The sequence below is a fragment of the Thamnophis sirtalis genome, unplaced genomic scaffold, assembly GCF_051295495.1.
Source record: "Thamnophis sirtalis isolate CommonGarterSnake01/CBP01778 unplaced genomic scaffold, rThaSir2_p1.2 scaffold_1, whole genome shotgun sequence".
Lineage (NCBI taxonomy): Eukaryota > Metazoa > Chordata > Lepidosauria > Squamata > Natricidae > Thamnophis > Thamnophis sirtalis.
The window spans coordinates 168,225,704-168,342,957 of NW_028261381.1; the positions used below are offsets into that span (position 1 = coordinate 168,225,704).

A 117,254-nucleotide genomic window follows, 5' to 3' on the forward strand; every position below is an offset into this window, starting at 1 on the left:
TGTTAAGTGAGTCACTGCAGTTGTTGAGTTAAGTCATATGGTTGCTAAGTGAATCTGGCCTCTCCCTTGACTTTGCTTATCAGAAGGTCGCAAAAGGGGATCACATGATCCCCGAACACTGCAACTGTCGTAAATATGAGTCAGTTGCCAAGCATCCGAATTTTGATCATGTGACCATGGGGACGCTGAAACGGTTAAAAAATGGCCATGTCACTTTTCCCAGAGCTGATGTAACTTTGAACAGTCACTAAATGAACTGTTGTAAGTCAAGGACTGCTTGTACAGGTAGTCTTCTGCTTGGAACGGTGATTTTTTACTACTTTACTTGCGACGGTAATTTAATCTGGAATAACAGGCATTAAAACGGTAGCGGTTGTTAAACAGATCACCAAGTGACCTTGTCTGGTTTTACAATCTCTTGCAGTGGTCATTAAGGAAACATGGCGGTCTTTAAGCAAAACACATTTTCCCCAATGGGCAATTTTTGCTGGAAATCAGAAGAAAACCTCAGTGACATGCAAAAAAATTATCATATATTGTGGTTCCACAACTTCTTTTTTTATAAAGTTGTTTTCTTTTTCTACAAACATATTATTGTGTGAACAGTGTGGAATCAGGGTTACATTTTAGTACAAATAAAAACACTCTTCATATTTAACCCAATTAACAATCTTATAGACTTTTAGGAGTAATACACATAGTTTATTGAATTATAATCTTTCCTTAATTAATCAACATTTCAGTATATTATTTTCTTATGCCAATCTCCATATTCTTGATATCACTCCCCTCCTTTTACTACAGATAGGAAACCAATAATCGTATTTGTTATGCTTAATTAACTTATATAATTCTAATACTAATACACAAATTTATATTGAATTATAATCTTCTTGATGCATGGACTTCAACTCATTTCATTCATTTCATTTCATTTTATTATATTTATATGCCGCCCTTTTCCCCCGAAGGGGACTCAGGGCGGCTAACAAATCAAATCAGGGAAGGGGAGGTACAGACAAAAAATAAAAAACGAAACATAACAATACATAATTTAAAAACACACAACAGTCATACCATTCGAGACGGGGGCAACAGCTCTTTAGCCCCAGGCCTATCGGAACAGCCAGGTTTTAAGGGCTTTGCGGAAGGCCTGGAGGGTGGTGAGGGTTCGAATCTCCATGGGGAGCTCGTTCCAGAGGGTCGGAGCAGCCACAGAGAAGGCTCTCCTCAGGGTAGTCGCCAGTCAACACTGGCCGGCGGATGGAATTCGGAGGAGGAACTCCCAGACTTCCCCAGGGATGTCCATACATCTTAAAGTTGTTGAGGATAAGAAATATTGTCACAAACTACTTCAAAGGACCTGTTGATAATACTGCTTGCACACGCACACACACACACAAACACACACACACACAAACACACACACACACCTCTTTTTTTGGCTAGTGTTTTTTCATTTCACTCTTGGAAGTGTTCATAGTTATGGCAAAACACAGCAATAGCAAATCAGGAAAATGATAAATCTAACTAAATCAAGTTTACACCACCGCAATTTACTCTCTGCCAATCTTTCTCTCCATACTTCCATACGTTTCCTGTTGTTCTTCTCACCTCTCTTCTTCTGAGGAACTCAGCAAGTTCACCTAACCGCAATTTTCTCGGTCTCATCGAACTCATTCTTCCCTTCGAGGCTTCAGTTTGAATCTTATTTATTCTCTCTTTATGACCCAACAACCCCCCCCCCACCCTTCCCAATGAACTTCACTTTACTTCTGGCTTCTTTGTACACAAAGCCACACCCTTCATTTTTCTGCCTTTCTCTTCCAATTTTATTACACACACTTAAATCGAGTTATTTTCATGTTTCTCCCGATGTGCCCATCCCTCATTTCTATGCAACAAAACAGACAAATATACAGACAAAAAGAAAGCAAAAAATTTTGCTTTCTTTATCAAACTTCGAGCAGAAAAGCGGAAAGAAAAATGGATAAATATAGACACTACTGACCTAGAGAACAGGAAACCCAGCGCTTTCAGAAGCAAAGGGGCAGCTGAAGACCTCAATCCTATTCAGGTCTAACAGATAACAGATTAACAGAGTTGGAAGGGATCTTATAGGTCATCTAGTCCAACCCCCTGCACAAGCAGGAGACCCTACACCATTTCTGACAATGGCAGTCCAATCTCTTCTTGAAAGTCTCAAGTGATGAAGCCCCCACAACTTCTGACGGCAAGCTGTTCCATTGGTTGATTATTCTCACCGTCAGAAAGTTTCTCCTAATTTCTATGTTGAATTTCTCCTTGGTCAGTTGGTTATGCAACAAATTGAGTACAAGGTATATTCTTTTGTTCTGACCCACCCTGGCCTGTGAGTAAACCAGAACACAGGCTTGGCTATTTAATTACTGAGATAACGAATCCTTTGACTGAGTGCCCAGACAACTCACATTCAATAGAATAGCTTGGCAGCAACTCAGATAGTTCAAATGAAGCAACACAGATAATCCAAACGAACAGGCAGGCTAGAATACAGACAGATTTTCTTCACTACTAATTCGAACGGTTGTTTCCTGTAAATGTCCCCTCCCAACACCTCACTTATAAACTCTCTTGGGAGGGACCAAGCCACAACCACCTGTGCTTAATTATCTTCTATGAGCTTGCCTATGGAGTTGCTTTTTCCGTTTCTCAGCCCTTCTCAATCTAGCATCAGGGACAAACTGCCTTTGATGCTCCCACTGCTCCATGCCTCAGGCACCTCCTGGTGGCCAACCAGCCTCTCTGGTCCCTGCTCTGAGTCTGAACCCTGCACAGGATCCTCCACATCTTCCATGGCAGACTCATATGGTTCCTCACTATCCAAGTCCATCAGCAGCTCAACCGGATCCTGCTGGGCCACAACATTCTCTGTAACTTGACATTCTATGATAATCTTGTTGTGCCATTCTTTAGACAAGTTTAAGGTCGTCTTTGACTTATAACCATTTGCTTAGTGACTATTCAAAGTTACAACAGTACTGAAGAAAGTGACTTATGACTAATCTTCACTCTATGCTCTTTTGTTTCCTGTTACAGTTATATAGTTGAGCAGTAAAGCACATGGTGACTGTGTCCTTTGTTTGCCCCGTGGTGCTTTATATAAATAGAATCTCTAACATTCTGTAAATCAAATGTATTTATTTATTTATTTAATTTATGCTACCCCTACCCTCTCACCAGAAGATCTCAATATTGTACTGTATCAAGTTCAAGAATATCCTGAAAAAAAGGTAACTGCATGGCACCTCCATTCTGTTGCCAATAAAACTGCACATCCGTGTCACTGCCACTGCCAAAGTTGAATTCAACTCAAAAGGGACGTTCTTTGAACTGCATGGATGCATGATTCAAAAAGCCACCTAGAGTCGTTTCAACAATGAGATGGGTGATCATGGGGATGCTGCAATGGTCGTAAGTACAAGTACCTGTCATAAGTCCCATTTTTCAATACTGCTGTAACTTTGAACAGTCACTAAAAATGACTATAAGTTGAAGACTACCTATCTATCCTGCCTTTATCCTGTGGCAACTACTTAGGGCACCTAGCAAAATGTTAAAAACAAGACCAACAACTAGAAAGTTAAAAGCATAGATTAAAATGAAGACTAAGGCGATTGGTGCCTTTGAACTTTAGTGTTGGAGAAGACTCTTGAGAATACCATCGATAGCCAAGAAAATAAACAAGTAGAACACAGAGCATGTCAACCTAGAGTTGATACAAATCAAATTAGGTTAGACAGCATCGCCACCAGATGGATTCGTACCTGGCTGACCAACCTCACTCAATGTGTAGTCCTCAATGGAACTGCATCTACATGGAGGGAAGTATGCGGTGGAGTACCCCAAGGCTCTGTTTTAAGTCCAGTACTCGTCAACATCTTCATCAATGATTTGGAGGAGGGGATAAATGGGGAACTCATCAAATTTGCAGATGACACCAAGCTGGCAGGAATAGCCAACACTCCAGAAGATAGACTAAAGATACAGAAGGATCTTTACAAACTTGAACAAAATCTAACTACATGAAATTCAATGGTGAACAAAAGTAAGGTTCTACATTTGGGCAAGAAAAACAAAATGCACAGGTACAGTATAGGTGGTGCCTTTCTCAATAGTAGTAACTGTGAGAGGGATCATGGAGTCCTAGTGGACAACCATTTAAATAGGAGGCAGATGTGTGCAGCAGCTGCCAAAAAAGTCAACACAGTTCTAGGTTGCATAAACAGAGGGATAGAATCAAGATCACGTGAAGTGTTAATACCACTTTATAAGGCCTTGGTAAGGCCACACTTGGAATACTGCATTCAATTTTGATCACCACAATGTAAAAAAGATGTGGAGACTCTAGAAAGAGTGCAGAGAAGAGCAACAAAGATGATTAGGGGACTGGAGGCTAAAACATATGAAGAACGGTTGCAGGAACTGGGTATGTCTAGTTTAATGAAAAGAAGGACTAGGGGAGACATGATAGAAGTGTCCCAGTATCTCAAGGGTTGCCACAAAGAAGAGGGAGTCAAACTATTCTCCAAGGCACCTGAGGGTAGAACAAGAAGCAATGGGTGGAAACTAAGCAAGGAGAGAAGCAACTTAGAACTGAGGAGGAATTTCCTGACAGTGAGAACAATTAATCAGTGGAACAGCTTGCCTCCAGAGGTTGTGAATGCCCCACACTGGAAATCTTTAAGAAGATGTTGCATAGCCATTTGTCTGAAATGGTGTAGGGTTTCCTGCCTAAGCAGGGAGTTGGACTCCAAGGTCCCTTCCAACTCTGTTATTCTATATTCTAATACAACCATGATGTGCATGATTATCTCCATAGGCACCTGGTGAATCATATATATATATATATATATATATATATATATATATATATATATATATATATATATATATATATATATATATATATATATATATATATATATATATATATATATATATATATATATATATATATATATATGAATGATTTTCACAACCCCTGGTAAGCCCCAATTATGGGAGGAAGCTAACTGCTTCCATCATCTGTCAATCGGCTCGTCACAAGAATCCATCACGACAGAAACCCAATATTTTTACTGTTGCCTTTGTTATATTTGTGGGTATCAGCACAAATAAAAAAATATCAGCACAAATAAAACACACACACACACACACACACATATATATATACACATATATATACACATAAACACATAAACACACACATATACACATAAACACACACACACACATATATATAATTTTTATTAAATTTATTTAAACATTAAAAACAAAACACAAATTTCCACTCATTACAGAGTTACCATATCAGTATCATTAATATTCATATTTTTCATAAGCTTTATAGAATGTAATAATATTTATAGATACACTATATTGCCAAAAGTATTAGCTCACCTCCCATTCCTAATCCATAGGGTTCAATATGACATCGGTCCACTCTTTGCAGCTATAACAGCTTCAACTCTTCTGGGAAGGCTGTCCACAAGGTTCAGGAGTGCGTTTGTGGGAATTTTTGACCATTCTTCCACAAGCGCATTTGTGAGATCACACACTGATGTTGGACGAGTTTACGTGGCCTACCACTTCATGACTGAGTTGCTGTCGTTCCCAAACACTTCCACGTTCTTATAATACAGCTGACAGTTGACTGTGGAATATTTAGGAGCGAGGAAATGTCACGACTGGATTTGTTGCACAGGTGGCATCCTATCACAGTTCCACGCTGGAATTCACTGAGCTCCTGAGAGCGACCCATTCTTTCACACAATGTTTGTAAAAACAGTCTGCATGCCTAGGTACTTGATTTTATACCCCTGTGGCCATGGAAGTGATTGGAACACCTGATTCTGATTATTTGGATGGGTGAGCAAATACTTTTGGCAATATAGTATAAATACAGTGTTATTGTATTTATTGTAGATAATAATTCTAATACTGTACTTTTGCATCTATCATCCAGCCATTTATACCATTTACTCCACACTTTATAATACTCCGATTCTTCTCTGTCTTTCAATTCCATGGTCAACCTATCCATCTCTGCACAAACAAGTACCTTTCTCATTAACATTGCATCTGAAGGGATATTATTCTGTTTCCAATTTTGAGCAAATACAATTCTAGTTGCAGTTAATATATGTAACATTATATATTGAATTTTTAACACATTTTTCGCCTAATATCTCCAATAAGAATAGTTCCGGTTTCAGTTCGATCTGTTGTTCTGTAATTTGTTCCAGCCATTCCTTTATTCTAAGCCAATACTTTCTAGCTTTGATACAGGTCCACCACATATGGTAGAAGGTTCCTTGTTTGTAGCTTCATCTCCATCATTCAGGTGAGTGATTTGGAAACATTTTGGGCAAACTTTTAAAGGACACCCTTCTCTCTCACCACCACCACCCCAAATCTTAATAACTGGACAGGTCTCCAATAGGAGAGGAAGTCTTCAATTTTGCACAGGGAAATTTTGCAATCAGCATTTATGTTTTTCTTCAATACTTGGTAAGGTTAACTGGCAAGAAAACATCCATTCAATTTAGAAACAGACAGTTAATCCTGTATTTATAGTTGGGGTTTCTGATTACTCAGGCGGTGATGAAATGGGAAATATTCGGCTTAACAAACCAAGCACTGGGAATTCCTATGCTCGGTCCCTGGGAAGGCATTCAAAAGCAGGCATTGAGCTGATTCAGAAACTCTTTTTCCCACTGGGGTGAGATTACCGCCCTGCATTTCCACTTTAATTATATTACCGTATTCCTAAATTTGCAACAATTCAGCCGGGCCAAAATACACCAGTCTGCATCCTCTTTTTGAATGTGGATATCCTCAGGCCTGGATATTCCACTATCTGGTTGGTCCCAGCTTTGCCCTTTCCAATAACCGTCTTCCACCCCAGCACAGGAAGAAAACCAGACCCTTCCATCAACACGACAGCACCCATGGATGCCCATTCTGTCTTTTGCGTTGGTGGTAGAAGCTGGGTTTCTTCCACCCCAGGGAAATTGAGAAGCTAATTCTGAAAAAAACATAGTTGTCTTTGGCACATGATTCTGTCTGGGCTCTTCATACCAATCGGTCTCCTGGGGATTCTACATCCTACAGTACCAGTCAGGGGAGTAATTGGCAGGGTGTTTTTTACAATATGCCATTCACCACTAGAGGAAGACAATTCAGGATACTAGCTAGGACTGGATAATCATGAAGCTATAGTTCAGATAAGTGTTGAGAAACACTTATCAACTTTTAAGATGAGTGTATTTCAACTCCCAGAATTCCCCAACCAGCTATACTCGCTGGCGAATTTTGGGAGTTGAAGTAAAGGTAAAAGTAAAGGTTCCCCTTACACATATGTGCTAGTTGTTCCCGACTCTAGGGGACAGTGCTCATCTTCGTTTGAAAGCCGAAGAGCCAGCGCTGTCCAAAGATGTCTCCATGGTCATGTGGCCGGCGTGACTAAATGCCAAAGGCACACAGAACGCTATTACCTTCCCACCAAAGATGGTCCCTATTTTTTGACTTGCATTTTCATGTGCTTTCGAACTGCTAGGTTGGAAGAAGCTGAGACATGTAACGGGAGCGCACTCTGTTACATGGCGCTAGAGATTCAAACCACCGAACTGCTGACCTTCTGATTGACAAACTCAGGGTCTTAGTCACTGAGCCACCACGTCCCAATTGAAGTTGAAGTACACACGTTTTAAAGTTGCCAAGATTGAGAAACACTGGCTTAGAGAATTTGGACATACAGTTTACCCTAAAACAAGACGCTCTCGCTTTATAACCAGGGGTCCCCCATTCCTGGTCCGTGGACCGGCACCGATCCACAGCATACCAGGAAGTGGGCCACGCAAACAAGCGAAGCCACATCCGCAGGATGCAGGCATCACACAAATCCATGCCACCTCTGGACCATGAAAAAAACCCTTCTCCACAGAGGTGGTCTTTGGTGCCCAAAAGGGCCATTGCCTTAAGGCGGGGGGGGGGGGGGTTTCCAACTCAATTTCATTAAGGGCCACATCAGGGTTGTGTTTGACATCGGGGGGGGGCAGGGTGAGCGTGACTAGCTCGACGTCACTCGTGTCAGGGGTACCTATGGAGTCCCAAGTGCTCTGTCAGCAAAAACAGGCTTCCGAGCTCTGTTTTTGGCTGCGATGGCCTCTTGCAACCCTCTGCCAGCAAAAATGGCAGCTCCATTTCCACTGGCAGCAGTGGTGGATTCCTGCCAGTTCTAACCTCTTCAATAGAAGAGGTTCCACAAATCTACAGTGCCCTTTAGAACCGGTTCCAGCTTCCTCCCCCCACCCGTCCGCACATCATCAAGATGAAGAGCAAGAGGAGGAATTCTGGGAGTTGAAGTCCACAAGTCTTAAAGCTGTCAAGTTTGAACACCCCTGGGTTTTTTTTTCTAAAGGGTTAGAGGTGTGAGGGTCTTGTAATTGACAGCTTTAAGACTTGCGTGCTTCAAATGACAGAGTTTCTGAGCCAACATTTTAGTTGCTAAGCAAGAGCGTTGTTAAGTGAGTTTCACCACATTTTAAAAGTTGGCCACGCCCATCCAGTCACAGGACTGCCAAGCCACTCCCACTCGGCCACATGGATGGCAAGTCACTCCCACCTGGTCACATGGCCAGCAAGCCACTCCCACAAAGCAGGCCACACCTACAGAAGAGATTCTAAAAAATTTTGAAACCCACCACTGACTGGCAGAGACTCTGTGGGCTGGTCTTTTGCTGTTTCCAGGTCAGCCCTATGAGCCAGATCTAAGTACCGTATTTTTCGGAGTATAAGACACACTGGAGTATAAGACGCAGCAAGGTTTTGAAGAGGCAAATTTAAAAAAAAGGTTTTGGACTCTGCAAACCTACCCAAAACCACCCCTTTTTTCACAAAAACACACCCTTCCCCCCCCAAAAAAAAGGGCATGAATAGCCCTTAGGCTTGTAGAGTTTCCTGCAGGGGTGGGGTGGGGGAATGAGCAAAAACGGCCCATTTTTCATCAAAAAAGGGCATTAGGAAGCTTATAGAGTGCTCCTGGAAGCTGGAGGGGCAAAATTGAGCAAGAAACGGCCCATTTTTTGCTCATTTCTGCCCTCCCCAGCCCCCAGGAACTCTCTGAAAGCCTCCATAAGGGTATGCACGGCCATTTTGGTGAAGGGGGCGGGTTTCAGGAGGCAATTTTTTTTGCTGTATTCAGTGTATAAGACGCACCCAGATTTTCAGCCTCTTTTTTGAGGGAAAAAGATCTTATACTCTGAAAAATACGGTACCCCTTGGACCGGATCCAGTCTCCGAGTCTTGAGTTTGACACCCCTGCTCTATACCATTTCAAACAAATGGTTGTCTAATCTCTTCTTAAAAACCTGCACTGTTGGAGCACTCGCAACCTCTGGAGGCACATCCCTAAGAAAAGGAGAAGACACTTGAAAAAAGCATGGGGACCAGGGCCATCTCTCCTTGATCCCGTCTAACTGCCCCATCAGATCCAACAGAAGAGGGATGTCATAGGATCTGTGCGTTAAAGAGTGTCAGTTTGTGCGACCCAGTTTGTGTCACTCATCCCACCCTGTTGATCATCATCGTCCTGTGAATTAGTTTTATTGAAATATTTGTGTTACATTTCTATTGATAATTTTTTGTGGTTGTTTTTTCCCTCGGCTGCTGGATAACTAGATGGATGGACGGATGGATGGATGGATGGATGAATAAAGAGGCACGGTGGGTAGATGCTATCACTGATGACACAAATAGAAATTTAACAGCTTTAAAAAGCGGTTCTAAGACAGTCTTGGTGAAAGTTTATGGTTTATGGTTTCATACATACAAGAGGAACTAAAGAGCCTCTTTGATGTGGGTGAAGGAGGAGAGTGCAAAAGTTCTCTTGAAACTCAACATTAAGAAAACTAAGCATGACATCCAGCCCTCTCAATTCCTGGCAAATAGATGGGGAAGAAAACGAGGTAGTGACAGATTTTATTTTCCTGGGCTCCAAGATCACTGCAGATGGGGCCTCTGGCCAAGAAATTAAAAGACGCTTGCTCTTGGGCAGGAAAGCTATGGCAAATCTAGACAGCATACTAAAAAGCAGAGACATCACCCTGCCAACAAAAGTGCTTATAGTTAAGGCTATGTTTTTCCCAATTGCAATGGATGGCTGTGAATGTTGGGCCATAAGGAAGGCTGAGCGCCAAAGAATGGAGACCTTTGAACTCTGGTGCTGGAGAAGACTCCTGTGAGTCCTTTGGATTTCAAGACGATTCAACTTTTCAGTCCTAAGGAGATCAACCCTGAGTGCTCTTTAGAAGGCAGATCCTGAAGAGGAAACTCAAATACTTTGGCCACCTAATGAGAAGGAAGGACTCACTGGAGAAGAGCCTCATGCTGGGAACGATGGAGGGTAAATGAAGAAGGGGATGACAGAGAATGAGGTGGCTGGATGGAGTCACCGAAGCAGTCAGCGTGAACGTAAATGGACTCTAGAGGATGGTAGAGGACAGGAAGTTCATGGAGTTGCGATGGGTGAGACACGACTTTGCAAAATCAACATTTGCAACTAACAACAACAACACGGTGTAAAGCTATTTTATACATAGAGCCAATGGCTATTTAGATTAAACGCTCAATGAGCTTTTTCGAGGATTTAAACTTGGGTTTCTCTGGATTCAGTCCAAATTTTAAATCCTGGTGTCCCCCAGCAAGAGGACGGGAAAAATGAGGGTTGTATTTTTATATTTGAGGTCACTCATTAAAAAAAAAAACAACTCGGTTCCATAACCAGAACAAATTCCTTGATTTTAACCCTACATCAGGAAATCCTGGATTTTGCTGAACATAGGAACAGGAGAAGTGGCCTCGGGCCTCTTAGCTTACCTGGTGGGGTCAAGAGAGCGGAGGGGGGGGGCTGACCTCTGCTAGACTCTCATAGATCTTCTGGTACTCTGCCATCAGCTCACATGTAACCAGAGGCTGATGGTTGCATCAGTTTCCTTTCCAGCTCTTGTAAACACACATTTTTCTCCAGGGAATCTGGCTCTCTTGCTCTCCAAGGATAGTGGATCCGTCAGCCACTCAGGAATCTACCAGGGAGAGCAGGCAGCCGTGCGTGGCTGTGATCGAAAGCGGAAAGGAGAGAAAACACCTCCTCGGTGTTATTCATTCGGACAAGCTGCAAAAACGTACAACTCGTAAGAGGAAACTCTGAAGAAGTCCGGTTAATCAATTGGAAATGTACACACGGAGACACACTCGTGTCACTTAATGCAATGGCCCGATTTGCACAACCTTCTAAGCCAATGACTGGGGTTCCTCAGCACACCTTGAACAGCAAATAACACAGCCACTTTTTAGTCCGGCTTAATATAAATTCAGCCCATTGTGTACCACATATATATTTGTATTTATTAGTTTGTCAAACATGTACAAGACAGCAGGTTTAAATATAGACATGGACATGAACGAAAGAAATGAATACAAATAAATGGGGGCAGTAGGAGAGGGACGATAAGCACGCAGGGGCGCTTATGCACGCCCCCTTTAAGGACCTTTTAGGAATGGGGTGAGGTCCACGGTAGAAAGTTTAAGATTGAAGCTGTCGGGGGGTAGAGGATGTAACAACGGAGTCAGAAATTTCCTGACAGTTAGAACAATTAATCAGTGGAACAACTTGCCTCTAGAAGTTGTGAATGCCCCAACACTGGAAGTTTTTAATTTATGTTGCTGTTGGATAACCATTTGTCTGAAGTGGTGTAGGGTTTCCTGCCTAAGCAGGGGGTTGGACTAGAAGACCTCCAAGGTCCCTTCCAACTATTCTATTCTATTCTAGTGACCATTCGCAGTTACAGTGCCATTAAAAAGTGACTTATGACCATTTTTCACAATTACGACCTTTGCAGTATCCCCATGGTCACATGATCAAAATTTGCAGAGGTGGGTTCCTACCAGTTCGCACCTATTCGGTAGAACCGGTTTGTCAAATCTACCGAACCGGTTAGAAGAGGTTCCACCAGTGGACCCGGAAAGCAGGCCACACCTACAGAAGAGGTTCCAAAAATTTTTGAAACCCACCACTGACACACACACACACACACACAAACACACACACACACACACACACACAGACTGACAGAGAGAGAGAGAGAGAGAGAGAGAGAAAGGAAGAAAGAAAGAAAGAAAGGAAGGAAGAAAGAAAGAAAGAAAGAAAGAAAGAAAGAAAGAAAGAAAGAAAAAAGAAAGAAAAAGTGAGAGAAAGATGAAAGAAAAAAAGAAAAAAGGGACAGAGAGACAAAAGGAAGGAAAGAGAGAGAGAGAGAGAGAGAGAGAGAGAGAGAGAGAACACATGGCCGGCAAGCCACTCCCACCAGGTCACATAGCCGGCAAGCCACTCCCACAAAGGAGGCCACACCCACAGAGTAGGTTCCAAAATTTTTTGAAACCCACCACTGAACATGTGGATGTTTGGCCACAGGCATGTATTTAGGTTAGGTTAGGTTAGGTTTATTGGACTTATATGCCGCCCTTTATGATGGTTGCAGTGTCCTGGGGTCACGTGATCATCTTTTGAGACTTTCTGACAAAGTCAATGAGGAAGCCAGATTCACTTAACAACCGTGTTATTAACTTTACAACTGTAGTGATTCACTTAGCAACTGTGGCGAGAAAGGTGCAAAATTCTCTCAGCCACCTTATCAATGGAAATTTTCGGCTCAGTTATGGTCCAATGTCAATCAAGTGCGATTTATTTATTTATTTATTTATTAGACTTATATACCGCTTCATAGGGCTTTCAGCCCTCTCTCTAAGCGGTTTACAAATTTTTTTAGCAAATGGAGTCAGCAACTTGCCCCCACAGTCCGGGTCCTCATTTCACCCACCTCGGAAGGATGGAAGGCTGAGTCGACCTTGAGCCGGTGAGATTTGAACCGCTGAACTGCAGATCACAGTCAGCTGTAGTGGCCTGCAGTGATCTGTAGTTCTTGTTTAACAACTGGTCACTTAGCGACTGTTCAAAATTATGACAGACCTTCCAAAAACCACTTACGACCTGGTTCCAGACTTCAGACAATTGTACATATCTTATGGTCACATGACTGCATTTTGGGTGCTTGGCAACCAGCTAAGTTTTAGAGCTGGTTGCCGCATGTTATGGCCACATGACTGAAATTTACAACATTTTTCGCCAATTTCTGGCCTTTTGGCTGATTGTCATGAAAAAACATCCATAGGGATACATGGATTTACTTAAGGACTACCATGTTTGCTTAACAAACAAAAAAGTTATAAAATCACATCTGGTCACATGGTTGTTCTGACCGAGGCTTCCCAAGAGCATGAAGCAAACTCCTTGTCCTGACAAAATCCCTTTTATTAATTGACTGTGAATTCTGCTCATTCACATCCAGCCAAGTCTTTCAAGGGAGGATTTACAGTCACAGACCTTATCTGGCTCGGAGAGATGATAGCCCGATATCTGCAAAACTTGGCAAGGAGTCTCAGAGAGTCACGAACCAATTAAGCAAACTAATTGTCTCCTGCAAACTCCATTCCCCTTTCGCTCTTCTTTTATTTCCTATGGGAGGGTCATTCATTGTCCACCTGTGGCTTTACTCCCAAGTTGACCCCTGTTCCTTAACTGTTCCCTTCGTTTGGCAACTCTGCGCATGCGCACACTGGGAAGAGGCTCCAGCTGTTCGTCTGCCTCACTAATGTCCAACTCTGAAGGCAGCTGATAACTGGCATACGGCCATGGCCCCCTCTCTGCCTCCGACACAGAGCCCTCATCAGAGCCTTTCCCAGACTCCAGGACTGGCCCAGGTTCCTTCCCAACCTCCTCGCAGGCCACTGATGGGCCACAACAATGGGTACCCCAATTTACAGCTGTCATGACTTATGGCCGAAATTCTGGGGTCCATTATAGAGCCGAGGTGGCACAGTGGTTAAATGCAGCACTGCAGGCTACTGCTAGATCAGCAGTTCAGCGGTTCAAATCTCACCGGCTCAGGGTTGACTCAGCCTTCCATCCTTCCGAGGTGGGTAAAATGAGGACCCAGATTGTTGGGGGCAATATGCTGACTCTCTGTAAACCGCTTAGAGAGGGCTGAAAGCCCTATGAAGCGGTATATAAGTCTACTGCTATAGTTGTAAGTCAAGGATGACCTGCATTGAAAATGGAGCAGCTGGTATTGTTGGATTAGGGCAGCGTTTCTGAAACATGACAACTTTAAGACATACAGATTTCAACATCCAGTACTTAACACCCAGAGGTCCACATGTCTTAAAGTTGCCAGGTTTTAGAAATAGTGGATTAGGGTGGTGGTTTTTTTAGAATCAGCCAGGGTCATTAATAATAGAACACTAAACCAAGAGAAAACTCAGCATTTCTGAAACACCATCGATAATCAAGCAATTTTACCCCCATTGATTTTACCGAGGTATTTAAATACATATTTGTAGTTGTATGTCCTGTACCAGTGATGGCTAACCTTTCTGTCTTCACGTGCCGAAATCGTGCACACGTGCGCGATAGCACATGTGTGTGCCCACACCCATAATACAATGCGCCCCACCCCTCTGCGCATGCGCACGATGACTCCTCCTTGCATACGTGTGTGACCCCCCTCCATGGCCTACTCAGTGTCCTGCAACATCCGGGGGTGCATTATCGCCCTCCCCAGGTTTTGGAGGCTTTCCTTGGGTGTCTGGGAGGGCGAAAACAGCCTCCCCGGGCTTTGGAGGCTCTCCGGAGGCTGGAAAAAGGCCTGTTTCTGGACTTTCGAGATGCCCGTTTTATGCCCTCCCAGAGCCTCTGCACGGGCCTGCAATTACCTGGCATCCTGAATCCTCCTTGGACCAAAAATTGGAGCGTGGGAAGCGGGAATGCCACACCCCCAGTGCTCCCCCTGCGCCACGCATGTGCAGCCCCGCCCCCCTGTGCATGCACGTATATCTCCCGCATGCATGGCAGAGACCCAAAAATCAGCTGGCCAGTTGGAAGTGCAGGCACATATGCATTGGAGTTGATCTGGGCGACAGTTGAGAGGGCTCTGTGTGTCCCCTGCAGCATGCAAGATATAAGTTCACCATCATGGTCCTGTACTGTAAATTATGGCTGTTTAAAGGACTACATAGATGGTGTGACCCTTGAATTTATACCCTGCTGTAATCAGTTATTTCCAATGTAGTTTACAGCAACTAAAGAATTAAAAGAAAAATAATTCAAATAACCGACGGCAAACTAAACCGCCCAAGATGGTTTAATGTAATGTAAAAGGTTTTAGCAAGTTTACATTAACAATGAGATGAAATAAAGCACAATTGGACAGAAAACACCACAATGAGACTGCTGCACTCAGAAACTTGTGCTCTGAACATGTTTTTTTTTTATAGAAAAAAAAGGTGATGTTAATTAGAATTGGATTTTGGGTTTTTTTCAGCATGCCTAGCATCAAAAAATGTCCTTTTCCGGGATATTCTGTTCCTGCCCCATATAAATACCCAACATTTTATGATATCTGTACGTGTTCATGTTCTTTAAAATTATTACAGGTAATCTTCAACTTATGACCGCAATCTGGACTGGAACTTCTATTGCTAAGTAAGGCAGTTATTAAGTAAATGGTGCCCAATTTTACAACCTTCTTTGCCTTGGTCGTTAAGCAAATCACTGTGATGGTTAAGTGCAGCACACAGTCATTAAGTGAAACTGGCTTCCCCCTTTGACATTGCTTGTTGGAAGTTTGTTACAGACATCGCAAATGGCATCACGTGACCCCGAAACTCTGCAACCATCATATGCCTATACTGGTTGAAAGGGGCCCAAATTTTGTGACTGCAGGGGTGCTGAAGTAGTTGTAAGTCCAAGGACTGGTCGTAAAATCAGTTTATTGTAACTTTGAAGTGTCAGTAAACCAATGGTTGTAAAATTGAGAACTAATGATTTGGATGAGGGGATAAATGGGGAACTCATCAAATTTGCAGATGACACCAAGCTGGCAGGAATAGCCAACACTCCAGAAGACAGGCTAAAGATACAGAAGGATCTTGACAAACTTGAACATTGGGCACTATCTAATAAAATGAAATTCGACGGTGAAAAGAGTAAGGTTCTACATTTAGGCAAGAAAAACGAAATGCACAGGTACAGTATAGGTGGTACCTTGCTCAATAGTAGTAACTGTGAAAGGGATCTTGGAGTCCTAGTGGACAACCATTTAAACATGAGCCAGCCGTGTGCAGCAGCTGCCAAAAAAGCCAACACAGTTCTAGGCTACATAAACAGAGGGATAGAATCAAGATCACGTGAAGTGTTAATACCACTTTATAATGCCCTAGTAAGGCCACACTTGGAATACTGCATCCAGTTCTGGTCACTACGATGTAGAAAAGATGTGGAGACTCTAGAAAGAGTGCAGAGAAGAGCAACAAAGATGATTAGGGAACTGGAGACTAAAACATATGAAGAACGGTTGCAGGAACTGGGGATGTCTAGTTTAATGAAAAGAAGGACTAGGTGAGACATGATAGCAGCCTTCCAATATCTCAGGGGCTGCCACAAAGAAGAGGGAGTCAAACTATTCTCCAAGGCGCCTGAGGGTAGAACAAGAAGCAATGGGTGGAAACTAATCAAGGAGAGAAGCAACTTAGAACTGAGGAGAAATTTCCCGACAGTTAGAACAATTAATCAGTGGAACGACTTGCCTCCAGAAGTTGTGAATGCCCCAACACTGGAAGTCTTTAAGAAGATGTTGGATAGCCATTTGCCTGAAACGCTATAGGGTTTCCTGCCTAGGCAGAAGGTTGGACTAGAAGACCTCCAAGGTCCCTTCCAACTCTGCTATTGTACTATTGTATTACCTGTACTTTCAAAGCTGAATTTTTAAAAGTTTATTTTCCTTTTAAACATTTCTCCCAAGATCTAAGTGTCTTTAACATTTCTCTGTCTTCCAATGTTTGTTACCACTCCCATCCCCTGTGCATACTGGATGTCATCCAGCAAAAGACAGGTAGTCCTTGACTTACAACCATTTATTTAGTGACCATTCAAAGTTATAACAGCACTGAAAAAGTGACTGATGACCATTTTTCACACTTATGACCCATCCCCAGGGTCACATGATCAAAATTCAGATGCTTGACAACTGGTTCATATTTATGATGGATGCAAGGTCATGTGATCCCTTTTGCGACCTTCTGACAAGCAAAGTCAATGGGGAAACACGATTCACTTAACAACCGTGTTACTGACTTAATAAATGCAATGATTCACTTAACAACTGTGGCAAGAAAAACTGTAAAATGGGGCAAGCTCACTTAACAACATAAATTTTGGGCTCAATTGTGGTTGTAACTTGAGGATTACCTGTACAGATTAGTGAATTAATCCATTTCCTGCGTTTGTACTGTGTGCTAAAGAAGGGGTTAATCCTGAGGTCGCGACCCCATGGACAATGTTCCTCCAGGCCTTCCTGTCCTCTACCATCCCCTGGAGTCCATTTATGCTCAGGCCAACTGTTTCAGGGACTCCATCCGGCCACCTCATTCTCTGTCGTCCCCTTTTTCTTCTGCCCTCAATCTTTCCCAGCATGAGGCTCTTCTCCAGTGAGTCCTTCCTTCGCATTAGGTGGCCAAAGTATTTGAGTTTCCTCTTCAGGATCTGGCCTTCTAAAGAGCACTCAGGGTTGATCTCCTCTAGAACTGACCGGTTGGATCGCCTTGAAGTCCAAGGGACTCACAGGAGTCTTCTCCAGCACCAGAGTTCAAAGGACTCCATTCTTTGGCACTCAGCCTTCCTTATGGTCCAAACTTCACAGCCATATATTGCAACTGGGAAAAACATAGCGTTAACTATACACACTTTTGTTGGCAGGGTGATGTCTCTGCTTTTTAGTATGTTTTCTAGATTTTCCATAGCTTTCCTCCCCAGGAAGAAGCGTCTTCTAATTGTCGTCCCCTTCTTCTTTTGCCCTCCATCGTTCCCAGCGTTAGGCTCTTCTCCAGCAAGACAACATAATCAACCACAAAAAGTAACTCTAGACCACACAAGCTTACCACATTGTGCAAATATAGCAATAGCAATAGCAGTTAGACTTATATACCGCTTCATAGGGCTTTCAGCTCTCTCTAAGTGGTTTACAGAGTCAGCATATTGCCCCCATCAACAATCCGGGTTCTCATTTTACCCACCTCGGAAGGATGGAAGGCTAAGTCAACCCTGAGCCGGTGAGATTAGAACCGCTGAACTGCAGATAACAATCAGCTGAAGTGGCCTGCAGTACTGCACCCTAACTACTGCGCCACCTCGGCTCAATTCTACTGTGTCACACTGTTGTCTCACGAAGGCCTCAAGAGTGGCTTTGGGGCTCTTTGTCCAACATACTGTAACTTACAGGGCTATTATGAGGAAAAATACAGCCAGTTTAGTGTAATGGTTAAGATACCAGGCTAGAACTGGGATACTGTGAGTTCTAGTTCTGTCTTAGGCGTGAAAGCCAGCTGGGTGACTTTGGGCGAATCACTCTCTCTTAGCCTCATAGGGTTGTGGGGAAAATAGGAGGACGAAGGTGTATTAGGTATTTTTGCGGCCTTGAGTTATTTATAAAAATGACAGACAAGCAAGCAAATAAGAGAAGAATTCACTGTTTGCCACTTTGAGCTCCTGAATCAGAGATGGGTTGCTGCTGGTTTGCCCCAGATTGGGTGAACCGGTAGTGGCAGCGGCGGGAGGCTCCGCCCACCCGCCCGGACACTTCTACACAGAAGCGTTGCGCGAGCGCGCGAGAGCAAACCGGTAGTATAGTGAATTGTAACCCTAACGCTGTCCTGAATGTGATATAAATCTAACAAATAAATACCTTTATTCTAACAGAGATTTTAATAAAGTGTTTCTGGGGGCGGGGGAGAAACGACTCACCAGAAATTGTTGGAATACGTTGATGCTCTGAAAGGTCACAGATCATCTCTGGGACAGAGATTCATAAGACCTTTGGAGAAAACTGGGTTCAGCTGCTCCTCCACTTGGGATAGTTCATGATGGCTTGTTTCACACAACCTGCTAAAAGTGGGATTTGACAGTTTATAGCTGCTTCCACGCACAAACCCACAACTGGATTATAGAATATAGAATAACAGAGTTGGAAGGTCATCTAGTCCAACCCCCTGCTCAGGCAGGAAACCCTACACCACTTCAGACAAATGTTTGTCCAATCTCTTCTTAAAAACTTCCAGTGTTGGAGCATTCACAACTTCTGGAGGCAAGTGGTTCCACTGATTAATTGTTCTAACAGGAAATTTTTCCTTAGTACTAAGTTGCGTCTCTCCTTGATTAGTTTCCACACATTGCTTCTTGTTCTACACTCAGGTGCTTTGGAGAATAGTTTGACTCCCTCTTCTTTGTGGCAGCCCCTGAGATATTGGAAGACTGCTATCAGGTCACCCCTAGTCCTTCTTTTCATTAAACTAGACATACCCAGTTCCTGCAACCGTTTCTAATGTGTTTTAGCCTCCAGTCCCCTAATCCTCTTTGTTGCTCTTCTCTGCACTTTTTCTAGAGTCTCAACATCTTATTTATATTGTGGCAACCAAAACTGGATGCAGTATTCCAAGTGTGGCCTTACCCAAAGCATTATAAAGTGGTATTAACACTTCATGTGATCTTGATTCTATCCCTCTGTTGATGCAGCCTAGAATTGTATTGGCTTTTTTTGCAGCTGCTGGCTCCTATTTAAATGGTTGTCCACCAGGACTCCAAGATCCCTCTCAATTACTACTATTAATTCAGGAAACCATGATTATTAGTTATTATTATTAGCCTAACCTATCTCACAGGGCTGTTGCACAGATAAAAAGTATACACCCACAAGTCACACCTAATTCAATCACTGGCCAATACCAGAATTCAATTGCTACGGATTTAATGACACTGCATTCATCTAATGAAATAAAACACCATAACACACAAGGGATTATTATTGTACTCTTCCATTACATTAGAAATTTTTATCACAACTTTTTCCTTACAGCTGCTTCCGATGCAAGATAAAATGTTAACCTTTAGACTGTGCGGTGCTTAAGCTGTTTTTAATCAAAGAGCTTTTAGAAACACCTCGTTCCCGACACGTGTGCGCATGTGAGAATGTAATTCCAGGCTTCAAACCGACCACAAATGTCTTTTCCTTTAAAAAAAAAAACCCACGTTGTGGGCGGGGCTAGAAGCCATCTGGTTTGGGGCGGTCCGTAAAGTCTATAACAGCTAGCTCACTTAATTTCCTCAATGTAATCCATTAATGCAAATTACCCGTCGCGGCAGAGCCAATGAGGAAGGAGTAGGCGGGGCCTCTAATGCAAAAGAGCATCCTTTCCAGTCCGGGTCGAACTGTTTCACGCAAAGTCCGGCGCGAAATTGCCCAGGCGGGGACCTTTCATGCGCTTTGCAAATATATATATATATATATATAATATTTTTGTTTCGTTTCTCTTCGCGCTTTGCAATTAAACGCAATGCTGTTTGCCAAAAGAGAAGCTTCTCCGGCACTGGCGACGAGGTTTGGGCAGAGCGTTGGCTGCTGAAGGAGGGAGTTTGGTGCGGGAAACGCGAGCAGCAACTCACCTGAGCGCAGGTGTGCAAAAGGTAAAGCATTCGGGAGGCTAATCCGTAAAGAATTAAGAGGGGGACAAGTTAGGGGGATTTGCTTTAGGGGGAAAGGGGGTTTGAAAGCTAGAGGTTCCCCTCCCTATCATTGCTTGCCCCCCCCCCCCCTCAATTTTCTAAATAGTGTGAAGTGGTAAAAGAAGTGGATTACTTACTCTGTTTTTGGTCAGCGACGAGTTCATCACCGTGGGGAAAAAACGAAGGGATCCAAAAAGTGGATAACAGTTTATGACTTATCGAAAGGTAAAAATAGCACAGAGAGAGAGAGAGAGAGAGAGAGAGAGAGAGGAGAAACATGTAAACTTAGCGAATGCTGTAAAAAAGAAAGATAAAAAACTTCCAATCAAACGCCTCTCAAATATTACAGATTGTTTCAGTAGCATCTTTACAAATAAACGTCTTGTTTTGGATCTGATGCAAACAGGGAAGTTATTTTTGGACAGGACCCTGCAAATAAATCTTCAGGAGGGGATCTTATTAAAATGATGCGGGAAAATTTCTTTTTATTCACTAGCAAAAGGCCAGCTTCTGACCGCAAAGCACGTCTACAGGGTTTATAGATAGATAGATAGATAGATAGATAGATAGATAGATAGATAGATAGATAGATAGATAGATGATAGATAGATAGATAGATAGATAGATAGATAGATAGATAGATAGATAGATTGAAGTTTCATTTTATTTTATTTCATTTTTGAAGTTTCATTTTATTTATATGCCGCCCTATTCCCTAAAAGGGATTCAGGGCGGCGAACAACTCCAACGGGAAGGGATAGATAGATAGATAGATAGATAGATAGATAGATAGATAGATAGATGATAGATAGATGATAGATATAGAGATATAGAGATATATATTTATTGGTCCAGGCGAGGGAACAAAAAATTGGGAATGCTAGAAGTTTGATATTTATTTATAAAATTTATATGCCGCCCATCTCAAAAAATATATATATTATATATATGCTAAACACAATCAAAAAGTTGTGTCTACAATTTGGTTTTAGACCAGAGTCCCCTAATTAACAATTGTGATAGTTACACATTTAATAAATAAGCAGATGAACAGTGATAGCAGTCGCACTAGTTGCAGTGTGGAATAATAGTTAACTGTAGTTGTTCATTAAAGAAAGTTTATGATATATGAAGTTATTTTGAGCAATAGACAATAGAACCGTCTTGTTTTTTTTAAGTCTCGTGCCAAATTCAATTAGATTTCCTGGGTGCAAATTACACTGTATATTTAAGAGTCTTAGTAACATACCTATTGATGATCAACAATATAATTCATAATTTTTACAAAAAACTAACCACATTCTTTCAATTATAAGCAATGTGACCTTCGTACCCTTGAAATATAAGATATTGTTTCCGTTGCAATTATAACATTATTACCACCATTATTGGTATCTTCTTGAAGGGAGTCCTCTATTCGGGATCTAATTTTCCATAACTGTATAACCAGCCTCAATATCCTAGAGGGGGAAGTGAGGGCTTAATTATTAAATTTTATAAATATCATTCTTACCGTAGTTTCTCATGTTTGGGGCAAATTGTTCCTAGTAAAACAAGCATGGCTTAAATTCTTCGTTCTGGGCAAGACACATGGAAGCCATCAGGCAGCGACAGATTTAGATCAAGATCTTTTACTGGATCCAACCCAAAACCTATACCAGTTACTTACCCATTTTTTTTCTTCATTACACAAAACCGCTTATTAGGAAGTCATGGCGAACTTTGTAAGTCCCTTTTTTTCAACACAGTTGTAATTTTGGATGGTCGCCGAAGGAATGGTTATAATTCGAGGACTACCGGCATGATGAAAATAATATCATGGGATGATCTTTATGTCACTTTAACAAATTATCTTTGATGCGTTCAATTTTCATCTTCATAGGCATACTTATGTTTAGTACACGTGGCAATTTTAAAGTCAGTGTGAATATCTGCGCTGTGATGCCTGATTTGTTCATAGGTCGTTACCCAAAGAAAAAAAATACTTTCCCCCAATTTTGGGTAATTTACCCAGCTTTGGGAAGCACTGATCTATATAGCAAGGGTCTAGGAAGAAATCCTTTTCTGCTGAATAATTTTCCCCCAGAGGTGAGGCAGGCCCCCACTCTTGTAGCCTTCCGAAAGAGAGTTCAAACATGGCTCTGCGGCTTCGGATGGGGCACCCAAAGGAGCACACCGTGTTGGTTGGTGCAATCTCCCTTTACCTTTGTCACATAATTTAAACAGGGTTTAATTATTCTTGCCTCTTTAAAAACTTTTTATTGTTTTTTTTTAAATAATTCTAAAATTTGAATTAATAACATTTTCATTTTCATACGCATCAGTCAGAATCCTTCTTTAAGGCAGGTAGGTGATTCAGATATATGAAATAATAAAAAAGAAGGAAGGAAGGAAGGAAGGAAGGAAGGAAGGAAGGAAGGAAGGAAGGAAGGAAGGAAGGAAGGTCTTGCATTGAGGCCTAGCATGGTAATTTTGTGAAGCCATAATTCCTTAATTAGGAATTGGGAGCTGAAATATTCTTGGCTTCCATGTTGATGTAATTTCTAACCACAACAACTTGTAGCCATGATTTTTCTCTAATTTTCTTTTAGAGCTGTTCCGAGTTCGTACATCTTGTGTTGGTGAGTTCCATAGTTTTAGGTATGCACTGCATGGAGAAGTCCTGAGTCTCCCACCATTTAGCTCTCTAAAATATTCTATCTCTACAAATCCTTTTGCAGTAACTGAAATGATACGGTCCTGCCCAGTTTATCATACTACTACATTGTCAATTTTGTTTGATGTTCCTTTCTGGGAAAGGATGAAGATTCTGTAGTTCATGTCCTTTGCAAAGAGTTGGGAAATATTTTTAAATTGATTTAGAGTTTGTGTGTGTGTGTGTTATATACAAGTATATACTAGTAATGAAGCTTCAAAATAAAATGGATAATTAATGTAAATAATAATTGGGTTTAATTTGGCACCATAAGATTTTAAAATTGAGAACTCAAATATTTCTAGGCCTTGTGTTCTGGAATACTGTGGTACAAAGTAGTGCATTTTATTTCATAATTGCAGCCATTTTAAGATTGGAGAAACTTTTTGCAACGTTCTAGACAACATGAGATTTTAATTCTGAATTTGAAAACTAGGGTACATGTTTATTATATACATTTTAAGGGTTTTTTAAAATCCCGCTTTTATTATTTTTATAAATAAGGAAACACATCCAATACTCTTTCCTCCTAGTTTTCCCATAAAAGCAACTCTTGGATTGGGTTGAGAGAAAATGATTGGTCCAAGCTTGTATCTAGAATATAAAGGATTTATATTTACAACAAATGTTAGATTGTATGAAGTCACAAATTATATCATCCTTAAAATAATGATATCAACAATCAAAATAGTTGTGCTTTGATAGGGAAATGCAACGAATTCAATGAATATTTTCAGGTTATTTAGGAATGATGAAAAACAAGATCAAATAAATGAATTAATGTACAGGTAGTCCTCAACTTACGATCACAACCAGGATCATATATTCCATCGCTAAGCAAGGCGGTTTAGTGAGTATTGCCTGATTTTATGACCTTTTTTGCCATAGATGTTTAGCGAATCAGTGCAGTTGTTGAGCAAATTACATGGTCACGAAGTCACTCCAGCTTCTCCGATTGACGTTCTATGTCAGAAGCTGGCTGGGAAGGTTGCAAATAGCGACCATATGATCCTGGGACACCACTATTGTCATACATACATTCCAGTTGCCAAGCAAATTTTGGGCACTATCAAATTTTGGGGATGCTGTGATAGTTGTAAGTACAAGGACTGGTTGTAAGTCACTTTTTTCAGGGCTGTTATAACTTTGCACATTCGCGAGATGAATGGTTGTAAGTTGAGTGTCAAGGTTCTGACTGACAAACCCAAGCAAGCAAGCACGATCAAGATGATCCAATCTCTGAATGCAAAACTTTGTTGAGTACATCATTTCGGCACTGATGAAAGTAAAACCAGCTCTAGCTAATTCCCATGCAATTCATATAAATGAAGTATAGAGTTCCCCCTCCCCCTATTAGTGCAGGTCACATTGTCCAATTAAATGTCATGGCATTGTTATGAGAAAATGTCTTTGGGGTTTGACACTCCTGCTGGAGTGTCCTTGGTTCCCATGGCTCGTCTTCTTGATGTCTAGTGTCTATATTCCATTTCCCCCTTCTTCCCTCCCCCCTAGTTCGTTGGCAAGCTGAGACGCAATAATGGTTCGAACAGCACAAGCGTGCTTCTAATTTGACATCGAGGACTGTAGGTATCTTAAAAACATTTTTGTGAAAGATGGGGAAAATAGAAATAGATGAAAAGAAATTCAGATGTGCAAATACTGCTAGAATGGTAACTATATGGTCCATGTATATTGAAAGAAGGCAGAATCTCTACAGAAAAGGAAGCGGCTTCTTTTTCTTTAAACGGACTTTAGAATTGGGCCCAATGGGAGAAATCAAAATTAAATTAAATGCAGTGGCACTGGAATACTTAAGAAGTACGCATAATAAAGCAACCAGCAGAGAGACCAAGAATTAATGGGCACTGAACTTATTTTATTTATATACCCGATTTAGAAATTGCCCATCTCACTCCGAGAGTGTAAGGGTGTACAATTAAATGAAAGTGGATTGGATATAGCGAGTACCAGTATAAAATATGCTTGAATTGTTATAGAAAGAATGAAGGAGGATTGAAAGAGTGAAGGAAAAGCAAAAGGACCTGAGGAAGGGACGGCCTCTGAATAGCATGGTTAAGATCCTTAAAAAGAGAGAAGTATTTTAAACAAACATTATAAAGCCTGTAAGTAGAAGCAGCAAAGAATTGCAACAGAAGGAAGAAGTACATGTGAACGGTGTCGGGGTGAACAGGATTTAGCCCTGTGACTTTTTAATTATTTTGTCTTTAATTTCTTTGACTTATTCTTTCTTACTCCTTTGGGGCGCCAGGCATACAATTGTTTACTCCAGAAGGGAATTGTGTGATGGGTATGTATATAAATATATGTCTGCGGCGTCAAGCCCTTTGCCGTTTGTGTCTTCCAGAAAACAGAGTTTTCAAACACGGATCTCTTTATTTTGAACTCCGTGTTCAGGGTATATAATGTGAGAGACGTAACAATTCAGCGATGAGGAAATAACCTTTGCTCATTCTCTGAGGCAGAGTTCCCTGTTCTGATTTTCGTATCTTTCAGAGTTAAGCCTGACACCGAAAATAAAAGCTAATATGCAGATTCAACAACTTGGGACTGGTAGCAGGCCAGCTCTAAACTACATTTTCATGGAGGGGGAATGTGCTCTCCGAACCAAGCAAATAAATTCAGTTGTATCTTGATAGGATCTCTTTTGGTGCCCTGTTTTAAAAGGTTTTATTGAATCATCTTGGATTCATCTAAGACAGTGGTTCTCAAAACTCTGGTCCGTGCACCCCTGGGGGGGCCTCGATGTCACAGGGGGACTGCAAAATCTTGAAAAAATGTTGAGTTATATGGGGGGGGGGGTGTTTGTGGCCAGAGTCCATGGCTACAAAACGTATTTAAAGGGGGTTCGTGGTTGAAGAAAAGGTTGAGAACCACCGGTCTAGGCTATTAGTACAATTATTCAACATAATTTTCTGTACCTTTATTATGACTTCTTTGAACTCTTTTAATGTTTTTGGATGAGCCACTAAAGCTGTCAGTAGGGTGTTCCTTGAACCCACTGAAACCAACAAGCAACATTATGTTTTGATGAGAGAGCATTTCTGTTTTCCAAAAATGACAAATTCAGTTTCGTCAGCACGATACAAACCAACACCTTCTCCTAAAATTATTGTGAAATGCTCAAAGTGCCAGAAACAATTGTAGCCTTAAGTAAAGAGATATGAATATATATTTAAAGTGATGCATTTTACATCTGCATCATTTTTACATTTTACATCTGCATCATTTCTAAATGATTATATTTTTTAATCCAGGCAAGATGGATAAGCAAGTATAAATATATTAAGTGCACACATGTATAAATAGAAGTTCCAAAATAAAGAGTTGCAAGTGTTGAATAGACAGAAAGAAACGGTAAATAAATTCAATAATAAATAAATAAAAATTAAAAGGTTCATGCCAGGCCCTGGAGTAATATTAAAACTGTGGACAAGAAACCTCTAGGATAATTTTTTACAACGTGGGTCATTGCCTTCAATTGTCTCTCCCTCAAAATCATACTATATCTCAAATTTGGGGGCTGTTTGAAGAGAATTAGATATAAGTAGTATTTAACTTATCACCAGTTGCTTAGTAACCATACAGTTACAATGGGATCCCGAAAAGGTACTTATAACCCAGTTATGGGGTTCCGATGGCCGGCTGCTCCCTCCCACAATCACATGACTGAACATGGGGGGGCATGGTAATCTGCCCGCAATTATGGCTATTTATTATTATTATATGTTAACATTATTTGCCACCTATCTTGCCATGGAGCTACTCTAAATGGTTTAAAATAATAAAAAGAAAAATAAACAGTATAGAAGAGAAGTAAAATAATAGGACAATAAGCAAAAAAGGGGGACACGGTGGCTCAGTGGCTAAGACACTAAGCTTTTCGATCAGAAAGGTCGGCGGTTCGGCGGTTCGAATCCCTCGTGCCATGTAATGGAGTGAGCTGCCTTTACTTGTCCCAGCTTCTGCCAACCTAGCAGTTTGAAAGCATGTAAAAATGCAAGTAGAAAAATAGGAGCCACCTTTGGTGGGAAGGTAACAGCGTTCCGTGCACCTTCGGTGTTCAGTCATGCTGGCCACAAGACCACGGAGACGTCTTTGGACAGCGCTGGCTCTTCAGCTTAGAAACGGAGATGAGCACCGCCCCCTAGAGACAGGAACAATGACAAACGAACACAATGAGAATAATACTGTACATTAATATGATAAATCAAAAAGATGGGTGCGTGGAGACCAGAGACCTGGAAGTGAGGAGGCAGAGTCTGCCATCAACCCAGCAGCCACCTCCGCCATGGAATTTCTTCATCTGGTCCCCAGGCCATTTGCAATGTCCCATGGTCTTGTGACCACCATTTATGATATTTTTACCAAAAACCATCCTTTACTTCCCATTGTTGTAAAAAAAAAATGCCCCATAGGCAAGCATGGAATGGAGACCCGAGAACCTTCTACTAAGCATTAAACCAGAAAACATGAGCAATTAGCAATAGCAATAGCAATAGCAGTTAGACTTATATACCGCTTCATAGGGCTTTCAGCCCTCTCTAAGCGGTTTACAGAGTCAGCATATTGCCCCCACAGTCTGGGTCCTCATTTTACCCACCTTGGAAGGATGGAAGGCTGAGTCAACCCTGAGCCGGTGAGATTAGAACCGCTGAACTGCAGATAACAGTCAGCTGAAGTGGCCTGCAGTACTGCACTCTACCCACTGTGCCACCTCAATATGGCATTTGAGCCTACATATAATTGTGGCCGCAAGAATAACTTATGCACAATTTTGGAAATCCACTACCATACCGTTGGAAGATGCTATAATTAAAAAGATCTATGAATGTGCAGAAATGGACAGAATGACGGGTTGGCTGAGGGACAAAGGAGAAACGGAACATTATCTTAGCTGGAACTTATGGTATATGTGGGCGACAAGGAGAACAGCAGGGACTTAAAACGGGGAAAGTTAAAAGTGAACATGGGTATTGTAATAGATCCCTGAACTTTGTAATGAGAAGATGTGGCTTAGAGACCTAACAATGAGGAAGGGAAAAAAAAAAGTTGGGCTGTGAATGACTGTCACCGCGGGGGTGGGGGGGTGGGGGGGTTGTATGTTTAAAATTGTATTTGTATGTTTTACTCTTAAAAAAATGTATAACTAATAAAGATTACTTTAAAAAAAAAATGCCCCATAGCAAACAATGGGTTTCCTTAAATGACATGACAGTCACTCTATGACTATGGTGTTTGTTTAATGACTTCCATAAAAATGTCATAAAATTAAGTTGGTCACCCAATGGCCAACATCACAACGTCTGACCACAATGGGCAGGCTCCATTATGGTCATAAGTCGAGGACGACTTCTATCCTAGATTTTTAGACTCTAGCTAGCTCACATGTGATGTGCCTGGGATTTTTTCCCCATTTAGATCTGTTGCTTGAACCGGGTTCAATTCCTGCTTTTTTCCCCCACGGGCAGAGTTATGACTCCGAATTCTCCCCTGGCCTCACTGCCTGAAATTAATTTCCGGAAAAAACCTCACTCTCAGGAGAGTGACTTTTTCATTGATGGAAAGTTTCCCAGGGCTGCTAACTTTAGTCCTGGGTGATTCAGCCCTTGTAAGAATTAATTTAAAAAATCAACGATTTTATTTTGGGGCTGGAGCCCCTGGCTTTTTTTGAACCTGAAATGGGCGTGATTGAATTAGAAAGCGAAGCCATGGCTTCCAGATTTTTGCATTCCCCCATGTGTTCTTCAAATATCTTAATCAAATATCTTCCACTACTTTAAGTCATTTAGTTCTCCAAGGAAGAAATATCCTATAATTAGGGCTGACCCATTCATAAGACCAGGAGTAAGCAAGGTTTTAAGGCTGGAGCACCCTTGGACTGCTATACCCGTAATGGTGAACCTGTGGCATTCATGGCCAAAGTGGTACACCAAGCCATGTCACCCAGCATGCATGGGCCTGCCTGTTTGTGTTCTGGCGTGCATGCGCAGGAGACAATTAGCACATGCGGCAATGCCAAAAATCAGTGTGCGCATGCGTGCCAGCCAGCGGATTTTTGGGCGTCCATGTGCACTACAATCCGGAGGTTTGCCATCACTGTGCTACACATACGTGCCAATTGTCCTTCCAAAAATGAGCTTTGCTTGAAGCAACATTGTATTTCCCTTTGGTGATCTTATCTATTATCTAAGCTTTATATCTTCTCCAGAGTTTCATGCAGTCCAATCCAACACTGTTTTATCCCGACAGCAACAACCCTGTAAGGTAGGCTGGTTTGGAAGTCAGCCACATTGGCTTTGGGGCCGTGAGGGAGGGACTGGTCCAAATTCAGCCAATGAGCTTCTGTGACTAAGGAAGGGTTTGGAACCTGGGTCTCCCTGCTCCTAGTCCAGCATCTTCCCACTACACCTGATTGGCTGTTGGGCTGAGAGGGAAGAAAGGATTGGCCAAATTCAGCCAAGGACTCTATTGGCTCAAGAGGGGACTCAAACCTGGACCGATTTTTGCATTTTTGAACTAATACTCTGTCCCCTGAAACTAAGACCTCCCCCGATAATAAGATCAATCGGGCTTTTGAGTGCATGCGCTAAAATAAGCCCTTCGATGAAAATAAGCCCTCCCCGAAAATATTGCAACACAGCAGCAGCCAGGAGGTGACCATGCTCACCGCCTCCTGCACCTCAAAAATAAGGCCGCCCGCGAAGCGAACCGGTACCAATCGGTACAGGAACCCACCCCTGGCAAGGTGCCACATATACTGTACCTGCGTATTTTGTTTTTCTTACCTAAATGTAGGCATTTTCACCATTGAATTTCATTTTGTTACATAGCCTCCAAAGTGTGTAATACCTCTGAATTTTTGGCAAGTTTTAAGGTCTAGATATATTAAACATGGAGTTTCGATTCCAGTCTTTAAATTGCTAGCTACGTTTTGTTCATAAATAGGTAAACGATGAGGTTTTGAACTTGAATTACATGAGAAATTTCATTGTGGAATAATCCAGATTTAAAAACAGCAAACCAGATATTTTCCTGGAATGCCTGGGACTACAAAAGGGATAAAAACATTTAGATCAGTTGATTTTTAATGACTTAAAGGGATTGAACCTTGAATATGATTGACTTGCACCATTTGTTTGGCAATATTTTACTATGGTAATTTAAAATATGCAGCCCGAGACCCAGATATTAAAACACTTGTGCAATTTTAGCATCCTTAAGAGATGCAGCACGTGAACAGAAAGTAAAAATGCATAGTAAAAGTAAGATGAAAATTAATTGTAGTTATATATTTGAATTGCGGAACCAAAAATTGGAATATCCAAGTTTGGATGATCAATGGATTTAGATGTTTTACAAACAAAGTAGATGTATGATTTAAAAATGAAATTTAAATCATCAGAAAATATTTTTTCAACTTTGTCGAACCTGTTAAATAATGTTTTAGATAAACATTAGATTTTTTTTGTGTGTGTGTGCTGTCTTTGTATGAAATTTGAAACCTCTTTGCCTCGTACATTTTATGATGAACTTTGGCATTACCAAGCCAAGGAGCAGGGCAGTGAGGATAATTTTACGTAAATGGAAAGAACCTGATTTGAAGTAACGGATTTAGGGTTTGGGTCTGTGAAACTTTTTTTTTTTAAAAAGTCTCTGTTTTGAAAATGAGGCGGTAAAGCAATATATTTATTCATCATCTAGATCTAATAAAGATTTGAATACATTTTATGTTACTACCAATGAATGTTATATAGTTCTTTTCTCTTTCCATTAACAGGGTTTTTTTGTGGTTCTTTTTTAAAAAATCTTTAGTTTTTTAGTTTGCATTTCGTGTAATCTTGATTTGGGCAATTCCATGCAGAGGCCCAGAGTTACCCAGCTGGCTTCATGCTTCAATTAGGATTAAAACTCCATCCAGTGTCTTAACCACTAGTGGAATTAGTTCTTTTAGTTTATTTTAGTCACCATAATATATATAACCTTTTTTTCCCCTTCACTGTATAATTGGTCTCTTTTTTTCCCTCTTGACGTTATAGTTCATTTTGTTTTTGTATTGCGCTATGAAAAAGAAATACTGTACAAGTAATTTCTGAAATGCTTTAGCAAATACCATACATTTAAGAGTGATATCCTGGCATGTAACACCATCATCATCTCCAAAAAAATCCATGTTGCTGAGCCTCCAGTTATGAAAAGGAAGCAGGAAGCAAAGAGAACCAGTGGCCTTCAACATTATTGCTATTAGGGTTCGTTGCAGTCAGCCAGATGTTCAGAGTGCATTTGGCATTTTTGTCCGCCTGTCGAGTCCTTCCCAAAGACCTGGGATAAGCAGATGTGGGTGTTTGATAGTGTTACAGATATTTGTGGCAGGACGTAAGCTGTTCCGAGTAAAGCTGCTTTTTTGCAATTGACAGATGGTGTATTGATTGTCATTATCGATGGTGCTCCAATTCTTTTGGAATTGCACCCAAAGCACCTATTACTATTGGTACTACCTTTGCTTTCTTAACTGTAGATTTACAATTTACAACTACATGTTTCCTTTCAGTAGTTCTGCAGCTGCTAAGCGCCTGAGTTGTTCAGCCAACAATCCGGAGTCCTGCAGCCCATTTCTCACCAGATGTCCAGGAACTCCAACATCTAGTACAGTCCTTGTTAATCTGGGCGACGACCAGGCCGGTATGGATTTCTGTAATTTACGTCTCACCATATATTTTTTTTATGGGAGAGACACTCTTTGTCTGACTCCCCTGATGAGACCTGTCCAGTATGGTTGAACCAGTGGTGGGATTCAAATTTTTTTTACTACTGGTTCTCTGGGCTTGGCTTGGTGGGCATGGCTGGTGGCCGTGGCAGGGGAAGGATACTGTAAAATCTTTATTCCCACCCCACTCCGGAAGAAGGTTACTGCAAAATCCCTATTCCCTCCCAATCAGCTGGGACTCAGGAGGCAGAGAATAGATGGGGGCAGAGCCAGTCAGAGGTGGTATTAACTAGTTCTTCGGAATTACTCAAAATTTCCACCACTGGTTCTCCAGAACCTGTCAGAACGGACTGAATACCACCTCCGGGTTGAACCTCTGGCCTAGCTCCCATTTTCCTCAGAGCACACAAACCCCATAACCACGTCAATGTAGTACCTCACTGAGAGTTGTTATTATTATGTGTGGAAAATTAAATTTGCAATCTTAAGACTGGTGCAAACTTAGTCTCTAACCATGGACATAACAATTATTAAGGTAGCGTCTCTAATAATATAGGCAGGACCAAGCAGGGTAGAATTTCGTTTTTGTTTTTTAAAAAAACAACTTTTCAACTACGTATACTCTGCAAAAAAAATAAAATACGCAAGGATTTTAGGAAGGAAAAGGAAAAATCAGGGAAGGGGAAGATATAAAGGATTAAGGAAAGAACAAAAGAAGTAGAAAAAAGGTAATTGGCAATTTTCTTTGATATAGTTACAAATATAAAATACATTAACTTTTGATCTAAATTCATATTATGCAGTATTTCTATAATCATAGAAAAGTTAATCGTCGGATCTCACAATTAATATTGCATTTGTTTCAGTTTCTAGCAAAAAGTCCAAAAATGATTTCCACTTAGAAACACGATTTGACAAAGTCTTTCCTTGAATCAGAGTAGTTAATTTTGCCATCTCAACCAACTCCACTAAATTTCACCATCCATTCTTCCATTGTGAGAATCTGTAAGTCTCATTTCGGTGTATACAAAAGTCTTGTTGCAGTTATATATAAAAGCAAAGTTCTGGGTTTTTTTTTCCTCCAACTACTTCCAAGCAGGGTGGTTTTTTTAAAAAAATTAAGCTGTTCAGACCTAATAAATTAAGTATTTCCAGATATCAAGGGAGTTCTTTAGGTATTGCTCTGAGGACTCCAATTGTAATTGGTATAACAACTGGCTGGTAGATCATAGAGTCAGCCTGATGTTCAGAATGGATTGGGCATTTTAGTCTCCTTATGATTATTATTTAGATTTAATATATAGCTCCCCCTTTTTCAGAGTTAGATAAGCAAACAACGGGGAATAAACAGAATGGTTTGCAAACTTATCTAATTGTTAGGTTATCAATTAAACAAACAGTTTATTACAGACTCTTAAGACCAGATCATAAAAGTTAAAACAATCAAATATAATTTGAAAATACAGTAAACTCTCATTAATTAAGTAAATCACATACTGTACTTCAGATGTTGGGTCTTATAGTTGGGCATGGAATTCAGTAGCCTTGTAAAAGTGATTGCAAGATACTGTATTTTTCGGACTATAAGAGGCACCGGAGTAGAAGATGCACCATGATTTGAAGACGCAATTTTTTTTAAAAAATGTTTTTGCATTCTGCAGGCCTCCTAAACCCTTTGCACCCCTCATTTTTTGCAAAGAAAAAAAAGGGGGGGATGCAGAGCTTTGGGAGGCTTGTAGAATGCTCCTGGGAGGGGGTGGTGGTATCAAAAATGAGCAAAAAAACCACTGTTTTTCACAAAATGCCTTGCATTTTGCAAAAAAAAAAAAAAAAAGGCATGCAGAGGCTTTGGGAAGCTTGTAGAGTGCTCCTGGGGGGGGGGACAAAAACGGGCTGTTTTTTGCTCTTTTTTTGCCCTCCCCAGCCCTCAGGAGCACTCTATAAGCTTCCTAAAGACTATGCACGGCCATTTTGGTGAAGGAATTGGGGTTTCAGGAGGCAAAAAATGCTGTATTCAGTGTACAAGACGCACCCAGATTTTCACCCTCTTTTTTGAGGGGAAAAGGTGTGTCTTATACTCCGAAAAATACGGTAGTTATCTTTTAAGAAAAATTCTCGGTACCGTTCGTCTAAACAGCCAAAGCGTCCATCTATTAAGTGTTAAATTGCAGATAGTCCTCGACTTACAACCATTCATTTAGCCACTGTTTGAAGTTACAAGAGCATTGAGAAAAGATGGCTGGTCCTTGCACTTAACATCCGTTGAAGCATCCCCATAGTCACACAGTCAACATTTGGCCCCTTGTCAACTGGTGTGTGTTTGTGGTGGTTGTAGCATCCTAGGGTCAGATGTCATGTGACCATGGGGATGCTGCAATGGTCATAAGTGTGAAAAAGGGTCATGAGTCACTTTTTCAAGTGCCATTGTAACTTTGAACAGTCGTTAAATTAGCTGTTGTAAGTCCAGGACTATCTGTTCTCCATTCCTTATTAACCTTTCAAAGCATATCTTCAACTCTTAGACACTGGTCTCTTACAAAATAGCACTTGCCCCTTTGTTGATTCTAATTTGGGCTACACCAGTGGTACGTATGTGGTATATCGCTTTTCAGCACCGAGTGCACAAACTGGAATATGCAATATGTGTCGGGGCCCAGAAACTCAAAGACCAGCTCACCGGTGTGCATGTGTGCACCGCCCAGCTGCTCTTTGAATTTCCGGTGCGCGCATGCGTGCTGGCCAGCTAGTCTTCACGTGTGCTGGAGTGCCGGGAACCCGAAGACCAGGTAGCTGGAGCGTGCATTGCACACCGGCCAGCTGTCTTCAGCTTTCCGGCACATGCAAAGATTAGCTGGCCAGCACACATGTGTGTGCCGGAAAGCAGAAGGACAGCTGGAAACGGCCCGGGTGCCCACAGAAAGGGCTCTGCGTGTCACCTCTTGCACATGCGCCAGTGGTGGGTTGCAGGTGGTACGCCCCGGTAACGGTGCCTGATGGAAGCAGCAGCCACCATACTGGAATGGTGCTTTGGAGGGCCCGCCTGCCCTCGTATTGAAGGAAATGGGCCACCTGTGTACGCACGCACAGCATACGGTGCCTGCACGATGCCCCGCCGTTGCAGGAGGTGGGTGTGCATGCATGCGCAGCGCCCGTGCCCGTGGTGCACGCCCAGCTCCCATTGCAGTGTACCGGTTGCAGCTTCAGCCAAAACCCACTGCTGACGTGTGCCATAGGTTTGCCATCACAGGGCTATACAATTTCAGGCCTTACGGTTTTTTTAAAAAGCCAAAACATTGTTACTGTTAAAAAAAAGGAAAACCTGTGGACTGATATGTATTGTTTTGCTCTTTAATAATTGGAGGGTTGTGTTTCTAAAATTGCTAGTGAGACGGTCGAAGATTTTATTTCATTATTTATTTTATTTTATTTTACTTCATTTCACTGAAGAGGTGAGATATTATTATTTTTTTTTCAAATATCTTAAGCAAATGAGGCTTGCTGGATCAGATCATTGCCGCAGACCGGGCATCTTTGGATATTGAGATGGGCAGCGTATAAATTTAATAAATCAATAAATAAAACTTTTTCTGGCTACTAATATTTCCCGGAAGCAAAGTATTTCTCTTTTGCATTTAAAAAATATATATTATTTTTTTGAAAGACAGACTGCTCTCTTCCAGGGAAGATCTGAGACGAGATTTGGAGAGGTCTTTTGTTCTTTTGTGAAGGCAGAATGCAATTTTTCCCGCCTGTCTAAATTTGTCGTCCCCCCCCCCCGGTCTGCTTTGCACAAAAGGCCTGTGACAGGAACTGCAAATGGGGAACTGTGGCACCCGCTGAAAATAAACTGTGACTTTCACTCTTTGTCACTCCAGAAATTAGCCAGAATTGAGGCAGACAATTGTGTTCTGCTTAGTATATGTTGCTCATTGACAGGGATGAGTGTTAATCTTTCACAACCTTTACAGCTTGAAGATGTGTGGACTTCACCTCCCAGAATTCCCCAGCCAGCAAGGCTGGCTGGGGAATTCTGGGAGTTGAAGTCCACACATCTTCAAGTTACCAAGGTTGAGAAATACTTGTGTATGTGAAGGAGCGAATAAACATATAAATATTGGGGCAAATAAACATACAAATATTGGGGCATTTCCTCCACTTCAAAAGTATAGAATACATTGTAATATTAAATATTAAAATAATATTGAAATCATGTTTTAATTTAAAAAAACAATTTTAAAAATATTAAAATAATAACCCCTTTTTTTTGGAACTATTGCCATCTGGCAGACGGTACAATAAAAACAAGGACAAATAGGTTGAAGAACAGTTTCTCTCCCAGAGCAGTAGCTATATTGAATTCTATTGTATGGTGCAATATTAATGCAGTATCAGGGGTTTTCAATTCAATTGTATAGAATGAGAAGGATGTGTGTTTTCATTTTATTTTTAGAGCTTTCTTATGTATGATGTACACTGAATAGGGCAATTGTGACTACAGGTCGTCGTCAACTTATAACCACCGTTGAGCCCAAAATTGATGTTGCTAAGTGAGAAATTTGTTAAGTGAGTTTGCTCCATTTTACGATTTTTCTCGCAACGTTTGTTAAGTGAATGGCTGCAGTGTTCAAATGAGTAACACAGTTGTTAGGCTCTGCTTCCCCTTTGACTTTCCTTTTCAGAAGGTCGTAAAAGAGGATTACATGACTCTGGGTCCGTGCAACTGTCATAAATGTGAGTCAGTTGTCAATAGCAATAGCAATAGCAGTAGACTTATATACCGCTTCATAGGCCTTTCAGGCCTCTCTAAGCGGTTTACAGAGAGTCAGCATATTGCCCCCAAACAATCTGGGTCCTCATTTTACCCACCTCGGAAGGATGGAAGGCTGAGTCAACCCTGAGCCGGTGAGATTTGAACCGCTGACCTGCTGATCTAGCAGTAGCCTGCAGTGCTGCATTTAACCACTGCGCCACCTTGGCTCTTGTCAAGCATCCACGTGTTAATCACACGATCATGGAGATGCTGCAATGGTCATAAGTGTGAAAATGCTCATAATGGTCACTTTTTTCAGTGCCATTGTAACTTTGAATGGTCACCAGATGAACTGTGGTCCTCCTAAGCTCCATTTTCGCTGGCAGATGATTTCAGGAGGCCGTTGCAGCTGAAAAGAGAACTCGGCAGCGTTTGGGCCACAGGAGCCCCGACACGAGTGATGTCATGCTGGCCACACCAACCCTGGCATCCCTGAGATCAAGCTGGCCATGCCCACCCTGGCCTCATTGAGATCAAGCTGGCCACGCCCACCCTGGCCTCCCTGAGATCAAGCTGGCCACGCCCATCCTCGCCTCCCTGAGATCAAGCTGGCCCTGCCCACCCTGGTCTCCCCGAGATCAAGCTGGCCATGCCCACTCTGGCCTCCCTGAGATCAAGCTGGCCATGCCCACCCTGGCCTCCCCTGATGCTGCCCTCAATGAAATCAAGTTTGACACCCCTGCTGTAGAGTACAATACAATACAATACAATATAATAGCAGAGTTGGAAGGGACCTTGGAGGTCTTCTAGTCCAACCCCCTGCCTAGGCAGGAAACCATGTACCGTTCCAGACAAATGGCTATCCAGCATCTTCTTAAAGACTTCCAGTGTTGGGGCATTCACAACTTCTGGAGGCAACTTCTGTTCCACTGATTAATTCTTCTATAACTGTCAGGAAATTTCTCCTCAGTTCTAAGTTGCTTCTCTCCTTGATTAGTTTCCACCCATTGCTTCTTGTTCTACCCTCAGGTGCCTTGGAGAATAGATTGAGTCCCTCTTCTTTGTGGCAACCCCTGAGATATTGGAACACTTTCTATCATATCTCCCCTAGTCCTTCTTTCTATTAAACTAGACATACCCAGTTCCTGCAACCGTTCTTCATATGTTTCAGCCTCCAGTCCCCTAATCATCTTTGTTGCTCTTCTCTGCACTCTTTCTAGAGTTTCCACATCTTTTCTACATCGTGGCGACCAAAACTGAATGTCGTATTCCAAGTGTGGCCTTATCAAGGCATTATAAAATGGTATCCCTCTGTTTATGCAGCCTAGAACTGTGTTGGCTTTTTTTGGCAGCACACATCTGGCTCCTATTTAAATGGTTGTCCACTAGGACTCCAAGATCCCTCTCACAGTTACTACCATTGAGCAAGGTACCACCCATACTGTACCTGTGCATTTCGTTTTTCTTGCCTAAATGTAGAACATTTATGTATGTATGTTGCAATTAACGCCATGATTAACACTTGACTAACAATCAAGTAAACAGTACCCCTATCAAGGAACTACTGAAGCAGACAAACATGATGCTGCTGCTATCTATTCAGTCATGTCTCACTCCTAGTGATTCTATGGGTCTCCATATATTTTGATCTTGCACTATTTCTTTGAGTTTTTCTGTGCTCTGGCTGATGTCAGCTTTGATGTGACCGGCCATCGTGTTATTTGGCAGCCTAGTTTCTTTTTGCCGCTAACTCTTCCAAACATAATTGCTTTCTCCAGCAAATTCTCCCACATGACATGGCTAAAATAAGTGAGTCGCGGTTTCATGATTTTGCCTTCCAGTGACATGTCCACTGTTGTCTGTTCCAGTATTTAATTATTAGTCTCTTTTCCTGTCCAAGGAATATGCAGGAGCCTTCTCCAGCATCACAGCTCAAAACAGTCAATTGTCCTTCTGTATTACCTTTTTTAAGGTCCTGCTGTCATAACCATAAGTAGCTACAGGGAACACAATAGAGCAGACTAACCTACGCAGGCGAGCAAGCTAAGAGTAAACAATACTCTCAAAACCCCACCAAGACCGTTCCCATTAACAGTGGCAGAGCAAGCCACTCGTATAAAAAAAAGAGAGCAAACCCTATTCCCTCCTAGCACTGATGGGGTTACCTAATTTGGTAATAAAACATCTGCAAGAAAACCACCAAGCTCAGAAAACACCAAGGACCTCACTGAGGAAATCTTCCTGGGCTAAGCATGGAGAAAAGACTTTCTCTTTGGTGGCTCCCAAATCTTCTTCCTGTGTGTGAAAAAGAACTTCTAAAGTCAGAAATTCTAAAGCAGGGGTGTCAAACTCAATTTAATTGAGGGCCGCATTAGGGTTGTGTTTCACCTTGGAGGGCCAAGGTGGGTGTGGACAGCTTGATGTCACTTGTGTCAGGGAACCTGTGGTGACCCAAACGCTCTGCCAGTGAAAATGGGCTCTCGAACTCCGTTTTCAGCTGCGATGGCCTCCTGCAACTCTCCGCCAGCAAAAACGGAGCTTGGGCGTGCCACCCGTAACCCTTGCAAGCTCCGTTTTTGGATGCAATAGCCTCCCGCAATCCTCTGCCAGCAAAGAGAGAGTTCAGGACGACTGCATGCAGCCCTCCCGAGTTCCAGTTTTGCTGGCAGAGGCGCTGTGGGCCGGTCCTTTGCTGTTTTCAGAGCGGCCCCGCACGCCAGATCTAAGCACCCCGCAGGCCGGATCCGGCCTGCAGGCCTTGAGTTTGACACCCCTGGTCTAGGGTCAGAACTTGGACTGAGCAGCTTCTGAAATGTCAGGGTTACTACGGATGCCCTAATTAAATCATGAGCCTCGAGCCAAGCTTCAAAAGAAACCCAATTATTTATTAGGAACTTCGTGTTGGCACATTCCCAAGTTAAGCCAGCTCTGACCCCACGTAATTTACGGCCCAATCATGACCCGGTTTCCCCCCTCCCCCCAGGGTCTGCCATCAATCACATTAGTCAACGGGGCAATTTCCCAGGTTGTAGAGATCACTCCCTCCCGGGAGTGTTAAGTAACCCTGGGATACAGCCTTGACAGAGATCAGTCTGGAATGTACATCTGTCTTTGGCTGCCGTGCCATTTCATCGGTTTCCCATCCCCTCTTTCTTATGGCAACTCGAGAGCAGGCCAGGGATCCTTTGGGGGGTTGACATGAAGTTAGAACTTGGACCAAGCATCAATCTCAAAGCAAACACAGCCACAGAATCTCAAACTGTCCTCACATCCTTGGGAAAAGGTTATCCAAGCTTAGCTCCACTGGCTGCCTCCTGGGTTCTAAGGAGAGAATAAGAGAGAAATACAGAAGCTTTGTGTGAAAGGAGATTTTTTTTTCTTTGCTCAGGGAGAATCTCTCTTCCTGGCTACCTATTCTTGTGGTCACAACAGAGCCGGGGCTGGCAGTTTCCTGCTGTCTGTTCTATTTTGAACTTGGCTTGGTCTGACGCTCTTATTTTCGGCTTTTGTTTCCACATTATTCTTCCCAGGATTAAATGTTTAGAAACGCAAACGAAACCAGGGAGAATGGCGGAATACAAACCTCCGGGCAGTTCTCCAAGGGACACATTTGGGGTTTCCAAATCGAGGTTTGGAATGTCGGTGTATTTGAGATGCCTGCTAGGTTCTTTATTCTCTTGCAAGTGCAAGGCAGTTTGTTTGGGGTTGACTCTGCATTTTAAATACAGAGGAAAATGCCCTTGTTTTAAAAAAATCAAGTTAACTTGATTAACTTCTCAAAACTTTATTAGCTAGTTTACACTGATCTCAGCAATGTTTTTTTCAGCACAAACCATAGACACAAAAGGAAAGGAAATGGCATTCCAGCCTAACATTTTTGGAGAAATGTATGTAATGCGAATTCAAATCTTATTTAAAAAAAAAAAGCTACTAGTTTTGTTGAATAACAGAATAAAAGTGTTGAAAGGGACCTTGGAGGTTTTCTAGTGCAATTTTTGTTTTTTTGCATCAGTCAGTTTCAAATGCGGCTTCTGAAAGACATTAATTTCATGGTCTTAAATGAAAATTACCAATTTGTAACAGCTGTCGTATATAAGCAATTAGAAGGTTGATTCTGCTTATACCAAAAATGGAACCAACTTTTCCGTTCCTAAGCAAAGTGGTCATTAAGTGAGTCGGCCCCAATTTTACAACTTGTTTTGCCGTTCTTGTTAAGTGAATCACTGCAATTGTTAACTGAAGCGCACAAATTGCAAACTCATTACTATTATCCCCATGCAAATATCTACAGTATTTCTGCCAGTGGCTTCATCCAAATCATTTCATGATATTTAAATTTTTCATTTATTCCGCTGAACCCTTCTTGTTTATCCGCTACGAATGACTTTCAAAACACGTTTTCGTTTCCTTCAAAAATCTCTCTTCGTTTTCTTAACCTCTTATAATCGTAACAGTCCTTGCCCTTTTTAAAACTACATTACATTCTTCTGCAACCATGTTTTTTCTTCGTTACCCATTGCACGATATTTTTCTCTCACCTTTTTTTGGGGGGGGGGGGGCAGCAATTTTTCTCCTCCAGGTCTCTCATTTTTTTTCCCCTTTTCTTTCGTGATCCTTTTTGGTATTTGTGTTTTGTAATTTATTAGTTTGTCAAACATGTACAAGATAGCGGGTATAAATGATAGACATGGACATGAACAAATGAAATGAATGCAAATAAATGGGGGCAGTAGGACAGGGATGTTAGGCACACTGGTGCGCTTATGCACACCCCCTTTAAGGACCTCTTAGGCGTGACCCGTCAAAACCGCGGTAGACAAAACCGCGCTCGACGAAAGCACGTACCTGACGTCATCAGCAGCGCGACGAAAAAAATTAAAAATAAATTAAATTGAAATTAAAATAAAATTAAAGCAAGCCGATTCACATAAAGGTAAGGGTTAGGGTTAGGGTTAGGGTTAGGTTAAGGGTTAGGGTTAGGTTTAGGGTTACGTTAAGCGTTAGGGTTAGGTTTAGCGTTAGGTTAAGGGTTAGCGTTAGGTTTAGCGTTAGGTTAAGGGTTAGGGTTAGGGTTAGGTTAAGGGTTAGGTTTAGGGTTAGGTTTGGGGGGGTTAGGGTAAGGTTTTCGCTTTAATTTTAAATTTACCGCTCACAGCGCGATGTTTTCGTCGCGCTGTGATGACGTCACGTACGCGCTTTCGTCGAGCGCGCTTTTGTCTACCGCGGTTTTGTGGTGGAACCCCTCTTAGGAATGGGGTGAGGTCCACAGAAGACAGTTTAAGGTTGAAGCTGTGGGGGTGTTGAGGATGTAGCAACAGAGTCAGGTAGAGCATTCCAGGCATTGACCACTCTGTTGCTGAAGTCGTATCTTCTGCAATCGAGTTTGGAGCGGTTTACCTTGAGTTTGTATCGATTGTTTGCCCGTGTATTATTGAGGTTGAAGCTGAGGAAGTCGTTGACAGATAAGATATTGTAACAGACAATTTTGTGAACTGTGCTTACATCACAACGTAGGCGGCGCAGTTCCAGATTGTCCAAGCCCAAAATTTCGAGCTTGGTGACATAGGGAATTCTATTGTGAACAGAGGAGTGGAATACTCACGTTTTTCTCAAAATTCAGTCCTGGGACCACCAAAAGTGGGGCCTCTACACCTTCCAGAATCTCATTATCGCTCCTGCAGCATCATAATTCACTTTTTCATAAAGGATCAAATTAATCATTATCTTTAGATGAATATGTATTCACTTTCCTGTACAGGTAGTCCTTGAGCCCAAAATTTCCATGGCTAAGAGACGTGTTAAGGGACGTTTGCCCCATTTTATGATCTTTCTTGCCACAGTTGTTAAGTGAATCCCTGCAGTTGTTAAGCCAGGGACACGGCTGTTAAGTGAATCCGGCTTCCCAAATTGACTTCGCTTGTCAGAAGGTCGCAAATGGGGAATCATGTGGCCCCAGGACACTTGCCAAGCCTCGGAATTGTAATCACGTGACCCTGGGGATGCTACAATGGTTATCAGTGTGAAAAATGGTCATAAGTCACTTTTTACAGGGCCGTCGTAACTTTGAACGGCCACTAAGGGAATGATTGCAACCCAAGAACTCCCTGTATGTAAATATTAGTAGACCGGGGTCTCTCAATGGTAGCATCTCCTTTTTTGTAGCCCCTCACCTTGTGTCTATTTGGTAGATTAATTTGACTGTTTTTTGTTTTTGTTTTTTTGCACAGAATGTACCGCAAAATCCCCCAAATTGTATATCCGGTCCTCCTGTTGTCACCATTCATTGGAGCATAACATGCCATTAATCAACAAGCTATGGATTCCTATGTTAATACTTACCCCTAATAACTCAAATAGGGGCGCGGTGGCTCAGGGCCTAAGATGCTGAGCTTGTCAGTCAGAAAGTTCGGCAGTTCAAATCCCTAGCGCCGCCTAACGGAGTGAGCTCCAGTTAGAGCTGAGATGGTGCAGTGGGTAGAGTGCAGTACTGCAGGCCCCTTCAGCAGACTGCTAGTTCGGCAGTTCAGCGGTTCTAATCTCACCAGCTCAAGGTTGACTCAGCCTTCCATCCTTCCGAGGTGGGTAAAATGAGGACCCGGATTGTTGGGGGCAATTTGCTGACTCTGTAAACCGCTTAGAGAGGGCTGAAAGCCCTATGAAGTGGTATATAAGTCTAACTGCTATTGCTATTGCTACTCGTCCCAGCTTCTGCCAACCTAGCAGTTCGAAAGCACGTAAAAATGCAAGTAGAAAAATAGGAACCACCATCGGAGGGAAGGTAACAGCGTTCCATGCGCCTTCGGCATTTAGTCATGCCAGCCACATGACCACAGAGACATCTTCAGACAGTGCTGGCTCTTCGGCTTAGAAACGAAGATGAGCACTACCCCCTTGAGTCGGGAACGACTAGCACATATGTGCAAGGGGAACCTACTACCTTTTCCATTACCTAATAACTCAAATGGCATCCATTCTTTTCTTTTGACTTACATTTTAGCCCCTTCATATACCATTTAGCCCATCCTCTGACTTCCTTGCACATCCTCATGCACTCCAGGCCAGCAGATAAGAGAATCATCATTCAAACTTTAAATCAGGGTTATCTTCAAATGTGGAAATTTATTACAGAGGGATAGAATCAAGATCATGTGACGTGTTTATACCACTCTATGATGTCTTAGTAAGGCCACACTTTGAATACTGCATCCAGATGTTGAGACTCTAGAAAGAGGGCGGAGAAGAGCACCAAAGATTATTAGACAAAAACATATGAAGAACGGTTGCAGGAATGTTTGGTTTAATAAAGGGGACATGGTGGCTCAGTGACTAAGATGCTGAGCTTGTCGATCACAAAGGTCAGCAGTTCGGCAGTTCGAATCCCTACTGCCACATAACGGAGTGAGCTCCCATTACTTGTCCCAGCTTTTGCCAACCTAGCAGTTCAAAAGCATGTAAAAATGCAAGTAGAAAAATAGGGACCACCTTGTTCTGTGTGCCTTCGGCATTTAGTCATGCCGGCCACATGACCACAGAGACATCCTCAGCGCTAGCTCTTCAAGTTTGAAACGGAGATGAGCACCGCCTTCTAGAGTCGGGAACGACTAGCATATATGTGTGAGGGGAACCTTTACCTTTACTAGTTTGATGAAAAGAAGAACTAGGAATGACGTGATAGGAGTGTTCCAATATCTGAGGGACTGACACAAAGAAGAGGGAGTCAAGCTATTCTCCAAAGGACCTGAAGGCAGGACAAGAAACACTGGATGGAAATTAATCAAGGAGAGAACCAGCCTAGAAATAAGGAGAAATGTCTTTTTCCAATTAATCAGTGGAGTGACCTGCCTCCAGAAATTGTGGGCGCTCCAACTCTGGAGGCTTTTAAGAAGAGATTGGACAGCCATTTGTCTGAAATGGGATAGGGTTTCCTGGTTGAACAGTGGGCTGGGACTAGAAGACAATACAATACAATAGCAGAGTTGGAAGGGACCTTGGAGGTCTTCTAGTCCAACCCCCTGCCTAGGCAGGAAACCCTATACTGTTCCAGACAAATGGCTGTCCAACATCTTCTTAAAGACTTCTAGTGTTGGGGCATTCACAACTTCTGGAGGCAAATTGTTCCACTGATTAATTGTTCTAACTGTCAGGAAATTTCTCCTCAGTTCTAAGTTGCTTCTCTCCTTGATTAGTTTCCACCCATTGCTTCTTGTTCTACCCTCAGGTGCCTTGGAGAATAGCTGGACTCCCTCTTCTTTGTGGCAACCCCTGAGATATTGGAACACTGCTATCATGTCTCCCCTAGTCCTTCTTTTCATTAAACTAGACATACCCAGTTCCTGCAACCGTTCTTCATATGTTTTAGTCTCCAGTCCCCTAATCATCTTTGTTGCTCTTCTCTGCACTCTTTCCGGAGTCTCTGCATCTTTTCTACATCGTGGTGACCAAAACTGGATGCAGGATTCCAAGTGTGGCCTTACCAAGGCATTATAAAGTGGTATTAACACCTTCATGTGATCTTGATTCTATCCCTCTGTTTATGTAGCCTAGAACTGTGTTGGCTTTTTTAGCAGTGCTGCACACTGCTGGCTCATATTTAAATGGTTGTCCACTAGGACTCCAAGATCCCTCTCACAGTTACTACTGTTGAGCAAGGTACCACCTATACTGTACCTGTGCTTTTCGTTTTTCTTGCCTAAATGTAGAACCTTACTCTTTTCACCATTGAATTTCATAGACCTCCAAGAGCCTTCCAACTCAGTTATTCTTTTGTTCTTATGGACTTCAACTTTAAATGACCACAGCAACAAGGCTGGCTGAGGAATTCTGGGAGTTGAAGTCCATAAATTTTAAAGTTGCCAAGTTTGGGGATCCCTTTCCCTTTTTCTTCGTGTCACGGTTGCCACCCGCTGGTCCCATAGAGAGACTGTGCTACCTATCATCGCTTTTGTCAACTGCGGCTTTCACATCCTTTTTTAGGAAGTCAGAAAAGGTGTGAACTAAATCAGGGGTTTTCAAACTTTTTCAAAAGGCCACCGATTCTGTTGTTTAGAAAAAAAATTCCCCAGAACGGATGGAGAGGCAATGCTTTACTGATAGAACGTTGGTTGTGTTTGAGTAAACATTTGCTGCTATTGTTGGCTTTAGCCTTTCCCAGAACTGATCAGGTCCATGATGAGGGGGTGGAAATCCATCCCCTGATTGTCTCCAAAGCAGGAGTCTACCAATGTCATATTATTCCACGACAAGTCATCTTTTATACTTATGACAACAGTTGGGACTGGAACTTCCATCCCTAAGCACTGTAGTTGTTAAATGAGTCAAAACCAATTTTCCGACCTGATTGCCGCAGTCATTGAGTGAAGGTTAATCACTTGAGCAAATCTAACTTCCTCCGTTGTTTCCAGATGTTTTGAATGGTCCAAAAACTGGATGTTTTTAAGGAGAGAATGGACAACCAGTCGGAAAATTGTGTAGGGTTTCCTGCTTGAGGAGGGGTTTGGACTAGAAGACCTCCAAGGGCCCCTTCCATCCCTGTTGTTTCATTATTGACTTTGTCGTTGGAATCCCTTGGAAAGATTGCAGTGGTGGGATTCAGCCAGTTCGCACCTATTCGGGAGAACCGGTTGTTAACTTTCTAAGCAGTTCAGAGAACTGGTTGTTGGAAGAAATCTCCTTTTGTTTTTTTCCCACTTTACAGGGCTAATCCTGTAAGGAAGGCAGGAAGGAAACATTCTGGTGTTGCTTTTAGCCTAATCTTTATTGCCCTGCTTACAGAAACTGCCTCTCCAGTTAACCCTTATTACCATTGTAACAACTAAGGCGAAGTGCCCATCGACCTAAGTGGCATTGACTTGGCCACACCCACATGAACACATGACTACCGAGCCCCGCCTACCCAGCTGGTCATTAGGGCAGAGAACTGGTTGGTAAATTATTTGAATCCCACCACTGGAAGATTGTATATGGTGATCACTTGACCCCTGAAGGCTGCAACCTTCTTATGTAAGTGTTGGTTCCCAAACACCTGCATTTTGATCACATGACCATAGGGGCTCTGTGACCGTCACTATCAGGTGCAAGAAATCAGGAAGTGTGGCTGTTCAAACGAGTACAAGTTTCTCTAGAAGAACCTGAGCTGCTCACAGTCAAGCAAATGGGCGGTAGAAAGAGTCAACAGAATTTAAGGTAGCCTTAGATCTCTTGTGGGCCTGAAGGGACTCAAGACTGATGACATGCCTGCCCCTTCCCTTGCGTTCAGCCTGGTCATCTCCTAGAGTCATAAATGCAAGGACCAATCACAAGCCACTTTTTTTCTTTGTGTGTAAAAGGTTTTTATTTTCCATTTTTTCATTTTCATACACTCACATATATACTGTGCATAGCCGGAGCCATACAACATTAAACAATAATCGCAGCAATTCCTCTTGTCAACAATACCCCAAAAAATAGAAACCCAATATACCTCTTCCACTCTCTGTACACCTCTTTCTTCCACCCCCCTCCAACTTTCTATCTTCCCTCCATCATCCCCCTCTACCCTACTTCCCCTCCCCCTCTACCATTCCTCTCTCCCGATCCACTCCCTCCCTTCCTTTTTACCCTCCCTCCCATCCTCTCTCCCGATCCACTCCCTCCCTTCCTTCTTACCCTCCCTCCCATCCTCTCTCCCGCCCTCTCTACCCATCTTTCTTCTATCCCACTCCTCCTCCCCTTGGTGTATTTCCACTATATGTCAATGTACTTAACTTATCCTATTTTTACAGAGAAATTAAAGAAAAACAGTATACATGTGAAATCGCATTGCATTGAGATCTAACACATCGTATCTAACCTAGTATATATCCCTCCCTCCCCTCACCCTCTGCCCCCCAACACCCCACCTCCCTCCCCCCTCCGACTTCCCAGAGCCCGTACACGGTATAGATTTTTAACAAACACAGTCTAAAATCTATTGAGAAAAAAGAAATAAAGAAATTAATAACATCTCTACATTGATCTTAGCTTCTTCTTGCTACGCTAACTTTGAACAGTTTAAATCATTCCTGATCTTAAGCATAGGCTATCTGGAATTTCTTAGTCCCATATTTGTTTTGTATATCGTCAATCCATTTTTTCCAGTCTCGTTTATATCTCTCATTTGAGTGATCTTTAAGATATGCCGATATTTTAGCCATCTCGGCTAAGTTTGTAACTTTCAATGTCCATTCCTGAGTTGTAGGCAAGTCTTCCTTCTTCCAGTATTGCGCCACCACTTTTTTTCCAGTGCTGTCGTAACTTTGGCCGTTAAACCAATGATCATAAATCGAAGACTACCTGTATTCCACAGCTCTAACCAACCTGAAGTTTCAATAAAGAATATTTGTAGCTCAGGGTTGACACGAGGGGGGTCCTTGGTGCTCTCTGAGCTTGCTTGTTTTCTTGCAGACGTTTCATTACCCAAACGAGCTAACATCATCAGTATTACTGTGTTTCCCCAAAAATAAGACCCAGCCAGAAAATAAGCAGTCCTAGCATGATTTTTTTTTCAGGATGCTCGTAATATAAGGCCCCAAAATAAGCCCCAGTTAAGATCGTCAGCCAGATGGATGAATTTAGTACCGTATTTTCCCCCAAAATAAGACCTAACTGGAAAATAAGCCCTTTTGAAGTGAAAATTAATATAAGACCTGGTCTTATTTTGGGGGGAAACATGGTAGTAAGTAATTCTCTGTATACCAATAAAGGAGAATATTCAGTGTTGAAATGAATGGTCCTTGGTGCTCTCTGAGCTGGCTTGTTTTCTTGCAGATGTTTCATTACCCAAAGGGTAATGAAACATCTGCAAGAAAACAAGCCAGCTCAGAGAGCACCAAGGACCATTCAACAGGAAGTTCCCCCTATTGTTCAGCCTGGCTTTGCTTTCTTTCAATTTCAACCCAAGTTGCAGTCTTGATTTTTGTTTTAACAGAGAACAAATTATCCTCTCTTGCAACTGCTTTTTAGAAGTTTCTAGAGAATGAATGGTTGCAGGACCTGGGGATGTCTCTAACGAAGAGGAGGACTAGGGGTGATGGTACACTTTGGGGGGTGTCCGGTCCCCATGTTTCTTTGATGGCCTGGTTTCCTTTTAGAATAGAATACAATAGCAGAGTTGGAAGGGACCTTGGAGGTCTTCTAGTCCAACCCCCTGCTTAGGCAGGAAACCCCACACCACCTCAGACAAATGGTTATCCAACATCTTCTTTAAAACTTCCAGTGTTGGAGCATTCACAACTTCTGGAGGCAAGTTGTTCCATTGATTAATTGTTCTCACTGTTAGGAAATTTCTCCTTAATTCTAGGTTGCTTCTCTCCTTGATTAGTTTCCACCCATTGCTTCTTGTCCTGCTCTCAGGTGCTTTGGAGAATAGCTTGACTCCCTCTTCTTTGTGGCAGCCCCTGAGATATTGGAAGACTGCTATCATGTCTCCCCTAGTCCTTCTTTTCATTAAACTAGACATACCCAGTTCCTGCAACCGTTCTTTGTATGTTTTGGCCTCCAGTCCCCTAATCATCTTTGTTTACCGCTAACTCTTCCAAACCTAATTGCTTCCTTCCGCCATATGATATGGCCAAAGTAAGTGAGACACAGTTCCATGATTGTATCTTCTAGTGACATGTCAGATGTTATGCCCTCCAGTACAGGTAATCCTCAATTTATGACCCCAATTGAGCCCAAAATTTAAGTTGCTAAGCGAGAAATTTCTTAAATGGGTTTTGCCCAATTTTAAGACTTTTCTTGCCACATTTGTTAAATGAATTGATGCAGTTAACACGGCTCTTAAGTAAATCTGGCTTCCTCATTGACTTTGCTTGTCATAAGGTCGCGAAAGTTGATGCCGTGGCCCTGGGGATGCAATCATCATAAATGTGGAAAACAGTCATAAGTCACTTTTTCCAGTGCCATTGTGACTTCAAACAGTCACTAAGTGAATTGTTGTAAGTTGAGGACTACCTGTATATATGCTTGCTAGTCAAGGATGTGGAAGCTGCAGAAAACAGCCTGCAAACAGTTGGACTATTAATTTATATTTATCTGTTTTTCACGTTTTTGTACCGCTTGTTTTCCTCAGATGGGACTAGATTTGCTTGTCTTAATCATGAGGATAACCGTGCTTAATAGCAAGTGCATTATTAGTCTGGACACATTTTGATGAGTGTGCCAGAAACGCAGCTGAAGTTCAGTTTTATCCCAAAAGTTACACTATTCCAGGGGTGTCAAGCTCGATTTGATTGAGGGCCACATCAGAGTTGTGTTTGACCTTGTTGGGGGGGGGCGTGGTGTGGCCAGGGGGGGGTGACGCAACATCATTCGTGTTAGGAGCGCTTTTGGTGGCCCAAGTGCTCTGCCAGCAAAAACAGGCTCCTGAGCTCCATTTTCGGCTGCCCCAGCCTTCTGCAACCCTCTGTCAGGCTCTCCCGAGCTCCATTTTCACTGGCAGAGGGTTGCGGGAGGCCGTGGCAGCTGAAAACAGAGCTCGGGAGCCGGTTTTTACTGGCAGAAGCACCGCAAACTGGTCCTTTGCTGTTTCTAGAGCGCTCCCGCGTTCCAGATCTAAGTACCCCATGGACCGTATCTGGCCCCTGAGCCTTGAGTTTGACACCTCTGCACTATTCTATACAAGCTGGGGTCTCTCTAATCAAGAGAACGCCTTGCCAGCCAACATATCGTACCGGTAGTCCTTGACTTACAGCCATGCGTTTAGCGATGATTCGAAGTTGCAACAACACTGGAAAAAGTGACTTACCACCATTTCTCACAGCAGCTTCCCCACGTCATGTGATCGAAATTACCTTTGTGCAGCGTTTATTAATGCACATCCGTGTATCTCGTGCAAAAGCACTTGATCAGAGCCTTGGTGGCGCAGTGGTTAGAGTGCAGTACTGCAGGCTGCTTCTGTTGACTGCAATTTGGCAGTTCGAATCTCACCAGGCTCAAGGTTGACTCAGCCTTCCATCCTTCCCAGGTGGTTAAAATGAGGACCCAGATTGTTGGGGGCAATACGCTGACTCTATAAACCGCTTAGAGTAAAAGCACTGTGAAGCGGTATATAAGTCTAAGTGCTATTGCTATTTCATGATGGCAACAGGTATGTATTTATGACGGCTGCACGTACCGCGGGATTATGTGATCGCCATTTGCAATCTTCCCAACTGGCTTCCACCAAGCAAAGTGATTGGAGGAGGCTGTATTAGTTTATTGACTTCATAATTCACTTAACAACTGCAGTGATTCACTTAGTAACTGTGGCAACAAGGTTGTAAAATTGGGTGTGGCTCGCTTAACCACCTTGCTTAGTCAGAGAGATTCTGGTCTCAATTGTTGTTGTAAATCAAGGACTGCCTTTACAGGAAGTCCTCGACTTACAATAGTTCGGTTAGTGACCATTCAAAGTTACAACGGCACTGAAAAAATGTGACTTACGACCATTTTTCAGTTACGATCTTTGCAGCTTTCCCATGCTCACGTGATGAAAATTAAGATGCTTGGCAACTGGTTCATACTTATGACGGTTGCAGTGTCCCAGGGTCATGAGATCACCTTTTGCGACCTTCTGACAAGCAAAGTCAATGGGGAAACCAGATTCATTTCACAACCAGGCTAACTAACTTATTAACTGCAGTGATTCACTTAATCAACTGTGACAAGGAAAGTCATAAAATGGGGCAAAACTCACTTAACAAACGTCTCACTTAACAACAGAAATTTTGGGTTCCATTGTGGTCATAACTCGAGGATTACCTGTACTGATGCTGCTCATATTGTATCCACAAGGAGGGATATGCAATGTCTTGATGCATACAGGCTGTTGGGATGCAGATATGAATGATTTTAATAGGAATATTGAGGATCTCACCATACGAAATCAGTCTCGCCAAGCATAAGAATCTCCAGTTCCAAAACGGAGTCAGAAATCTGGAGAAAGATCAACTTTCCAAATTCTTGATTCAGATTGCACAACTCTGACTTAGCATCAGAAAGATTAGAAACTTAATTGTTTCATATTGTTGGAAGAAATGTCCATCTGGGTTCGGTTCCAAGTGGGGGAAAAGACACTGGAAACGTGGAGGCTGCTTGGAAAGATGGTTTAATAATGGTGGACAGGACCACATGATTTGAGATCCTGGGCAAAAAGAGGAAAGAGATGCTGAGAGTGCTCTGGGTTTTATGCCCTCTCTGGGCTTTTGAATTTGAGTTTGTATTCTGATTGGTTGCCGGACTCCCATGGGGCCATGCAGGGGCAACTTTGTAGGTTGTGTTTGTGTCCCAGGCTTGGTTGAGCCTTGCTGGGTGATGATGTAATGAAGGGGCTTTGGGCAATTCCTCCTATGGCTCTGCCCGAAGGAGGTAGATCTTTGTTATGTAGAATAAACTGGCCCAGGCCTTAATGGCCCATTGAGAAAGGTGGGGCGGTGAGGTGAGTTTCTGCCTCCCTTTTAGGGGAAACATTCTGTCCTTTTAATATTTCCTAAAATATCTCTTTTTTTTTTCTAGGAGAGGGGTGGTGGGTGCTAACTTCCTACAATATCCATTATAAAAATGATCTCAAACCCAAATCCTATAGCTGAGAAATACGGCCTGCTCCCTTTGTTTGGAGCAGGGATGCTTGGATCCATTAAAATCTATAATATTAATTTTAATTCCATAATTAGCCCTTGGCAGATGAGAAATCAGCGCTGCTTTCCGGTTTACCCTTAATGAGCTTTCTAGGGAAGAGGTGGCTGATGAAACCTCTGGATTGTTTTTACATAAGATTTGCCAACCAATCAGGTCTCTACCCCGGTATTGTCTTCCTGGGTACAGAATGGAGCTAAAGCTTTATTTTCACAGTTTTCACATGGCCTTCTAAGCCATGGCAAACATTAAGTCCACCTTTTTTCCATACCTTCGATTGATTGGCTTATTCCTCAGCCTTTGTAAATGTTTCGATAGAGCCCCTACTTGTCGTCTTTCTCTGTTTTCAGACATCCCTGGCTTTAAAAGCATCAAAACAGCTGGGACTCGTTCTCTTCCTCCTTTAAACGGAAGCTGCATTGTGTAGGTGAGCGGTTTTCATTCGGGGCAGGAATGGGTCGACTTGTGGCCCCAGGGATGCAGGTAGTTCTCAGCTTCTGTTTTGCTGATCAGGATTGCTGAAAAACAACATGCCAGACGCTCCATTTTAGGGAGGAAAAAACTACGACAGGGGTCAGCAACCCGAAGCCCTTTCATCTGAGGCTGAGGCTCCCTGTCAGTAGTCAGCTGTACAATTGATAGGGCTTTCGCCCACGTAACACCTATCCTCCGTGAGCTGCACTGGCTGCCTATTGGTCTTTGGATACGCTTCACGGCGCTAGTCGTCACTTATAAAGCCCTTCATGGTATTGGACCTGGGTACTTGAGAGACCGCCTGCTGCCAATTACCTCTAATAGACCGATTAGATCCCACAGATTAGGCCTCCTCCGAATTCCATCCACCGGCCAATGCCGACTGGCGACTACCCGGAGGAGGGCCTTCTCTGTGGCTGCTCCGACTCTCTGGAACGAGCTCCCCGTGGAGATTCGAACCCTCACCACCCTCCAGGCCTTCCGCAAAGCCCTTAAAACCTGGCTGTTCCGACAGGCCTGGGGCTAAAGAGCTTTGCCCCCCTCCTCGAATGGTATGGTTGTTGTGTGTTTTTAAAATTTTTGTACTGTTATGTTTGTCTTTTATCCCCCTGTCTGTACTCCCTTCCCTGACTGAATTGTGAGCCGCCCTGAGTCCCCTTCGGGGAAAAGGGCGGCATATAAATGTAATAAATCTAATCTAATCTAATCTTTCGGTTAGGACAGGTAAGAGTAAAAAGGCTGCTGTGCTTGCAGGAGACTCTATGGTGGGGGAACCGGACTTCCAGTTGGCTCCAGAATTGAACAGGGGGGGCTTCCAGTTCGGACCTTTATGGCTTTTTAAGTGTTTAAGGTTGCTGACCCTGGAACTAGGACTATGAGATAAATTCTGCAGAAAGGTAGATGGCCACTAGATGGAGGCAGAAAGATAGGATTTTCCTTATCTCTTTGCTGCCATCTGTTGGTCAGCTTTTGCAGGTGGATGGATGGATGGATGGATGGATGGATGGATGGATGGATGGATGGATGGATGGATGGATGGATAGATAGATAGATAGATAGATAGATAGATAGATAGATAGATAGATAGATAGATAGATAGATAGATAGATAGATAGATGTGGATTCCTACCAGTTCGCACCTATTCGGTAGATCCGGTTCGTCAAATCTACCGAACCGGTTAGAAGAGGTTCCACCAGTGGACCCGGAAAGCAGGCCACACCTACAGAAGAGGTTCTAAATTTTTTTGAAACCCACCACTGGTCTTTGGATATGATTATTCTACACTATCATGCTCATATTTATAAAACTCAGGGCCTCTGTGAAAGGTAAGGATGACTGCTGCGTTTGTGGTGCAATCAGAACATTGCGTGTGTTGAAGTTGTTTTAACGCAAACCAAAGGCGCCTTTTAAAAAACAAGTTGACATCATATTCTTATGCATGCCAGGGCTGTGTGTGAGGTAATTTAAGGTGGTTCTGACAAGTGTCGTCGGCACCTTCATATCCGGTCACATGGGCGGCAAGCCACTCCCATCCGGTCACATGGGTGGCAAGCCACTCCCACAAAGGAGGCCACACCCACAGAGTAGGTTCGAACAATTTTTGAAACCCACCACTGGCAGGCAGGCAGGCAGGCAGGAAGGAAGTCATATTTAAAAAGAAAAAGAAAATTGTAGCATAACTCTTATAAACTTGACATATAATATGGAATTTTGATCGTGTTACAAAGAGGATGCTGCAATGGTCATAAATGTGAAAAACTATCATATATGTCACTTTTTTCAGTGCCATTGTAACTTCAAATGGTTGCTAAATGAATTGTTGTAAGTTGAGGATTACTTGTATCATGTACCTTCACTGCTTTGAGTATTTTGTATTACTTTGTATTACGTATGCAAAGTAATAAAGGTGAGATAATTATCTAATATATAAATAAATAACATTAAACTCACCCCTTAAAACAAACCTAATGAAACCCAAGCTGATCCATTTTTTTCCAAGCTTAGAACATTGGCCAGCAAAGTTTTAACTCTGTTGATTAAAACAGGGGCTCCCAACCTGTGGTTTGTGGACCGGCATGGTGCCGCAACATGCCAGAAACCAGGCTGCGCAAACAAGCAAAGTCCCATCTGTGGGATACAGGCCAGAGGTGGGATTCACCAGGTTCTAACCAGTTCTGGAGAAGCGGTAGTGGAAATTTTGAGTAGTTTGGAGAACCAGCAAATGCCACCTCTGGCTGGCCCCGCCCCCATCTATTCTCTGCCTCCCAAGTCCCAGCCGATCGGGAGGAAATGGGGATTTTGCAGTATCCTTCCCCTACCATCCTCACCAAGCCACACCCACCAAGCCATGCCACATGTTTTGCAACCTTTCTTGCCACCGTTGTTAAGTGAATCATTGCAGTTGTTAAGTTAGTAACACCGTTATTAAGTAAATCTTTTTCTTCCCCATGGACTTCGCTTGCCAGAAGGTTATAAAAAGGGATCACATGACCCATGGGGACACGGAAGCGGTTGTAAGTGTAAATAAATCCCTTTTTTTTCAGTGCCATTGTAGCTTTGAAGGGTCACTAAACGAAATGTTACAAAGCCGAGGACTACCTGTAGTTCGTTTTTGCTGTCAAAACTTTTTATAGTTATTCAAAAAGTTAAAATACAAAACTACAAAAGAAAAAAAAAGAGATTTTTTAAAAACTAAAATAAAAAAAAATAAGCAAGACGTTGCGGAAGGCGGAGGGAGTGTATATAAAAAAAAAGACACAAACACATACGCAGTGTTTTCCATCTCTGAGGCAGCAGAAAACTGTTCCAGCATGAAATTGTTGGTCCTTGTTGCCAGTTCTCTAGTCTGCCTCAGTTTCCAACTGGTGCCCTGTCTGTAAATTACTGTGACTGCTTCTAAAGAACTGAGATGGTTGCCTTTTGCAAATTAAATGTTTTCTGTCTGGGAATAGGCTGGGGGGGGGGGGGCTTCCCCATGGGAAATTTTTTTTTTCAGTTTCCCCTTCCCATCACGGTCCTCGGATCAACGTCTCTCTTGAGTGCACCTTTTGGTGCCCTGCGTGGGTGATGACACATTGAGCCCTCCACGCTGGGGTCATGGGAAGTTGGTCACCGTTTCCTTCCATCTCTTTTAAAATTAGTTCTGATCAGCTAAATATAATCCGAGATGCTTAAGACGCCGAAGATAAGAGAGCAAAACAGCAGGGCAGGGAAATGAAAACGCACCAGCGCTTGGAATCCACCAATGTGAATGGAAAAGTCCTCGAAACGGACAAGAGCCGATTTCGGATTCTCCATGATGCCCTTAGGGCTGGATTCTCAGTGTAATGCAGGTAGTCCTCAATTTACGACCACCATTGAGCCCAGGATACCTGTTGTTCACGGAGACGTTCGTTAAATGGGTTTTGTTCCATTTTACAACCTTTCTTGCCTCCATTGCTAAGCAAATCACTGCAGTTGATAGTTTACTAAGCCGGTTGTTAAGTGAATCCGGCTTGCCCATGGGCTTTGCTTGTCGGAAGGTCATAAGAGGGGATCACAGTCATAAATAGGCACCAGTTGCCAAGCACCCGAATTTCGATCGTGTGATTGTGAGGACACTGCAAAGGGCGTAACTGTGAAAACGGACGTATGTAACTTTTTTCAGTGCTGTCGTAACTTCGAATGGTCACTAAGCGAACTGTCAAGGACTACCTGCATAGTAATATTTATAATATGCAGGTAGCCCTCTACTTATGACCACAGTTGAGCCCAATATTTCCATTGCTAAACAAGACAGTTAGGTAAGTTTTGCCCCAGTTGTTAAATGAATCGTTGCAGTTGTTAAGTGAATAATTGCAGTTGTTAAGTGAATCATTGCAGTTGCTAAGTGAATCGTTGCAGTTGTTAAGTGAATCGTTGCAGTTGTTAAGTGAATCATTGCAGTTGTGAAGCGAATCTAGCTCCCGCCATTGAGCTGGGAAGGTTACCTATGGTGATAACATGAGCCTGAGTCACTGCCAGCTTTCTAAACTTTTTAAAAGTTTCTTTATGTACTCACCTATTTTAATGCAGCCCATTGAAATCATGGGTTTGTTTTTTTTTGTCAACCTCAGCAACTTTATTATTTTTTTGGAAATATTTTTATTGTTTTATATCATACATTTCCTATGTTGAGCAGTGAACGTATTAACATACAAGCATACATGCAAGCATATAAACATCATCATAACCCCTCCCCTCGCCCTCATTGTCATTATAATTGTATATACGAATACAATTATATGCGGTAATTTATAGACAAATATGCGATAACATCCATCCTATTATAACATATATTGTTTTCCATTATAGTATCAATTATATAACCACCAAAAATATTCACTCTTCTGTTTTTCTTTCTCCTATAAACCATATTTCACCTATTTCCTCTCCTCTAACCTCAATATCTGTCATTTAACCATCTATAGAATAGAATTCCCATGTTATGAAATAGTCCAAATCTTCTTTTCCTTTAATTTTTAGGGTTAAACTCTCTGTCTCTGCACATTCCCGGATTTTTTGATTATAATATCATCTACAGGAGTTTCTGGGTTTTTTCAACATTGTGTATATGCGATCCTAGCTGCTGTTAGGATGTGTAGAACCAAATACTGTGTTTTCCCCAAAATAAGACAGGGTCTTATTTTCATTTGACGCCCCTCCCCTAAAAAAAATAAGCACAGCCTTATTTTCGGGGAGGTCTTATTTTTGAGGTGCAGGAGGCGGTAAGCGTGGTCACCTCATGGCTGCTGGTGTGTTGCAATATTTTGGGGGGGAGGGCTTATTTTAGCGCATGCGTTCAAAAGCCGATTGGGCTTATTATCCGGGGAGGGCTTATTTTCGGGAAACAGGGTATGTGTTACACTTGTTATAATTTCCTGGAAGCATGCCCAACAAAAATGTCTCAGGTTTCGTTGCCTTATCATATTTTCCAGAAATCATGTTTTATGGATGGCAGAGGAATGGAAAAACTGACTGTAGTTGATTTTGAGGCTTGTTGTCTCAGAATGAGTCGGAGCAATTGGTCTGGTGCCTCCAGAGCTGGAGTAATCCCAGGTTACAGACTAACTTTGCAATCGTGGTTTTCAAGTCATTTGAAATGGACTCCGTTGCTACGTGACTCCTTTCTCCCCCCCACCCCCTTTTAGGATCAGTAGTTCATGCAACAGCTAAAAATATCCCTTGGATTTCCATAAAATGTGAAAAATCTCCAGATTCACAGAAATAGGAGCTGTGATGATGAAGCTGGTTTGGAAGTAGATTCAACTCTGGCTTCAAATCTGGTTTTGCCCGTGTAAAAATTCCTGAATGCACAAATAACTCCCTTTTCCCCCCTCCATCTTAGGGAAGTTCCTTCATCTGCCCCGGACTGCAATGGGCCGAAAAAAGATACAGATTAGCCGAATCGTGGACCAACGAAACAGGCAGGTAAGTGCCTCATAAGCAGAAGGAGACTAGCGATCAGACGGCCCTCTGGCCTGATTTTTCTGCGGTGGACTACAGCTCCCATCATCTGTAGCCAATCTACAGGTGGCTGGGAGCTGGAGAAAATTTTTTTTTACATTGAAATAGCCATTTAAAAAATCAAGTGGCTGTTAGATGGCCACTATCTTAAAGAAGGGAGAGGAAAGGAGGGAGCGAGGAAAGAGGGGAAGGGAGGAATAAATAGGGAAGGAAGAAAAGGGGAAATGAAGTAAAGAGAGGAAGGAAGGAGGAAAAGAGGGGGAGGGGGAGGAAGGCAGGAAAGAAGGAAGGAAAAGAGGGAAAGGGAGGGGAGAGAGGAAGGGAAGGAAGAAAATGGGAAGGGAGGAAGGAGGGAAAAGGGGGAAGAGAGAAAAAGGAAGGAAGGAAGGAAGAAAATGGGAAGGGAAGAAGGAGGAAAAGGGGAAGGGAAAGAAGAAGGGAAGGAAGGGAGGAAAAGGGGAAGGAAGGGGGAGGGAGGAAGAAAAGAGGGGAAGGGGGAGGGAGGGAGGAAGGAGGAAAAAGGGAAGGAAGGTAGAGAGAAAGGAAGGGAGGAGGAAAACGGAAAGGAAGGGAGGAGGAAAAGAGGGGAAGGAAAGGGGAGAGAGGGAGGAAGGAAAAAAAGGAAAGGGGCAAAGCCAAAAGGGAAGAGAGGAAAGATAAAGAAGAAGAAAAACGAGCTTTATCAGAAAGGAAAAGATTTTAAAAATTGCTGACTCATTACCCTTATTAAAGGAACTCCACCCACTTAATCACAAAAATTAAGTGACTTGGGGTAATACTTTTTTTTCTTAGCCCAGCTTTCTCCCAGGATTGTTTGGGGATAAAATGAGACATATCTCAAACTACATTTATCAGAGTCATTTTGTCTTTGGGAGTTAACTCGAGAATCAGAGTTTCTCCTGGCAGAGATGACAGTTATGTCAACAACCATCAGCAGCCTGGCTTAGCTGCACGGCGGAGAAATGCAGGCCCAAAGCTTTTTGAAGCAAAGGAAGAGCGGGAGAAAGAAGGACCTGAATAACATTATGGAGGGCTTATGGAGGAAGTAGAGTTGGGGTGTCAAACTCAATTTCATTGAAAGCTGCATCAGGGTTGTGTTTGACCTGGGGGGGGGCAGGGGTGTGTGGCCAGGGGAGGCATCAGAGGTAGTATTCAGCAGGTTCTGACCAATTCTGGAGAACCGGTAGCGGAAATTTTGAGTAGTTTAGAAAACCGGTAAATACCACCTCTGGCTGGCCTCGCCCCCATCTATTCTCTGCCTCCCAAGTCCCAGCTGATCAGGAGGGAATGGGGATTTTGCAGGATACTTCAGAGGTGGGTTTCTACCGGTTCGGACTGGTTTGGCTGAATAGGTAGTAACTCAGCCTGCCACGCCCCAAACTGGTTCTCTCGGCAGCGCCATAGATGCCGCCATCTTGTTTTTTTGCTTCTGCACTTGCGCAGAAGCATTTTTTTTTTAGTAGTGCACATCAAGCGCGGGCAAAGCGCGCGCACAATTTGTCCCTCAGCGAACCGGCAGTAGCAGCAGCTGGAACCCACCCTTGGTATCCTTCCCCTGTTACGCCCACCAAGCCATGACACACCGACCAAGTCACCCCCACAGAATGAGGAGTAAATTTTTTTGAATCCTACTACTGGTGGGCATGGCTCCGTTTTTGGCTGTGATGGCATCCTGCAACCCTTTGCCAGTGAAAATGGCGCTTGGGAAGGCCACCTGTAGCCCTCCTGAGCTCTGTTTTCACTGGCAGAGGCAGCGTGGGCTGGTCCTGTGCTGTTTCCAGGGTGGCCCCACGGGCCAGATCTAAGCACCTCACCGGCTGGATCCGGCCCCCGGGCCTTGAGTTTGACACCCCTGGAGTAGAGCCTTTGTGTTAATGAAAACAGAGTGCCAGATGATTCTGTAGGTTTTACGTTCCTGGTCCCCCCCCAGTTGCAAGTTGGTCAAATCTGCCCCTCTTCCTACAGGAAGTCCTCGACTTACAATAGTTCATTTAGTGACTGTTCAAAGTTACAAGGGCACTGAAAAAAGTGACGGTTATGTCTGTTTTTCACAGTTACGATGTTGTAGCACCCCCATGGTCACGGGATCAAAATGCAGACATTTGGCAACTGACTCATATTTATGACGGTTGCAGCGTCCCGGGGGTCCTGTGATCCCCTTTTGCGACCTTCCGACCAGCAAAGTCATTTCATTTATTGAATTTCTAGGCCGCCCAATCCCGAAGGACTCCGGGCGGCTTACAGAAATGAAAAATTATTTTAAAAAGAATTTAAACAATGAGACACAACAAAGTTAAGAAAAAGCACAACATACACCCAATCAGAGAGGGGCTGGACCTGAATCAAGAGGTCAACGGCCCCAGGCCTGCCGGAAAAGCCAGGTTTTAATAGCTTTGCGGAAGGCCATGAGGGTGGGCAGGGTCCGGATCTCTGGGGGCAGCTCATTCCATAGGGCCGGAGCAGCAACAGAGAAGGCCCTACTCCTAGGTGTCGCCAGCCAGCATTGTCCCGCTGAAGGCACCCGGAGAAGGCACATCCTGTGCGATCTTATTGGTCTAAAGGAGGTATGTGGCAGAAGATGGTCTCGCAGGTATCCAGGTCCTAGGCCATGTAGGGCTTTAAAGGTGATAACCAGCACCTTGAATCATGCTCGGAGACCAATGGGAAGCCAGTGCACCTCGCGGAGGACAGGTGTAGTATGGGTGTGCCTTGGTGGACGGAAGAGGAAGTGGAATGGAGAGGAAGCCACATTCACTCAACAATTGTGTGACTGACTTAAGAGCTGCAGCGATTCACTTAACGGCTCTGCCAAGAAGGGTCAGGAAAGCGGCCAAGCTCACCTAACGCGTGTGTCGCTCAGCAACAGAAATGTGGGGCTAGCTTGTGGTCATACGTCGAGGACTTCCTGTGTTTTGTTTCTCCCGCTGTTTTTTTTCAGGTCACCTTCACCAAGAGGAAGTTCGGGCTGATGAAAAAGGCCTACGAGTTGAGCGTCCTTTGCGACTGTGAGATCGCCCTGATCATTTTCAACAGCACCAACCGGCTCTTCCAGTACGCCAGCACAGACATGGACAAGGTTCTCTTGAAGTATACGGAGTACAGCGAGCCCCACGAGAGCCGAACCAACTCAGATATTCTGGAGGTAAAACATGGGAAGGATCCTGAAATTCAGCCCCAAACGTGTTTTTTTTTCAGGAGGCCATGTTTTTTTTTTTACTTTTGAAGGTGTTTCGCTTCTCATCCAAGAAGCTTCTTCAGCTCTGACTGGATAGTGGGGAATGGAAGGGTTTATACTCCTTGCAGACAGCTGGTCATTTGCATCCTTTTCAGAGAGTCCTTGAGGCCACTTGGAGGTTTATCTGTGTCCTCAGGGTCACTTACAGGAACCAGAAACACCACTCAGGTAATCCTGAGGACATAGGTAAAGGTAAAAGGTTCCCCTCACACGTATGTGCTAGTCGTTCCCGACTCTAGAGGGCGGTGCTCATCTCCGTTTCGAAGCCGAAGAGCCAGCGCTGTCCGAATACGTTTCCATGGTCATGTGGCCGGCATGACTAAACACTAAAGGCGCACAGAACGCTGTTACCTTCCCACCACAGGTGGTCCCTATTTTTCTACTTGCGTTTTTACGTGCTTTTGAACTGCTAGGTTGGCAGAAGCTGGGACAAGTAACGGGAGCTCACTCCCTTACGCGGCGCTTAGAAATTTGAACCGTTGACCTGCCAACCTTTCTGAACGACAAGCTCAGCGTCTTAGCCACTGAGCCACCGCGTCCCAATAGATAACATAGATAAATAAGAGCCGAGGTGGCGCAGTAGTTAAATGCAGCACTGCAGGCTACTTCAGCTGACTGCAGTTCAGCAGTTCGGCTGTTCAAATCCCACCAGGCTCAAGGTTGACTCAGCCTTCCATCCTTCCGAGGTGGGTAAAATTTAAGATTTAAGATTTAGTTTATTTGTATGCCGCCCTTCTCCGGGAGGGACTCAGGGCGGCGAACAACTCAAAAGGGGAAAGGGGATACAAACACAATACACGTAATTAAAATACACAAGAGTCATACAGCCATACAAGTCAAGAGGGGAAATGAGGACCCAGATTGTTGTTGCGGGCGATATGCTGACTCTGTAAACCGCTTAGAGAGGGCTGAAAGTCCTATGAAGCGGTATATAAGTCTAACGATTGCTATTGCTATTAAACCCAATAGAAGACATAAATAAACCCACAAGTGCTTCAACCACCCTGTAAAAGGATGCAAATGACCAAGCTGTCTGCAAGGAATATAAATCCTTCCATTCCCCACCATCCAGTCAGAGCTGAAGAAGCTTCTTGGATGAGAAGCGAAACGTCTTCAAAAGAAAAAACAAGGAAGTCCATTTGGCTCTTGAAAAAAAAAAAAGCACCTTTCGGACAACCATGACTGAGAATCTCTACAGGCTCCTGAAACTCAGCTTCCTCAAAATGCTCATCGGATTTTGGGACATTAGAAGCCATCTGTGGGGTCCTTGGTGCTCTCTAAACGTAGTTGTTTTCTTGTAGATGTTTCATTACCCAAACTAGGCACCAGTGCTAGTAGGGAGTGTTTCAGAGTGACCAGGTAACATCAGTAAGAGGTGTGGTGGCGCACTGGTTAGAATGCTAGTATTGCAAGCTGATTCTGCTCACTGGCAGCAGTTCAATCCTCACCAGGCTCAAGGTTGACTCAGCCTTCCATCCTTCCGAGGTGGGTAAAATGAGGACCCAGATTGTTGGGGGAAATAGGCTGACTCTGCAAACCGCTTAGAGAGGGCTGTAAAAGGACTTGGAAGCGGTATATAAGTCTAAGTGCTATTGCTGTTCCTGTCATCACTGACAAATAAGTGGCAACAACCAACCTTAGAGATTGTCAACGGCCTGAGGATAGAGCCGAGGTGGCGCAGTGGTTAGGGTGCAGTACTGCAGGCCACTTCAGCTGACTGTTATCTGCAGTTCAGCGGTTCTAATCTTACCGGCTCAAGGTTGACTCAGCTTTCCATCCTTCCAAGGTGGGTGAAATAAGGACCCAGACTGTGGGGGCGATATGCTGACTCTGTAAACCGCTTAGAGAGGGCTGAAAGCCCTATGAAGCGGTATATAAGTCTAACTGCTATTGCTATTGCTATTGAGCTAAAAATATTCTCTTCGATCAATATCAAATCCATCTTTTTTAAAATATTGAATTTGATGTATTAAGGTCTGCACTTTTAAAGTTGGCAAACTATACGTGGGCTGTTCTTGCATAATTTGCCCTGCCGTTTAGCTCCTCTATGTTAGAAATGCAGACCTGTGATTTGATAAGCAAAGCCGCTGTAATAGATACTCCTTGCTTAATGACCATTCAAGTAGAATATTTGCAGCTCAGAGTTGAAAAGAGGGTGATCTCTGAGCTTGGTTTGGTTATTTTCTTACAGACGCTTCATTACCCATACTAGGTAACAGCATCAGCGCTAGTAGGGAGAGAGGTTTGCTCTCAGTTTATATTCTAGTGGCTTGCCCTGTCAGTGTTAGTGACAGACTGCTTCAAAACCACTCCCACCAAAACCAGTGACATAGATTGGACAGCCATTTGTCTGAAAGGGTATAGGATTTCCTGCCTGAGCAGGGGGTTGGACCAGAAGACCTCCAAGGTCCCTTCCAACTCTGTTATTCTGTTGAAATGAATGCTGTAAATCTTAAAAAGTGCTTTCTATAGAGGTAGTCATAACTTAATGACTGCGGCATTTATTTAACAACCACCACATTTACTTAATGACCGCTGCATAAAAGATAATAAAAATCAGGTGTCGTAATATGGTGACCCACTTAATGACTACATTGAATTACAGCTGTAATTCCTGGTTCAATTGCGGTCGTCCGTCGAAAATCAACTGTCTAAGCCAAACACAAATTGGGCATGTAACTCAATTGCAGTTCAGATTGGCTTCATTTAATGATATTATATTGGTTTGGCTTTTACATATATGTTATTAATATATATTTAAATCTGTGCAGACCCTGAAACGAAAAGGCTTGGGCTTTGAAGGTGCAGAAATGGATCTTGTAGAAGCTTTGGACCCAGCTGAGAAACTGAGGCAGCTTGATGAAGGAATGGACCTTAGATTAGCCCGGCCAAAACTTAGTGTGAGTATTGCTTTGGATTGGGAAAAAAAAGCCTACCTCCAGTTACAACAGTTCATTTAATGACTGAAGTTACAACATCATTGAAAAAAAGTGACTTATGACCGTGTTTCCCACTTATGACTGTTGCAGCATCTCCATGATCACAAATTCAGATGTTTGCAACTGGCCCATATTGATGATGGTTGCAGTGTCCCCAGGGTCCTGTCGTCACCTTTTGCGACCTTCTGATGGACAATGTCAATGGGGGAAGCCAGATTCATTTAACAACTGTGCAACTAGCTTAACAACTCCAGTGATTCACGTAACAACCGTGGCAGGAAAGGTTGTAAAATGGGGCAAAGTTCACTAGGCTAGCAACAGAAATTTTGGGCTCAAATATGGTTGTACAGTAGTGGCCAAAATTGTGGAAACCTTTTGGGGAAAGTGTATTTTTGAGGTTTGGTGGCTAATAACACTTCTTTTTTTTCTTTTTTTGGAGTAGTACAGTGGTGGGATTCAGCCAGTTCGCACCTATACGGGAGAACCGGTTGGTAACTTTCTAAGCAGTTTGGAGAACTGGTTGTTGGAAGAAATCTCATTTTGTTTTTTCCACTTTACAGGGCTAATCCTGTAAGGAAGGCAGGAAGGAAGGAAACATTCTGGTGTTGTTTCTAGCCTAATCTTTAGTGCCCTGCTTACAGAAACTGCCTCTCCGGTTAACCCTTATTACATTGTAACAGCTAAGACGAAGAGCCCATTGACTTGAGTGACCTTGAGTTGGCCACGTCCACCCAGTCACATGACCACTGAGCCCCACCTACCCAGATGGTCATTAGGGCAGAGAACCAGTTGTTAAATTATTTGAATCCCACCACTGGAGTAGTACCATAAAATTATATATCAATAGAAAGATAATTTAATCAAGAATGTAATGCAACAAAGTTGTTCAATTATCGGTATTCGATGAAAAGTTATAGCCAAATAACCAGAAAAAAGGAAGCACAACTTGCTTAGGTTGATATCTGGTAGCTTTCCTTCATCTGATTGTAGCCAATGAGTGTTTCGAGAGCCAATCAGGTGTCATCATGTTTTGGCAATGAGACAATGAGATCACAGTAGGATTCGGTTATTGATGTCATGTATTGAAGCTGAGAGGAGGACATTCAAGTTGGTTGGCTTTTGTTATGTTCTTTCATTTAGTGAGCTTGTAAAACGTAATAAAATAAAAGTAATGATGCAAAGCATGGGTGGGTTCCTGCCAGTTCTAACCTCTTCTATAGAAGAGGTTCCACAAATCTACAGTGCCGTTTAGAACCGGTTCCAGCTCCCTCCCCCTGCCCGTCCGCAAATCATCAAGATGAAGAGCGAGAGGTGGAATTCTGGGAGTTGAAGTCCACAAGTCTTAAAGCTGTCAAGTTTGAACACCCCTGGGGGTTTTTTTCTAAAGGGTTAGGGGTGCGAGGATCTTATAACTTGACAGCTTTAAGACTTGCCCACTTCAATGCCAGAGTTCCTGAGCCAACATGACTGGAGGAGGAATTCTGGGAGTTGAAGTCCACAAGTCTTAAAGCTCTCAAGTTTGAACACCCCTGGGTTGTTTTTTTCTAAAAGGTTAGGGGTGCAAGGGTCTTGTAACTTGACAGCTTTAAGACTTGCATGCTTCAAATGCCAGAGTTCCTGAGCCAACAAGAGCGTTGTTAAGTGAGTTTCACCACATTTTACAAGTTGGCCAGGCCCACCTAGTCACATGGCTGCCAAGCCACTCCCATAAAGTAGGCCACACCTACAGAAGAGGTTCTGAAAAATTTTGAAACCTACCACTGGTGCAAAGAGTTGACCGGTCTTCCAGAAAGCACTGTAAAATAGTATTATTAAGTGAACAAGGCTACAGTTATGAAGAAATTAGGAGAAACATTGGTGGAAACTTAACCAAAGGTGGCATTTCTAAGTTTTTGAAGAGGTATAAAGTGACTCAGTCACTACAAAACCGCACTAAGCAAAGTCAGCAAAAGTTGCACAACAGCATAGTGATGATAGAGGAATTAGGAGATTGTGCCTACATGACAGAAGAAAACCATCTGGGTGTACACAAGATGAAATGGCGCAATGCAATGTGAAGTTGAGTGCAAGGACTGTTTGGTGCAGACTGCAGGAATTTGGCCTAAAATCTATAGTAACTTAAATACCTGTTCAGGTCCTGCTATGAATTTTCCATTCATTTGCCTCTAAAGGTGGTTTCGAAATGCTTTTCAAAATATAAATATATATATAGTAGAGTTGGGCCAAATAGGTTGAATCAGAGGTGGGTTCCTACCAGTTCGCACCTATTCGGTAGAACCGGTTCGTCAAATCTACCGAACCGGTTAGAAGAGGTTCCACCAGTGGACCCGGAAAGCAGACCACACCTACAGAAGAGGTTCCAAAAATTTTTGAAACCCACCACTAGCAAGGATCTTGTAACTTGACAGCTTTAAGACTTGCATGCTTCAATGCCAGAGTTTCTGAATCGCTACTTGGACCGATCTAAGTACTAATTCATAATTTCATCTCCGGTCACATGGGTGGCAAGCCACTCCCATCCGGTCACATGGGTGGCAAGCCACTCCCACAAAGGAGGCCACACCCACAGGGTAGGTTCCAACAATTTTTGAAACCCACCACTGGGTTGAATGCAAACTACTGTTAAACATTTGGAAAGGATTGTTTTGACTGAGTAGTGGAAGGATTTAGATACTATTTTGAGCCTTTTGGGTTGGAACAGTGCCAAACGTAGCTTGGAAAACTTCCAGAAAAATGCTTCCAGCCAGATAGGAACAGACTTTCAGCAGGCTGGCCCAGAAATGTGCTCACTTTTTATTTTTTTTTCCAAATGTTGCAACTGAGTCACCAGTTCCAAAGTAGAAATAGAACTGGATGTTTTAAACTGCATGTATTGGTAGCCGTAAAAGAGAGAACAGATGGTAGTGGGAGAAATTGCTTGCCAGAAGTTGCAAGTCACATGAAAAATGTGTATCATGCACAGATGCGAGACTTTTATACGTGATACTTCTACCTTTTTCCATGTGAGCTCTTTGGATTCATCGGTACTCTTACTCAGCAAGAGTAAGGTTGTACATTTAGGCAAGAAAATGAAATGCACAGGTACAGTGTACAGGTGAAACTCGGAAAATTAGAATATCGTGCAAAAGTTCATTTATTTCAGTAATACAACTTAAAAGGTGAAACTAATATATGAGATAAGACTCATTACATGCAAAGCAAGATAGTTCAAGCCGTGATTTGTCATAATTGTGATGATTATGGTGTACAGCTCATGAAAACCCCAAATCCACCATCTCAGAAAATTGGAATATTACATGCAATCAATAAAACAAGGATTGTACATAGAACAATATCGGACCTCTGAAAAGTATAAGAATGCACATGTACTCAGTACTTGGTTTGGGCCCCTTTTGCAGCAATTACTGCCTCAATGCAGCGTGGCATGGAAGCTAGCAGCCTGTGGCACTGCTGAGGTGTTATCGAAGACCAGGATGCTTCAATAGTGGCCTTCAGCTCTTCTGCATTGTTCAGTCTCATGTCTCTCATCTTTCTCTTGGCAATGCCCCATAGATTCTCTATGGGGTTCAGGTCAGGCGAGTTTGCTGGCCAATCAAGCACAGTAATCCCACAGTCATTGAACCAGGTTTTGGTACTTTTGGCAGTGTGGGCAGCTGGAAAATGAAGTCAGCATCCCCATAAAGCTCGTCTGCGGAAGGAAGCATGAAGTGCTCCAAAATCTCCTGGTAGACGGCTGCGTTGACCCTGGTCTTAATGAAGCACAGTGGTCCAAAGTCCTGTTGCTCAGTGGTCCAAAGTCCTCTTTTCTGATGAGAGCAACTTTTGCCAAAAGCACCAAAAACTGGTTCAATGACCATGGGATTACTGTGCTTGATTGGCCTCTCCATTCTTCCTCCATACTCTGGGTCCTTGGTTTCCAAATGAGATGCAAAAGTTGAGGGGGGAAAGTGCGTCTTATACTCCGAAAAATACGGTAAATGTTGGGCCCAATTGTGGTCGTAACTCGAGGACTGCCTGTATTTATCCACGCTGTCAGCCCTGCCTCAACATGCACCTTTAAGTAAGAACCATCCCTGACTCCCATTTGTTGAGAAAGGCATAGTGTATTAGAGATCAAGTGGACTACAGCAGTGTTTTTCAACCACTGTGCCGCGGCACACTAGTGTGCCATGACATAGTGTAAGGTGTGCCGTGGGAAAAACACCCGCTGGGTGTTTTTGCCTCGGGACATCTCTGTGTCCCGAAAGTTGCTTTCGGGACACAGGGATGCCTCTATTAAGTCCCTGCGGCCCCGCGTTTACTTTAAAAACGCGGGGACCGCCGGGAGGTAGTGCACGCAGGGACGTCACTGACGTCCCATGCGTGCACCCATAGCAACAATCGCGGAGGACCGGAGCAGCGAGGATAAATTTTTTTAACATTTTCTAATGGTGGTGTGCCTCGTGATTTTTTTCATGAAAAAAGTGTGCCTTTGCACAAAAAAGGTTGAAAAACACTGGACTACAGTACAGTAAAGCAGTGATATTAGCAGTGATAAAGGCCAAGTGATATACAGCAAAGCCAGAACTGAAGTTCATGGGCCAAATCCCTCGGTATTACTTTCCCCTCCCAAGCACTTCCCATTCCTGGTCTCCCCCCACGTCCAATCAGTTTTAAAAGAGATGTTTTTGAAGCAGTCACTCCTGCGGCTGCATTCTTTCTTCTCCCAGGAAAACGGCCTTGAGGACTCGTCTTTGAGAGGTATGTTTCTTCCCATTAGTTTCACTTTCCCCCCCCGACTGCCCACTCTCCCTTCCACCCTCCTCCAAGGTCCATGGCTGACTAGCCCTGAGCAATTGCGAAGTGCAGGCGTGAAGTGGCATTTCTGACACGGTGGCTAAGACGCTGAGCTTGTCGATCAGAAAGGTCCGCAGTTTGGCGGTTCGAATCCCTAGTGAGTGGGATGGAGCTCCCGTTACTTGTCCCAGCTTCTGCCAACCTAGCAGTTCGAAAACATGCAAAAATGCAAATAGAAAAATACGGACCACTTTAGTGGGAAGGTAGTGTTCCATGCTCCTTCGGCATTGAGTCATGCCGCCCACATAATCACGGAGACGTCTTCGGACAGCGCTGGCTCTTTGGCTTTGGAACGGAGATGAGCACCGCCCCCTAGAGTCAGGAACGACTAGCACATATGTGCGAGGGGAACCTTTACCTTTACCTTATACTTCATTTTACATATTACAAAGGGTTCTGGGTGTTGGAAGTCCACAAGTCTTAAAGTTGTCCAATTTGGTCACCCCTTGTCAACTCTGAAGGGAACTTGGCTGAAGCCATCTTTTGCTGCCTCATAGTTGCCACAAACTGGGAGGGGGAAGGGTGGGGGGAATAGATAGCCCGGCTCCAGTCAAAACAAAATGCTTTCCTGTGAGAACCAAGGTCATTGAAACAGGTGGCCATTGAAAGAGGAGAAGAGCCTGCCTTCCATCTTCATTGGACAATGTGACCAGTGACACCTGGGGGAGGGGGGGAGTTTGATTTGTTTAATTAGGGGGGGAAAACAGGAACTGTCAGAGTTGGTTTTTACCGGCTGTGCCTATATGATGTATCCAGGGGTGGGCTTCAAAAATTGCAGCAAGGGTTCGCTGCCCCATTGCTGGGTGGGTGTGGCCATGATAGGCATGGCCTAGTTGGCTTCCTGCACCATGGCGGGAGGGATGTTTGTTGCCCTCCCCAGGCTACGGAGAGGACGAAAACTGCTTCCACCAGGCCCATTTCCGGAATTCTGGAACCTCCGGTTCCTTTTTCCCGCCTCCCTGACCCTTCTGTGTGTGCCCTGCACTTACCTGGCATGATGAACAGGCCGCGTGGAGCCTCCTGGGAGGGGAGGGGCATGGTGGGCGTGGCCAGCCAGGGGTGGCATTTGGGGGTTTGCCGAACTGGGCAGAATCCTAGCTAGAGGATCGGCCGAACCCCTGTGAACCCCCCCAGCAGCCCACCCCTGGATGTATTCAATAAGCATATCCTTTGAGGAATCTACCTGCCTCGGAGTTATGCTTTCAATGGGTGCGTTACTCAGAACACTGACACCCCGGACATAGAAGGAGATTTTCATCAGATCTTCCCAGGATGTTCTCAACAAACCAGCTCGTTCCATTCTAGCGCAAAAGAACCCATATAATCAACTTTTTCCCCTCCTGATCCTTTTTGATGTTCTCTCTTCCTTGCAGTCGGCTGCTTCCCTGTCTAGCCTCGAGGGGGCATCCATGGGAACTCCCCCCTCCGGAGGTGAGAGTGGGGCAAGCAATTCAGGTGAATCTCCTGTTCAACAGAGCCATCTCCAGCAGTTCAAGCCAACTGTTCCCAAGCCAGCCTTCCCTTCGGTGCGGTCCCCAGCAACCCTTGGACCAGGTATGTCATTCCCATAAGAGCCTGGATGAAATTCTTGGGTTCCATCTCTCCAATACAGGTAATCCTCAACCTACGACCAAGTACAGGTAGTGTCAACTCATAAATCCTGGAGGGAGGGTGGCAGGGTTCCGACGGATGCCCTAATTAAATCATGAGCCTCAACCCAAGCTTCAAAAGAAATCCAGTTATTTATTAGGAGCAACATGCCGCACAGAGCCATATTTGCTGGCACGGCAGCCCTCAGCTTCAGCCTTCTGGAGGGCCGAGGGAGATTGTTTTTGTCCTCCGCATCTTCATGAAAGCCTCCGCAGCGTAGAAAGGGCGAAAAACAGGGCCAACAGGTGGAGCGGAAGTTTGGGAATGAACTTCCGGTTGGCCAGTTGGGCCTGTTTTTCGCCCTCCCCAGGCTCCGAGGCTTTCCTGAAGCCTGGGGAAGGCGAAAAACAGCCCAATGGACAAAGTTTGTTCCCAAACTTCCAGTTGGACAGTTGCTTGCCTTCCCCAGGCTCTGGAGCAGAGGTGGGTTCCTACCAGTTTGCACCAGTTAGGTAGAACCAGTCGTCAAATCTACTGAACCGGTTAGAAGAGGTTCCACCAGTGGACCCGGAAAGCAGGCCACACCTACAGAAGAGGTTCCAAAAAAATTTGAAACCCACCACTGACACACACACACACACACACACACACACACACACACACACAACACACACACACACATACACAGACTCACACAGAGAGAGAAAGAGAAAGAAAGGAAGAAATAAATAAAGAAAAAAGAAAAAAGAAAGAAAAAGTGAGAGAGATGAAAGAAAAAAAGGAAAAAGGGACAGAGACAAAAGGAAGGAGAGAGAGAGAGAGAGAGAAAGAAAACACATGGCCGGCAAGCCACTCCCACCAGGTCACATGGCCAGCAAGCCACTCCCACAAAAGAGGCCACACCCACAGAGTAGGTTCAAAAAACATTTGAAACTCACCACTGCTCTGGAGGCTTTCCTGAAGCCTAGGGAGGGCGGAAAACAGCCCAATGGGCAAACTGGAAGTTTGTTCCCGAACTTCTGGTTGGGGCTGTTGGGCTGTTTTTCACCTTCCCCAGGCTCCAGAAGCCAGGGAGGGCAAAAACGGTCTCCCATGCCCCTCCCCGCCCGGAAGTCTGAAAATCAATTGGCTGGCACACGCATGCGCGCCGGAGCTGAGGTTTGCCGAGGGCTGCTGTGCCAGCAAATATGGCACCGTGCTGACACGTTGCTCCTAATACAGAACTGAATAAATAACTCAGGAAAGCCTTCGGAATCTGGGGAAGGTGAAAAATTTCCTCCATGCGGGGGACGCTCACTTATATGTGGTGGTGGGGATGCTCACTCATGCGCTAGTTGGGTTGCTTGCGCATGCACAGGTGGGTGGCCAGGCGCATGCACACAATAACATGGGTCCACACAGTTTGGGGACACCTTTAGACAAAGGTTAGCCATCACTGACCTAAAGGAACTGCGTCTGTTTAGCCCAGGGGTGTCCAATCTTGACAATTTTAAGACTTGTGGACTTCAACTCCCAGAATGCCCAGAATGCAGAGAAGAGCAACCAAGATGATTAGGGAACTGGAGGCTAAAACATACGATGAACGGTTGCAGGAACGGGGCATGGCTAGTGAAGAGAAGGACCAGGGGAGACATGATAGCAGTCTTCCAATATTTGAGGGTCTGCCACAGAGAGGAGGAAGGGGGTCAAGCTATTTTCCAAAGCACCCGAAGGCCAAACAAGGAATAATGGATGGAAGCTGAACAAGGAGAGATTCAACCTAGAAATAAGGAGAAATTTTCTGACAGTGAGAACAATCAACCCATGGAACAGAAGTTGCCTTCGGAAGTTGTGGGAGCTTCATCACTGGAAGCTTTCAAGAAGAGACTGGACTGCCATCTGTCAGGAATGGTGTAGGGTCTCCTGCTTTGGGGGGGGGGCGGGGGTTGGAGTAGATGACCTACAGGTCCCTTCCAACTCTGTTAATCTGTAATCAGGAGCTGTGTCTTCAGCCTGGATTCTCTTCATCTCTTTTCTGACTCTGCAGGTATCGGGTACTCGATCTTCTCCCATAGCAACCTCAGCCGTGTGTTGTCGAGCAAAACGCCTCCTCCGCTCTATCTGGGGGCTGACTCCCGTCGGGTGGAAGGACAGCTTTCTGCAAGCAGGAACAATCTAGCATCCACTGTAAGTAACTCAACAATATCCTTCTGCTTTGGGGGATAGATGGCAATAGCACTTAGACTTATATACGGTTTCATAGTGCTTTGCAGTCCGCTCAAAGCGTTTGACAGAGTCAACCTACTGCTCCCTATTGAGACCCACTGGTATAAAGGATTTGTTTAAAGATAGCAACCTTTGCTTGTCAACCACAATCTTCGCTTAGTAACTACTGCTAAAAAAAAGTCATAAAATCAGACACGGTTATGTGCTGACCCGCCTAATGAACACAACTAGAATTGTAATTCTGGACTCAATTACCGTCGTAAGTCAAGGACGGCGTTCTTACCCAGCTCCCCAAACAGACAAATCCTCTGAAGTTAACTCAAAGATTCCTTTATTAGGAGTGCCAGCAGCCCCGGCAAAAAGTTTCTCTCTCGCCACAGGCTAACAAGTCCATCTGGCAGGGAGATGAATAGTTGTCTGCCACATCTATTTATCTCCCCACCTACCCCGCCTGCCTTTTATCCCCAGAGTGGGTGGGGTTTTACTAGCAGCGGTGGCTCTTCCATCCCAAGGATCGGCCCATGGATTTCCACTGCTCTCCTCTCCTCTGTCTTCTGCGCATCCACGCATCAGGCACTGGACTCAGGTGTTCCTCATCAGCCACTTCCTGACCTGGGCGCTGTTGACTCTCCATCTGCAGGTTGACGGATGGCCCAGGCTCTTCCTCTGTCTCTCCCTGCAAGCTCCATTCCCTCTTCCCCTTCGGAGCTCTCAGGTTGCCTTGATGGTGACCCTGACTCCCACGCTTCCTCCTCCTCTGAGTCGGTTGCTGGAGGGACCGCGGTCGACAGGCCACAAAAGGCGGCCTGTACTGGTGTGGTTGGAGGAGCCACGTCGCGATGTTACAACATGCGGTCTCGATACTCTGAGACAGCTGTTGACACTTTTGCCGCTGGGCCAATGGACCTAAACTGTCCCGTAGAGATGGTGATCGGGAAGACAAAGCCTTGCTGGTCTCAGGGATATCACAAAATCACTGATAGAGCCAAGGGAAGTGCTTCAAGCCTGCGGTAAACAGGCAAACCATAGGCTGATGAAATCGGGATGCTCCGGAAGTGAAAAGAGAAAGTGTATAACTTAAAGTGTATAATCTAATATGAACTATAAGTAATGACTGTGGAAGAAATGCACGAAAGTTATCTGTAACCAATCGACACGCTTTCTACAAGATGTAATGAAGGATGATTCTTTTTTTGTGTTTTTGTTCAATTAAAATAAAATAAATTTTTTTTTAAAAAGGCGGCCTGTACTGATACACAAACGTGTATTGATAAAACTTTGAACAAAAATGCCATATCAATCCCTGCCAAGATTGATAAAGCAAACTGATAATCTATAAACAGGGAGCAAACCCTGTACTCCCTGACACTGATGATGTTACCTAGTTAGGTAATGAAACGCCTGCAAGGAAACAACCAAAGTCAGTGTTCTGACCGAGGCTTCCCAAGAACATGAAGCAAACTCCTTGTCCCAACAAATTCCTTTTATTAATTGACTGTGAATTCTGCTCATTCATATCCAGCAAAGTCTTTCAAGGGAGGATTTACAGTCACAGACCTTATCTGGCTTGGAGAGCTGACAGGCCGATATCTGCAAAACCTGGCAGGGAGTCTGGGAAAATCACAAACCAATTAAGCAAACTAATTATCTCCTGCAAACTCCACTCCCCTTTTGCTCCTCTTTTATTTCCTCTGGGAGGAGCCATTCATCGTCTACCTGTGGCCTTACTCCCAAGTCGCCCCGTGTTCTTTAGCTGTTCCCTTCGTCTGGACACTCTGCGCATGTGCACACTGGGAACAGGCTCCAGCTGTTCGTCTGCCTCACTGCTGTCTGACTCTGAAGGCAGCTGATAACTGGCATATGGCCCTAGTCCCCTCTCTTCCTCCGACACAGAGCCCTCATCAGAAGCTTCCCCAGACGCCAGGACTGGCCCAGGTTCCTCTCCAACCTCCTCACTGTCGGAATCTGCTGCCAGCTCATGCTGGCCGCTGGCAGGACGCCAACAACTCCACAGTTCAACCTCTGTGCTGTGGATACTGTCCTCTGTTGAAAAGAACATTTGATGGGTTGGTGCAGTAGATGGAAAAACATTACAGGAGGTGATTTGAACCTGATTCTCTTTCCCCACAGCGCCCACTGTATCCTGGGCTTCAGAGTCCTGTATTGCCCGCTGGAGGTCTCCCTGGACGTGGACTACCAGGATACCCCTTCCTCTCTTCCACCCCATCAGGTATGGTCCACGCAGGGTTTCCGGGTGTGAATAAAGGACCTCATCTCATCATCTCCGAAGCCAATCCTAATGATCTTCTGGCACTTACGTTTGCTTAAGTTTCTAAGTCCTTTGACAATTGTCCTAACCCTGGTAGCAATAGCACTTAGAGCAGGGGTGTCAAACTTGATTTCATTGAGGACCACATCAGGGTTGTGGTTTATCTCGGGGGGGGGGGGGAAATGGGCTTGGCCATTTGTGTTGGCACCTGTGGTGCTCTGCCAGCGAAAACGGTCTCCAGTGCTCTGTTTTCGGCGGGGATGGCCTCCTGCAACCCTCTGCCACTGAAAACAGAGCTTGGAAGGGCCGCGCGAGCTCGGGAGCCCATTTTCGCTAGCAGAGGCACTGAGGACCACTCTAGAGTGGCTCTCTGGGCCAGATCTAACCACCCCTTGTGCCATATCCGTGCCATAACCTACCCACGGGCCTTGAGTTTGACACTCCTAACTTAGACAATAGCAATAGCAATAGCAATAGCAATAGCAGTAGACATATACCGCTTCATAGGCCTTTCAGGCCTCTCTAAGCGGTTTACAAAGAGTCAGCATATTGCCCCCAACAATCTGGGTCCTCATTTTACCCACCTCGGAAGGATGGAAGGCTGAGTCAACCCTGAGCCGGTGAGATTTGAACCGCTGACCTGCTGATCTAGCAGTAGCCTGCAGTGCTGCATTTAACCACTGCGCTACCTTGGCTCTTTTAGACTTATATACCACTTCACAGTGCTTCATAGCCCTCTCTAAGCGGTTTACAGAGTCAGCCTATTGGCGCCAACAATCAGGCTCCTCACTTTACCGACCTCGGAAGGATGGAAGGCTGAGTCAACCTTGAGCCTGGTAAGACTCGAACTTCTGGCAGTCGGCAGACAGCAGAATTAGTCTGCAATATTGCAGTCTAACTACTGCGTCACCATGGCTCAGTGGTAGCTGTAAAGCAGTGTGTCACCATTCCAAATAGCATCCAAAAGTAAATCAGAATCCAAGGCAAAGTATTGCTCAAAGTTCCAATTTATGAAGAGAGCCATGTTGGCACTTCCGGGAAAACCCGAATCCGAAAGCTTCCTGGTTTTCCCCACCCAGTTGAAAGTTCAAGATCTTGCCCCCACACCCACCAGCCCATCACATGGTCCAATCTCCCACTGCCATGCTGGCAGCTTCCACCCATCCAGTTCCGGTCAGGTGCAGAGGTGCCAAGACACAGGATGACCTTGGCTTTCTAGAAAGAATGTTGTTATGGCTACATCGCATCTCATGCCGTACAATCCCCCCTCCCATTTTTCCCACAATAGAAAATGCATAGTAGAATAATAGAAAGTGTGGCAGGCCAAAGATCCAAAAGAAAAGATGGTGGCAGGCCTGACACTGTGTCTGTTTCTTGGGTGCCCCGTCACTAGAGGTTGAAGAGTCATTTGTCTGGGATGGTCTGAGGATCGTTGTTGACAGCCCTTTGAGGTAGGCCAAGTTCAGGAAACAAACTCCTCCCATTTGCTCTCAGTCCTGGATTTAAAGCACAAAACACTAGATGCCACTAGGCGACATAATAGCTAGGACTCGCTACCTTAGAAGAATGAGGAAAATCCTCAGGGGCGACTCACACCCTGGTCTTGGTCTTTATTCTCCTACCATCTGGAAGGAGATATAGGAGCCTCGCCAGACCAGACTCCGGAATGAAAAATAACTCTACAACAACATAGTACGATTGACTCGCATGACGGGCAATCAGGTCACATGGAACACAAAAATAGGGAAAAGAAAGAGAAGAAGTTAGGACAGTGATGGCAAACTTTTTTGGCTTGCGTGCCATAAGGGAGGGGAGCGCAGGGGGACATGCGTGGGCGTGCCACACCCATAATGCAATGCGCGGCGCATACCTCGGGCACATGCACGCATGAGAGGCGCGACACCCCCCCCATTTTTTGCATGCTTCTTTCGCCCTCCCCAGGCTACAGAGGCTTTATAGGAGCCTGGGGAGGATGAAGCCTCCCCCCCCCCCCCGGAGGACCTCTGGAGGCTTCAGGGACCTTCAGGAGGCTTCCCTGAAGTCTCCGGAGAGCAAAAAAACGACCCTACGAGCAAACCGGAAGTAAAAACCAGAGGTTTTTAGTTCTCCGGAGGCTTCAGGGAAGCCTCCTGAAGGTCCCTGAAGGCTCCGGAGGGTTTAAACTGGCCCTACAGGCAAACCGGAAGTCCATTCCCGAACTTCCAGTTTGCCCATAGGGCTGTTTTTTTGCGCTTGGGGGCATCAGGGAAGCTCCTGAAGCCTCCGTGGGGGAAACTCTTTTCGCCCTCCCCAGGCTCCTATAAAGCCTCTGGAGCCTGGGGAGGGCGAAAAATGGCTTTTAAAAAGGCTGCACTCGGGTAGCCATTGTGTGCATGCGCGCTGGCCAGCTGACAGGGCAACGCCTCGTGTGCCCTGACAAACGGCTCCGCGTGCCACTTGTGGCACGCGTGCCATGGGTTCGCCATCCCGGAGTTAGGGGAAAGGGGGAGAAAAGAAGGGAAAGAATTAAAACGCGGTTTTTTGGGAGCCCAAGAGAAAATGGTTAAAAGAGGAAGAACAGGAAAAAAAGAGTTATATTACCCTTGTGACCTCAAGACTGGACTACTGCAATGTGCTCTACATGGGGCAGCCCTTGAAGAGCATTCGGAGACTTCAGCTTGTCCAGAATGCAGCCGCGCGAGCGATCGTGGGTGCACCTCGGTTCACCCACGTAACACCTATTCTCCGCGAGCTGCACTGGCTGCCTATTGGTCTTCGGATACGCTTCAAGGTGCTAGTCTTCACTTATAAAGCCCTTCATGGTATTGGACCTGGGTACTTGAGAGACCGCCTGCTGCCAATTACCTCCAATAGACCAATTAGATCCCACAGACTAGGCCTCCTCCGAATTCCATCCGCCGGCCAATGCCGACTGGTGACCACCCGGAGGAGGGCCTTCTCTGTGGCTGCTCCGACCCTCTGGAACGAGCTTCCCGTGGAGATTCGAACCCTCACCACCCTCCAGGCCTTCCGCAAAGCCCTTAAAACCTGGCTGTTCTGACAGGCCTGGGGCTAAAGAGCTTTTGCCCCCCCTCTCGAATGGTATGGTTGTTGTGTGCTTTTAAATTGTGTATTGTTCGGTTCGTCTTTTTATTCCTTATCTGTACCCCTTCCCTTGACTTGGATTGTGAGCTGCCCTGAGTCCCCTTCGGGGAAAAGGGCGGCATATAAATGAAATAAATTCAATTCAAATTCAATTCAATTATTAGCAGACTAAAGATAATAGTAGTAAGATTGTTATTGTTACGTAACTAATTAAGAAACAAAGAAATGACCGTATATTGTTAATGGTAGAAAAAAAAACTTGAAAGAAATGCTCTCTGTGCTTAAGTCGAATTAGAGGACGTATGCTGTTTATAGCAAAATATGCCAATGGAGAAAATAAGAAAGGGAATTTTGGTGTAACTTTGAAGGGGCAATTGAAGATATTGCTGATGTATTAAGAAAAAAATAAATATAAAGATGAAAAACAGTGGAAGAGAATAATTTGGCTGAAAGTGAAAACAAAACTATGATGTAAAAGGGACTATGTAATTGGGAGAAAGTAAAAGAAAAGACCCACACAACTCTTTGTTCCTATAATATGTATTATTTGTATTCAAAAATTAAGAAAAAAGACCTTGAATGGGGGGAAAAAGTTGACTTGGTGCAATAGGACTGGATGTTTGTTAGCAGGATTCATTGGGCTGGGGATTATTATTATTATTTTGTCTTTCACTGTGAGTTGTATTGTGTTGGGGGGTTTGCAGAAAGGGAGGTTCAGCCAATCTCATTGTACGTATTCTTGTACTCTGACAATAAAGGCTTGAATTGAATTAAATCATATTTTATTCAATTGCTACTTGGCTTTTCCAAAATCATCTCCTTGGCTCTCTCCGTCAGTCCAGGACAGGAGATTGATCTGATCTAGACCAGTGTTTCTCAACCTTGGCCACTCTTTAAGATATGTGGACTTCAACTCTCAGAATTCCCCAGCCAGCGTTGAGGAATTCTGGGAGTTGAAGTCCACATATCTTAAGAGTGGCCAAGGTTGAGAAAAACCGGCCTTAGAAGATCTCCAAGGCCCCTTCAGTCCTCGAATGCCATGCTTTAACTCTATATAGCAGGGAATTTGGATCTACAGTAAGAGATATTTGTTTTCAGGTAGTCCTTGGCTTACGACCACAATGGGGGACCAAAATGTCTTCCGTCGCTAAGCGATGCAGTTGTTACGTGGCTTGCACCCAGTTTTTTTTTCAACCTTTCGTTGATGTGGTCATTAAGCGAACCACTGTGATCATTAAGTTCATTGTGTGGTCATTAAATGAATCTGGCTTCTCCATTGATTTTGCTTGTCAGAAACTCACAAATGGCAATCAAATGATCCCAGGATGCTGTCATAAATTATATGCCGGTTGCCGAGAGCCCAAATATTGGTTATGTGACCACGAGAAGGCTGCAACAGTCATACGTGCGAGGACTGGTCATACATTTTTAAAACACCATGGAAACTATGAATTGCGACCATTAAATGAAGGGTCGTAATTCGAGGACTACCTGTAGTCATCTCTGAGAACTTCCAAGCGTGTTATAAAGACAATGAACCACTTCAGTGGAGCTGTGAAATCTTGTTTTTTTGTTCTATTCTTTAAACTTTGTCCCTTTAAACTGCTTCTTCTTTTCCCATTGTTTGACTTTCAGAATATACTTTGGGGGAAAGCACGCCACACTCCTTCGGCTTCCAAGGAAACACCACGGCGGCTTGGCAACACCGAGAATATTCAATGCCGGGGTAAGAATTGCCACGTTGCCAAGGGTAACAAAAAAAAGCCACAATGGCTCAGCGGCTAAAACGCTGAGCTTGTCAATCAGAAAGGTCGGAGGTTCGAATCCCTAGCGCCGCGTAACGGAGTGAGCTCCCGTGACTTGTCCCAGCTTCTGCCAACCTAGCAGTTTGAAAGCACGTAAAAAAAAAATGCAAGTAGAAAAATAGGGACCACTTGGGTGGGAAGGTAACAGCGTTCTGTGGGCCTTCAGCCTTTAGTCATGCCGGCCACATGACCACGGAGGCATCTTCCTAGAATTGGGAATGCGTAGCACATATGTGCGAGGGGAACCTTGACCTTTTAAAAGTGACCAACAATTGCATGGAAACCCCTTTGAGCCTAAATCCATACCACATGCTCAACTGACATGTCAGCCTATTTCAGTGATGGCTAACCTTTTTTGGATCACAGGCCAAAAGTGGAGGGGGGAGCAGAGGGGGGTTGTGCGTGGGCATGCTCACACCCATAATGCTGTGTGTGCGACCCCCCTCCTCCTGGCTTTTTGACGTCCTTTTTTCGCCCTCCCCAGGCTCCAGCAGCTTTCTTGGAAACAGTCCCTTCTGCCCCCCCTCCACCGCGACCCCCCCGGAGGCCCTCTGGAGGCTTCAGGAGCTTCCTCCTGAATTAAGTTGCAAAACTGCCCCATGTTTTGGGCCTGTATGGTTTAGTAGATAGGCAATTGCTTGGCTAAATTCAGCCACCTACATTCTCAATCTTATCCTTGAGAGACCGCCTGCTGCCAATTACCTCCCAAAGATCCGTTAGATCCCACAGATTAGGCCTCCTCCGGGTTCCGTTCACCAGCCAATGCCATCTGGCTACTACCCGGGGGAGGGCCTTCTCTGTGGCAGCTCCATCCCTTTGGAACGAACTCCCCGCGGAGATGCGGACCCTCACCTCTCTCCAGGCCTTCCGGGAAGCCGTCAAAACCTGGCTGTGCCGGCAGGCCTGGGGTTGATGAGTTCCCCTCCCCTCTCGACTGGTATGGCTGTGTGATTTTCGTGTATTTTAATTATGTGTACTGTTGTTTATGTTCCCTTTCCCCCCTGAGTTGTTTGCCCCCCTGAGTCCCTCCTGGAGAAGGGCGGCATACAAATAAACCAAATACAATACAATACAATACAATACAATCCTTCGCAGATAAACAGTTCATCAACTTTGGTACAGTTCAACAGTAGATTTGAAGTATGCTGTATATTTTGGTTTCTTTCAACGGCAGATTCAAGGCAGTTTTTCCAACCACACAACAGCGGCTGGTGGTGGGTTTCTTCTGACGTGGTAGTGGGGAGTGCCTTAGCCAGTGGACATCTCCCTCTCCCCCCCACCCACCCCCGCCCAGGATTTTGCAATCTGAGCCCCGGCAAAAGTTTCCTAATAAAGACAAAGGTTCCCCTTGCAGATGCATGCTAGTCGTTCCCGACTCTAGGGGGCGGTGCTCATCTCCGTTTCGAAGCCGAAGAGCCAGCACTGTCGGAAGACGTCTCCGTGGTCATGTGGCCAGCATGGCTAAATGCCGAAGGAGCCTGGAACGCTGTTACCTTCCCACCAAAGGGGGTCTCTATTTTTCTACTTGCATTTTTTTATGTGCTTTCGAACTGCTAGGCTCCTATTAATAATGATAATGCTCCTTTACTCCAGCCATCAAACAGTTAAAAGGAGTGGGTGCTGAGGAAAGAGCAGCCCCTGCCCCAGTTTCCCTGAGGCTGCTGGGATGGATGGATGGATGGATGGATGGATGGAAGGAAGGAAGGAAGGAAGGAGGGAGGGAGGGATGGAAGGAAAGAAGGAAGGAAGGGAGGAGGGATGGAAGGAAGGAAGGAGGGATGGAAGGAATGAAGGAAGGAGAGAGGAGGGACAGAAGGAAGGAGGGAGGGATGGAAGGAAGGAAGGAAGGAAGGAAGGAAGGAAGGAGGAGGGACAGAAGAAAGGAAGGAGGGAGGGATGGAAGGAATGAAAGAAGGAGAGAGGAGGGACAGAAGGAAGGATGGAGGGATGGAAGGAAGGAAGGAAGGAGAGAGGAGGGACAGAAGGAAGGACAGAGGGATGGAAGGAAGGAAGGAAGGAAGGAGGAGGGACAGAAGGAAGGAAGGAGGGAAGGAAGGAATGAAGGATGGAGAGAGGAGGGACAGAAGGAAGGAGGGAGGGATGGAAAGAAAGAAGGGAGGAGGGACAGAAGGAAAGAAGGACGGAGGGATGGAAGGAAGGAAGGAGGAGGGAAAGAAGGAAGGAGGGGGGATGAAAGGAAAGAAGGAGGGATGGAAGGAAGTAGGAATGGAAGGAAGGAAGATGGGCTGGATCACATGGTATTACTGTTAGATAGACTCAACGTTGGCTGAATGGCTGCACCCAAAAGTGCAATAACTTGAACTCTTAATTCCATTCTCACATATACACAAGAATCAACTCTAAAATGTGTATAGGTAACACATTCCAAGGAATCAGAGCCTGGTAATTCCTCCCCTGCTTTAAGAAAATAGAAAAACAAGGGCATGCAACTTTCTTTCACAGGTATTACTGTGAAGGTAGGTTTTCCCCATCCTATGCTGTAGTTTACGTTTTTCTTACAGCAAAATAAATAAATAAATCCGTTCCGTTTCATTCTAATAAATGCCCCCCTATTAAATTCAGTCTCCTTCTCAGATCTTTTTAAATCTTTCATTTATGCCAGCGTTTTTCAACCTTAGCAACTTTTAATATACCCTGGCAGGAGAATTCTGGGAGTTGAAGTCCACATATCTTAAAGTTGAGAAACACTGATCTAAACCTCTTTCAGCTCTATGTCTCTGGTAAAAATTCATTAAGCATCTCCTCAATTCCTCCGTCCAAGTTATTGACAAAAAGGCTGAATGTTATCCAGGAATGGAAGCAATGGCTCTGAAGCATTTGCTACTTGCTCTGGGTTCTAATCCAACCCTCCTCTTTTACGCCTGGCTCATTCCAAGACTGTGATTAGTAAATAATCTGAAATCCAGGTGTTTTTTTTCCTGTTTAGAGGAGGAGAATCTTGGACACTTCCTGAGGCTAAAGGGACAAGAAGTTCTTAAAAAAAACATCCATGATTTATTTCTCCAATAAATTGGATGCAAAGCCAGATGAACAGTCATTCGCAAGATCTTGCTGCCATCTTGCGGCCACATTCAGTATCCACAATGAGCAATTCCTGCCTCCCCCAAAAGCTGGAATCTGATTGTGATACAAAACTGAAAAGACTTGTAGAGATTCTCAGTCGTCCAGGGCATGGTTGTCCGAAAGCTGCTTTTTCAGGAGGCAACTGGACTTCTTAGATGATAAATGATAAAGGTGCTTTTTAGAGCAAGGGTGTCAAACTCAAGCCCTCCGCACCAGAGGTGGTTTTCAGCAGGTTCTGACCAGTTCTGGAAAGCCGGTAGCGGAAATTATGAGTAGAGTAGCAGTTAGACTTATATACCGCTTCATAGGGCTTCCAGCCCTCTCTAAGCGGTTTACAGAGTCAGCATATTGCCCCCAACAACAATCCAGGTCCTCATTTTACCCACCTCGGAAGGATGGAAGGCTGAGTCAACCCTGAGCCGGTGAGATTTGAACAGCCGAACGGCAGTCAGCTGAAGTAGCCTGCAGTGCTGCATTTAACCACTGCGCCACCTCGGTTAGAGTTAGAGTTTAGAGTTTAATAACATTTATATGCCGCCCAATCCCATAGGACTCCGGGCGGCTTACAATACAGGAATAAAATCAAAAATAAAACACAGGGAGAAAGAAAAGATAGATTTGCAAAAACAACACACCATACATTCCATTCTAAATGGGGCTGGACCGTATTTTAGGGTCAACAGCCCCAGGCCTGCCGGAACAGGCAGGTTTTAATGGCTTTCCGGAAGGCCGAGAGAGTGGTAAGGGTCCGGATCTCTGCGGGTAGATCGTTCCACAGGGTCGGAGCAGCTACAGAGAAAGCCCTCCCCCGAGTAGTCGCCAACCGGCATTGCCCGGTCGACGGTACCCGAAGGAGGCCCAGCCTGTGAGATCTTATGGGTCGTTGGGAGGTATGTGGCAGGAGGCGGTCCCATAGATCAGTGTTTCTCAACCTTGGCAACTTGAAGATGTCCGGACTTCAACTCCCAGAATTCCCCAGCCAGCGAATGCTGGCTGGGGAATTCTGGGAGTTGAAGTCCGGACATCTTCAAGTTGCCAAGGTTGAGAAACACTGCCGTAGATATCCAGGTCCTAAGCCATGTAGGGTATGTAGAGTAGTTCGGAGAACCAGTAAATACCACCTCTGGCTGGCCCTGTCCCCATCTATTCTCTGCCCCCCGAGTCCCAGATGATCGGGAAGGATTGGGGATTTTGCAGTATCCTTTCCCTGCCACGCCCAGCAAGCCACGCCACGCCCGTAGAACCGGTAGTAATTTTGAATCCTACCACTGCTCTGCATGGGCCATTTTTGGCCGGCAGAGTGCTGATGGAGACTGGGAGACCAAAAACGAGGTGCGGGGGCGCACATGGCCCCCTGGTGCCCCATTTTGGCCAGCAGGGTGCTGCAGGAGGCGTCTGTTCCGTCCTCACTGTTAGGAAGTTTCTCCTTAATTCCAGTTTGCTTCACTCTTTGATTAGTTTCCACCCATTGCTGCTTGTCCTGCCTTCAGGTGCCTTGGAGAATAGCTGGACTCCCTCTTCTTTGTGGCAACCCCTGAGATATTGGAAGGCTGCTATCACATCTCCCCTAGTCCTTCTTTTCATTAAACTAGACATACCCGGTTCCTGCAACCGTTCTTCCTATGTTTCAGCCTCCAGTCCCCTAATCACCTTTATTGCTCTTCTCTGCACTCTTTTCCTTACAGAACAGCAAGTCGGATTTGTGACCAGGCGTCTCTCGTTCCCGCCTCCCCTTCCTTGCACACCCAAATCAGTGTGAAGTCGGAGCGAGCCTCCCCCACAGCCAGCTGTTCCTCGGCTATCCCCCAGCTCTCCACATACATGCGTTCCAACCTCGGCAATGTCCCCACGGACCTCCCTGCCTCTCAGGAAGATTATATCAAGGGTTATCATTACTCCTTTCTGCTTTCCCGGCCTCCATCGGAAGAAGCGAAGCAGCCCAATATCCCCTCCCATCGCCTGCCGGTGTCTGCCGCAGAGGAGTGGCAGAAGTAACCAGCTTGTGCTCAGTGGAGGCGGCTGTATTGTAGGCGTGCGCGTAAGAGGGGAGGAGTGAATCACCTATCAATCATAATAGGGCCAAAGTAGAGAAATGACAGATTGCAGAATCGTGTGTGCAGGGAAAGTCTCCCCAGGGAAGGAAAAATTCAGTTGGTAGAACAGAGAACAGGTTATTGGCAGCAGATTGGAAAGTCCTCAACTTACAACCATTCATTTACAGGTAGTCCTCGACTTGCAGCCATGCATTTAGCAACGCACTGAAAGAAGTGACTTATGACGGATCCTCGCTCAGGGGTGGCATTCAAAATTTTTAGCAACCGGTTCTCTGCCCGATTGCTGGGTGAGCCTGGCCATGGTGGGCCTAGCCTATTCTGCTTCCTGCACCACCTGGGGGGCATTTTCACCCTCCCCAGGCTCCGGAGGCTTTCCTTGAGCCTCCGGAAAGGCAAAAACACCCTCCCCCTGGGCTCCGGAGGCTGGGAACGGGCCCGTTTCTGGACTTCCGTGAGGCCTGTTTTTCACCCTCCCAGAACTTCCACGCAGGCCTGGCATCCAAAATGGGCAGGGGAGGGGAGGAGAGGGGCAGGCCGAGCCAGTCCTTGCAACTACCGGTTCAGCGAACCAGTTGTTAAAATTAGCATCCAGTTCGCCCGAACCGGCTGAATCCCACCCCTTACGACCGTAACAGCATTCCCCACAATCATGTGATCAAAATTTGGGTGCCCAGAAACTAGCATGCATTTATCTTTTTTTGTTTTGCAATAAAGTTTTTTTTTTCCTTTCAAATTCATTATTAAATATACATTCTTATAATTGCTGTTTAACATTTGTCAATTCATATCATTTTTCCGCCTGTATATTTACATTTTCATACTTTCCTGTTTCCCCTCCCCCTGGTTTAATAATGTGCCATCTGAGTTATTTGTTTTAGCTTTGTTCCTTTCTATTTGTCTCCTTTTTTCAAGTCAATCATAAAATCGCCCGAATGTCCTGTAGTACACCGATTCCTCTTTGTCCTTTATTCTCAACGTCAACCTGTTCATTTCTGCACAATCTGATATCTTCCTTATTACCTCCCCTTCCGGTGGGATTTTGTCTGCTTTCCAATTTTGTGCAAATATAATTCTAGCTGCTGTTATTATTTGCACAATCAAATATGAATCTTCTTTACTGTATTTCTCTGGTAGAATATCCAATAAGGATACCTCTGGCTTAAACTCTGCGGGCTGTACTAGCATGCATTTATGATGGTTGCAGAATCCTGAGGTCTCATCATCATCACTTGTGACCTTCCTGGCCCAGCTTCCAACAAGCAAAGTCAATGAGGGAAGTCAGATTCACTTCGTGACTGCATGATTCTCTTAAATGTGATTTGCTTAACAACCGTGGCACAAAAAGTCATAATAGCAATAGCAATAGCAGTTAGACTTATATAACGCTTCATAGAGCTTTCAGCCCTCTCTAAGCGGTTTACAGAGCCAGCATATCGCTCCCAACAACAATCCGGGTCCTCATTTTACGCACCTCGGAAGGATGGAAGGCTGAGTCAACCCTGAGCCGGTGAGATTTGAACAGCCGAACCGCAGAACTGCAGTCAGCTGAAGTAGCCTGCAGTGCTGCATTTAACCACTGTGCCACCTCGGCTCATAAAGTCGGATCTGACTCACTTATACCAAGCGCCTTGCTTAGCCATGGAAAGTCTAGTCCCAAATGAAGTCTTAAGTTGAGGACTATCTTTATAGGAAGTAGGATTCAGTTGTTGAAGTATCTCATCCATTTAAAAAGAGCTCTTCAACTTCCCAAAGCCCCCAAATATGTACAAACCAATCTTCCTCTGTCTACAGGGAACTCCTGCCGTGTTTCCCCAAAAATAAGACCCGGTCTTATGTTTTTTGGGCTGCCAAATAAGTAGTAGGTCTTATTTTCAGGGGATGTCTTCTCCCCCCACCCCACCCTATGTCCGGGAAGCCCAATTCTTCTGCTTGCTCACGGCTGCAATGGGGCAGGAGGCTGTGCGGTGTGCCAGCGTCACTGCTGCAGTGGTGGGATTCAGCCGGTTCGCATGCATTCGGGAGAACCGGTTGGTAACTTTCTAAGTAGTTCAGAGAACCGGTTGTTGGAAGAAATCTCATTTTGTTTTTTTCCACTTTGCAAGGCTAATCCTGTAAGGAAGGCAGGAAGGAAACGTTCTAGTGTTGTTTCTAGCCTAATTTTTATTGCTCTGCTTATAGAAACTGCCTTTCCCCGGTTAACCCTTATTGCATTGTAACAGCTAAGGCAAAGCGCCCATCGACCTGAGTGACCTTGAGTTGGCCACGCCCACCCAGTCACATGACCACCGAGCCACGCCTACCCAGATGGTCATTAGGGCAGAGAACCGGTTGTTAAATTATTTGAATCCCACCACTGCACTGCTGCGAGGCAGGGGGAGGGGGTGCGCCCCACGTGCCCCACACCGGCTTATCTCAGGGCCCCGCAGCCAGACCATCTGTGTCCCAACACCTGCCTCCTGGCAGAAGCTTCAACACCCTATCCAGCAGGATGCCCCATGGCCATTGGTCCACTCCTACTTGTTCACAGTCGCAAAGAGCAGGCAAGCCAAGAGATGGTGGGGCGGAATGGACAGGTGTGGTTGGGGAGGCTTGTCTTCCTATCTCTTGGCTTTCTTGCGACCCATGTGGCACTGCCTTTCCTCCGTACCTCTGCCTTTGTCTGCTGCCGGTGTCGTCGTGCGAAGAGGAGCTTCCCGTAGCCCCCCGGCCTCTCCAGCCTTTGGGCTTTCCCACATCGCGCCTCTCCCCTGGCTCTGCCTCCACCTGCTACTTGGACAGGTAATCAACTCACCTGTATTGTGCAGGCTGCGGCTGCTGCCAGACACCATTAACCCTCATGCTGGCCATGCCCCCTCCGCTGATGACCTTAACTAGCTAGAGGCTACCCTTGAAAAGCGTTCGAAGACTGCAGTTAGTCCAGAATGCGGCCGCGCAAGCAATATTGGGTGCACCGAAGTACACCCACGTTACACCTGTCCTCCGCGAGCTGCACTGGCTACCAATTGGTCTCCGGACGCAATTCAAGGTGTTGGTTATTACCTTTAAAGCCCTACATGACTTAGGGCCAGAGTACCTTCGACACCCCCTACTGCCACATACTCCCAGCGGCCAGTAAGATCCCACAGATTGGGCCTCCTTCAGATGCCGTCAGCCAGACAGTGTCGGCTGGCGGGCCCCCGGAGGAGAGCCTTCTCTGTGGCTGCACCGACTCTTTGGAATCAGCTACCCCCAGAGATCCGGGCCATACCCACTCTTATGGCCTTCAGGAAAGCTGTAAAAACTTTGCTGTTCCGGCAGGCCTGGGGCTGTTGACCTCACTGTTGAGGTCCAGCCCTGATTAGAATGAATGTATGAGGTGTTGCTATTTTAAACCATTTTTTTTCATTATGTATTCGTCATCTGTCTTTTTTTCTCTCTCTCTTTTTTGTAAGCTGCCCGGAGTCCTTCGGGATTGGTCGGCATATAAATTTTATAAAAAAAATATAATAATAGCCCTTACTTTTGAGGGTAGGGCTTATATTAGGGGCATCCTATCAAAATCCGGCTAGGGCTTATTTTTGGGAAAACACGGTACCTGGTTTTCTTTTTCAATCTTACTACACCCATTGTACACCCTAGTTGCAATGTACAGCCTTGCCAGACCCCAGGAGGTTACCAACCCCTGTTGGCACTTCATTCATGTTCAGAAGCAATCTTGCCATCTTAAAAAAAAAGCATTTTTTCTAAGGATTCACGCAGAGCTCTTGACTTTGAGAGATCTTTCAGGCGCGTTTTTCCTGCTTTTTCACTGAACGTTTGTGCATTAGGGACCTTTGGTGGATGGCGACAAATGGCTGCAGATCCCAAAGGTGTCACTTCTAGGCTTCTCTGATAAAATAGCTCGAGGGATGGATTTGCAGTGTCGGAGCCAATGCAAAATGGACAATTTTTTGCTGCCCAAGCAATTGAGAACTTGGCATCAGCGTACGGAGAGGTAGACCATTTTTAATGGGTTGCATTCAAGTTGGAAGTAATACAAATAAACGCCTTTCAAATAATTTGGGTATCTCAGTTCTTGTGTTGTGGTTTCCTTTTTCTTCTTCTGTTTTATGTTGGAGAAATTGTTTTTTGTCTTTGAGTTCTTGGCTACATTCCTATCTGTTGCATTCCTACAACATACTTCACCATGTTAATAATAAAGTTAGCATTCATACACATGCTTGCTGTGGCCCACAAAGGGCCAGCAGAGCTGGTGGCAGACTCAGACAGTGAGGAAATTGGGGAGGAACATGAGCCAGTCCTGGAGTCTGGGGAAGACTCTGATGAGGGCTCCGTGTTGGACACAGAGAGATTTAGATTAGATTTAGATTTGTTTATTTATAGGCCGCCCTTTTCCCTGAGGGGACTCAGGGCGGCTTACAATCAAAAAAGGAAGGGGAGTGTGGGACAATACGAAAAAAGAAATGTGCACAAAGTAAATTAGACAATAAAACTCAACATTCACTCAGCATTCGGGAGGGGCGAAATAAGATTATCCCCAGGCCTGAGAGAGGACAAGAGCCATCAGACAGTTATCAGCTGCCTTCTGGAGTCAGACATCAGTGAGGCAGATGAACAGCTGGAGGCTGTTCCCAGTGTGCGCGTGCGCAGAGTTGCCAGACGAAGGGAACAGCTAAGGAACAAGAGTCGACTTGGGAGTAAGGCTACAGGTAGTGAATGGCCCCTCCCAGAGGAAATAAAAGAGGAGCGAAAGGGGAGTGGAGTTTGCAGGAGACACTTAGTTCATTCCTGCATTCTTGCCAAGTATTGCAGCGTCTGAAAGATATCAGCCTGGCCGCTCTCCAAGCCCGATAAAGGTTGTTAATTGTGAACTATCTTGAAAGACTTTGGGAGAGGAAAGACTTTGCTGGAGAAGAATTCACTGTAAATTAAATTAAAGGGGTTTATTGAGACAAGGATTCGGCTTCGTGCCGCCTGGGGGAGCCTAGGTCAGAACAATGCTAAGCTTTGCTGGTTTTAAGTCTTCATGGGTTTGGGGGCTGCATTTAGTGTCTGATTCCATGTATTCCTTAAATGGGTTAATCTGCCAACCAGATTGAACCCCAAGACCCCAATTTTATATGATAGTGGTGGCTAGTTCAGCCCTTACCACTAGATGGCGATGTTTGCTATTTATTTTTAATTATCTCCTGAATCGTTCCTGCTTCTGCAGATTAATTGGATTTATTTTAATAGTTGAATATATTATAAGCCTGTGATGGAACCACGATCTATTAAGCCCCTTGCGTTGCAGATTTTCAAAGCCACAAGGATGTTACATTATTTCCTTACATTTATATCCCAATTTTCCACCTGGGGTTAAAAAGCTCACCCTTCAATAGTGTTTCTCCAGAATACAGCTAATCCTTGACTTACAACCACAATGGAGCCTCGGTCGTAAGTCAAGGACTACCTGTGTTCTGGAGAAACATTGACGGAGGATGAGCTTTTTAACTCCAGGAGGAAAATTGGGATATTGTTGCTAAGTGGGGGGGGGGGGGAATGGTTAAATGAGTTTTGCCCCATTTTATGACCTTTCTTGCCACAATTGTTAAGTGAATCACATAGCAATGATTAAGTTAGTCACATGGTTGTTAAGTGGATCCGACTTCCCCATTGACTTGGCTTGCCAGAAGAACACTAAAGGTTATCGCGTGACCCTGGGAAATTGCAACAGTCATATATATGAGTCAGTTGCCAGACATATGACCATGGGGATGCTGTAATGGTCGTTAAGTGTGAAAAAAATGGTCCTAAGTCACTTTTTTCAGTGCTATTGTAACTTTAAGGGATCACTTGTGAATTATATTTTGAGATACAATCCGTGTAACTGGCTCTTTTAAAGTCAGCCAGGGAGTTTCTGTACCTGAAGAAGGACTAGAATCTAGATATCCCTGCACCAGTGGTGGGTTTCAAATTTTTTTAGAACCTCTTCTGTAGGTGTGGCCTGCTTTGTGGAAGTGGCTTGCTGGCCATGTGACCGGGTGGGAGTGGCTTGCCGGCCATGTGACTGGGTGGGCATGGCCAACTTGTAAAATGTGGTGAAACTCACTTAACAACGCTCTTGCTTAGCAACCAAAATGTTGGCTCAGAAACTCTGGCATTTGAAGCACGGAAGTCTTAAAGCTGTCAAGTTACAAGACTCTTGCGCCCCTAACCCTTTAGAAAAAAAAAACCCAGGGTGTTCAAACTTGACAACTTTAAGACTTGTGGACTTCAACTCCCAGAATTCCTCCTCCAGTCATGTTGGCTCAGGAACTCTGGCATTTGAAGCACGCAAGTCTTAAAGCTGTCAAGTGACAAGACCCTCGCACCCCTAACCCTTTAGAAAAAAAACCCCAGGGGTGTTCAAACTTGACAGCTTTAAGACTTGTGGACTTCAACTCCCAGAATTCCTCCTCTCGCTCTTCATCTTGATGATGTCCGGACAGACGGGAGGAGGGAGCTGGAACCGGTTCTAAACAGCACTGTAGATTTGTGGAACCTCTTCTATAGAAGAGGTTAGAACTGGCAGGAACCCCACCCCTGCCCTGCACCCAGTCCAGTACCTACAGTGTTCACCCCGATGTGGCCCTTGGGCTAAGGAGAAGAAACTGGTCCCCAAGACGTCCCCCACGGAGCTTCTGTGGGTGGCAAGGACTTAAGGTACAGGTACTTTTTAACTTCAAACCATTGGTGTATCAGTCATTCAAGGCTACAAACAGCACTGAAAAGTAGTGACTTCTGATTGGTCTTCACACTTCAAATTTGCAGTGTTCGTCACAGTCATGTGATCAAAATTCAAGCTCTTGGCAACTGCCCTATATTTATGACAGTGGCAGTGTCCGGGGGGGCTTGTTGATCCCCTTTTGCGACCACCTGACAAACGAAATCAAGGGGGAAAACCAGTTTCACTTAACAACTGTGCTGTGGTGGCACGGTGGTCAGAATGCAGTATTGCAGGCTACTTCTGCTGACTGTCGGCAGTTCGACAGTTCGATTCTGACCAGCTCTAGGTTGACTCAGCCTTCTATCAGTGGTGGGTTGCAGGCAGTACGCCCCAGTACAGGCGTACCGGAGCCCGCCCGGAGCACCAGGCTATTCCGGTAGGGTGCACCACTCGCCTGCCCGAGCTCCTTACCGGTCTTTTAAGTCTTCGGCGCTTCCATCCATGTGCATGGTGTGTACAGCAGCTATGCAATGCTCTGCTGAGCACTGGAGCATCGCGGAGGCGCTAAGACATGTGGACGCTGCCGTACCGGTTGGAACGGGATCCGGAAACTGCCACTGCCTTCCATCCTTCTGAGGTGGGTAAAATGAGGACCCAAATTGTTTAGGACAATATGCTGACTCTGTAAAACCATTTAGAGAGGATCTGTGAAGCAGTATATAAGTCTAAATGCTGTTGTTGTTATTGCTAAGAAAAGGATTTAGGGGGACAAAAGCCGTGGTGGCGCAGTAGTTAGAATGCAGTATTGCAAGGCTAATTCTGCTGACTGCCAGCTGCCAACAGTTCAATTCTGACCGGCTCAAGGTTGACTCCACCTTCCAACTTTCTGAAGTTGGTAAAATAATGATAGGCTGACTCTATAAACTGCTTAGAGTGAGCTGTAAAGCACTATGAAGCAATATACAAGTTATCATTTACATCGTGTTAAAATTCTTCATACACCCCATGAAATCCTGCACATTGATAAAAGGTCAGGCGTGATGGCTTTCAACGCATAGTCGCATCGAAATTATTTTGCCTTCTTGTTGTGATGTTTTTATCTACAGGCTAGCCTATGGGTAGTCCTCGACTTATGACTACGATTGAGACCAGAACTTCCATCGGTAAGCAAGGAAGTTGTTAAGTGAATTGTGCCCTGTTTTTACGATCCTTTTTTTCCCCTCATGGTTGTTAAGCAAATCTTCTGGTTGTTAAGCGAATCTGGCTTTCCCCATTGACTTTGCTTGATGGAAGTGGGTGGCGGATGGGGATAATGGGGATCAACTGATCCAGGAGACTGCAACCCAGGGGTGGGCTCCAAAACTTTTAGGAAGGGGTTCTCTGCCCAGTTGCTGGGTGGGCGTGGCCATGGCGGGTGTCTCTTAGCCTCCTGCACCACGGCGGGGAGGGGCGTGTTTGCCCTCCCCGGGCTGCAGAGGCTTTCCTCGAGCCTCCAGGAGAGTGAAAACTGCCTCCCCAGGCCCTGGAGGAGCCTGCTTCTGGCCTTTCCAAACTTCTGGTAGGCCTGGTTTTTGCCCTCCCTGAGCCTCCGCTCCAGTGGTGGGTTTCAAATTTTTTTAGAACCTACTCTGTGGGTGTGGCCTCCTTTGTGGGAGTGGCTTGCCGGTCATGTGACCTGGTGGGAGTGGCTTGCCGGCCATGTGTTTCTCTCTCTCTCTCTCTCTCTCTCTCTCTCTCTCTCTCTCTCTCTCTCTCTCTCTCTCTTTCTTTCCTTTTGTCCCTCTGTCCCTTTTTCCTTTTTTCTTTCAACTCTCACTTTTTCTTTCTTCTTTTTCTTTTTTTATTTCTTTCTTTTTTCCTTTCTTTCTCTTTCTGTTTCTCTCTGTGTGAGTCTGTGTGTGTGTGTCTGTGTCTGTATGTGAGTGGTGAGTTTAAAAAAAATTTGGAACCTCTTCTGTAGGTGTGGCCTGCTTTCTGGTGGAACCTCTTCTAACTGGTTCGGTAGATTTGACGAACCGGTTCTACCGAACTGGTGCAAACTGGTAGGAACCCACCTCTGCTCTGCTCATGCACTTACCCGAATCCCAAACGGGCCATGGGGGGACGACTCCGGGGAGGGGATGGGTGGTTGTGGGCGGAGCTAGCCAGGAGTGGGATTTGGGGGTTCTCCGAACTGCACAGAATCTTAACTAGAGGTTCTCCTGAACCCCTGCGAGTCCCCGGTAACCAGGGGTGGGTTTCAACCGGATCGCACCGGTCCCTGCGATCCGGTTGGTCGCCGAACCCGGAAGTAAGTAACTTCCGGGAACAGCGAAGGCCCCCCCCCGCGCCCGTGCGCGCCCGCACACCCGCGCCCGCTCCTTACCCGGTTTTTACGAATTCTGCGCTTCCACGCATGCGCAGAACGCATACAGCGCCTGCGCGATCCTCCAGGAGCAGCTGGAGCATCGCGCAGACGCTAGTACGCATGCGTGTGCGAGGACGCCGCCGGCCTCGTTCCAACCGAACCGGTTGGAACGGGGCGAGAAACCCACCCCTGCCGGTAACCCACCCCTGCCGCAACTCATTGTAAATGCAGGTCGATTGCCAAGTGCCTTGATTTTGATCCCACGACCGGGACGATGCCGCCACAGTTGTAAGTCTGAGGACTGGTCATTAGTTACTTTTGGAAGTACGAGACACAGAGAAACAAGAAAGTTTAGTTTCCTTGATTGTCATCGCGCCTTGTACAACGAAATTAAATAAAATTTAAAAAAGGACCGGAAGAAATGAGTCACGTTTTCTCCTTGTGCAGGGCTGTGAACAATATTTGGCAGCTAAAACATTTTGGAGCTGGGCAATGTCTAAACATCCCAATTACACGATTTCGGAAACCCTCTCTCTGACATCCGCAGATCAATTCAAAAAGGAGAAGGATTTTGGAAGGATGCCCGTGTGCATCGGTAGAATTAGGCGTGACCCAGAAAATAACGTTGCCACAGCTGAATAGCCATGTCAACCACGTCAGGTAAATACATTTGCACATTTTCTCATCCAGTATGTTGTGCAAACTCAGCCTCTGGTGAGTTTATGGTTCAGTGCGTTCTGCGGATCCAGAAAACAGCATAGTTCAGTAACCAGATTAAGCTGGTGTGAACACAGCCCACATGTTAACCTTTGAAATGCCATGAAACAATGGGATGTTCTGTTAATCTACAACCGCCATGGGAAATCATGGTGGGGTGGGGGGGCACGGTTGTCTGCCAAGGATGCCATTTGGCATTTCTTTCCAAATTGTGTTGCTTCCTCCCAGCATGAATCAATAAGAGGGCTAGATCAAAAAAGAATTAGGAGGACTGATAGTTTCCCCCACACACACACTCCCTTGCTTCTTACTTTCTAAATAGTTTCTTTCCCTCTATTTAATAAAAGGGGAGACCTTTGATAAATAAATAAAAGGGATCTTTCAGGGATCTGCATAGATTCTCAAGCTTAAATCCATGCCCTAAATCGCGTGGAAATTTATCTGTCTTGTGAGATTTGGGTCACTTAAGTTGTAATTCATATTCCTTCCGTTTTGAACCTCTGCTGATTGTCCTTCATGCAATCTGGGGTTGTCCTTTCTGGATGTCCCTTTTTAAGGCCCTGTAATTCCTTAATCCATTAAGGGACGCGGTGGCTCAGTGGCTAAGATGCTGAGCTTGTCGATCAGAAAGGTTGGGAGTTCAGCAGTTCGAATCCCTAGTGCAGTGATGGCGAACCTATGGCACACGTGCCACAGGTGGCACGCGGAGCCATTTGTCAGGACATGCGAGGCGCGAAGAAGGATAAAAGGAAGGATAAAAGAAAGAAAGAAAGAAAGAAAGAAAGAGAAAGAAAGAAAGAAAGAAAGAAAAGGGAGGGAGGGGGTTGGAGGAAGAAAGAGGGGGAAAGAAGGAAGGAAGCGCAGGTGGTTTGCTGCTGGTTCTGCCTGGATCGGGCGAACCAGTAGTAGCGCCTGCGGGAGGCTCCGCCCACTTGCCTGGAGGCTTCTGTGCATGCAGGCAAGTGCAGGTGAGCGTTTCCGAACTGGTAGTAAAAAAATTGGCAACCCACCGCTGGAAGGAAGGTAGATAGGAAGGAAGGAAGAATGAAAGAGAAAGAAAGAAGAAAGAAAGGAAGAAAGAAAAAGAAAGAAAGAAAAAAGGGAAGGGAAGAAGGAGGGAGAGAAAGGGATGGATGGAAGGAAGGAAGGGGGACGGAGGAAGAGAAGGAGGGAAGGAAGAAAGGAAGAAAGAATGAAAATAAAGAAAGAGGAAGGAAGGAATTCTGCCCATTATATGCCCGTTTTGAAGGAAAGCCACGCTTTCCTTATGCCAGCCCCATCCTCCCAAGTCCAGGCAGGTCTCACATGAGGGCCACACACTCCCATCCCTTCTGCCTCTCTGCAGACAACCTTGCCTTCCCCTCTTCCTCCCTCCCTCCCTGGCAGCCTTGCCCACCTCCCACGGACTCTTTGTAAGGACAAAACGCCCATCCCTTGTGAGAACCCGCCGTGAATTCTCAGGCCACGTCCTCCATCAATAAGCAGCCCGAGAGCCTCGCCTGCTCACATTGCCCTCCCCACCCTCGCCCTCTTCCCTTGGAAAACCATCCTGGCAGTTTTGAATTTGGGGGGGGGGGGAGACACACTGCCCGGTGCAAGGAGGGCGGCGGGGGATATGAATGCCACCTATGATGGTCTATGATGCCATCCAGACGGCTCTCTGATTACCACTGTGGGCTTTGGAGAAGGGAGAAAAGAGGTGGGGGGGGTGTGTCTCCTTTTGTGCAAATGCCCGCCTGGCATTCTGTTTGATCTCAACCTGGTGCACGGGGGAGGGGGGTTTCCAAAGGGCAGAAGGGAAAGGGAGGGGGGGCACTGGCAGCCAATCTGCTCGTCACTAACTGAATAAGGGGCGCCTCTGCTGATTGATGGCCTCCCCCCAACCCCGCACCTATTTGCATGCCTGTCATTAGCATATATTCAAATCAGGCCTTTTCCCACACTCCCCCTCGGGTGCGTGCTGTTGTTTGCGCTGGGAGCCCGGCTTTGCCATGGCAACGGGGCAGGCCCTAAATAAAGCCAAGGTTGGCAAGGGAGGTGAAGGCCCCGAAGGGCAACAACGACACGCCTTGTCTGGTTGGGGGTGGCGGGGGGGGGGGATGCGCACGCCAGGTGGACTGTGAGAAGAAACGGTCTTGAAAAGGGAAGGCGGCCTCCTTGCCTCTAAAACAATGGCAGGGAAGCACATCAAATGCGCCTTTTCTCCCCTTCTGCGTCTTCTTTCTTGTGAGATTCCTCCGTTTGGGACTCTACACTTTCGTGTAGCGGGTTTTTAACTTCGATCCTTTTGTAAAGTACCGGGGGGGGGGGGAGATCCTTGAGAAAAAAAGAGGATCTCGTGGAAATGATGCTCCATAGGATTTCTTTTTTTGTGTGTGTTTTAAAGCCACAGGAGTTCTCAAGATTAATTTGCCTTTGATTTTGTTTTCTTTTGAAGGGAAACCAAGCCAAGGCAGGTAGTCCTCAACTTTTGGCCACAATGGAGTCCAAAATGTCTGTTGTTAAGTGGGTTTTGCCCCTTTTCACAATCTTTTTTTGGCCATAGCTGTTAAGTGAATCACTGCAGTTGATAAGCTACTAATAGGGTTGTTAAGTGAATCTGGCCACCACTGAGCCCCAAATTTCTGTTGCTAAGTGAGACATTTGTGGAGTGAGCTTTGACCCCTTTTAGGGCCTTTCTTTGTCACATCGTTAAGTGACTACTGTAACGCGCTCTACATGGGGCTGCCCTTGAAAAGTGTTCGGAGACTACAATTGGTCCAGAATGCAACCGCGTGAGCGATACACCCATGTTACACCTATCCTCCGTGAGCTGCACTGGCTTCCCATCGGTCTCCGAATGCGCTTCAAGGTGCTGGTTATCACCTTTAAAGCCCTACATGACCTATCTCCGTGACCACCTTCTACCATATACCTCCCAGCGTCCGATAAGATCACACAGGATGGGCCTTCTCTGGGTGCCGTTGACTACACAATGTCGTCTGGCGGCTCCTCAGGGGAGAGCCTTCTCTGTAGCTGCCCCGGCCCTATGGAACGATCTACCCCCTGAGATCCGAGGTGGCGCAGTGGTTAGGGTGCAGTACTGCAGGCCACTTCAGCTGACTGTTATCTGCAGTTCAGCGGTTCTAATCTCACCGGCTCAAGGTTGACTCAGCCTTCCATCCTTCTGAGGTGGGTGAAATGAGGACCCAGACTGTGGGGGCGATATGCTGACTCTGTAAACCGCTTAGAGAGGGCTGAAAGCCCTATGAAGCGGTATATAAGTCTAACTGCTATTGCTATTGCTATCTGGACCCTCCCCACTCTCTCGGCCTTCCGGAAGTCTACTAAGACCTGGCTGTTCCGGCAGGCCTGGGGCTGCTGATCCTTGATTGAGCTCCAGCCCCACTAAGATTGAGTGTATGTTGTGTTCTTTTAACTGCTTTGTATTTTTAAATTCTGTTAATATTTTTAACTTGTTTTATGTAAGCCGCCCAGAGTCCTTCGGGATTGGGCAGCATGCAAATTCATTAAATCTTAATCTTAATCTTAAATCTGAATCACCGAAGTGGTTAACTTAGTTGTGAATTTGGCTTCCCCGTTGATTTTGCTTGTCACGTGACCTTGGGACACAGCAATCATCATAAATATGAGTCAGTTGCCAAGCGTCTTGATTTTAGTCACGTGACCATGGGGATGCTATAAAAGTCGTAAGTGTGAAAAACAGTCACAAGTCCCTTTTTCCAGTGCCGTTGTAACTTTGAATGGTCACTAAATGAATTGTTTTAAGTCGAGAATTTCCTGTACAAGAGCATCTGTGAGGCTGGCCAGAATACAGGGAGTCCTCGACTTACAGCAGTTCGTTTAGTGACCAGCTCAAGGTTATAGCGGCACTGAAACAAGGGATTTATGACCACTATTCACACTTACGACCGTGATCAAAATTCAGACACCTGGCAACTGACTCATATTTATGACAGTTGCAGTGTCCCAGGCTCATGGGATCACCTTTTGTGACCCCCCTGGCAGACAATGACGATGGGGAAGCCAGGTTCACTTAACAACTAAGTTGACAACTTCAGTGATTCACTTAACGACCGTGACAAGAAAGGTGCTGAAATGGGGCAAAGCTCACTTAACAAATGTCTTGCTTAGCAACAGAAATTTGGGACTCAGTGGTCTTCGTAGGTTGAGGACTACCAAAATGGAAGTATAAGATGACGGCCTTTAACTACGCCATAACATTCACACGCTTTTATGCCCATGGCACATAAATTACACACTCTGTAGAAAATGGCAGAGTTGTTTTTATTTATTTGTTAAATTTATTTGATGCCTATCTTGTTGTGGGGCTCTTCTAGGCGGCATTATATGTGGCCATCTTGATTTTTGCTTTACACACGCGCGCGCGCACACACACACGCACGCACACACACACACAGAGTAACATCTCTGACTATATAGTCTATCCTGCCTGCTAATATCTTCCATATTTGACCCCAAATCCATCCCCGGATGCTATGCTTGGGTTGGGTGGGAAATGTTTAGCTTGATTAAAACATAAATCTGACCCATGACAGATGACTGCAGTGTGAGTGGCTCTCTTTATTAACTGCTCTTCATACATTTATAAACCGGCTGAGGCAGAAACCCTCAAGCTGTGTTTCTCAACCTTGGCAACTTTTAAGACGTGTGGACTTCAATTCCCAGAATTCCCCAGCCGGGAACTGGGAGTTAAAAGTCAGAGGTGGGCTTAAAAAGTTTTAGCAAGGGGTTCTCTGCCAGGCTGCTGGGTGGGTGTGGCCATGGTGGGTGTGGCCTAGTCGGCCTCCTGCACCACAGCCATGGGGGGGGGTTGCTCTCCCTGGGCTCCTACTGGTGGGTTCCTACCGGTTCGGACCGGTTCGGATAAGTAGGTAGTAACTCAGCCGGCCACGTCTCCAAACCAGCTCTATCGGTGGCACTGTAGGTGCCGCCATCTTGTTTTTTTTGCTTCTGCGCATTTGCAGAAACATTTTTTAACCTACTGCACATGCGCACGTGCCCGAAATGTGTCCCTGAGCGAACTGGCAGTAGAAGAAGCCTGAACCCATTCCTGCTCCGGAGGCTTTTTTTCCAGCCTCCGGGAGGGCAAAAACGGCCTCCCCAGGCTCCAGAGGTCTCTAGAGGCCGGAAACAGGCCCATTTCTGGCCTCCCTGAATTTCTGGTAGGCCCGTTTCCCCACCCCCTCCCTGAGCCTCTTCACATGCCCTGCACTTACCTGCATCCAAAACGGGCCAGGTGGCGACTCCTGGGAGGGGAGGGTGGGCGGGGCCAGCCAGGAGTGGGATTTGGGGGTTCTCCGAACTGCACAGAATCTTAGCTAGAGGTTCTCCCGAACCCCTGCGAACCCGCAGCAGCCCACCCCTGGTTCAAGTCCAATTGGGAGTTGCTGAGTTTGAGACACAGTGCTCTAATAATGCGATATATATGCCAATCTCAGCCAGCAATGAGCCTCTGGATTCTACAGTGAAGTTCAAGGCCCTGCATATCTTAAAAGTTGCCAAGGTTCCGCAATATTGTTTTACATCGTGGATGCCAGGCAAAAGAAGGGTACATCTTCCTTTCTGTCCTACTTATGTCCATTATCCAGCAGACATAGCTTTACAAAAAATCAAATCTTGCCTGGTGTTTTGAGCATCTCTTCCAGGGCAGCTTTGCTCTGTTTCAAAGCAGTCTCCAAAAAAGTGTTAATTGCATGTTGACAAGCTGTGCTTTTTGACCTGAATTTAGTTGATTAGTAGCCTCGGATAGCTTGTCCTGATGCCTGAATGTGACAAGATCTTAATCAGTTATTGGCTGAAGCGTTTTTATTTATTTATCTGTTTGTTTGTTTATATTCCATGGTTTCTTTATGTATGTACTAGCCAATAACCCAGTGTTGGTCTCTGACAGAAAACCACTTGAAGAGACTAGAAGTAATTGGAATGTGGATTTACTGACAGCTGTTACCAGTGGTGGGTTTCAAAATTTTTCAGAACCTCTTCTGTAGGTGTGGCCTGCTTTGTGGGAGTGGCTTGCCAGCCATGTGACTGAGTGGGAGTTACTTGCCAGCCATGTGACTGAGTGGGAGTGGCTTGGCAGTCATGTGACTGGATGGGCATGGCCAACTTGTAAAATGTGGTGAAACTCACTTAACAACGCTCTTGCTTAGCAATCAAAATGTTGGCTCAGAAACTCTGGCATTTGAAGCACGCAAGTCTTAAAGCTGTCAAGTTACAAGACCTTTGCACCCCTAACCCTTTAGAAAAAAAAACCCAGGGGTGTTCAAACTTGACAGCTTTAAGACTTGTGCACTTCAACTCCCAGAATTCCTCCTCTCGCTCTTCATCTTGATGATGTGCGGACGGGTGGAGGGAGGGAGCTGGAACCAGTTGCAAACGGCACTGTAGATTTGTGGAACCTCTTCTATAGAAGAGGTTAGAACCGGCAAGAACCCACCCCTGGCTGTTACGTAAACGCTGGGTTGACAGAATCACAAATAAGGAGGGGATAAACTGTCTGGGAAAGCCAAGGGAAATCATCAAACCTATTAAAAAGTGAAAGTTAGAATATTTCAGGCATGTGATGCGACACCTGGAAAAATATGCCATAATTAGCTTAATCCTCCAGGGAAAGATTGAAGGCAAATAAGGTCCAGGCAGAAGAAGAACATCATGGCTTCAAACTGGTTTGGACAAAACTCAGCAGCCCTTTTTCGTGTGGCTGTTGATAAAATAGGATCGCCAACATGATCGCTGATGTCCGATGACGGATATGGCACAAGAAGAAGAAGAAGAAGCTGCATTGTATCATGATTATACAGTACAACAGACAGGACCCCTTTCTGGGGGGAGATGGGCAGTCTAGAAACATAAAAATGAGAGTGAGTGAGTGAGTGAATAAGAGAGAGGGGGGGATAGATTAAGGGGGAGAGAGAGAGAGAAAGACAGGATAGATAGGTAGGTAGGTAGATAGGTAGACAGACAGACAGACATGATAGCTAGCTAGAGTCTTTGGTGCCTATGCTCTCGGTGTACATAAAAAGACAAGATACATTTATCAAGAATCATAAGGTACAATGCTTCATGGTAGTCATAGGGTACAAATAAGCAATCATTATAAATCGTAAGGTTCCATCAACAAAGTTACAGTCCTACAGTCATAAGTGGGAGGAGATGGGTGATAGGAACGATGAGAAAACGAATAGTAATAGTAATGCAGCCTTAGTGAATAGTTTGACAGTGGTGATGGAATTATTTGTTTAGCAAAGTGATGGCATTTGGGGAAAAAAAACTGTTTCTTGTGTCTAGTTGTTCTGGTGTGCAGTCCCCTATTGCGGCGTTTTGAAGGTAGGAGTTGAAACAATTTATGTCCAAGATTTCAGGCTCTGTAAACATTTTCACGGCCCTCTTTTTGACTCCTGCAGTGTACAGATCCTCAATGGAAGGTAGGTTGGCAGTAATGGTTTTTTTCTGCAGTTCTGATTATCCTCTGAAGTCTTTGTCTGTCTTGTTGGGTTGCAGAACCAAGCCAGAAATTATAGAGTTACAGTTATAGAGATACTAGATAGATAGATAGATAGATAGATAGATAGATAGATAGATAGATAGATAGATAGATAGATAGATAGAGACAGACAGAGAGAGAGAGAGAGAGAGAGAGAGAGATGATAGATAGATAGATAGATAGATAGATAGATAGATAGATAGATAGATAGAGAGAGAGAGAGAGAGAGATGATAGATAGATAGATAGAGAGAGAGAGAGAGAGAGAGAGAGAGATATGATAGATAGATATAGATAGATAGATAGATAGATAGATAGAGACAGAGAGAGAGAGAGAGAGAGAGAGAGAGAGATGATAGATAGATAGATAGATAGATAGAGACAGAGAGAGAGAGAGAGAGAGAGAGAGAGATGATAGATAGATAGATAGATAGAGAGAGAGAGAGAGAGAGAGAGAGAGAGAGAGGATAGATATAGATAGATAGATAGATGGAGAGAGAGAGAGAGAGAGAGAGAGAGAGAGAGAGAGAGAGAGAGAGAGAGAGAGAGAGAGAGAGAGAGAGAGAGAGAGAGAATGTGGTTAAATAGAGGCGGGACTGTCTGTGACCCAGGCCACCCAGATGATAAACTGGCCTCTTTTGCTAACTGCAGCTTCAGAAAGCAGCCGTTATTCCTCATTAGCATACATTTCAGCCGGTCTGTAATTAGAACAAGGCGCGAGAAAAGGCGGGGGGATGGGAGGGAAAGACCCCTGGCAGCCCCACTGTCACCAGGATGAATAACCCCCTTCCCAGGCATGAAAACCCACCAACCCCATAATTCCTTCTCCCTTAGGACAGAAGAAAAGAGACCGGGGAGCAAGGCAAAAGGCTCACTGGAAAATCTTCAGCACTTCCCATATTTGAGGCTAGTGAAATCCAAAGGCATTAATTAGGAATGTTGATTAATTAGGGACATTGAAGGAGCCTTTCTTCCTTCTTTCCTTCCTTCTCTCCCCCTTCCTTCCTCCCTTCCTCCTTCTTTCTTTTCTTTCTTCCTTTCTTCTCTCTTTCTTACTTCCTTCTCTCCCTCTTCCTACCTCCCTTCCTCCTTCTTTCTTTTCTTTTTTTCTTTCTTTCTTTCTTCCTTTCTTCCTTCTTCCCTCCCTCCCTCTCCCCCCATTCTCCTCTCTGTTTATTTGCTAAACAAATCCTGCCCGGGGGTTGGGGAGGAATCACAACACAGTTTACCTCCAAGGGCTCCCAAATGCCTTTATTTATATAGGTAGTCCTTGACTTAGGACCATAACCAAAATCTCCATTGCTAAGCAGTTGTCAAGTGTCTCAATGTTGATCCCCTGAGCGTGGGGATGCTGCGACAGTTGTAAGTGTGAAAAACAGCCGTAAGTCCCTTTTTCCAGTGCTGTTGTCACTCTGAATGGTCGCTAAGTCAATGGTTGTAAGTGTGAGGACTGCCTGTATCCTGCTTTTCATTCAGCTGCCTCATGATGGCTTGCAGGTAAGTCATGATGACTGTAAATCTGGGCAGTGATGTGATCAACCTCATTTTATGACCCTTTTTTTGGCAGCAGTCAAGAAGCAACACAGCAACTGTAAAATGAAATCCATGGTCATTAAGCAAACTCGGGGTTCACTGTGGCTGTCAGGGTTCCAAATAGCATCCAAAATTAAATTAGAGTTCGCGGCAAAGTATTGCTCATAGTTCCAATTTTTTAAGACAGCCATGTAGGAACATCTGGGAAAACCCAAATCTGAAAGCTTCCAGATTTTCCCCACCCAGTTGAAAGTTCAAGATCTTGCCCCCACATCCACAAGTCCATCACATGGATCTTCCACTGCCATGTTGGCAGTTCCACCCATCCAGTTCCGGTCAGGTGCAGAGGTGCAAAGACAAAGGATGACTTTGGCTTTCTAGAAAGAATGTTGTTATGGCTACATAGCATCTAACCCCGTACAATCCCTGCTCCCATTTTCCCACAATAGAAAATGCATAGTAGAATAATAGAAAGTGTGGCAGGCCAAAGAGCCAAAAGAAAAGATGGCTGCAGGCCTGACAGGCGGCCTCCCCTCAGAAGAAAAGCGTATCCTGCAAAGAGAATAATGTAGCGGGTTAACATAAGCATAACTAACAACCTCTTCCCCTCAGGGGAAATTTATAGTAGAATTGTTTTACTAACTTGTCAGCTTTTACATTCCAACTTTTCAGTGGCACAGTAACGTCCAGTTTTCAGCAAAATCATTGTAAGATGTGGTCAAGTGACCGCTGGATGCTTCAAACAGCCATAAATGTGTTGGGCTGTGTTGCTGAACACCAGAAAGCTTTTTCTCAACCTACAACCACATTGGAGCCCAAAATTTCTGTTGCTATGCGAGACTGTGTATCGTGAACTTTGCCCCATTTTACGACCTTTCCTGCCACCGCTGTTAAGTGAATCGCTGGAGTTGTTAAGCTAGTTAGAGCCAAGGTGGTGCAGTGGTTAAATGCAGCACTGCAGGCTACTGCTAGATCAGCAGTTCAGCGGTTCAAATCCCACCGGCTCAGGGTTGACTCAGCCTTCCATCCTTCCGAGGTGGGTAAAATGAGGACCCAGATTGTTGGGGGCAATATGCTGACTCTCTGTAAACCGCTTAGAGAGGGCTGAAAGCCCTATGAAGCGGTATATAAGTCTACTGCTATTGCTATTGCTATTGCTATTGCTAGTTACACCGTTGTTCAGTGGGTCTGGCTTGCCTGTTGACTTTGTGTGTCAGACGTCGGCAAAATGGGATCACATGACACCCCCTCCCCCAAGACGTTGCCACCATCCTAAATGTGAGTCAGTTGCCAAGGGTCTGAATTTGGATCACGTGACCATGGAGATGTGGCAAGGGTCATAAGGTTGAAAAACGGTCTTTAGAGCCGCGGTGGCACAGTGGTTAGAGTGCAGTACTGCAGGCTATTTCTGCTGACTGCCGGCTGGCTGCAATTTGGCAGTTCGAATCTCACCAGGCTGAAAGGTTGACTCAGCCTTCCATCCTTCCGAGGTGGGTAAAATGAGGACCCAGATTGTTGGGGGGCAAGAGGCTGACTCTGTAAACCACTTAGAGAGGTCTGTAAAGCACTGGGAAGCGTTATTTAAGTCTAAGTGCCATTGCTCTTGCTAAGTCACTTTTCTTGGTGCCATTTTAACTTTGAATCATCACTAAATGAATGTAAGTTGAGAGCTACCTCTACAATTACAATCACAATGCTTTTCTCTCCGACTGCTCCTCAAGTACTGAAAAACAGCTATCATTCAACCCTAACACTGAATTAATCAATTCAGGAAACTTTAATTAGTCAAGAACCCTAATTAAAATGCTCCATCAGCACTATTATTAGCATTTTTCATCCCTAGGAAGCTTTCAAACCATTTCATGTGAGAAAATCATCGATGGGAAACTCCAGGGAAAGGGAAAGGCCCTACAAAATCAGAGGGAGTCCCTTTCCAGTTGATATGACAACACCTGCCACAAACTCAAATAAGAATACAGTGTATTGAGTATCAAAATCATGTGATGTGCTAGTACCACTTTATAATGCCTTGGTAAGGCCACACTTGGAATACTGGAATCCAGTTTTGGTCACAATGTAAAAAAGATGTTGAGACTCTAGAAAGAGTGCAGAGAAAAGTAAACAAGAGGATTAGGGGATTGGAGGCTAAAACATATGAAGAACGGTTGCAGGAACTGGGTATATCTATTTTAATGAAAAGAAGGACTAGAGGAGACATGATAGCAGTCTTCCAATATCTCAGGGGCTGCCACAAAGAAGAGGGAGTCAAGCTATTCTCCAAAGCACCTCAGGGCAGGACAAGAAGCAATGGGTGGAAACTAATCAAGGAGAGAAGCAACTTAGAACTAAGGAAAAATTTCCTGACAGAACAATTAATCAGTGGAACAACTTGCCTCCAGTAGTTGTGAATTCCTCAACACTGGAAGTTTTTAAGAAGATGTTGGCTAGTCATTTGTCTGAAGTGGTGTAGGGTTTCCTGCCTAAGCATGGGGTTGGACTAGCAGACCTCTAAGGTCCCTTCCAACTCTGTTATTCTAAATCACTTCAAGGTTCACCCTTCCTCTGGGTTTAATCTTCCTTTCCCCAAAGTGCATTCAAGAAACTTTATTTTGCAAATTTGACTAAAATTCCGTGTGACCTGAAGGCCATCCATAGATTTCTTTCAGGATCAAGAGCAGAATCAACCTTTGACTTTGGGTTCTGAAGGTTAGATTGGATTTGATAAGGGAAATATTGCAGCTCTTTAAATATAAGGGAATTTGCATTTGGTAACTTACCGTCCTTTAGATGAAATTAAGACAATATTTTATAAATAATGGTTTTTAGTATGTTGACTATTAGTATTTTAAGATATTTTATACATTTGGTGTTATGTCTTCAAACTTAGAAGTGGCTACGTTGTTAATATCTTCGTACTAAAAGAAAGTCAGAGGTCGGTTTGATGTATGTTTTTGTCACTTTTAATTAGTTTTGTCATTCCTTTTCCCTTTTATGCGAGTTTGCATTTTAATGTATGATGTATAAACTTAATATTATTAAAGGTTTCAATTATTAAAAACAATCTTTACTTTGTAGTCACTTTCATTCAACCACCACCTTTTTAAAAACCTAGACATTTGCCATCTAATCGTTTTAATCGCTCAATAATCTCTACCATCATTGCACAAGTCCCAAAAACAGCAATCAGGACCCTGGAAAGCTCCCATTTGCGGGGATTAGCAGAATCTCAGATGGGAAGTTGCTTCAATTTTGGGCCAATCATTAGGAGACCGTGAGTTCTAGTCCCGCCTTAAGCCCAAAGTCATCCAGCTAGGTTTCATACCGTGGGCGGGACTAGAACTCACAGTCTCCTGGGGATTGGCCCAAATCATCCAGCCAGCTTTCATGACCAAGGCAGGGTTAGAACTGTCTCCTGGTTTCTAGCCTAGCTCCTTAACCAGTAGAGCAAACTGACTCTGTCTGAAATATCTTGAGGATCAAACGCCTAGATCCAATTTGGGGTGGGGGTGGGGTTGTCTATGTCACGAGACATGTGTTAGCATAACCCATCTTGTGTAGTTCACTGATGAGGCTGTGTGTCCTCAATGCAAAGAAGAGGGGGGTTAATTTAAGAAACTATGGTCCAGATAATTGTGAGTACTGAAATTCAGTTTGATGTAGAGGTTAAGGCATCCAGGAAATGATAAATTCTAGTCTCATCTTAGACAGAAAGCATTGAATGCAGGGACTCTTACTTCGTGCCCAATGGTATGGGATGTCCTGTTTGAGCAGTGGGGTTGGACTAGAAGACCTCCAAGGTCCCTTCCAACTCTGTCGTTCTGTCATTGTATCCTGTTTGGCCTCTCTTGGTTCTGAATAAACGGGGCTGGATCAGATCTCGTCTCTGCAAACTTGCTGGAGCTTCCAGCTGTTTTGCCAGCTTCTACAAGCTCCCCGAGATCAGCTGGGGCTTACGCTAAAATTAGAATCATCTCCCCCCCCCCCTTGGTTTAAAATTGCAACTGGAAATTTCGCAGCAAGACTGAGAATCATCCTCTGTCCAGACCAGGGGGGAAAGGAAAGAAAGAAAGAAAGAAAAAGAAAGAAAGAAAGAAAGAAAGAAAGAATGAATGAATGAATGAATGAATTTGGAGAAACGCAGATTTTATTTAATTAATTTATTAAACAACCCCCCCCCCCCAATCTCACGGATACAGCGACTCTGTATTTGCTTGTGGAGGGGAAAAACTCAGCATCAAAATACATGATTTACACCTCGATTATTTGGAGCAGCAAATGCTCGCCTTGAAGGAATTACTTTTGTAAGCAAAAGGATTGAAATCTCCCAAACTTCTGGATCGAAGGAGGAGAAAGCCTCGTTTCTTTAAATCAGGTAGGCTGGGGTCTGGGAAGAAAATTAACCCGGTGGTGGTGGTGGAGAGAGAGGGGGGATGTCTGTCGGCGTTCCTACACACGCTCATTCATAGTTAACCCCGGCTCAGTCATTAACTCGATTTTCTGGGGTTGGCAGGACGCACGTTCAACCAGCACAGGCAGAACGGCGAAGCCTGGGCTGGCTAGCCGGGCAGTTGGCCACATTTTAGCCCTAGTCGCAGTTTACAAGCGATAAAGTCTGGATTTACTTCGCACGCTCAAATAATCCTGCTCAGATCAAGCGCCGGAAACGGCGGGTCATATAAGCTCAGAGACCACCAAAGAATAGAATAGGAGAGGAGAGGAGAGGAGATAATTAGAATAGAATAGAATGGAATGGAATGGAATGGAATAGAATAGAATAGAATAGAATAGAATAGAATAGAATAGAATAGAATAGAATAGGAGAGAATAGGAGAGAATAGGAGAGAATAGGAGAGGAGATAATTAGAATAGAATAGAATAGAATAGAATAGGAGAGAATAGAATAGAATAGGAGAGGAGAGAATAGAATAGGAGAGGAGAGGAGATAATTAGAATAGAATAGAATGGAATGGAATGGAATAGAATAGAATAGAATAGAATAGGAGAGAATAGGAGAGAATAGGAGAGAATAGGAGAGGAGATAATTAGAATAGAATAGAATAGAATAGGAGAGAATAGAATAGAATAGGAGAGGAGAGAATAGAATAGGAGAGGAGAAGAGAGGAGATAATTAGAATAGAATAGAATAGGAGAGAATAGAATAGAATAGGAGAGGAGAGAATAGAATAGGAGAGGAGAGGAGAGGAGATAATTAGAATAGAATAGAATGGAATGGAATAGAATAGAATAGAATAGAATAGAAGAGAAGAGAATAGGAGAGAATAGGAGAGGAGAGAATTAGAATAGAATAGAATAGGAGAGAATAGAATAGAATAGAATAGGAGAGGAGAGAATTAGAATAGAATAGAATAGGAGAGGAGAGAATAGAATAGAACAGAACAGAACAGAACAGAACAGAACAGAACAGAACAGAACAGAACAGAATTCTTTATGGCCAAGTGGGATTGGACAGCCAAAGAATCTGCCTCTGGTGCATAAACTCTCAGTCTGTGTAGAGAGTCTCAGTCCTCCAGGTCATCGTTGTCCCAAAGGTGCCTTTGCAAGAGGCAACTGGACTTTCTTGTTTTTCTTTGACGACTTTTTGCTTCTCATCCAAGAAGCTTCTTCAGCTCTGACTGGATGGTGAGGAATGGAAGAACCATCCAGTCAGGGCTGAAGAAGCTTTTTGGATGAGAAGCAAAAAGTCTTCAAAAGAAAAACCAGAAAGTCCAGTTGCCTCTTGAAAGATTCCCCTTGGATATATGTGCTAGTCGTTCCTGACTCTAGGGGGCGGTGCTCATCTCCGTTTCAAAGCCGAAGAGCCAGCGCTGCCCGAAGACGTCTCCGTTGTCGTGTTGCCAGCATGACTAAATGCCACCAAAGGTGCATGGAACGCTGTTACCTTCCCACCAAAAGTGGCTCCTATTTTTCTACTTGCATTTTTTTACCTGCTTTGGAGCTACTGGGTTGGCAGAAGCTGGGACAAGTAAAGGAGCTCAACTCTGTTATTCTAGGGCAGTGTTTCTCAACCTTGGCAACTTGAAGATGTCCGGACTTCAACTCCTAGAATTCCCCAGCCAGCGAATGCTGGCTGGGGAATTCTGGGAGTTGAAGTCCAGACATCTTCAAGTTGCCAAGGTTGAGAAACACTGTTCTAGGGATTCGAATCACCAAACTGCCGAACTTTCTGATCGACAAGCTCAGCGTCTTAGCCACTGAGCCACCCGCCTCTTGAAAAAGCATCTTTGGGCTTCCAGTTTGCACTTTCCAAGTGTAGAAGAAGGCCAGGCCATTTTTTCTTCCCTTTTCAAGATCACTGTTCCTGCTGCATTCCCCAACTTCGTTTAGGAATTAGCATCGCCTGGCACCTCGATTCATTGGGGTGGGGGTGGGGGTGTTAGTTCAAATACACTGAATCTGTAATCCAGTGTTTTTCAACCTTTTTTGTGCAAAGGCACACTTTTTTCATGAAAAAAATCACGAGGCACACCACCATTAGAAAATGTTAAAAAAATTTAACTCTGTGCCTATATTGACTATATATAAAGTGTTTTTCCCATGGCACACCTTACACTATGTCACGGCACACTAGTGTGCCACGGCACAGTGGTTGAAAAACACTGCTGTAATCAGTGAAAGACAATAGCAATAGCAATAGCAGTAGACTTATATACCGCTTCATAGGGCTTTCAGCCCTCTCTAAGCGGTTTACAGAGAGTCAGCATATTGCCCCCAACAATCTGGGTCCTCATTTTACCCACCTCGGAAGGATGGAAGGCTGAGTCAACCCTGAGCCGGTGAGATTTGAACCGCTGAACTGCTGATCTAGCAGTAGCCTGCAGTGCTGCATTTAACCACTGCGCCACCTCGGCTCTCGTTCCCACAATACCCAACCCAAGCCCTCAATAACTCCCAAGGGCAACACTAAATAGGTTTAACAGGTAGAGCCCCTGGTGCTCTCTGAGCTTGGTCCCTGGGGCTTCTTGAGTTGGTCTGTTTTCTTGCAGACCTTTCGTTACCCAACTAGGTAATATCTTCAGTGCTACCAGGAGTAATGAAACGTCGGCAAGAAAACAGACCAAGCTCAAGGAGCTCCAGGGACCCCTTAGTTCAGTCCGAAGCTTCAGACAGTCTCTTCCGTTGGCAAGTTGAACATGTCGGGTGAACTGACTTAACATTGTAGGAAAAGAGGCGTGTTAATCTTATGTTACCCAAAAACCAGGCCCTTTTCAGACAAACACATTGAACGCAAAGGCTTTCTTGAGTGACAGATCTTACCCTATCAGGGGCGGTTAAGAAATATGAAATATAAATAAAATACTAAACTCTTCCTGAATTCTGATCTAGGTTTTAGAGGTGTGACAAGACCGCCATGGATTCCACAGATAACTCATTGTTGTTGTTATTGCAAAGTCAACCCATCATGACCCCATGGACAACATCCCTCCAGGCCTTCTTGTCATCTACCATCCTCTGGAGTCCATTTAAGTTCAATGACTCCATCCAGCCACCTCATTCTCTGTCTTCTTTTGCCCTCCATAGTTCACAGCATGAGGCTCTTCTCCAGTGAGTCCTTCCTTCTCATTAGGTGGCCAAAGTATCTGAGTTTCCTCTTCAGGATCTGGCCTTCTAAATAGCAGTCAGGGTTGATCTCCTCTAGGACTGACCGGTTGGATCGCCTTGCAGTACAAGGGACTCACAGGAGTCTTCTCCAGCACCAGAGTTCAAAGGCCCCAATTCTTACAAAATGTTTTTTTTATTTACACAGAATGAACGGGGGGGGGGTGTATATGCCCAAGGACAGATGGTGCTTCTCTCATAGAGACAAACAAGTAACCCAACAGTCTTTCTCTCTCCAGGATCTGATCTGAATTAGGTTTAACTTAAAGCCAGGGATTCCCTCATTTTAATAAAAGCTTCACAAGAAAGTTCGCAATTTAAGAAATCATTGGACAATAAAAACAACCTCTCCCCATAAGTAAATAATGGGCTAGCATGGTATTCAGAATTAATAACCATTGAGGTTTATTCTCTTTAAGTTTTCCTTTGAAGGGCTGACTTGGGCAAAGTTCTCTCTCTCTCTCTCTCTCTCTCTCTCTCTCTCTCTCTCTCTCTCTCTCTCTCTCTCTCTCACTCACTCACTCTCTCTCTCACACACACACACACTTTCTCACACTCACACACACAAACACACACACTTTCTCTCACACACAAACACACTCTCTCACACTCATACTCACACAAACAAACACATTCTCTCACACTCACACACACTCACTCACACACACACACACACTCTCTCTCTCACTCACTCACACACAAAAACACACTTGATTGTCCCCCTGTCTTTCTCTTCTTGAACCTTTGGGAACTGGGCCTGTGCCCCCCCCCACCCCAAAGGAGATTATTGCTGGGTGTTCCACGCTCTCTCCTTGCTCTGCGCTTTATCCTCCAGGTTCCTTTCCTCCCCCCCCCCATCCCGGTGTTCTCCTTACATAAACAGCGTCGACAATCCCGCGTGGGGAGAAAATACGCGGCGAAGAGCAGCGGCGCGAACCTATCCAAGGCCGGGGAAGGAAGCGCGTCACGCCTTCACGTAGTTCACTATGGATGGAGAGAGCGAGAGAGAGAGAGAGTAAAAAACCCGCCCCTCCCCATTTGACCCCCGTCTTTTTTTCCGCGGTCCTTCCTTCTGCGGTTTCCAACATGGATTTATCCGAGGAGCGGGGGGGGGGGTGTTCTTTCTAAGGCGCTGTCATATTCCGCGGGGGCCTTGGGATGCCATTGAGCAGACTGCGGAGATGCCCCGGTCCCTTACATCCAGAATTCAGAGGGGAGGGAGGGAGCGCGTGGGTGGTGGCGAATTGTTTTTTTATTTTTTTATTTTTTTAGGCGTCCTTTATTCCTTTCGTTGCCTTCTCCTCGCCCCCTGCGCAGAGAAAGTGACCAGTATTGTTTTGAAAACAGAGCCTCCCCTTTCCCTTTCCTTCCTTTCTTCCCTTTCCTCTTCTTTCCTCCCTTCTTTCTCCCTTCCTTCCTCCCTCTCTTTCCTTCATTTCTCCTCTCCCCTTCCTTCCCTTCCTCCTCCTTCCGTCCCCTCTCTTCCCTCTTTCCTTCCTCCCCCTCCCTCCTTCCTTCCGTCCCCCTCCTTCCTTCCCTCCCTCTTTCTCCTTCCTTCCCTTCTTCTTCCTTCCCTCCTTCCGTCCCCCTCTCTCCTTCATTCCCTCCTTCCTCCCTCCCTTCCCCTCCCCCTCCTTCCTTTCGTCCCTCTTTCCTTCCTTCCCTTCATCCTCCTTCCCTCCTTCCGTCCCCTTCTCTTCTCCTCTTTCCTCCCTTCCTTCCCCCTCCCTCCCTCTTTCCTTCCTTCCTTCCCTCCTTCCGTCCCCCTCTCTCATTCATTCCCTCCTTCCTCCCTCCCTTCCCCCTCCCCCTCCTTCCTTTCGTCCCTCTTTCCTTCCTTCCCTTCATCCTCCTTCCCTCCTTCCGTCCCCTTCTTTCTCCTCTTTCCTCCCTTCCTTCCCCCTCCCTCCTTCCCTCCCTCTTTCCTTCCTTCCTTCCTTCCTTCCTTCCTTCCTTCCGTCTCCCTCTCTCCTTCCTTCCTTCCTTCCGTCTCCCTCTCTCCTTCATTCCTTCCTTCCCGCCTTCCATCCCGGCGGTCTCAGGAAAGCTGGGGCAGGGGCTGCCCCTTCTTCAGCGCCCCCTCCTTTTAACTATTTGATGGCTGGGCTAAAGAAGCGTTATCATTATTAATAGCAGGGGCGTATTAGGAAGCTGTTGCCGGGGCTCGGATAGGAGAATCCCAGGGGAGGCGGGGGTCCACTGGCTAAGGCGCTCCCCACCACCACGCCGTAAGAAACCCTCCACCAGCCGCTGTTGTGTGGTTGGAAAAACTGCCTTGAATCTGCCGCTGAAGGCAACGAGAAACTCCGCTCCCCTCCAAGGAGCCTAAAGCTTCATATTTTCATGACCCCCCACCCTTTCCGTTCCGTTCCTTCCCTTCCCTTCCTTTTTCTTCCCTTCCCTTCCTTTCCCTTCCCTTTCCCTTTCCTTCCTTCCTTTCCTTTTCCTTCCCATCCATCCAGCGCTCTGTCTCCCTGACCCTGAACTCTCGCAAGTTCTTGAACTTGAAACTTTTCCAGGACCCCCATCGCCCCTCCCCACAAAGCACAGTGGGGGTGGGATTTGGGCTGGTTTCGACTTCCTTTGATTGTTAATTCTCTTTCAAAAGGGGGGGAGAGGGGGGATTCCTTTAGTATTTCGGTGCTCTTTCAGTCCTCTCTCCCGGCCGCGGGAGAGGAGGGGGCAAAGGCCGTGTTGGGAATACCTACACAGTCAGGCACCCATACCTATATACCTCTCCTTCTTTTCCCTTCTGGAGTGTGTGTGTGTGGGGGGGGGGGATGGACACGATAGGGAAGGAAGCAGATCGCGACCCCGTTCTCTTTGGAGAAGAAAAGGGGGCTACTTGGTTTGCGACACACGTTGGGCGCTTTAGCAAAGCGGGGGAGACCCTCGGAAGGAGAGGGAGGGTCGTGGAGAGCCAAGGAGGCGAGCGAAGAGCTCCCTTCCTTCCAATTCCCACCCACCCACCCCCATCTGTGAGAAAATGTGCCTGAACTCGGAGAGAGAAAAGGAAAGGGTGGGTGAACTTTTCCCTTTGCCTCTTCAGTTTCTCCCTCCGTCGCCCCCTCCTCCTTTTGTACAGCCCAGACAAGCAAAATAACAACGTTTTTTTTAAAGGGGGGGTTCTTTCCGAGCCCCCCACCCCTCAATACCAGCGCGCCGTGTTGTGTGGGTGGAAGAAGGCAACTTGGGATAATCGCCCAGTTGGAGCGCTCGTTTGAGGGTCCTTTCCTCCCCGCCTCGTTTGTTCAGGGCTGGCCGAACGAAGAAAGGGGTGCTTTCTTTCTTTCTTTCTTTCTTTCTTCTTTCTTTCTTTCTTTCTTTCTTTCTTTCTTTCTTTCTTCCTCCCTTCTTTCTTCCTTTCTTCCTTTCTTCTTTCCTTCCTTCCTTCTTCCTTCTTTCTTTCTTTCTTCCTTGCTTCCTTCCCTCTTCCTTTCCTCCCTCTCTTCTTTCTTCATTCCTTTCCTTCCTTCTTTTTTTCTTTCTTTCTTTCTTCTTTCTTTTTTCTTTCTTTCTTTCTTCCTTCCTTCTTTCTTTCTTTCTTTCTTTCCTCCCTCCCTCCCTTCTTCCTTTCTTCCTTCCTTTCTTTTTCCTTCCTTCCTTCCTTCCTTCCTTCCTTCCTTCTTTCTTTCTTTCTTTCTTTTCTTTCTTCTTTCTTCCTCCCTCCCTTCCTCCCTCCCTCCTTCCTTCCCTCTTTTCTGTTTCTCCCTCTTTCCCGGGCATCCCCGTCTCCTCCCCCCTTCCAAAAGGGAGATGGGGAGTTTTTGGGGGTGGGCGGCGGCAGTCGATCTATGCATTAGAAACTCACCCACTCCCTTTTATCAGTGTGTGTTTTGGGAAACTTCGAACGGTTGCGATCTGGCCAGACGTCCTGTAAGCGGCCGGAAAAACAGCGGTGCCCACCAGAAGACAGAACAGGTAAGTCCTTGTTTACCTATGGAAAGGCGCCCGCTCGTGTTTCTGATTTGAGGAGGGGCTATCCGGGATTCCGAGAAGAAAGGCTGGAGGGGGGGGAGGCTTTTGCGGCAAGCTCGAGGTAGGTCTACTCGGAAGTAAGCCCCGTTGAGTCCATTGGGTGCCGAGGAGGGTAGCCCTAACTAGAGGGCAAGGGGAGAAGAATGGGGGGGGGGATCCTGGGAGACCCTCTGCATACTTACGAGTAGGCGCCCCTATCCCACGGATCTCAACCGGGTCTCGCGGCTTCTCCGGGGGAGGGTCGCGCCAGGCCTCCTCTTAAATGTAAATAATATATGTATATGTATTTACATTTCGGTTTTACCTAACTTGAGTGGAATGAGCTGGAGGCCTTCGCTGCTTCCAAGCGGGTTCCGTTACCGCACGGCCGCCGACTTCAAGCTTCCCCTCGGTTAGGGTAATAAAATAACAGAATCACAGTTGGAAGGGACCTTGGAGATCTTCTAGTCCAACCCCCTGCTTAGGTAGGAAATCCCACACCACTTCAGACAAATGGTTATCCAACACCTTCTTAAAAACTTCCAGTGTTGGAGCACTTACAACTTCTGGAGTCAATTTTTTCCACTGAGTAATTGTTCTAACTGTCAGGAAATTTCTCCTCAGTTTCTAAGTTGCTTCTCTCCTTGATTAGTTTCCACCCATTGCTTCTTGTTCTCGGGGTGCTTTGGAGAATAGTTTGACTCCCTCTTCTTTGTGGCAACCCCTGAGATATTGGAAGACTGCTGTCATGTCTCCCCTAGTCCTTCTTTTCATTAAACTAGACATACCCAGTTCCTGCAACCGTTCTTCATATGTTTTAGTTCTCCAGTCCCCTAATCAGACGATGTGTTGCTCTACTCTGCCCTCTTTCCAGAGTCTCCACATCTTTTTTACATTGCGGCGCCCAAAGCTGGATGCAGGGTGCTCTCTGTAAAGCAGAAAAAATAAATTGGGGGGGGGAGGGAGGGAGTGGGGGGAGGGAAGACTCACTTGTGAGTTCAAATGCTTTAGATGTGGGGAGCAACTCCTGGAAGGGGCTTATTGGGATTGGACTGATAGACTGCTGTGTGTGTGTGTGACTTTCGGCAGACGTTCCGAGCAATCCTTGCCTGGGTTGGTGGTGAATGAGCTGGACCGTGGCGTAGCCGTAGGGTGGGTGGGTGGGACAGGGGCTTAGATCTCTCTCTCCACCCCTGTCCTTGCAAAGGGACGCTCCCCCCCCAGCCCCATGGGGACGGAAATCTGCTGTTGAACTTGAAAGATGTCTCTGTGTGTGTTTGTACACGTGTGTGTGTACACGTGTGTGTAGCGGCGCTTCTTACTTTGTTGTGCCGCGCGGG

At 44.9% G+C, this 117,254-nt stretch overlaps 1 protein-coding gene across 1 annotated transcript; it reads left to right on the forward strand.

Annotated features, from left to right (window-relative positions):
• Positions 1 to 20,466: 20,466 nt before the first annotated feature.
• MEF2B (myocyte enhancer factor 2B) lies at positions 20,467 to 87,623 on the forward strand. Its single transcript, XM_087703239.1, has 9 exons — positions 20,467 to 20,671; positions 58,351 to 58,433; positions 61,408 to 61,611; positions 64,476 to 64,604; positions 70,853 to 71,033; positions 73,096 to 73,235; positions 75,405 to 75,504; positions 80,263 to 80,353; positions 85,202 to 87,623. The coding sequence occupies exons 2-9, from the start codon at positions 58,380 to 58,382 to the stop codon at positions 85,509 to 85,511; spliced, it is 1,209 nt and encodes a 402-aa protein (XP_087559365.1). The 5' UTR covers positions 20,467 to 20,671; positions 58,351 to 58,379; the 3' UTR covers positions 85,512 to 87,623.
• Positions 87,624 to 117,254: the final 29,631 nt, after the last annotated feature.

What these genes read in the sequence shown, in the direction of transcription:
- MEF2B (XM_087703239.1), top strand. Translation starts at nt 58,380, where the DNA reads ATGGGCCGAAAAAAGATACAGATTAGCCGAATCGTGGACCAACGAAAC. An exon ending in CCAACTCAGATATTCTGGAG is followed by an intron (nt 61,612 to 64,475) that starts GTAAAACATGGG and finishes AAATCTGTGCAG; the next exon opens with ACCCTGAAACGAAAAGGCTT. An exon ending in TAGCCCGGCCAAAACTTAGT is followed by an intron (nt 64,605 to 70,852) that starts GTGAGTATTGCT and finishes TCTTCCTTGCAG; the next exon opens with TCGGCTGCTTCCCTGTCTAG.